Below are 139,882 nucleotides of genomic sequence, written 5' to 3'. Positions count from 1 at the left end.
TATATATATATATATATATATATATATATATATTGTCGCACAAGACCTCGAGCAGTATGGTTGTTTTTTTTAGTAATTTTAACGTTTCTGACATGTTGTTGCAATTGGTTTTGCTTGCAGACGATGTAAGGGTGATTTCATGCAATGTCGCTCTCATAGCCCATTATTTTTTATTGCATTCACTCGAATCTTTCATTGGATATCATTTCTTGATAATTTTGATGTTCTGAATTCAATGATGCAATCTGTTTCACGAACGAATGATATTAAGATGATTTCATGCATTGTTGTGTTCGTAGATCATTGTTTTCACTGCATTCCATCGAGTCAACCTTAGAACAGTTATCAAGGTTAACAATGATACTTATAACTCATTTATGTGTGTCAACCATTCTATGTACTTCTTAGGTTCATACGCTCTATCAAAGGAGAAATTATTGTGTAAAATCTGGACATAGAGCTATGTTCGGATTCCAATAAAATCCTTGTGTGGTGTGCTTACGAGGAAAGTTTGGGATATTTATTTGACTTGCTACTCAACCCGTTTGTCTTTTCGGATAGAATGGAGACGAACAGATACCCGCCCGCCCAAAATAAAGGTAAAAAGATGAAAATGGCAAAAAAAATTCACATTTCAAGCGCCTATACAATTTTTAATTTTCGGCATTTGCAGTCCTCCGAGGTTCCTGCATCATGCAAAAAATTCTTCTCAAAACTTTCAGCATTCTCTTATGCTCCAATGGAGGGAAAGGAGTCACCTGCAAAAAGAAGGTACATTCTTGCGTACAACAGATAAAATGTACTCTGTATTTTTTTGGTATTCACTGTGTATTTGATGAATAAACCATACAAAAATAAAAACATCCTGATAACGATAAAAGATTATATATTTTTCACCTTCTACGTTGTTGACCTCGATTTTGCCCAGAACCTCTGCATTCGAAACCCCGCGAGCGGTGCTCCTTCGGAGGCCCACATACGTATTTTCTGCGTATATTTTGCTTATTCTCTGTGTATATGTTGAAGACTCAAACCCTAACATTTTAAAATAAATACTATGGATCTTAAAATCATTAAAAAAATTCCAATAAAGAAAAAAAGATTAGTTATTTCTTGCCTTCTGATTAATTTGAGTGTAAATAATTCTTGATTTCTGCTTATATTATGCATATATTCTACGTACCGTATGCGTACTGTCTTATCTCATATAATATGCGTATAATATGCGTATAAATTACGTATATTATGCGTATCTTATGCGTATTTTATGCGTAATTTTTGCGTATCATCTATTTATTTAATTTAATATTTATTTTTTTAATTTACACAGATCTACGTTCGTCCTATCTCTTATTGTTGCTATGTTTCAACATTCAGAACAACATGTGATACTTTTTCCGAGATAATTCTTCATGAAGTTGAAGACAAATTGAAGAACCTAAATATCTACCAATTTCTTCAATTTCCTGGATTCGAGCAAAACGGCTCACTTATTTACCAGCTGATGACAATGTGGAATATACCAAAGCAAAGTTTATTATAGAGGGTCATGTTATGCCTTTCACAGCTAATTAAGTGGCCCTCTTTACTGATCTTCCAAACAGAGGTGAAGAGATTACCTGGCTTACCTTGCCTACTACAACCATCATCTCAAAGGATATAAAGTTGGAAATGTTAGAGTTGACTAGACATAACCCCCTAGAGACTATGTTCAAAACATTTATTATGTAGTTATGTTCAAATTAATTTTTCTAATAAAGCAACTTCAAAATTCCTAGGTTGCTACAAACAATCTCAAATAATATAGATTAGTTTTCATCAATTAATTGGGCATTATCGATTTGGAAATGCTTGATTGAAGAGTTTAATAATGTATCTACCAAGATTTCAAATAACAAGTCAGCTTGTTACGTCAATGATTTTGTGCCTCTGCTAATTGTGAGTGTTAAGATCATTTTAATTTAATATTTAATTTGACTAATTCATTTGCTAAAATTAACTTTGATCTTATGCAGGTTTGATTCATGGAGCACACTTCCATTCATCATCCTAAGTACCTTGATAAAAGGTACTGTTTCCTTCGATGGGCCAATGACATTACATATAATACAGAGAAGACTACTAAATTATTTATTAATTTAAAGAAAAAATATGTACGTATGCAGATTTATTTGTTAATTTCATTAAATACCTCTTAAAGATAGTTAGGAATAGGAATTTACTAACAAATTAATTTTTCACAGATTTTTTTTTAACCTCCAGGGAGTTACCCAGGAAGAAGCTAATCTTCTGGGCATCCAAAAATATCCATCAAGCCATCATTCTCACATTCAAACCCCCACTCGTTGAGTAGGGTTATGCTTAAATGGTTTAGCATTCCATAGAGTCATAGGGAGCATGAGGTCGGTTTCAAGTACTTCGACTCGTTTATAATAGATTGAGGAAACATCAAATTTTGAGTTTTAACAATTGAAAAAGATTCATTGTCCTATAAAGATGATTTTTCTTGGCTTGGCTCAATGCGCATTCTGTACGCAATACATACGCATCACGGACGCATGTCATACGCATTCCATATGCAACTCAGATGTCTTGGATTTTAGAAATAACTCGATATAGGAAGAAGAAAAAAAGTATTAATAATTTCCTTCATTATTAATCATTTAAATACATATTTTAGGATCATAATAATGATTATAAAATTTTTATTAAGTGAACATAGTATATGTCTAGAGCCTTATATGCTATGTAAGTTATAGTTCTAGAGAGTAGGACTATACTTAAAGGGTTTAGCATTCCATAGAGTCATAGGGAGCATGAGGTCAGTTTCAAGTACTTTGGCTCATTTACAATAGATTAAGGAAACATTAAATTTTGAGTTTTAACAATTGAAAAAGATTCCCTGTCCTCTAAAGATGATTTTTCTTGGCTTGGCTCAATGCGCATTTTGTACGCAATACATACGCATCACGGACGCATGTCATATGCATTCCATACGCAATCAGATGTCTTGGATTTTAGAAATAACTCTATATAGGAAGAAAAAAAAAGTATTAATAATTTTCTTCATTATTAATCATTTAAATACATATTTTAGGATCATAGCAATTATTATAAAATTTTTATTAAGTGAACATAATATGTGTCTAGAGCCTTATGCTATATAGGTTATAGTTCTAGAGAGTAGGACTATGTTTAAAAGGTTTAGCATTCCATAGAGTCATAGGGAGCATGAGGTTAGTTTCAAGTACTTCGGCTTGTCTATAATAGATAGAGAAAATATTAAATTTTGAGTTTTAGAAATTGAAAAAAGATTTCTTGTCCTCCAATGATGATTTTTCTTGGTTTGAGATAATGCGTATTCTATACGTAATATGTACGCATCCCGGACGCATGTTATACGCATTCCATACGCAACTCAAATGTCTTGATTTTTAGGATCATAGTAATGATTGTGAAATACTTCAAAAGAAATATCTCTAAAGTTAATTATACAAATTCATACGCATGGTGTACGACATGGTATGCATACAATACTCATATCCAAGTATCTAAATTAACTATCAGCTCAGAAATATTCTTATTACATTTAATTTTTTTATTTAATGATATCCATCATCATCTTCAGGTACCTAGCTGATGGCTTATTGGATGGTACACCTTTTATGTATTCCTTGGTGAAGCATTTGTGTATGCTTGTGAAATTACAATGCTTTACTCGCTTTACTGATGGCTGACTGGACGGTACCCTGTCTCTGAATTTCTTGGTGAAACTTTCAAAGCACTAACTGGGTATGCTTGTGAACTGCTTTACTGATGCCTGACTGGACGGTACACTAGATATGAATTCCTCGATGAAGCACTCGGGCATGCTTGTGGAATTACACAGCTTAGCTGATGGCTGACTGGAGTGTACAAAATTTATGAATTCCTCGCTTAAGCATTCGGGTATGCTTGTGAAACTACACTGCTTAGCTGTTGGCTGATTTGAGTGTACGCCATTTATGAATTCCTCGGTTAAGCATTCAGGTATGCTTATGAAATTACACTGATTTGAAGGAGTAGAATTTTTTGTTGTGTTTTTCTTCCTTGGTGGTTTCCCTGTTAAAAATTTTAATAACAATATGTCATAATAGGCACTAAATAAATTAGTTATGAAGTAAAATCATACTCTTTGGTATCTTTTCCCAATGGGTTTTTAGCCTAGCATTGGATATGCCTTTAGACCTATGCTTTAGAGGATCTTTCAATTTTGCACTGCCACCCTGTATAAACTTGTTGTTCTTTCTCTTCCTATAAACAATCAAATCAAGATTTTCAGACATATCCTTCATCGTAACCAACATGTATTGTTCAGCCTTCTCATTCAGCTGCGCTCATGTGCTCATTTCATATGCAAACTTACTGATATGATTTCTGAATATGAATCTTCTACTAGCTTCAGAATTATTCTGAGAAGATACTTTCAAATTTTGACCAGAATATATATCTTTTCGAGCTCGTGTTGACCATCGCAACAGTAGGTACTTCTCGGGAATTTTCCTAATAACCATCTGCCTCAAAACTATTATGTAGTGAGAACACAATAAATCCATAGTTTCAAACTTCCTACAGGAGCATTGAATGTTACTATTATGCGCATCAAAATCAACAACCCATGGTTTAGAATAATCATTTTTCTTTGTGCAATAGACAAAATTTTTTGAAGAATCACATGACACAAGCTCTACACTCATTATACCCACACCTTGTAAAAATTCTTGTTCAAAAAACGAATATAATTTATTTGAATAAAATTGAGCAGCTTGCTTTAATATTGAGCAGTTTTTTATTACAGGTTCTATTTCGAACTGGCTGCATCTATAATTCTTATCCTGTTCATTCCGGCGCCAATTCCTCATCATCTTCTCTAAACCCAGAAAACAATCATTTATAGAACTTGTGGGCTTAGAAAGGCCATGACATACATTATTAGTAGACTTGCTACGCTGTGTGGATAGAATGCCCATACTAAAACAATCATTATTGAAGGTTGTTGACCACTTATTCCTTATCCTATAAAGATCCTCCAACCAAATATGATCGTGTTATGCATAAATCATAAATGCACAACATTTCATATTCATCATATTCAATCTCCATTCATCATATATGTAGATATATATTTCTCATTTTTATATATAGTATAACCGTCACATGAGCCACCATCTAATTTAATAGCAATGAAGATACTCCTTTACAATTTCCATTTCATTTTTCTTTTCCATAATATTTTCTTTTTAACGTGCACAGGTACAGCATCACAAACTAGTACTATTAGGGGGCGAGCTCCATCTTTCAACATGCACATACAATCATTCTATATAAATCATATTATCTCATTTTTATAGCATATGAACTTTATATGATAATGTTATAAAATGTAATACATCACTTTATTGCATGATCAATCATTTGATAAGAGTAACATAATTATGAGATATTATGATTTTAGAAATGTCTAGGGGTTTAAGTGAGCCGAGCAGGCTCGAACTCGACTCAATAACGAGCTCGTGAGCCGAGCTTATCGAGCCGCGAGCTCGAGCTCGAGCTTAAACTCGAGCTCGTTTGCTAAACGAGCTCGATTGATTATTTGAATTATATATATATAAATGACCGAAGGCGGCAATTCAAAATGATGAAGGAATTCCAAAAAACTCAACCAGCAATTCGGTATTTCCTACCATAAAATAATATATAATGTTATTTTTATTTGAATCTAACTAATGAAAACTGCTGAGCTTGTTTTTACTTTTTTTGGGGAAAGGTAAAAAGCTACAGCTTGCTTTTACTTTTTTTTAAATCTCATTAATTATATAAGCTCTTCTCTTCTGCCAATATGACAAAAATATATTTTATTTTCAACGTCTTCTCGTATGGCAAGCTCGATGCGGATGACGCCTACGAGGACAACTCGCTTGAAGGCTACCCGGACAGCCGAGGCTCACGAGCCGGCTCGAACTTGATAAAAAAACAACTTAAAATAATATAAAAAAATACAATAAAACTTAAATGTGCTGTAATAAGAATCCACATGTTAATATTTAGAGCTTTTCACCTAGAGTTTCCTTTGTCACTCACACTCTATGAGAGGCTTTAGCGGAGAGAGATTTTTAGCAATCCAAACGATGCCACCAAGAAAGTTAGGACGCCGACGATCTTGATCCACGGGAAGATAGCCAGAGAAGGAAGCGCAGGTGGACGTCCGACGAGTTGCCACTGTCCAGATGGTCGTTGTTCGTCGATCGTCTCGATTAGATAAAATAGTATGCGGTCGACGTAGTCTTCTACGAAATCTTCAAACTCCCTGTCGAGATCGAAGAATGGCGACTGAAGGATATCAATTTGTCCTTGAGAATCGTAAGCGAATCCGTGGTCGACTTCAAGATCGACAATACATGAATATGAGAGACTTCTCTATTGGGATCCTTGGAGGAGCCAACGATTTGTGAAGGGAGAAGGGAGGGGAGGAGCTGGCAGTGGGAGATCTCGGGTAGAGAGGGAAAGGGAGGGGATAGCTAGGGTTTAGAGCTAGGGAGGTGGGGTGAAGAACTTTAGAAATGTTGAATTTTATTTCAGAATTTTCAAAGGAAGGAAAAGAGAATAATTTAAATTCCAAATTATCCCAAATTGGGCTATAGGGTCCGGCAACTTAGCAGGGAATTAAGGGGGCAGTTTAATTAGGATTAAGGATTAATTGGAGAGTGAAAAGCCAAAGGGAGGGGCCGGTTATATGAGGAGAGGAGGGAGTGTCTAGATTCAATGTATGTGAGCCCTTTAATTTAAATGATGATTGAAATCAAATCTTTGATTTAATTTCAGATTTTTAGATAATTATGGTCTTTCCTAAAATAGTTTTATCAATACGGAAAGTGCTTTAAATTCAAATATTAATTTGAATTCAAATAGGAAACTTTCCTAATTAATAATAGGTTATTTTACACTACAGGAAAACCCGTCATTACCGGAACACACAGAAATCTGATGGAAATATAAGTTTCCGGCGCACGTTTCGGCGGAAATTCCTACGCCGGTTTAGGTCGCGTCAATAAATTTTTTTCGACAAATCTATTGCGCCGGAAAAACTTTCCGACGCATTACCGGCGCAAAAAATTGGATTGGTGCCGACGACTCCCAACCGATAAATTCCGGCACCATATGCGCTGGTAAGTTTTCATCGTATCCTCCGCCGGTACAAGTTCGTCGTAGACAACCCACGGTTTTGTTTGCGGCGCAAAGTCTTCGCCGGAAATAAGCGGCGGACATAGCGCCGGAACGTGCGCCGGTAGTTTCCGACAAAATGAAGGCGTCGATACGCTCGATACAATTCATTGTATCGTCCTTTTTGGCGAAGTTCCGACGTAAAATCCGCCGGAAACCTGTAGCATTTCCAAAAAAAATTGCCTTCCCAGCCAACAATCAAATTTCCACACCTGCAAAACTATACAAATATCAATTACACAACATTTCAATAGTAACATTTCAACAGATCAACATTTTATAACAAATTCACAACAGTTTCACAACAGTTTATAACATTAAAAGAAACTGTTCAATAGTAACAATTAACAAAAAACATCACATTAAAAGAAACTGTTCAATAAATCAATTCGTTAAAATTACGCAATAAAGATCCTTCATCGCCATATTTCGATTCTTTTAAACCTCAAACGCTTACGCAATGAGAGCAGGAATGATGAGCGTGCACCTCGCTGATATTTAGAGGAGTCCGCCTCTAAAAAAAAATCGGCTATACAATGTTATCTATTCGGTTTCAAACCCCTTGCGTTCTTCTGTCATTTTCGAAACAAGAGGCGTTTCTTGTCGCCTTCTTTGAGCGACAATTTCTCTGCTTCGTTCTAGTTAGACTAGGCGTCAAAGCTTCCTTCCACCGAGAGTTGCTCTCACCTCTTGCTTGGAGTTCTCTTCTACGCGCAGTTGGGCTGGGAGTTCTCCTGGTGCGATTTGCTGATCTCTGAAGCTCTTCTTTCTTCGTGGTGAGTTTAGGTTTTATTGGCAGGTGAAATAGCTCGTACTCCTCTTATTGTGATTATTTTGATTTCACTTTCATATATTGTGTTTTTTTATGTTTTATATTAATTTACTTATTGTATAAAAAATTAATCATTTTATGTTACGCAAATTCGTGTTTGATTTTCGATTACGCCTTGGCCTCACGAGCGAAAAATGGCGTCAATATCCCGATTACGCAATTTTATAGTGATCATGTAGAGTATAATACTTTTGATCCTCATCATATATTATTTATCGACGCATGCAGTAATGCTAAATAGCCAACAAAATTCTATCAAAACTTTAAAATAATAATTAAAATTCATGCATAAATCATGTAGAACATTTAAGCATAAATTCTAGCTTTAAATTCCTTGCCACATTCTTCTTATTCTTAATGTGAAAATAAATCTACATTTATTAATAATATTAAATAATGAAAAAATTTATAAACTAATTTCGTATATAAATCTATATGAAATTATTGCAAAGTTTACATTTTTTTAGCTTCTTAAGTATAAATGCAGTTTTAATTTTATAAAAACATTTTATAGTTAGTAATACAACTTTTTAATTTATGCATAAATATTTATTAAAGCCTATTAAATATTCTAATTTAAATTAGTTGACCTTCTAGTACTTAAAAGGAATTATTTTATCTCTTGCATAATACTTATATTAAGCATAAAAATGATAATAACAAAATTTTAATTGGCAAATAATTATCATTTATAAATTTTTTTGTCACTCTCCTCAAGTTTCATAAACAAAAGAATATTTATAGAGTCATTTCATTATTAAAATATTTCCAAACTATTTTTTAATAAAGCTTATATATAAAAGAAAACTAGCATAATTTTTTATATATAAAGTAATGTGCTTGCTTTTCTCTTTTTTTTTTTTTTTATAAAGATGAAACAAAATTAATTATAAATTTAAGGTATTACAATCTTTCAATTTTATAAAATTTTAGTCCCAAGATTCACTCCAATAAAATGGATATTTTCTTATATGGCAAGGCACTCTGAATCTCATTTTATAATTCTCACTTTTTTCAATAATTTTTTGTGCTAGGAAGATGCTTATTATAGTAATTTTTTTATTAATTTATTTTCTCAAAAACAAAAAAAAATAGTCGCTGTGAAAGAGATGAGAGAGCGGGAGAGGCGCTGTGCTAGGGCTTTGCCCTAGCGCCGGTTGCGGTGTCTTCCCTTTCGTTCTCTCTTTTTAAATTTTCTGTTATGGCAGCGTGTGGTGCTTCCGACCCGGGGTTTCTGGACGGGGCGGCTAGGTCTCGTTCTTTTGTAGAAGCTTTAGCGGGATTGTCTCATGGTAAGTTTCCGGATCTTATTCGGTCTTCTTTCCATGGAGTTCCTGCTCTGTTGATGTCGGATGAGGAATTTTTCGCTCTTGCCGAACCTTTTAAGTTTTCACTGGTAGGTTTTTTTCCTAACCGGCGTCCGCCGCTTGCTTTGATTCGTAAGTTTTTTTTCAATCTGCGGTTAAATGGATCTTTTTCTGTGACTGTGTTGGATTCTTCGCATGTCCTTATTAAGCTGGTTAACGATCTTGATTATAGTCGAGTGTTCTTCCATCGATCTTATCTGGTCTTCAATTGCTTCATGAAGGTGACAAAATGGTCACCTTATGGTGACAATGGGGATGAATCTCCCATTGTCCCGATTTGGATTTCCTTCCCTAATTTGCATCCCCATTTCTTCTCTCCACGTATCTTGCATGCTTTGGGCCTTTTATTTGGTAACCCGTTGAAGGTAGACACTGCAACTGCGGTTGGATCCTGTCTGTCTGTTGCACGGGTGCTGGTGGAAATTGATATTACTACGAAATTTGCGGACAAAATTTGGTTAGGTCCAGAGAATTTTGGGTATTTCCAATCTGTTGCTATGGAACAATTTCCTAGCTTTTGTTCCAAGTGTAAACTTCTTGGGCACTCTGTTGGTGAATGTCGACCTTTGGATGAAGCAAAGCCTGCTGCCCCGTCTGTGCCTTTATGTGGTGAGGGTAATGTTAAGGATGTTGGGGCCTCTGCTCTTACTTCTCTGTGTCCTATTACTGATCCTTCTCCTTGTGTTTTATCGCCGGTGTGTCTGTCCTCTGTTTTACCTGCTCCTATTCAATCTTATGTTTCTCCTCTTGTGGTTGAAGTCTCTGAAGGGCCGCCAAAGCAAGTTTTAGGTGGTGTTGAGGTTAGTGACTATCAATTGGGGGGTTTGTCTGCCCTTCAGGAATTGGATGTGGTGGATGATCTCAGTGAGGGAGATAAATTTGAAAATAGTATGATTTTTCCACCGGAGGGGGTGGTTAGTACCGAGCCTAGCGTTCCCTTGTGCAATGACTGTAACACTGTTACAGAGATGGTTGTTGTTCCTTCGATCTGTTATGATTTGCTTGATGCTGCCGGTGTGGTTCAGCGGGATGTAGTATTGGGTGATGATGGTCCTGACATTTTGGTTACTTGGCCATTATCTGAGGGTGACGATCCCTTGTCTAAAAGTATTGCAGACCCTCTTTTTTCTGTGCCAATAACTATTGTCTCTAGGGAGCAATTGCAATATCACCTTTCTAGGGATAGTGTGGTGTTGCATGCTGAGCGGATACTTGACAACAACTCAGATGATGATGGAAGTTTATTTGGGGAAGGTCTGGATTCGCAGGAAAATTACGACTTGAATATCATTCAAATTGATGACGAAGGTTTTAGCAAAAAGAGTGGAAAACATAAAAAGAGGAATTCCATTAAGAAATGATTTTTTTATTGGTTTTGCTTTCGATTTGGCTTGGCTTGGCTTTTGGAGGACTATGATGAGGCCCCTCGGATGGCCTAGGCTTGGATGCAACCTTACTGACGACTGGACGGCCCAAGCCTGGCAACCAGGTGGCGGCCTGAGTCCGCTCTTGCTCCGTTATTCCCCTCTTTTTTCCCTGTTTGGGTTATTTCGTTTATGAGAGTGTTTTTTATTTGACAATGTATTTTATTTGTAACTTTTTTTGGGCTCTTTACTTTGTGCTTTTTTGGGCATATGCTGTAACCTTTTATTATGAATGATATTTCTGTTTTGTTAAAAAAAAAAATATTTTCTAAAAAATAAGACTTCATTTGGGTCAACTTTAGGAACAATTATTACGTCCTCCGACCGGATGCAGAGAAACATCCGGTCGCAGGCAAAATCCCGCTATACCGAGGTGTACCGAGTTTTTTTCGAAAAACTTGGTACACCTCGGTACAGCGGGATTTTGCTTGCGACCGAATGTTTCTTTAATTCGGTCGACCGGAGTCACCGGACCAAATAAAACTTCCAACTTTAGACCACTATTTTTTTCTTACTTTCAAGAGATTTTTGTACTCAAAAGTAATTTTACAAAGCAATAAAAGGACCGTCTCAAATGAAGCTTAATTTTACTGCCACCTTAACAAAAAGTTGTAGTTTTGGCGGTTGACCATGATGAGGTTTTGGTTGGGGGGGCTATGTTGTTTTGGTTGGATTGGCTTTGGCATTTTTGGACTATGATGAGGCTCCATTCTGTACAACCCCGGCTTGACCATGATTGCTGGCAACCTTGATGGTTCATTTATCATCAGGGGTCGTCATTGGCATGTGCGCTATTGCTGGTTCTTAGTTCTCCTATGGTCACTTTTTAATTTGCTGCCTCCAATTGATGATCTCTCCGTGGTAGCTGGGAGATTGCATTATTTGTCATTCTTGAGTTCTTTTGGCAATGTTCATTGTTTCTACGATATTTTGCAGCCTTTTGTTTTGTGGATTTTGTTAGATTTTTTTTTTATTGGTTGGCTGCCTACAAAGCATTGTATTATTAATTGATCTTCTCTTTGACCATGGTACTTTCCCTTTTATTGAATGGAGTAAAAAAGATTTTATCTCAAAAAAAAAAAAGTTGTAGCCGTCCCAAATAGACCCTTAGAAGCATGAGTGATTTTGGCTTCATTTATGACAACTTTTTTGCTACTTTTTACAGCAGCTTTCTACTAAAAAAATTAATTTTTGCACTAAAAATCTACTTTAATAAACAGTAAAAAAGCTGTCCAAAATAAAACCAAAATGTGAGGGTCCCAGAAGCATGTACCCTCATTGGCTCGCATTTGTCCTACCAAATTACCCTACACTCAACTTGCTTCTCAACCTCTCTTTATTTTATAACTTAGGAAAATTTTTTTTTTTACAATATTACAATGGAAGTGAAGTAGAATTTGAAGCGAGAAAGTTGCAAACATATAATGGCAACAATCTTATAGAGATTACTAAAGGCATTTTCAACTCACAAGTTATATTTTGCTGACATGAAACTAATGCAATCTAGAATATTGGTATTTAAGGTCAGGGGCGGACCTATGATGCCGTGGGAAAGTTATTACGTCCGGACAAAAAATCAGAAATACGGACAAATACCGAACGATACCGAGTGCTTGATACCGAGCACCCAAGTGACGTGGCGCTTTGTTATTGATATCTGGATGCGTTCGGTGTCCGAACATAATAATTACTCGATGCCATGAGGGGGCAATTGCACACCCTCAAATTTTTTTTTGAAAATTAAGGGTAGTTTAGATATTTTCTTCCCGGCTGCCCTATTTCGCCCAAAAAAAAAAAAAAAACAGAGCAACGTGAGCCGCAAGCCCCAAGTAGCGCAGTTATTCGACTTTTGGCGATCGTGGAGAAGAAGCCATAAACCTGACCGAATGAGGTAATCTCAAAATTATTTCATTATTTTGTTAAGTCTAAATGTCATTCATTCTTTTTTCCCCCGATATTTGTTCATAATAATCATTATTTTTATTAAATATATTTTGAGAACTTTAAATAATTAAATCCTATTACACAGATTTGCATGCAATTGCATTCAAAGTTCTATTGGGTTTCACTATTTGAGGGTTGCAATAACGATTTCCTTGCATTGAAAGTTCATGCTTATTTTGCTGTGTGGCTGTGTGCCGACTTGTAATCCACAAGGTATGTCCAGCATTATTTTTTTATGTTTTTTGGTTATGTGTATTGTTCTTTAATTATATTTTCAGCATTTATGTTATTATGTATCGCAACATAAAATATAGTTAAATCTTTTGCTTAACCTGCTTAATGTTTTTTGTATTTAAATTTCAGTAGATTAATTTAATTTTTATTATGCTTAGTTATTCACATATGGATTGATATTTGAAAAGGAATGAACGTGTTGAGGTCGACATTGATAATCTTCCTATTGACCCTGAGATTCGACCTTCTATATGGAGTTATGATGTGAATGATAGGGATAGAGTTCGGCGACCATATTTGGTGAAGGGACATTTACAGTCGAAAAATCATAACTCCCCTCAAACAACACTAGGAAACATAGCTCGAGGGTTTAATTCTAAATGGTTTGAAGAATGTCCAAGCTGGCTGGAGTATAATGTACTCAAAGATACTGCATTTTGTTTATACTGTTACATATTCAAACCTCGGGAGCAGACAAATATAAGTCAGGGTGGTGGTGATTGTTTTGTTGGTGAAAGATTTAAGAATTAGAAGATGAAAGAAAAGTTATTAGCTCATGTCGGGGAACATAATAGTGCTCACGACAAAGCAAGATAGAAAAACAAAGATTTAATACATCTTAAATTACAGAGTGTTCCTACTTTATGGCTCAGTAAAAATGATAAAAATAAAAAAGAATGTCGGATCATGTTGTATGTTGTCGTTTACTATGTTGGATTTCTTCTAAAGCAAGGTTTGTCATTTCATGATTATGATGAGTCATCTGATTCAAATAAACATGTTTCTTCAACAAATGTTGATGAAATGTAGAAGAAATGTGTGATGTATCTACGAAGGAGAAGTTGGCATTAGCAGTGAAATATGTTGATAGAAAAGGGCAAGTTATAGAAATATTTATTGGTATTAAACATGTTTCTTCAACAACTGTAGTAACACTTAAAGCTGCAGTAGAAGAAATGCTTCCAAAGCATTCATTGAGCTAACATAAGATACGTGGTCAAGGTTATGATGGAGCATCTAATATGCGTAAAAAATTTAATGGTTTAAAGGAACTCATTCTTAATGATAATCCTCAAGCTTTTTATATTCATTGTTTCGCCCTTCAACTGCAATTATGCTTAATAGCTGTTGTGAATAATCATTGATAATTGAAACATCTTTTTGAGTTTACTTCAAGAATTATAAATACTGTTGGAGCTTCTTATAAGAGATCATATACTATGAAAGCAATTCAGCATGAAAAATATTCTTTCACATCTCAAAGCTAGCAATCTAATAAGCGGTAGAGGTTTAAATCAAAAGACTAATTTACAAATATCCAGTGATATAAGATGGAGTTCATATTTTTATAATTTAATTAGCCTCATAAGAATGTATGCTTCAGTAATCGAGGTGCTTGAGATCATTAAAGAAGAATTGGTAAATGATCAATAATCAGTTGAAGCAGACACTTTGATTGATGTGATGGAGTCTTTTAATTTCATTTTCACAATGTATTTGATGATTGATATATTGGGGATTACGAATGAGTTATCGCAAATCGCTACAAAGAAAAGATCAGGACATTAAAAATGCAATGAAATTGGTGCAAATATCTAAACATCGGCAATAGGTACTAAGGGGGAGTGGATGGACTGTTCTACTAGATAAAGTTTCTCATTTTTGTAGTGTTTTTGAAGTTATTGTTCCAAAGATGAATAAAACATATAAAATTCATCGTCTAATAGTACAAAAAGGTGAAGAAATAATAGACATACATCATTATCGTGTTGAGTTATTCTTTATTGTAGTTGACATGCAATTTCAAGAGATAAATAATCATTTTTTTAATCTACCACTGAGTTGCTTCTTTGTGTGGCATGCCTAAACTCAATTGATACCTTCCAAGTTTATGATGAGAGGAAATTGATATGTTTAGTAGAGTTATATCCAAAAGATTTTTCTACATTTGATATTATGGCTCTTAAAAGTCAATTATCAACTTATATTATTTATATGCACATCAGTGCTGAGTTCTCCTCTCTAAATAATATTGTCGATCTTTCAAAACAAATTATTAAGCTTAAGAAAGATGATATGTGTCCGCTAGTTTAAAGACTCTTTATTTTAGCATTAAATTTATCAGTTGCTACTCCTATAGTGGAAATAGCATTTTCTGCAATGAGAATTGTCAATCATCGACTACGTCGTAGGATGGGTGATGATTGACTCAACAACTGTCTGGTGCCTTATATTAAAAATGATGTATTTAATTTGATTTCCAATGAAGTTATAATACAACATTATCAGAAAATGTAAAATAAATTATTATGCTTATAATAATTTTTAATTTATCAATCATAATGATTTTGCTTTGAATTATGTTCTTGTTTTATTTTTATAAATATTAATACATGCATATCCAAAATTTGCCCACCCTGAAATGAAAGGCTGGTTTCGCCCCTATTTAAGGTGATTGTGGGCTTCACAAAGATGCATTGCGACGATGATAACAAAAGCAAGTATCATATTAAGGCTTCATTTGAAAAAAATTATTGTTTTTTAAATAAGCTTTCTAATACAAAAATTTGTAATTTAAAAAATTTTCGTATCAGAAAGCTACTTTAGAAAATAGTAAGAAAGTTATCCCATAAAGCCCGAGTAATGGTTATATATCATACTCATGAATTCGTATAAGGTATATTAGTTATTTATGCACTTTTTTTGAAACATTTCATAGAGGGGCACTGCATTACCTTGAAAAAAGCAAAATAGTTCATTCTATATGGTCTAAACACATACACGCGCACACACAATCATATTATACAAATATGCTATGCAACTCTTTTTGATCTTCCGGTTTCTAATTTTGGCTATCAACTAAGAGAACTTGGGTTTGAATATTGCATATGTGGTGTGTATGAATTTGTCTTAATTGACATAAATGTCTTTAAAAATACAAATTTGTCCAATTCAAATTCTATGAAATATGGTTCATCTTATTCAATTCAAGCCTGTTCCATCCACGGTAGAATTTGTTTCAATCTTTTTAACAATCTTAAGATCTAAAATCTCAATTTATTCTAGAAAATACCAGGCTTGTCACCTTTCATTTTATTTATTATAGACTTTTTCCATTTCAAGTCTTCAATCCACCTTCTATTCAGACCATGTAATGGTTCAACTGTAAGAGAGAAAGACTAATGGGGTAAAATATTGAAAGAAAGAGGGAGAAATGACTTTCCATAATGGACGGAATGATAAAAAGAGATTTTCATTGTTGATATCTCCTCTAAAGGATTTGGCTAAAGCTAAAATTGAAAGTCTTAAGGGGCTTAAAGCTGATTATTTTAATAGCTTAACAGAGCAACAAGTTTGCCAACGAGAAAATTTGCTCTATTTTTTTGTAATTATTTCTTTTAAAAGTATTTAATAATCCAAAGAAGCCACTAACATTTTTTTTATTGAACACATGAAAAGCATCAATAGTTCTTTTTCCCCTTTGCTTCTCTCTCACGACTCATGGCTTTCATTTTCCCTTTCGCTCCTCTCTTGCCCCCAAACAAAGATTGTCTCTGGCAGATGTTTATATCTTCTAAGCTCTAAGGGTCATGTTATTTGCATTCTTCTCATAAATCTAGTAATGAGACGGCAAACAAAACTATTTTAACATATTCTACCCTTTCAAATAAGACAGTAAACAAAATTATTTTGATTTAGGTCCCGTTTGAATAAAATTTCTAGCTCCGCCAATGCCAAACAGACCCTTAATTTACGTTGGTGTTGTTTTACTAACTTTTTTTTTGGAAATTTGGGGCCTAAGCCCATATATTACTATAAGAAAACAAGATTACAGGTAAGAAAAAGATTACAAGTAAAACTCCATCATAAACAAGAACAAAAACTTATGAAGGACAAAATAGAAAAGAAACCCCAACTATACCACCCATCATTACAAAAAAATAGTATAAGAGCCAAAAAAGTGGCAGTAGGCACATAATGAGAACTTGAATCCATGATTCCTTGCCTCCTTGCAGCAGCTCCAGCAAGAATAGTAGAAGAAGAACAATAAGAACAACTCCAGCTCCAGAAATCCCCCAAGCCTGCATAGAGAAAAGCAAATCCAGCTCCCAAGCTAAAACCGACTGGACTCAAGAAATAGAGTAGAAATATTTTGCCGGATCCCTGGTTGCCCCAAGGCCGTCCAAGGGTCTAGCAAAAGGGAGCTTCATCATTGTCCAGCCACAGCACATCGTAGGGACAGAGGGACCCAATATATTCCAGCACAGAGATGTAATACCAGCAGCACCGTAGCAGCAACCAACAGAATTCCAAATCACAGATCCAGAAGACACAACTAATTAAAGCATTTCTAGAAATGGGTTATCCCCAAATCTCCTAGAATTCCTTTCCTTCCATATGAAATAAGTGGTGAAGCAAATCATAAGTTTGTAAAAATTTTGAACCGATGCCTTGCCTTTGTAAGTAGCATTAACCCAAGCAAAAAGTTGTAACAGAGATGGTCTAAAAAACAGGTCCACAGTAGCAGGAATAAGCTCATTTAACACAGAGAAAGAGTATGAGCATTCATAAAACAGATGAGAAACCGATTCTTCAAAAATATGGCATAGATTGCATTTACTAGGCACCATAATTTGCCTAACAAGAAGAGCATCCGCAGTTTTAAGTCCCCCAACAAGAGCCATTCACACATATACATTATGCTTTAGGCAATTTCTTTTGTGCCAAACAGCTTTGTGCCAATTGCAGTTTTGAAGATCATGGTAAAACTCCTCTATATAATCTTTAAATTTAGAGTTAGATTTATTCTTCCAAAGCAAACAGGGTTCCTCAACAAGAGTGACAGCCTGAAAAAGATTTTTGATTTGCACAGGCAAGAATTCAGGAAGAACACAATGATCTTCCCTAAAAAATGATCCTATAACACAATTAGGATAGTAGACAATATTTCCCAAAAATTCCTCAAGAGTGAGGTTGTAGCACCAGTGGTCCCAAAGAAGAGATATATGAGCTTTTTTTGTAATTCTGAAGCAAAAGCAAGATTTTGCAAGAAAAGCAGTATTACTAATAGATTTCCATAATTTTGTTGCAGTGTTGGAAGGCTTACGCCAGGGAGAGAAGTATCTACTAAGCAACCAGGCCGATAGAGAAGAAGTAGAGTTGTACATTCTAAAAATGATAGAGCAGTTAAAACCAAATTGTAAAGCATTGAAGGAAGGAACTCCCAGGCCCCCTTTGTTCTTAGGTCGGCAGATAACATCCCAAGCAACCATGTGCAGCTTTCTTTCCTGAGTAGACTCCCCAAAAAATAGGAAACGAGAGCTAGCTTTTTTCAGAAATTTAGAAATAGTTTTAGGCAAGATAGCACCTCGAATTCAATAGCCTATAGTATTCTGAATAGTGAATTTGAGATATTGAAGTCTCCCAGCGAAAGATAACAGATTGGCCTTCCAACCATTCATTTTTTTGTTGATACTGTCCACTAAAGAAATAAAGTCTTCAAACTTAAGCCTGTGGAAAGACAAAGGAATTCCAAGATAAGTGATCTTGGAAGTGATATTTTGTATTGACAAGATGCCAGAAATTTAGAAATAGTTTTACTAACTTTGGTTTGAAGGAATTGAGACTGAGAAAAGCAAACAAAAATTATTGTAGAAAGCACTGAATAGAAATTTGTTTTCAATTCTATGAGGAGAGAATTGATGAGCCATACGCGTCCACAATTAGTTGATCCGATCCAGTCTTCATCTGGTTCAGGTGGAGGATGAAGAAAGAAACCATTCTGCCATTATCGTAACTTTTCTTTTAAATTTTATTTCAACGCAGCGATGACTTGACACCTGTTTTTTTTTTTTTTTTTTTTTTTTTTTTTTTTTTGTGACGAGGACCCGTCCTATGTTACGCTAGGCATACACAAGTGCGCTTGGGGGTCCTTAAATACCGGCCGATCTATCGGTTCACCCACGCCACTTTATTCACAGCTGGCGTTTTGGGGCGCTCACTGAAGGGGAGACTGCGGCTCGAGGTAATCGAACTCGGGATGAGGGGTTCCCAACCGTGCACGCCCACCAATTCAAATTTCTAAACATCTTTGACACGTGTTGAATGACACATTTATTATAATGAAGTAACCTGCGACTTTATAAACATCTTATCAATCCAAATTTTTATTTGTTTTTTTTTTAATTTTAAAAAAATTAAACTAGAAAGTAGGGGTGTCAATTTCAGACCACGGGTCGAATCCGAATTTGACTCGGCACATTTCGTGTCAACCCGAACCCGACCCGTTTTTACAAATGTGTTGGTTTTCCAAACCCAAATCTGACCTGCTTCGAGTCCGGGTCAACCCGACCTGGGACGGACAAAAAATTGCTAGTTTTCTGGTCCAAAAATGGGTCAATCATCGCTTTTCGGGTCAAAAATTTGTGAAAACGGGTTGTCGAGAAAAAATGGGGTTTCGGGTATAAACGGTTCAATTTCGGGCCAACGGGGCAACCTGAACTAGACCTGATTTTTGAAACAGGTCGAATTGTTTAACCCAAACCCGACCTGTCCGACCCATTTCGGGTTCGTTTCAACCTCTGAAATTTTTTGGTCAGGTTTTGGCCGAGTTTTCGGATCGGGTCCAATATTGACACCCCTACTAGAAAGCAATTTTTTACATTAACTTTTAAAAAGTTACATTTTTTCACAATAAATTTACCATCAACTTTATAAAAAAACTACAGTCATTTCAAATAGATCCTAAGGCTTCATTTAGGACAACTTTTTTAGTGTTTTAAAAAAATTTATTCTAAAAATTTACTCTATGAAATAGTAAATTGTTCCCAAAAATGAATTATTTATTTGCATTCATATACTTTAACAATATTTGGTTTGTTTGAAGGAATTGAGGGTGGAGGAAAGCAAATAAAATTGTCAAAATCATAGAATAGAAACTATTTTTCTCTGGCTTATTTTGGTTGGGGAGAATTTTTGTATTTTTTTTAATAAGGCAAATAAGAAAGTGAGTTTTAATTATTTTATGCGGAGAGAATTAGTGAATGACAGAAGTCTGATATTGAATTGAACTAGTCCGCTGTTTGCTGTTCTGATCCATTCTTCACCTGATTCAGGCGGCCGATGCCATAGCTGCTAAGCGCTATGCCCATCAAAACTTGGAATTTGTTCAATTAAGGCTTCATTTGGTGCGGCTTTTTTATTGCTTCCTAAAATTTTTGTACTAAAATACTTTTTTAAGAAGCAGTAAGAAAGCCGTCCCAAACGAGGCCTAAGACTTCAATTACGATAATTTTTTTACTGATTTCTAAAGCAGCTTTTTAATATAAAAATATCAAATTAAAAAAACTTCTATATACTTGAATAAATAGTAAAAAAGCTATTCCAAACAATACTTAAATGTTTATTTACAAAGTCCTTGTGGATATCCAAATTGAATACTCTCTTTCAATCTGCTCAAATTCCTTTTATCCTATGTCAAGCTGAGTCAAGAATAATAAAAATTTGGCTCATTCCGATCTTAACTTGATCTGAACATGACCAATTCTTTGATTTAAGTTCTATTCGATTCAAAAATCAATCCATTTTCGATTCATTTTCAATCTTTCAGGACAAATTCTAAGATTTTGTTTAGGATGGCTTTCTTATTGCTTCCTAAAGTAGTTTTTAAGTATAAAAATTAAAATCACTTTAAGAAGTAGTAAGAAAGTCGTCTCAAACAAAACTAAGTCAAATATTATACTCACTGATGCATAATATATGAAATATTAGTGTGATATATATTTCGAGCTGATCTTCTAAAAGCTCGATAAGTTTCCAAACTCGATCCGAAATCAGCTCAAAGATTGATGAGTAAAAAATTGTTGAAATATTCAATATTTTCAGAAGTCTTGAATGCTATAACCTATGGCAAACAACAAATAAGGTTTACAGGCAAATAGGTCAACAAAATTCAAGCAAAAGAACAAAGAAAACAACCAAAATCTAATGGTCTCAGCTCCATATGTGGCAGTGTGATTTTAATTTAAAATAAAACAAATTCAAATATCTTTTTCAATATATTTTATAGCTATTTCTATAGCCCTTTTTCTCCATTTTGAATAAACCTTCCTCTCTTTGCTGTAAGCTCCACGTCATTGCTTAACTTTCCTCCCCATATCTTCCTCTCTCCTTCCTGTATAAAACCCAATCCAAGCTATCTCCATTTCCTCATCTTTTCTCTCCTCCTTTCATTTATTAAATCCTGATGGGCTGCTCCTTCTCAACGGTTCTCACCGCCGTCAATGACAAAAACTCGTTTTTTCCATCAAAGGCAATGGTCGTAGCAACTGACGGTTCTCTCCTTGAGTATACCAGTGGTATTCGCACCTCCGAGGTTATCACGGCGGTCGGAAAAACATACATGCTCTGCAACTCCGACAAGCTTTATTTTGACGCCTATCCGCCTGCGATGGCACCGGATGAGGAGCTAGTGTCGGGGCAAATATATTTTCTCCTTCCAGTGGCGGAGCTCAATCAACTCTTAAGCGCTGCTAATGTAGCAGCTCTAGCGATTCGGGCAAGCACGGCCATGAAGCAAGCAGCAAAGATGCAGGGGAGAAGGGGCATAAGGGTGTCGCCGGTGACAGAGATTTTGGATGTTGAGCTTGGTATTAGTGGTAGACGAAATTTTGAATTGAAATTGGCTGAGAAGACAATAGAGACGAAGAAGAAATATAAGAAAGTGGTGGGGGTTAGGTCCAAGAGATCGAAGGCGTTGAGTACAATTGAAGAAGTTGATGAGGATTGTGTATGCTGCTGATCTTTGACCTTTCCTTGCGAGTGTTGAGTTCGTAAATATTGTTATGCAGATAGGAGTTTGTATGTGATGTATATAAGATCAGTAGAATAGTGAAAATATTAGGATTTTGTTGATATTTAGGGTTTAGGGAAGAGATCGACCCTAAATATAACTTTTTTGTAAGGATAAAAAAACTTATACAGGCACTTGTAACTTCTGAAGCTAAAAAGAAATAAATGGAAAAAATTTTGAGGATTTGGATAATTTTGAACTTAGTCTCCTTCAAATTGCGGATGTTGGATTCTTTTAAAAATAGTGGCAAGCATAAAAAGCGCAGAGGTAAAAAGAAATGAGTCTAGACATCGGATTGGTGCAGCAGGCTCTTTCTCTTGGGCAGTTTGGGGGTGGTATTCTCTGTTCTGTCGGCTGTGATGACCTGATGGTAATTTTATTGATATTTTTTTAGAGGTTTTGTTCTGTGTCTCTATTATTTTGTTTATTTCCCTATTTTGGTGAGTTTTTATTCGGGTGGATGGTGTAAGCGTTTTTGTTGTGGTTTCATTTGTTACGATGGTATTGCGTTAGGTCAATGATGAAGTAGGTTTCCTGCATGTACCTCAGACAGCCATGGCTTGGTTCGCAATCTAGGTGGACTTTGGTTGATTTTGATTTTTGAGAATAGATTGCGCTAGTAAACTTTTGATGCTATCTTCTTTTCTTCCTTGGATAGCCCAAGCCTAGCAGCCAGGTAACGAGCTGCTTTTGGAGTTGTTGTGTTCTTTTTGTTTAGTTTGGTTGGCTCTGTCGTGTGTTGTATTTTCTCTGGCTGTAATCTTGCTCTATGTGGCCAACTTTTGACCTTGTGGTGTATTGTTACTCTTTTCTAATAGAATTTTCTTTTGGTTAAAAAAAATTACTGTTTTTTTTTTTAAATTAGCTTTCTAGTACATAAATTTTGAATTCAAGATATTTTTGTATTAAAAAGTTAATTTAAAAAGCTGTAAAAAAGCTACCTCAAATAATGCCTGAGTGATGGATATAAACCATACTCATGAATTCAATAGAAGATATATTAGTTATTTATGTACTTGTTTTTGAAGCATTTCATAAAGAGGGGTGCTGGATTAATTACCTTGAAAAATACAAAATAGTTCACTCTATATTGTCTAAACACATACACGTGCATGCACAATCATATTATACAAATTTGCTATGCAATTCTCTTTGGTCTGTTGGTTATAAACTTTGGCAATCAACTAAGAGATTTTGAATTTGAATATTCCATATGTGATGTGTATGAAATTGCTTTAATTAACCTAAATGTCCCAAAAAATATACAAATTTGCCCAATTCAAACTCTATGAAATATAGCTCATCTTATAACTGAACAATGCAATCTTTTTCTAAGGCTCATTATTTTTATACTAGAAAACTATTTTATATAATAATTTTCAACAAAGTTATTTTTATCATAATAATTTTGTAATAACTTTTATAAAAAAGTTATGACTACCCCAAACAGACTCTTAATTTACATTGGTATTGTTTTACTAACTTTGGTTTGAAGGAATTGAGAATGAGGAAAGCAAACAAAAATTGTAGAAAGCATTGATTAGAAATTAGTTTTCAATTCTATGAGGAGAGAATCCACAATTAGTTGATCTGATGCAGTCTTCATCTGGTTCAGGTCGACGAAGCCTTCGCAACTAAGCGAGATGCTTCGCTCAAAATTCTGAATTAGTTCAATTAAAAATATATTTACAAATTCGTTAAATTCCCAATTTCCTCCATAAATAGCTTTCATTAGTCATTACATATTTAATTGATAGATTAAAGACCTATCTGGAACGAATAAATAAATATGGGACAGATTCAATCTTCCTTACGAAGTGAATGCTAATAGCCTATCGCAGACAGCAAATAAGGTTTGCAGCGAAACAGCTCACCGAATTTAACGTAAAAAAGGTACAAAAAAAATCACTAAAGTATATGGAAGCTATCAAAGAAAGAAACAATTCTGCCATTATCGTAACTTTTCTTATATATATATATTTTTTTTTGGGAATATTTGGGACTTTCTTATAAATTTTATTTCAACGCAGCGATGACTTGACACCTGTTTTTTTTTCATTTTTTTTGGGTGATGAGGAACTATCCGCTGTCACGTCAGGCATAGACAAGTGCGCTTGGCGGTCCGTAAACCCCAGCCAATCTATCGGGCCACCCACACCACTGTATCCGCAGCCGGCGTTTTGGGGAGCTCACCAAAGGGGCGACTGCGGCTCGAGGTAATCGAACTCAGGATGAGGGGTTCCCAACCGAGCACGCCCACCAATTCAAATTTCTAAACATCTTTGACACGTGTTGAATGACACATTTATTAAACAATGAAGTAACCTGCCACTTTCTAAACATCTTATCAATCCAAATTTTTATTTGCCTCTTTTTTTTAATTTTTTTTTTAAAAAATATACTAGAAAGTATGGATGTCAATTTCGGACCGCGGGTCGAGTTCGGGTCGAATCCGAAACTAACCAGGCACATTACACGTCAACCCGAACCCGACCCGTTTTTGCAAATGAGTTGATTTTCCGAACCCAAACCTGACCTCCTTCGGGTCTCGACTCGGGACGGACAAAAAAATTGTTAGTTTTCGGGTCCAAAATGGGTCAATCATCGCTTTTCGGGTCAAAATGGGTTTTCGAGAAAAATTGGGTTTCGGGTAAAAACGGTTTAATTTCGGGCCAACGGGGCAACCCGAACTAGACCCGATTTTTGAAACAGGTCGAAATGTTGATTCCGAACCCGACCCGTCCGACCAGTTTCGGGTTCGTGTCAACCCAAACCCAAAATTTTTTGGTCGGGTTTTGGCCGTGTTTTCGTATCGGATCCAATATTGACACCCCTACTAGAAAGCAATTTTTACATTAACTTTTACTACATTTTTTCACCATAAATTTACCATCAACTTTATAAAAAAACTGCAGTTAGGACAACTTTTTAGTGTTTTAAAAAAATTTATTCTAAAAATTTACTTTATAAAATAGTAAATTGTTCCCAATAATGAATTCTTTCTTTGCATTCATATACTTTTGAGGGTGGAGGAAAGCAAATAAAATTGTCAAAATCAAAGAATAGAAACTATTTTTCTCTGGCTTATTTTGGTTGGGGAGAATTTTTTGTATTTTTTTTAATAAGGCAAATAAGAAAGTGAGTTTTAATTATTTTATGCGGAGAGAATTAGTGAATGACATAAGTCTGATTTTTTTTTTTTTTGGGGCATTTAAGTCATATATTAAGAAAAACTTACACACACAACGCATACACAAAGACTCAAACTCAAATTTCTTAGTTGAAAGCTAAGCTTTCAACCAAGAGGACAAGGTGAGCTGTGTATAAGTCTGATATTGAATTGAACTAGTCCGTTGTTTGCTGATTTGATCCATTCTTCACCTGATTCAGGCGGCCAATGCCACAACAGCTAAGCACTATGCCGATCAAAACTTGGAATTTGTGATTTAGTTTGGGGCAGTTTTTTTGCTGCCTCTTAAAATAGTTTTTTAGTATTAAAATTTTAATTTTTGAACTAGAAAGCCACTTTAAGAAGTAGTTAGAAAGCCGTCACAAACGAAACCTAAGACTTCAATTGCGACAGTCTTTTTACTGCAAAAATTTTATGTTAAAAAAACTTTTACTCCTAAAGCAGTTTTTTAATACAAAAATTTTTAAGTTAAAAAAACTTTTATATGCTTAAATAAGTAGTAAGAAAGTTACCATAAATAAAACTTTAATGTCTATTTACAAAGTCCTTGTGGATATCCAAATTGAATACTCTCTTTCATTCTGCTCAAATTCCTTTTATCCTATCTCAAGCTGTGTCAAGAATAATTAAAATTTGGCTCAATCCAATCTTAATTCATTCTTAACATGACTAATTCTTTGATCCGAGTTCTATTCGAGCCAAAAATCAATCCATTTTCAATTCATTTTCAATCTTTCAGGACAAATTCTAAGATTTTGTTTGGGATGACTTTCTTATTGCTTCTTAAAGTAGCTTCTAAATATAAAAATTAAAGTCACTTTAAGAAGCAGTAAAAAAGCCGTCTTAAACAAAACTAAGTCAAATATTATACTCACCGATGCATAATATATGAAATATCTGTGTAATATATATTTCGAGCTGATCTTCTAAAAGCTCGAAGTTCCGAAATCAGCTCAAAGATTGATGAGTCAAAAATTGTTGAAATATTCAATATTTTCAGAACTTGAATGTATGGCAAACAACAAATAAGTTTTTCAGGCAAATAGGTCCACAAAATTCAAGCTGAAAAGAACAAATAAAACAACCAAAATTTGATGTTCTCAGCTCCATCTGTGGCAGTGTGATTTCAAATTAAAATTAAAAAAAAAAATTCAAATATCTTTTTCAATATATTTTATAGCAATTTCTATAGCCCTTTTTCTCCATTTTGAATAATCCTTCCTCTCTTTGCTGTAAGCTCCACGTCATTACTTAACTTTCCTCCCCATATCTTCCTCTCTCCTTCCTGTATAAAACCCAATCCAAGCTATCTCCATTTCCTCATCTTTTCTCTCCTCCTTTCATTTATTAAATCCTGATGGGCTGCTCCTTCTCAACAGTTCTCACCGCCGTCAATGACAAAAACTCGTTTTTTCCATCGAAGGCAATGGTCGTAGCAACTGACGGTTCTCTCCTTGAGTATACCAGTGGTATTCGCACCTCCGAGGTTATCACGGCGGTCGGAAAAACCTACATGCTCTGCAACTCCGACAAGCTTTATTTTGACGCCTATCCGCCTGCGATGGCACCCGATGAGGAGCTAGTGTCGGGGCAAATATATTTTCTCCTTCCAGTGGCGGAGCTCAATCAACTCTTAAGCGCTGCTAATGTAGCAGCTCTAGCGATTCGGGCAAGCACGGCCATGAAGCAAGCAGCAAAGATGCAGGGGAGAAGGGGGATAAGGGTGTCGCCGGTGACGGAGATTTTGGATGTTGAGATTGGTACTAGCGGTGGAAATTTTGAACTGAAATTGGCTGAGAAGACAACAGAGACGAAGAAGAAATATAAGAGAGTGGTGGGGGTTAGGTCCAAGAGATCGAAGGTGTTGAGTACAATTGAAGAAGTTGATGAGGATTGTGCATGCTGCTGATCTTTGACCCTTCCTTGCGAGTGTACGTTGAGTTTGTAAATATTGTTATGCACATAGGAGTTTGTATTTAATGGTGTATATAAGATCAGTAGAATAGTGAAAATATTAGGATTTTGTTGATATTTAGGGTTTAGGGAAGCAACCCTAAATGTAACTTTTTTTGTAAGGATAAAAAAACTTATATATGCACTTGTAACTTCTGATGCTAAAAAGAAATGAATGAAAAAATTTTTGAGGATTGGGATAATTTTGATCTTTGTCTTCTTCAAATTGCTGGTTCTTGATTCTTTAAAAATAGTGGCAAGCATAAAAACTCAAAGCTAAAAAGAAATGATTCTAGACGTCGGATTGGAGCGGCGGGCTTTTTCTCTTGGGTAGTTTGGGAGTGGTGTTCTCTGTTCTGTCGGCTGTGCTGACTTGATGCTAATTTTATTGGTATTTTTTTGGAGGTTTTGTGATTTAACTATGTTGTTTTGTTTATTTCCCTGTTTTGGTGAATTTCTATTCGGGTGGATGGTGGAAGCTTTTTCGTTGTGGTTTCATTTGTCACGATGGTATTGTGCTTGGAAGATGATGAAGTAGGTTTCCTGCATGCAGCTTGGACGGTCATGACATGGTTCGCAACCTAGGTGGACTTTGGTGGATTTTGATTTTTGAGAATAGATTGCGCTTGTTAACTTTTGATGCTATCTTCTTTTCTTCCTTGGATGGCTCAAGCCTAGCAACCAGGTGACAGCTGCTTTTGGAGTTGTTGTCTTATTTTTGTTTAGTTTGGTTGGCTATGTCGTTTGTTGTATTTTCTCTGGTTGCAATTTTATTCTTTGTGGCAAGTTTTTAACTTTGTGGTGTATTGTTACTCTTTTCTAATGGATTTTTCTTTTAATTCAAAAAAATATAAAAGTAAAAAAACTTATATATGGAAGCAACTCTAGTCCTTGTTAATGTGGGAAACTAAGATTTCAGGAGCAATGATGCAAAATGTGTGGGGTTTCGGACATGTGAATAAAAAATAGAAAGTGGAATTATAGGCACAATTCATGCTCTTCAAGTTACTAATATTTCTAGTTTTCATTAATTTTATCCAAAAATTTTTGTGTATTCTTCTGTACTAAATTTAGAAACTAAAAAAACTATGTTAAGTTCATGTTGGTGGAATTATCTAGATGAAATAATTTAGATTCTTTAGATAATTGGCAATTATAAAAAAAAAATACAAATTGATGAGCAAAAAATAAGATTTTCATGCATTAAATACATGAATAAATAAATTTATAATTATAAAGATGCCACTCATCACGCAACTATTAAAACAAGCTTTCAAAGTACTTTCTCGACCTTACAGCAACAATTAAAACACCCACTATGTTCTTAGCAACGGTTTAAAAATTAATGCACATCTGTCGTCTTTGTTATTGCTGCAATCGGCTCCTGCAGTGCTCTTTAAACCGTTGTTTAACATCTACAAAGTTGGAGAATGACCTATAGCAGGAGTGTTACATCTAACAATATGGAAATGGGTCTATAGCATCGGTTTTAATCACTACAAGACTGCATTTTGGATCAATCGCAGCAGTTAAAACCGCGGCAATTATGTTAGATATTTTTAATAAAAATTGATTTTAAACATGCATATATTTAATTTATCATTAACAATTTGCAATCAGTTGCAAACTTCATTACAAAGTACAATCATACGAGAGATCCACAACAATAAAATATTTGTCATCACAATGAATCAGAATTGATACGACTAATTAGAAATGCATCATTTCTTATTTTGATTATGGCTTCCTTTGGGCCGGGATAGCTTGAGGCAATTACTTCTTTCTCACTTTAAAAAAAAAAAGTGTAGTAAAAAGCTACGGTAGAAATCAATAGAAAATGGTTTCATTTATTACATTAGTTAAACAACTAATCTTACATTTTTCAATCAGACGAGCTCTCTCCACCAACTCAGAGAAATAAAAAATATGAAATGACACCAGAGGTTGTCTCAGACTATCCCAAAGTCCTCTAAAAAATATGTAGCACTTCTCCACGGGAGTGCTAACCAACAGTGAAGCATATCTAGCCAACGAAAATGTAAATAACATTAGAGCATATTCAGCAGTTTATTTTATTAGAAAATATGTCTAAAAAATTATTTTGAATGAAATTTTCTTATCTTCTATTTGCGTAACGTTTATTGAAGTCTGTCATGAGTGAATTGGCTCAATCTAGCTCAAACTCGAACCTTGATTCCAAATTTATTTGAATCTTTTTCTCCCAATCTACTCTTTAATGGACAATCTCATTCTAATCTAGAAATTAGTTTTCAATTCTATGATGAGAGAATTTATGAGCCATACGCGTCCACAATTAGTTGATCCGATCCACCCATCGCGGGGTGGCCTGGTGGTGGAGAACTGGCTGGCCAAAGGCTAGGTACCAAGTTCGAATCCCCTCGGCGTTTCGTGAAAGCCTTAAGTGTTGGCCCGTATAAATTGGTGTGGGTTGCATGCTAGGTCGGCCGGGTTATCCCCTAACCGGGATGATCTGTTTTTCTAGTTGATCCGATCCAGTCTTCATCTGGTTCAGGTAGAGGATGCCTTCGCAACTAAGTCAGATAGTCCGATTAAAAAATATATTTAAAAACTTGCGAAATTCCCAATTTGCTCCATAAATGTCTTTCATTACATATTTAATTGACCGATTAAAATCTTTTTCTCAGACCTATCTGGAACGAAAAAATAAATAAATAAATAAATATGGGACAGATTCAATCTTCCTTACGGAGTGGATGCTAATAGCCTATCGCAGACAACAAATAAGGTTTGCCATTATCGTAATTTTTCTTATAAATTTTATTGCAACTCAGAGATAAGTTGACACCTGTCTACGAAGAACACCTGTAATACATATTAGTATAGAAATATATATTTTATATTTAATGGGCATTTATTTTGTTGAAAAGAAATGCATAATAAAATAAAATGTAGTATAAGAGTATAATAATGTATTTAAAATATTTAGAATCTTTTAGATGAGCATAAAATAAATATATCAAATTATTTTTTCACTTGGGTTGCATTAAAATAAAGGGAAATTTACATACATACCACTTTATAACATCTTATTTACATATTTAACACCTAAAACTTTAATATTACATGAATACTATCATATATTATTTTAATATCAAATATACCACTTACATTTCTTTTCTACCACTCATATATTTCATTTCTACCACTCATATTTGATATGAAAATGAACTATGGGTGGTATGTATGTAATATTAAAGTTTTAGGTGTTAAATATGTAAATAGCATAGTATTAAGTGGTATGTATGTAAATCTCCCTAATTAAAGCAAAAATTGGTAATGGCCAGTGGCGGGGGAAGGTAGCAAGAGCCGAGAGGTGACAATCAATCTTGGTTGGTAGCAACGGCTTCCGACGGCGAGCGGTTGGGGAGAAGGGCAGACAGACTGGCAGTTGTGGTGGATGGCAACGACAGAGGCGATGAATGTCATTGGTAGCAGCCGGTGGTGGCCGCATTAGTCAACAACAAGGGACTGACGATGGTAATAACGGGGGTGGCTGCTAGCGATAGTATTCAGTGGCCTTGCGATGAAGGTGGTGATTGGCGGCTGCTTGTGGCAGTAATAGTAGAAAATATATACTAGTAGAATTTTACTCTGAATTTCTTTTATACATCGGTTAAACATTAATATTTTTAAAATCCTTATAGTAAGAATACTTTATATATCCCATTTACTTCAATCCAAACAACTCTAGAATCAAAATTAAATTGGTTAACAGCAGCAGGGCACCCGACCATTAATGGCGTCAAACAGTTATTGCAGTGAATGGCGAGTTATAAAGACGATTAATAAATTGAACTTCTTTGCAGTTGGTTGATCCGATCCGATCAGGTCTTCACCTGGTTCAGGTGGAGGACGCCTTGGCTGCTAAGGGAGATGCTCCTGAAAACTTTGAATTAGTTTGGTTAAGAATATACATACAAAGTCGTTATGGATATATATCCAAATTGAAATTTTCATTTCTATCTTAAATGTCTTATGGCAAGAACTGTTCATGATGATAAGATCGGCTGAGTCACTCGATCCGATCTCGAGCCGAGTCAATAATTGTTAAAATTCGGCTCAATCCAATCTTATTTGATCTAAATTTGGCTAATTCTTTTATCCGAGTTATACAACAACAATAACATTATTAAGCATTTATCCCATCACATGAGGTCAGCTAAATGAGTCTATTAATGTCAGAGGCGGAAGCCCCATTAGGTCAGGAGGAAATTGTCCCCTCTAAAAAAAAATATTTAAAAAAAAACTTTATTATTGTTGCGTGTTAGAATATACGCGGCGGTAGAGTTTGTAAATTTGCGTCCTAGCATTGTACGAGTATTCAGCACACAAGCAGAAAAGAGAAGTGAACACCAAAGTTTTTACGTGGAAAACCCGAAAGAGGGAAAAAATCACGGGGCCTCGCCCAGTTGCAAATGAGAGTTACACGGGGTTTCACCCAGTTGCAAATGAGGGGCCTCGCCCATTTGCAGTTACAAATGAGAGTTCCGGCGTCTTCAGGCGGCGGGAAGAGCTCCGGCGGTGGTCGAGGAGGAGCTTCTTCCTTCTCCTCCTTCTCTTCTTCTTCTCTCTCTTCACTTCCCTACCCTTTGTGTAGAATGAGGGCTCTATTTATAGTTTTTCTGGAGTGGCATAGCTCGTAAATAGGTGTGAGATCATGGGCGAATAGGAAGTGGTTTGAATGGACGACCGATATTGAACACTTCGATTGTGCACCGTTCGTTGGACATTTGGAGGCTCTGTACAACTCGGTATTTGTATAGTTTTGGTCTTCACAGAGCGGTATTTCTCGTTTTTGCAAAGAAATACCGAGCAAATACCGAGCAATACCGAGAAAATCGCGAACATAGCATTCCCGGGTTCCGCTCCGGGTCAAGTCGTCGGGCCGCGCGGTAAAGAGTAAGAGCACGTGGCGACATGTTATTGGTGGCCGAACGTACCTCTACGTCAGGTCAGAGGACGTAATAATTGCGATGAAGGTGGTGATTGGCGGCTGCTTGTGGCAGTAATTGTAGAGAATATATACTAGTATAATTTTACTCTGAATTTCTTTTATACATCGGTTAAACATTAATATTTTTAAAACCCTTATATTAAGAATACTTTATATATCCCATTTACTTCAATCCAAACAACCCTAGAATCAAAATTAATTTGGTTAATAGCAGCAGAGCACCCAACCATTAATGGCGGCCAACAGTTATTGCAGTGAATGGCGGCCAGCGGTGGATGGCGGCGGTTGGCGGTAGATGGATATTTAATTTACATTGATCTTCTTTTACATTATGGAAACTAAATAATTCGTATAAAATTATGAAATTATTTGTATTTGTTCTCCCTCTCAAAATTTTCAAACGAACAGAGGTTTAGAATGGATTCTTAATTTGCATTGATCTTCTTTCACAAACTTTGGTTTGAAGGATTTGAGAGTGAGGAAAGCGAATAAAATTGTAAAAATCATTGACCAGAATCTTTGAATTTTTTTTTTTTATTAATCAGATAATAAAATGAGTTTTATTATTTTATGCAGAGTGAATTAGGGTTCATTTGAAACAGTTTTTTTTACTATTTTTTAAATCAATTTTTTTGTACAAAATTATTTTAGATACAAAAAAATTATTTTAGAAAATAATTAGAAAAATGTTCCAAACGAAATCTTAACGAGTTATAAAGACGATTAATAAATTGAACTTGTTTGCAGTTGGTTGATCCGATCCGACCGGTCTTCACCTGGTTCAGGTGGAGGACGCCTTGGCTGCTAAGCGAGATGCTCCTGAAAACTTTGAATTAGTTTGATTAAAAATATACATACAAAGTCGTTATGGATATATATCCAAATTGAAATTTTCATTTCTATCTTAAAAGGCTTATGTCAAGAACTGTTCATGCTCGATCCGATCTCGAGCCGAGTCAATAATAGTTAAAATTTGGCTCAATCCAATCTTATTTGATCTAAACTTGGCTAATTTTTTTTTTTTTTTAACAAAAACTTATATTATATTAATACCCAAAAGGATTACAAGAGCAAAGAAACAAAAGTACAAGAGCAGAAAGAGTAGATGCCAAGGAAAAATAAGAAATTACATGGGAAAACCACTCTCGGGGGCTCAGTATTCAGCCGAGACTACCAGCTTCCCAAAAAATCATGCTCAGACCATCCAATTTGGTGAAGAAGCAAACGAGAAGCAACCATCCCAACCGAGCAGAGGATCTCCACCAAAGGTTGCCAAGAAACATGCCAACATAAAGACACCATGAACTAGGCAGGAAGCAAAAACCCAACACCACCCACAGAAATTATCTTCCTCGTCTACCCCTTCCACGAGCCCTTCCACGAGAAGCACTAGAAACAACCTTAGTGTCCTGCAGCAATGCAAAAGAGTTCCCTGGATCCTCAACCCCATCAGACTCAAAGGAGGAAACATATTCAAAATCATCAGACGACTGAAGCCAATCAATATGCACACGCAGATCCAACCCAGAGTTGTCACCCACGTGATAAACCAAGTCTTGAGGGTCAATAACATTAACATGGCTAATACTTTTATCTGAGTTCTACAACATCAACAACAACATTATTAAGCATTTATCCCACCATCTGAGGTCAGCTAAATGAGTCTATTAATGTTAGGCGCGGAACCCCTTTAGGTCGGGGGGTAATTGCCCCCTCTAAAAAAAAAAATCTTTGTTATATTATTCTTTAGGTAATTTATCCCATCTCAATCTATTTTTAAATCTTTATTATAATGATTTTTAGGCAATTACAACACCACAATCATCATGAGGTTAATAATCTAATTGAAATGATATTTTAAACATTAAACCGTGCTCGCCTACCAACCAACCTAAGCCTCAGTTGATATGATAGTTGCTATTACTAGATATATTTGTAAATACAATTAGCAAATCATTAGACTAGAATACACAATATTTAATCTCATCAAATCAAATAATGAGCTACTAATAATATAAACTCAAATTTACCTACTTATTCATCCATTCTATATGAAGCTATTCCACATTTGGCTAACTTTTTTCCTCTCTTTTTCATTGGATATATTTACATACATTGGATTAAATCCAACCACCAAGCAAAGGATTCAACAAATCAAAAGAGTAAAAACAACCCATCAAACTTCCAAAAACAAAATAAAATTTCATCTGAGCTATACATCTTGTGCTTATTTACGTTCACAACATCATAACCTGAAACTCTGCAAAACTAATCACACCATCTTCATCAAGATCAAACCTTTTAATCATATTCTTGCAGTCCTCCACAGTCCTCTCCTCCCCGAGCCGTTGAAGCGCCCTCTTCAAGCTCCTCGCCGTGATAAACCCCTTTCCTTCCATCTCATACGCCACAAACGCTTCCCTCAAACTCCTCCCTTTCTCCTCCTCCTCCACTTCCACCAATTTCAAGAAATCCTCATACCCCAATTTTCCATCTCCGTCGGAATCGGACGATTCGACTAACTCAATCAGCTCGGCCTGTAACAGCTGCTCGTTAAAGGCGCTTCCCATGGAGCTGCAGAGCTCAAAAGCGGAAATCTTGCAGTCTCCGTCCTTGTCGAAGTAGCGAAAGACTTGCTGGAATTCGGCATGCGGAGGCGAGAAACAGGGTGGTTGGGGAAGGGGAGGAGGATTCTTGAGATTTTTCGGAGAGAGAGCGGCGCGGATTTTGGAGAGGAAGGAGGGGCCGCCGCAGCCAGATTTTGAAGGGAATTTTTTCATCGAAGTGGTAGATTTAATTGGCGGTTGAAGATAGAAGTGATTGTAGGAATTTGAGGGGAGATTTCTTCAGAGTCTATATAGATTTTGGAAGAGAGATAGCAACAGAGGAAGAGAGAGAGAAGGGATACTGCGAAATGGGAAGTGGAATTTTCAGTGGGAGGTTGGAAGAGAGAGAAGGGATACTGTGAAATGGGCAGTAAAATTTCCGGTGGGCGGCATAAAGTGGCGGCGGGGGGCTCAGTTTCAACGGCTAATAAAATGGGCGATGAAAACCGGGAAAAACAGAAGAAAGGAGTAACAGTTTTAGAAAATTTCTATTATTTATAAAGTTTTATTTATGTAAGAAATTATTTAATAAATTCATGTATTTACATTGCAGAATTTAATAAATAAATAAAATTTGGTTTAAGATTTTATTTTAAATTTTCATATTTGAAAGAGGATTTGGCAAAATAAATTAAACAATGAAAATTTGAAAATGTTAATTTTTAAAATAATTAAAATTGAGGAGAGAGAAAGGTCTTTGGATCATAAGTCAGTCATTCCTGTTATAGATTTTGTTCTATTCGTTGTAACTGACTATTCTCTTACTTTTGTTTTTAATTATTTTAATTTATACAAATTTTATCACTCCTAAATTTGTCAAAAATATATTATCTTCAAATTTCATAAGCTTTCACCATACAAAATTGGATATGTTATAGATTTGATCATTTTAAATGATTTGATATTATTTTATTGCATTTTAAATGAAGTGTTGAATGATATCAAATATATAATATGATAACTTCACATGACACCCTACTGATACATATGATTCACTAATCGGAGTCACAAAGAGCTGGAGATTGATTAGGAGTTATAAGAAGTCGGAGTGACTGATTCACGTAATTCAAAGGGTGTTATAAGGAGTCCTTTAATTATTAAGAGTTATAAGGGGTGGGAGCCATACGTGTAGGAGCAAGATACCTTTAAGATACACTCATTGAATATCTGAATACTGATACTTACACTATTACGAATATTGTATTGATATTATGACTGACACTAATAATGTTTAATATCATTAATATTATTTAATGTTATTTATCATGATACTAATATTATTATTGTATTAGTAATGTTGACTGTTAGTGATATTGTGGCTAATTATATAATGAATTGAGATGTGATGAACTATAGAAAGATAAATTTATATAAATAATTATTATGGATATTGATGGATATATTTTTTATGTGATTTATACCATATTGTTCTCTTTAATCTTTCATTGATTTCAATTGTAAGATTTTGGTTACTTAATGGGATATATTCTCATTATGTGGTTTTACATAGGAAAGGGTAAGGATCCTATGATATGAGGCTTTGGACAAGACAAAAATACAATCATATTTCTTTCCATTATTTATTGGTAAGCTTTACTTAAATGTTTAAAATGAAAGACAGATATAATTCCTCCAATATAAATCTAGAGTATGATAGCCTTTATGTCAATGGAAATAACATGCCTTGAAAGTGATAAGTTATGTGGCATAGGAAGGCTATGGAAATACCCAAAGTAGTCAAAATGGTCATTGTCTAGAGGTAGAAATAATATCACAAGGAATGGCACTACCTAAAGGAGATGGGTGAGTTGGCATAAGAAGGTTACGAAGATGACTAAGGTAAATTATGGTGGTCCTACTAGATGTAAAGATAGCACAACCTAAAGGTAACTTGCACGTTAACTCAATTAGGTATTGGGGGTGAGCAAAGGCAATCAAGGTGTTCCTTTTAGAGGTGAGTGTCATGACTTGAAGTTGGCATGTGAGGCGATGCAAGAAGGACATGAAGGTGATTGAGAGTAATAAGAATGGCCCTCATTTTAGAGGTGTAATTTAGCACAACTTAGGGAGGTAGAAGAGGCAACATAGGAAGGTTGTGAAGGTCATAAAAGGCATAGATGATTGAAGGTATTCACAAAAATGCTCGTTAAGGTGGAGATGGAACGACTTGAATATGAAAGGCGAGGGACTCTAAGAACATCATAAAGGTGATTCATAGTGAATAAGATGATCCTCTTCTTGATATGGAAATGAAATGATCTATGGCAAGTGAGGCATCACAAGAAGTGCATAAAGGTGACTAAGGGAAATCAAAATAGTCCCCTTTTTAAAGAAGATGGTGCAACCTAAAGAAGGCATATAAGGATAGTCGAGGAGGTGACTAAGGGTAGTCAAGATTCTCCTCTACATGTAGAGGAAGTTTGGATCCAATAATAAGAGCATTTGAATAAGAACTTCAACTTGTGGTCAATGTTCCAAACTTCTCCTATGGTGCAGGAGTTTAAGGATTTACTTCTCCTATGGTTCAGGAGTTCAAGGTTTTCTTTTATTTTTAAATTTTACAGAAGATCATTCTTGCCCTTATTCAAAATGCACCAAAATATATCCCTTTTCTATTAGCGATTAAAAATCTACATCACACCTCCTCACGATTGAAATGTAGTAATGCAAATTTTCCCTTAAGCTATCTAGATGAGCAACACACAAGATGGAGGAAGCCTAAATGGTTGGCAACAAGTGATAGCAATGGTTCAAAAATGATCTTCCTCAGTGAATCTTCAATCAACAAATAAAAAATGTCATGTTGATCTCTGCCCCTTAAATCCAAAGAAGGTTACGAGCTAAAATTTTGATTGTCAGATTAACATGAATATTCTAAGAATGTTCATGAATCAAAATTGGGGACATTAAAAAATCACAACAATATATCATTATTATTATCTCAAAATACTTATCTCCAAAGGAGCAATCACTCATGATGAATAGCTCATAAAACCAAGACCTGTAGTTCTATAAAGCTCACAAAAACTATGAAAAACTAAAATTTTATCAGATGTACTACACATATATGAACGATCTTCACTACGATCTAATTCGTATGAAAGCTCGTGATAGGAGTTTTCTAAGAGGACATTCCAACAAACTCGTGAAAACTAGCGATGAGCAACAATGCCAATCAAGCTATAACAACCCAATAATGTCCCATAACCTCTCTCTTAACAACATATAATGAGAAAGATGGAAGGATGCTATGTAAATTATCCCCCAAATAAAATAAAAATTGCAAAAGTGGCATATGCTTACATGGTTGTATTTTTGCCTAAATTATTGAATTTTGCACTTTTTTTATTTTACTATAATACTATAGAATTAAATGAATCAAGAAAGTTCATATAAATCTCTAACAACCATCCCTAGTTTTGCCAACTAAAAGCTAAAATTTTTTTCCTCAATAAACCAAAGACTTCAAGGCTAGGTTGAAATGGAACCGTGAAGACCATGAAAATATTCTAGAAATTCATTTGAAGAATAAAAAATAGTATTTTCAGCCCAAATTAGTCTTCTTTAGGAACAGAAGCTTCTTATTGCTTGCTAATACAAAAAATTCTCGTCCAAAAAAAAAAATATTAAAAAATTATTTTAAAAGCAGTAAAAAAATTGTTCCAAACAAAGTCTTAATTTTTTCAACAATTTTTTAATTTATTTTAGGATAAACGATATATCAATGATTTACAAATTACATCATCTAAAATTAAATTCAAAAAACAAAAATTTCCATGGGAACATACGAACACAAATATTTTTCATTATTTTCTTTGTGATGTGATAATCTTGTATGATGGTGGCCCACAACTTCATGCAACTAATAAGATCATCATAAAATTAAATAAAAACTTAATTTATGCAAAATTTAATTTCTTATATAGAAGATCATAAATAAAATTAAAAAATAATAAAATTAAAAAAAAAAAAAACTCAATAAGTACATTAGATCGAACTAAACTCATGAAGATGATTCTGTGCGGACACTGGACGGTCCGGAGACCAACCAGAACACGCAACATCACCTAGTACACAGTGTTACCGAGCACCAATACCGAGTAAAAAAATGACATGGCGCGTCTTGGTTGGTCTCCAGACGTTGTCCATTGTCCGCACAGAATAATTTCTCTAGCTCAAGAGTCATTTATTAAGTTGAGCCTGAGCCGGCTCAAAAGTCGGCTTGACTCACTTACACCCCTAGCTATGACAAATACCATCCTTATAATGCTTTGAAATATAAATGATTTATAAATTCCAGCTAAAGCGCAGACCTAAAAATGGATTACTGCAATCATAGACTCATAAGCAAATTCCTGATTAAACCTAATGAACTTAATTATTCACCAAATGAAGAATCTGTGCCATAAATGAAAAATCAAACAGCAAAACTAAAAAACAAAAACAAGTCATCTTACCTAAATCCTAGTTCCTAAACCAATTAAGAGAAAGCCATTCAGAAAGTACCTATACGTGCAGGTTCTTTGCTGCCATCCCAAAGCATCGCAGCTTCTCCATAACATTTCTAATCTGATCTGAGATATTGGCATAGAGCCATCTCTGAGCTCCGACACTAAGGCCATCTGGTGAGCTATTGGGCCACCCAAGAGACCCAGAGGAAGCTTCACAGGGCATGGTTTTGGCTTTCTGTCTCAAGCTTTGAATATCAAATTCTAAGGGCTCCCCAACGATAATTTTTATATTTCTGTTGATGAGAGGGAATAGAGGCCTTCTGTCGAACTTATATTTCTCAGGCATTACCTGATGATTCAACAAATGGTTAACAATTAGGAATTGTATAGCTAATGTGGTGGAACGACATAGTTTAATAGAAAGAGTTGCTACCTACTGCTAAATCTTGACTAAACAAAATATTTTCTTTTATTGAGGTGTAAGCATCTTCTTCCTACGGTAGTTGAAGATGAGTATTTCATGTGTTCTCTCTATTTTCTCTTTGATTTTCTGGCCAACAAAGATATGGCAGAAGCAATTTTTACATAATTGCTAGATTAGAATAAAAGAAGGTTTGGTTGTTTTAGATCTGCATGCAGTTTTATGCTATTAGTGGATATCGGTTGCCTAATTTAGGGAAATCTTTAAATATTAACAATATCATGTCATCTAGAATGATCAACAGAGATTAAAATCTTGCTTTGTATTATCATTTATTTCAATCATAAGATGACCTGACATAAATGAAAATATTATTTAAAAATGTCATCAAATCAAACAACTAGCATTTGTTAATCACAAAATATTGCATAGCTTATGTCAGGAAATCAAACCACCACTAAGGCCTCGTTTGTTTTGGTGTTTTTTTTTTCCTTTTCTGTTTAGAAAAGTAGATTTTTTTTTTTTTTTGACACTGTTTGGATGGGACGCTTCTATAGAAATGCTTTTTAGGGAAACTTCATTTTTCTACTATTTTGAGAAGCTTTTTGATATTTGCTTCTCCGTCAGAAAACTCCATTCACTTAACCATTGTTTTTAAAACTACCTTTTACTAAAGGAGAGAAAGAATCAAACGAAGCCTGAGGCTATTATGCAAACGACATTATTTTATGAAGAATATTGTTACAATAGCATTGAGCTAGACATTCCCAGACTTCAATTTCATGTCAAAGATATGTAATAAACATGCAAGTTTCTCTAACAATAAAGAACACAAAGAAACTAACCAAGGTTTACCACTTTTTGGTGTTAAGCTAACTATTGCGACCAGGGCAAGAGCAATAAAATGTAGAAGACAGTTATACAATTGTAGTATATAACCACAAGTTTGTCATCATTGTCAGTTATGACCTTACTCTCAATAAAATGACGAGGTATAATACTGAAAACTAAAAGAATTAGAAATAATTAGATGGAAGAAAATACCGAAGAAATAATTGCAATTTTTACATACCTTTTCAAAACCACAGTGGACGATTGGCAGAACTAATGGGGTTACAGGTGCCCGAGCAATCAAACTGGCAGTTCCCCATTTTAAACGTCTAATAGGTACACTCTCTTGACAAATTTTACCTTCTGGAAAGGTATGCAACTGTACCTTGAAAATAGATAATGGCTTTCAAAATTGAATGATCAAAATTTGCATCTATACTTTATAAAATGTGCTCTCAACCCAAGGCAAGAAAACGGGTTATGTGGCTTCGTTTGGGTCATTACTTTTTAAAATGGAATTTTAGTTAAAAAATTTTAATTTTTTACTAAAACTCCGTTTTAAGAAACAATAAAAAAGCCGTCTCAAACAAAGCCTTAAAACTTGAATTGAAAAGCAGCAGGTGATCGAAGGGCCTACCCAGCCTCCATTGGTTAAGACATCAAGAGCCTCATTCATATTTTCTTGATAGATTCCTCCTCCTCTTGTTATTGGTATGCATTTTCCTACATCAGAGGCATACTGAGAAAATGAAGTAACGATTGCAGCCAAATGTAACAATTGGCGTCTAAGTTTAGCAAAAGAAAATGCCAAATCCATGGTATGAGAAACCGACTATAACATCCACACCAGAAGATCATCAGGATTCCTTCCCTCGCAAAAAGTTAGTCAATCCATGGTAAGAGAAAAAAAAAAGTGAAGTTCGCAGTTTTAAAAATCAAGCAAATTATGATAAACGAAGGTGCTGCAAAGATATAATGTTTTTCCCATGTTCACAAGCTCTATCAGGAATAAACAAAAAATAAATTAAGAGTTCCTATACTTCAGCTTTCATGACTAAGCACAAGGATGGTGTAAAGAATCATAAAGATCAGTCATCCTATAGTAAAATAAGAGTAAAATTTGTAGTTCTATATATCAAGCAATTACGATTATTGAAAGAGGTGCAAACACACAAATTACCCTAAAGTTCCATCAGGCATGAACAAGAAAGCAATAAAGGGCTCTTAGATTTTAACAGCACTGCAGGAATAAGCATAAGGATAATGTAAATAATCATGTTCCATTTCATATTTGGTAAAATCTGCAATTCCTTCTTTACCGTTCAAACTATCTTGCGATATTCATTGGTGTTTGTTTTAAATTAGATCAATTTCCGATAAAAGGTTAAACCTAATTACTCATGGTTATCAAGCTTCAAGAGTCTCAAATAATAAATCATAAAGCAAATGAAGAGCTAAATGATTCATAAAAGCTTTTCTTAAAATGAAAAGACAACAAAAAATCTATATATGTAAGTGCAAATCATTTTTTCTTACTTAAGCTGATTTGAAGATAATGAAATAAGATAGTCTTCGTTTAACATAAAAAATCTTACTAGTTGATTGGTATTGTTGACCACACATACCTTCAGGACCAAGAATTATACAACAACAATAATATCAAGTCTTTATTCCACTATGTTGGGTTGGCTACATGATTTTTTTTTTCTCTAGTGTCCTAATAAGAGTCAAATTCTCATTTAAATCTTAAAAAAATCTTACTAGTTGATTGGTATTGTTGATTGCTCATACCATCAAAACCAAAACTATAATCATAAATATTATAAAATATATTCCTTCAAATTCTGCAAACACAATTGGTCATGTAGCAATCTGTCAGACCAGCTCTTGACGAGCCTACTGAACCGGTCCCACCTCAACCGAGGACCAATTCGAGTCAATTGTAGGCGGAATAGACCCGCCTGATGGGGGGGGGGGGGGGGGAAAGGGGGGGGGCGGCCCCCCCCCATTTTTGACAATGGTGAGGCCCAACCCTCTTAATTGGGGTGTTATGGCTTTAATTAAGAAGGATTTGGGAGGGAAAATTCAAATTCTAGGAGTTGTTTAGGGAATTGTTGTTTGTTTTTGCTTTAAGTAGTATTTTTTGTTCTAGGATTAGGATGATGATTTTTGCTGAATTTGGTGTTTTCTTCTGATTTTGCTTGGGCTCTAATCTTCGCCTGGAGATTGGGAGAGCAATATCTTCCTCTCCAATTGAAGATTCAACTGTATCTTTCTATTTTCTTTCATCTAAAAATTAAAAGTTTTCCTTCCGTTATTTCTCTATTTTTATCTCAAAAAGTGCTTGGAAGTGTGCGGGTTTTGCTTATTTCTGCAGCAAATTTTGTATTTTCTTTTATTTCCTATCAAATTGGTATCATAGCCGCTTTCCGAGGCTGTTTGGGGGCGGTTTTGGCGGTTTCCTACATAATTATTTCCTATACAAACCATTGGCAGGGCTGTTTTTTGGGAAGAAATACTGATTTTTGAGTCTTACAAAAACCCGTGTATCAATGGCGGCCAAGAAGGTGGATACGTTGGAGGAACACCTTGAGGAGGAGATGAAACACATTAAGGCAATGGTGACAGTGGAGGATAGAATTTCCACAATAGAAGAGCAATTATCTGACTTACGTGACATGGTGAAGAAGATGTTGGATCTCCACAACCAAACGGCAACATCAAAGGCGAGAGGGTCAAAAGGAAAAAATACTATTCTGAAATTCGTAGGGACAAAACTGAGGTTGAGATCGTAGAGGGAGAAGGAAGAAGATCCCATCTAGAGTCTTTCCAGAGGGAGGATAGATGAGGTAGGTATGGGTAGAGGCGTGGATATGTGGGAAAATATCAAAGGGGTGTTGATTGGGAAATAAGGGAGGGAGATCATGGCCGCCGAGGAGCTGAGTTTGAAGGAAGGATAGGGGAATTCGAAGAAGGATTTGGGTATGAACGTGCGAGGGAGAATCGGAACACTTGGGGAGGGCCACCCAATTGGGGAAGGGGAGATTATGAAGGAATCAGAGGAAATGTGGGGATCTGAAGGTTTGGAAATTGAAGATGCCGAAGGTTCAGAAACTGAAGATGCCAATTTTTGAAGCGAATGATGCACATTGGTGGATCTACATGGTAGAAAGGTATTTCATTGTAAACGGGTTGACGGAGGAGAAGAAATTGATGGCGGCCAGTCTATGCTTGGATGGAAAGGCATTGGTGTGGTACCAAAGGAGAGACATGAGGTGACCTATTCGGAGCTGGAGGGAGTTCGAGGATTGCTTACTAGAATGTTTCCGAACCAGTCGGGAGGGGACTTCTATGAGCAGTTCTTTGTCCTAACGTATGAGGGATCTGTAGCAGAGCACCGCGACATATTTGAGTACATAGCTAGCCGACTGGATCGACTTTCCGAGAAGATGTTAAAGGAGAATTTCATGAAGGGGCTCAAGCCCGAGATCCGAGCGGTTGTTAGAGTGATGAGCCCATGTAACATAGGAGAGGCCATGGAGCTGGCACAGTTGGTGGAGGACCAGAAGTATTTGGAGTGAGGAGCCAAGGGCAGCAGCTTATGAGGGTCGTACAGGATGACCACCATTTTCTTAGCTCCCAAGGGACCAGCACCAGGAAGCCTGCGTGAGACTATAGCTCGCAAGCTATAAGAAACTCACATGTTAAAGATTCCAAATATTCATCTCCAAAAATTATCCTTCTCAAGCAACCAAAACAGCCCCTTTTATAGGAGAAAAAGCACCTAACAGCCCACATAAATGTGCCCCCAAGCAACCAATAGGAGCCAACACAAAACTTAGGAAATAACATAGAGGAGGGAAACGGCCAGCACAGGGAACCAAAGTCCAGAAACAACCAAGTCAAGCAGATTTTCCAAAAGACTTAGATAAAACATAGAGGAAGGGAACGACAAGCAGCTGGGAATCAAAAAAACAGAGTTTCCAAGTAGTGGAAAAACCAAAATATGCATAGAAACTCAGGAATTCCAACCAGCCACCAAGCAATTCATATCAAGCATAGAACATCAAACAGCCAAGACATATAGAGAAATATTGGTCAAGCCCATCAAGGAAATAATAGCCCAAGATTAAATACCCATATAGCCAACAAGCAAGGGAAAAAAATTCTAGCTTTGCCAACATCAAAGAACCTCCAAGATTATGACACCACTTTGGAGCCATATGAGAGATTGAAGACCCAATTCCCATCATTTCACCTTGAGGACAAAGAGAGTCTTTGGGAGGGGGGCATTGTTAGACCGGCTCTTGAGGAGCCGGCTGAACCAGTCCTACCTAGACCGGTTCTGGTCTATTTCAGGTAGAACATACCAGCCTAATGCGGGGGGGGGGGGGGGGGGGGCCGCCCTCCTTACGTGGGGGGGGGGACCAGCCCTCTTAATTGGCGTGTTAAGAAGGATTTGGAAAGAAAAATTCAAATTCAATGGGTTGTTTAGGGAATTATTGTTTGTTTTTGTTTGAAGTAGTATTTTATGTTCTAGGGTTAGGATGATGATTTTGCTGAATTTGATGTTTTCTTCTGGGTTTACTTGGGCTCTAGCCTCCAGCTAGAGATTGAGAGAGCAAGATCTTCATCCTCAATTGAAGATCTAACTGTATCTTGCTATGTTCTTTCATCTACTATCAAATTAAAAGTTTTTCTTCTATTATTTCTCTGTTTTTATCTCAAAAACTGCTTGGAAGCATGCTGGTTTTGCTGATTTCTGCAGCAAAATTATGTATTTTCTTTATTTCCTATCACAATCATTAGCTACTCTAAAGTTCATATCTGAAAGAAATGTGATTCCTAAAAGAAAGAACTATACAGAATTTTTCTAAACTGAAATGTTGTCCCACCATTTATAAGAAACAAATGCATAAAATTGAGGTGCAATGCTTTCAGTAAGTTAATCATTCCATAAAGCCTACTCCAGTGAGGTAGCATTTCCAACTTTAAAATTCAAATACGTAAGAAATTGAAATAGGGCCCAAGCCTTTATGGCAGAGCTTCCAATTTTGTTTTATGAGTCCAACAAAGGAGTTCTCTCTTGAATTTGCTCAGAATATAATGAAGAATTGCATTTACTAATGTTAATTCTATGTAAACAATATAAATCTCATTAATATGGTAGAAAATTCACAGTAAAAATGCCAGACTTCTTCATGGAGACAAAACACATTGTACAGAACTCGCCACAAAGGGAATGCTTAAGAGAAAACAATCAAATCATAGTATTGGTACCATGTTTCCATATAATCATTTCTTCAAGAGAAACGATGAATCATTTAGATAGTAAATGAAAGAGAGTTAGTATTTTCTATAGCATGAATATAGAAATACAAGAAACTATCAATTGGTAGAGAATATGTCTTACCAAGTCGAAATAAGTAAGAATAAAATGCATTTTTGAAACATATATCCTCAGCTGCTAGCACCCACCTTGCTAACTTTGCATTCATTGTAGGAAAACCCTTGAATCCCCACATTAGTGGATCATCCAACCTGTTTTATTTAGCAAAGCTTAGTTTAAACCTTTCTAGTGTTTCCATTTAGAAATAATCTGAACAACAACATTGTAAAGATGAGGGATATCATATCGGACAAATTTGGGTTAAGAAATTTCAACGCAAACCTACTATGCATTGCACAAAATTATTCAAAATGCATATAGAATTTAACAGGTCACAAACTATTAATTTTAATAACTATTCATTGCCTTCAAAAAAAAATTAAAAATGCAATGAACATCAATTCATATAATAATTCAATAATCTTCTACTAGAAATAATGCTTAAAAATTTAGAATCTTGAAAACCACAAATAATGCTTAAAAATAAGGAATCTTGAAAACCACAAATCCAAAGAAATTGAGATTGTATCAAACTTGAAAAAAGTAATCATGCACTCAATCCAACAATAAGATTCTGAGAAAAAAAATATAGTTTAAAAAAAGTCACCAAAATCAAGCCTCTCGCTTGCATAAGATAACCTCCTAGGAAATCTTCAAATCTCAAGTGATCAAGGAGTTGACTACTAGAAGTAAAATAAATAGCACAAATAACTAGAGTTTTATTCAGCTTGATAATTTTATTATAAGTCGAAGACCACTATTTAAAATTACAATAACCATTTCATACATCCTACCCGTTAATTAAAATAACCCCAAAAAAGCCACATATCTCTATTACAATAAAACACAACAATCCTCATAAAAATGGATGATGCAGAAGACTAACATCAACAAAAGCTCAAAATTTAAATAGTAAGTCATATATAATAGATGGTGCAAGTCTTGCAAATATTGTTTAATACTAGTAGAGCCAAGCTACAAAAGATTAGTCGTGAATATCACATGCAAAGTCCAATTGCAAAGAGGACCCCAATATTATTCAAAATAAGTAAAAATTAAAAAAAAAACACATGTACAATAAAATAAGTAACATACTAAAAATAAAGAGAAGCCACCAAATAACTGTAAAAGAAGGTGATCCATAAAATGACAAAAAATTGGAACCAGTGAATAAATGTCGAAGGAAGGAATATCGTTCACATAAAGAATGAAGGTAATATGCGGCACTAATAGTTGAGCAACTCAAGTAATAGTACACTGAGCTTAATACAAACGAAGCGTATCCTAGGCAAGTTTCCCAACATTTGTGGGTCATAGAATATTGAGATTGAAAATGAAGTTGAGGATAATCCTTTGTTTCATTGCATAGTACAAGGCCTTACAGTTGAAGTAACTTATTACACATCCGCACTTGTTGTCAATAACAGGCTAACAGCCAATTATGCACAACATGTGATCTTTAGAAAAAAAAATAATTACAATAGTATTCTCGCTAAGGGTCTCCTATTGTTAAAATAAAAATCACCTTCGCAATAGCCATCATGGTCTTTAGTTATAAACCTTTATCTTGACCAAAGGGATAATCATCATCCCACCAATAATGAGTGAGATGTTCTAGAACTACCTACCTCATCTAGCATAGCATCCTAGGTGCGAAAGAAGATGAGGAGTTGCCATATGGTAGGACTTGAAAATCATTAGCAACAAACCTCATCAGCAACTGAATAAGAAAAGTTAAGGACAAGCACTACATACCCGATCGTGGGGAGAAAGAAAGGGGGATTGTGATACCTCGCAACCGGACATGCCACTCACACACCACTAAATGTTACCTAAGGCGTCCAAGTTAGCAAATCAACCAAAAACCTTGTTTGGTTTGACATTCGGGGCATAGTTTAAATGGGTCAATCAAAGCCTTCATTATCCTAAGATAAAAATTGATTATCAGAATATGATTTCACAAATCCTAAGACATGGTGGCATTCTATACACCAATTTAAGTGAAATGCATATAAATCATTTATTGTCCACATATGCTCATTTATTGTGACATGAAAATCCTTATAACAATCAAATTAATACGCCTTGTTGAGTGTTAGTAGAATACCTTAAGTGTCACCATAAGGTAATTTTATCACAAAATCAATTGGTACAATCATAATGGCAAATTTCTAAATTATTAAAATATATTTGGCCCTCTTATTTTCAGGAGTTGAAGACCTAAAATCTAAAAATTACAGCTTAAAAATTCCCAAGATATTTGACCACGTACTAAGACAGAGCATTTGTTCCCAAAACCCACCACTTGGTTTGTTCAAACTAAACCTTGATTATTAGCTTGAGCATCACAAGCTTCTATCATAAAAAGCTAACCGATGAGACAAGCTAAAGCCTCTTTTTACATGTTTTTCCTTTTTTCTTTTCTTTTTTTTTTTGTTGCTAATTGTGTGTTGGCTATGAATAAAGGCGTTTTAAATTGCATTACTCTCATTAAGAATGCCACTAGAATGCAGGGCGCAGCAAGCACCAAACCAAAAATTCATATTGAGATTATGCATTTCTACTCTATGCAAATCCCATGTATCTAACTGTCCAACAATCTGCAATAATAGATACAGCTGAATAAAAATTAGAAGTTAATTTTTATGTGCATCTAGTAGTAGGCAGATTAATAAGAAAACTATGAAGACCAGAAGCGAGATAAATTACCATTACCCAACCCTCAATAATAGGGCAAATTATTAGGTTGACTATGAAGATCAAAAGCGAGATAAATTAGCATTACCCAACCCTCAATAATAGGGCAAATTATTAGGTTCGGTCAACGGACAGAGAGAATCATCCGGATTTCTCTCTGTCTATAGTAAAAGCGCAGTTACTATAGCAGCTATGCTTAGACTGTGCTTTTGCTATAGACAAAGAGAAATCCGGATGATTCTCTCTGTCCGGTGTCCAAACCTAATAATTTATCCTAATAGGCACATCTAGATCACCCAAAGAAAACAGTAATAGTTGTGAGAAGTCATCGAAATCTTCTCTTGCGCAAGCAAATGGTTGAGCCAAGCAAAAACCTATTATCTTTAGTGATGTCTGCCCATGGGGTTCTGAGCTAGAGAAGTTCTAGACTGCATTACTTTCCCCGCATGGGGAATGCTGCTAGGAGGAAACAAGGTTAAACAGAGAGTATTATTGTTACATGCGCTTCTATCCAATGTGAATCCTTAAAATCCACCTAAGCTAGGATTTATTAGACACATATAAATAAAAATAAACAAAAAATTTTAAGTAAGCAATGATGACCATAAAGTGAGATAAATCAGCATTACCGAACCTAATGATTTCTAACAAAATTCCAATGAAACATTCCAGGTAATCCGAATAATTCTATCAGAACAAATTATACACCGATCACCAAGTAATCTGCAAACAGCTAATCAGTCCACATATCATTAAGTATCGACTCCACCATCCACTTGAAAATCTTCAAATCGTAACACAAGACAAATCCCATCAATAAACTTCAGCTCAAACAAAAATCTAAGAAGCGACCCTACATAACAGCAAATTCGAAGAATTAGCAGCCAAAACCTCATTAAATCTTTTTACATCAAGAAAAAATCTATCACATCCCTCAGCAAGCATATATATATCAGAGAAATATCTGCAAAAGGAGGCGAAGAACGGAAGAATAATCACCGACGTAGACATATGGTTGCTGACTGTGATTAGTGGTCGGCCGGGTGATCGGGAGTGGACAAGGTGATGAAGAGTTTCGGCGTTATAGACGTGGGTGGAATTAAGAAAGGAGGTGAACAGCTTGGCGAAGGCCCCTACGGCTGTGATGACCAGCGCGCGAGGGATGCCGCCCAGGTGATCTACCTTTCCCGCCCATCTCATCAACGAAGTCGCCGATTTGGTTCCGGCCGCCACCTCCGTCGGGATCGGTTTTTGGCGCATTGGCTTTGAATGGCCGCTGCGGAAAACGGGATGAGGAGCTGATCTCTCGGAGGCGCCGTCGCGGAACCCGAAAATTCCTTTTTTTTTTTTTTGGAATTTAAAATTCTATACTTAAATAATTTTCTCATTTTCATATGAGAAAAATTTCATCAAAATACCCTTAATAACGTCAAAGTATTATCAGTATTGCTGAAAGTAAATAGTAGAATTATTTACCCCTTTATCTAATATAATTTCTCCAAATATATAAAGATCAAATTATAAAAGGAGCACATTTTATAAAAAATATGCATAAGAAACAGGTCTAATAATTAATTCAAAAAAAGAGTAAATATGGAAGGAGCAAATATGATTTATAGTAATCAGAATATGAAAATCCGGTTTAAAATTGAAACTGAAATTTGTATAAAATTTGTAAATCTGGTTCCTATAGAAATCGGGTTTTCGTGTTTTGATTTCTATAGAAATCGGAATTGGTTTAACTCATTTCGAATTTTTTTATGCCCGTAATCAATTATTTAGCCAATTTTCTCAATCAACATCAATCACCAAAATTTTTGTGACCGTGATTTATCAACCAAGTCATCTATATATTTTGGTGAAATAAAAAATAAATAAAATCATATATATATATATATATATATATATATTACTAACAAATAAATAATAAATACTATTTCTGAAATTTATATAGTTAAATATTACATTATTAATATTAACATTTTCGTAATATAACATTATTTTTAAATAAAAAATATTATAACTTAAAACTTTAATGTTAAATTATTACATTATGTTAAAATTTATTAACTTGGAAAATTTTAATTTAATTAATATAACTTATATTAAATAAAAATAATAATCCCTAACTTAAAAAAAATAAAAAAAGTAACGATTTAGATTTTATGTAACTGAGGAAAAATCATACAAAATTTTCTTATAAACAAATTTTATACGTATAAATTAATTTTATTTAATTTGTATATAGACATTTCCACTTAAAAATGGCTCTTTGAATAAAATTATAAGCATTAATACTAAAACATATGTTAGAATTCTCATAATTACATAATAAATACTCAAATATAAACAATATTTTATCTCAAATAAAAAAAAACTTAAAAAGAATTTTTTAAATAAAAATATTTACATATCATTTAATTTTAAAAAAATTAGCTCCTATATTCTAATTAAATTTATGATTTGATTTCTCCAAAATGATTAGAATATATATTTAATTGATTTCTCACACCTCTTATTTAGGCCAAATTATATAAATGAGCACATTTTATAAGAAAATATGTATAAGAAGCCGGTTTAATAATTAATTTAAAAAATAGCATATATAAATATCACAGATGAAAGGGTTCTAACTAGAAAGTTAGAACTAAAACTGTAAAATGGGTGTGTAAATTTAAAATTGAATATGCTATGATGTCATTACAAAGATTGTTAGAAGAAAGGTTACAGTAAAATCAAGCAACAATCAAAGCATAGAGTGCTGATAATATTGTCAATCTATAGTCATTATTACAAAGAAGATAATGCACCCATTTTAGAGAGATAATAAAACAAACCAACAAATTAGAGTCTCAAATAAGAAACAAACCAGTAGCAGCATGTATACAACTCTTTTCATGTCTAAAGATGAGAAGGCAACTCATCAAACAACTTAAAAGATGTCAGGATTGAATCTTCCTGGGATTGAACAGCCCTGTTGAGCTTGCCTTAGATGCATTGCCAGTGCATAGTTGTTAACCTGCCAGACAATAAGATATGTTAAAATTAGGGGTGTCAATTTTTGACACGACTCGAAACCCAACCCAGATCCGACCCGGAAAAATCCGGGTTCAGTTCAACCCGGTTATAGCAAACAGGTTGAGTTCGGGTTGACCCGAAAAACCCAAAATCAACCCAAAGTTGACTTGGGTCCGGGTCCGTTAGCCCTAGCCTAGCTGGAAACGCGGGTCCAGACTCCCAACGGACCCATTGACCCAACTCCCCACGTGCCCACGACCCACCTCCCGACCTCCGCAGTTGGCAGTCCCCATACTCCCCACAGGCCAAGCGCCCACCTCTGCAGTTCGCCAGTCCCAACGCGCCTCAGCGCCTTCAAGTCCATGCAGACGCCCACACGACACGAGGTGATGAGGGCATGCCCCCTCAACCCTAGTCCTCATGCGCCCACTTCCGCAACCCAATTTCATGTCGGGTCGTGTCAAACCAGCAACCCGTAGGTCGGGTCTGGGTTGCATTTTCTAACCCGTGTGCAAAAACAATTCAGGTCGTGTCAAATAGCCTCGGGTCAGTTCCGAGTTTGACCCAAACCCAACCCGTTGACCCGAATTGATACCCCTAGTTAAAATTCTTGACGCATACAAAGTTATTTACATATTATTCAGGAAAAAATCACATACCTCCAGCTTACTTAGCTGCTCCCGGTACTGAGAAACAAGCTGCTTAAGTTGCTGTAGCTCCTGATTCTTCTCATCGTAGTCCTTCTGGCGCTCATGCTGGATGGTCACTGCAGTTTTCAAAATATGGTTTTCACGGAGAAGAGTTTCAACCTGCTCCTTCAGAATCATGCTTTCCTATCTCAAACCAAATGTTAATTTAGTTACAATATTAAAAAAAGAAATAGCAGAAAGGAGAAGGTTAGCTTTTAGCGAGTAATGTAAAGCACCTTGTTGAAGTTCTGAGCTGCTTCAACATTAACACGTGCAACAATAGATTTCTCCAGGAATTCTAGTGCTCTAGAGGCCCGAGTCCTGGCATCATCCATGTTAGATGCATTCATCATCTCTCTCACAAAAAGATCCACCCATTCTGATCCATTACTAGCAGATTCTTCACCAGAAGCTGAGTTATAATCAACAGTAGTTGAAAGAAAGAATCAGAACTCAGTTAGGAAAATTTTAGTCTGGCATAATGGTATGCTTCTTGATCCATATTAAGAAGCGGAAGGCACATTTCGTTCCAATCTCAATTGTTAATGTCTAAAACATGATGATGTTAGACCGGTCCACACGGGACCGGCCCAGGCAAATAGAGGCGGGGGTTCCGCCTCTCCCGCGGAGATCGAGCGGACCTCAAACCTCCATCGGGCTGAATTAGGAAGGATTTTTAGAAAATTTAGAAGGGAATTTGAATGTAGGAACTATTTAGAGATTTCCTTTTGATTTGTATGCATTAAATACTTTGTTTTCCTAGGATTAGGGCTTCTTGAATTTGGTTGATTTTGGGATCTCTTAGGTTTAGCTTTTAGGCTCTAGATTCGTCTAGAGATTGGGAGAGATCGAACCTCCTCTCGAATAGAGGATCACTTGTATCTTGTTGTTTTCTTCCTATCTATTTGATTCTTGCAATAAAATTACTGTTTTTCGGTTTTTCTTTTGGAGTTTGGAAGAGTTTCTCGCTGATTTTCTAAAACTGATGGGATTTACTTGAAATCTTCAAGTATTTCCTATCATCAGGATATTTAGTGTCCTCCATTAAGTATGGTAAAAATGTTCTAATTCATCAGGGAGATGGCACCATAACCTTTACAAAACAGCCTTTCCTATAAGTTTTAGTGAATAACGTGGTAAACATTCAAAAATTAGGAGAAATAATTTAATTAAAGGTACTTGGGAAGAACCGATAGCCTCCATGAAAACTAAAAATACAAAGATATATGTCCTGACAATAAGGTTTCAAGTTACTGCAGAGCACAGGTTGTCAGAAACTGCCAACAGTCAGTTTATAGACCTCATATATGCAGCCTAGCCAAGAACTCTACCTATTCTCGAAAGCAGGCAAAAATGGCCGGAAGATATTGACTGAAAAGAAAGATACTTCTGATCTTAGCTATATTTCCGCAGAGTCATATTGACTCAATGGCTGAATTATCTTAACTTGATCGACCAGAAATATAGACTCGCATCTTGCATACTATAAAGGAATCAGGAAATATTCTTTCTTAACCTGCTTGGATTATGAGGATTCTTAGTCAGTGAAAGGAATAGAATGTTGGGATAAGCCTAAACCAATGAAGATTGGTTCTAAGCTACTCAAAACGATTATGGATTGACTACTCCAACAGTTGAGCCCACACAAAAACAAAGCTAATGAAGGAAAAATGGCTGTTTTACTTCATGATGAATGGCGATAAAAGAATCAATGAGTTATCGAAGTTCATAACATCATTGTCAATACACCAGGAAGATTCTAAGAGTGATAGCAACTTGGGATTAACCTTCAATTTAGCAGTAGCTCGCATGCAATAGCCGACGTAGCTCATGAGATCTATAAAGATAGAATTACCTTGTTTCGGTGGTTCTAAGGTCAATACTTGGATTTTCAAGGCAGAGGACTTTGATTTTCACAATCCACAAAATTCTAGATTTCTGTACATTGCTGAACGTGATAAAACTTGCAAGAATAGATAAATCGAAGCCCATAATTTGTACGCTAGTGTTTCATATTCTTGGCAACATTCTCCTCCAAATAGTTCAATGATTTGCACAGCTCACCTTGGCCTGTTATTTGAGAGCTTAGTCTACCAACTAAGAGGTCTTGTGTTCGAGTCTTTGAGTATGCGATGTGTGGGTAAATTTGTCTTAATTGACCTAAATGTCCCCAAAAAAAATTCAAGCTAACCGATTCATCCAAATATGCAGACAACTTTTCATAGTCCTCCGACTCAACCATCAATTCATCAAAGCACATAGACTTTCCTGTCTGAAAATTGTCTCCATCAGAAAAATAACATATTCTCAAAAGGATTGTACATCAATTGCGATGGAAAACTTGTTCCTCAACTTAAATGCTCCAGTAAGTTTTACATGTTACTTGGCATTGATGACTAGAATTGTGATCCTAAAAGATAAATTGCTTCAAGAATTTGATGGATAACCAATTGTCCATTATGGTGAAATTTTGAAAATAATATTTTTGTGAATTACTATTGGCCTAAGATATAAAGTTGATTACGATTATGCTGGCCCGTTTGTAATTTGCTGAGAAATAAAAGTGGCAACAACTACAACAGCTGAATTGTTAGCTCCCTAACACATTTCAGAGCAACTACGAGAAGATATAATGATGGATTTCATTATAGATTTATCATCTTCCAAAAAGCATACCACTATCTTTGTAATTATTGACCATCCAAATATGCACATTTTAAACCGCTACCCTCCCACTATAGCATAGCCAGAGTCACTAAATTATTTGCTGAAATGGCGATTTGCATCCATGGTTTTCCTAATACCATTATTTCCATGGATCTTTCTGAAGGTATTTGTTTGCATCGAGAGATGACACACTTCATTATAGCATGACATACTATCCACAAACAGAGCAAAAAAATTGAAAGTTTTGTATCATTATTTTGAACAATAATTGTACACATATAGGTTGACCTGAATAAAGTTATGATAAACTAATTTGTGTGGTGTCGAATTATGTTATAATAAAAGTTTTCATATAAATATTCAAATGACTTCATATCAAGAATTATATAGTAGGTGACCACCATTCATTTCGGTTTATATTCAGGGAAGGAAAAACTATTGAAGCTTTAGAAGCCAACATGTGGGTTAGAAACCAGATACTGAAATTGCTTTATCAAAACCTCCAATAGGCCCAAATTAGAATGAAAACTATGGTTCATAGTCATCATTATTCAAACAAAAATCTTTATCCACTTCTGCTAACAATAAATTAGCAAAAATATATTGTATGGGCGCCATTTCGAAATATAGCGATCATTAGCCCAGTCACCTGCACGTGGGAGCTACTGCAAGGATGTCAAACTCATTCTATTTTTTAAATGTTAATTTTAAATCCATTTAAAGGTGATGCGTCAATTCTTTAAATTGATCTGCCTCCATTAAGCTACAATAATCAGCCATTACTCCTACCCAAACTAATTCTGGCATCACGTTGGTTGCCTCCTAAGGGAAGTAAATATCCCAAAGTATTGGTACAATGGACAAATTCATCAATTGAGGAAGCTACTTGAATAGACTTTACCTTGTTATGTCACATTCTTCCCTCAATATTGAGATAAAGGTTGTTTTCGAAGATGGAAAAAGAGTGAGAACCAATATTATTTAACCAAATATTTATGAGGGATTAGATAGATGATTAAGTCTGATAACATAAATGACACTCAGGCACAAGTTACATCAGAAGGAAGATAAAAAGTATGGCCACATCATTCCAAGAAGAGAACACAAGCACCGGGATGGTTTAAAAGAACTACCTTGAATTTAAAAGGACTACTTCCAAAAATAAATATTGATGACTATATATAGAAATTAGAATAATTGGATGTTAGTTTAAACAAATAGCATTATTGTTGAATCAATCAAAGCAAATAGCAAATATGTTAGTTGAATGTTAGTAGGAATATGTGGAAATAGTTAATTTTGTTTGGGCCAAAATGCCATAAATAGAGATATAAAAGGAGCATTGTAAAACCCATAAATACTTTAACATATGTAGAAATAAAGCATGATAATTTTACTCTCTTATTCTATCCTCTTCTTCACTCTTTCATGAATTAGTATCCACTCAAAAGTTACTATTTCTTAATTCATTTTTTGTGATTCAGATTTCAGACTTTCACAGATGAAATGTAACACTCTACCTCTTGATTGCGCATCCATGCCAACCAATTGGTATGTTAGTATTTTTCAAATTTAGGCAAATAGGGTAAAGTTGTATGTACCCTAGTTATTTTCATGTACATATGAATGTATTAGGCTGTCTTTATTATAGTTTGTGTAGTTCCCTAGATAATGAAGCAAAAGAAAATAAAGAATGTATGCAATGTATATTGAATTATTGATAAATGAAATATGCACAATAAACCATAAGATATACCTTCAGGTAAAAGGTTCCCATTTTCTTCGACTCCACCATTGGCTCTATTTGCAGATGATTCTAAGCAGAGATCATTTAGACTCATTATGGCAGAATCTAAATCATTACCAGAGGCTTCAAGGGCTCTTTCAAGATACTGACATGTTAATACACTAATAGTTAGGTAAAACTAGAACACCAAGTTCTAAATATCAAAATGTATGACTATTGCAAACCAACCTTCAATGATGTCTCCTGATATACATGAAACAACATTGAACTGAAATTTGAATCGAAAGCTTTGAATATTACTTATAAAATCTAATCAAAAGCATCTCACAAGTGTTTATGAAAAATTGGTCACTCAAAAAAGCTTAAATGAAGAGTAGCAGCACTATTCTCTAAACAGCTTTCAATTTAAATTTTGTGGGATATCTTCTAAATTTTAAAATTCACCACACCAAATGGTTTAATAAGAAAAGAATATCAGTTATATTTAATTTGTAATTGAATTTATCATGTTTAAATTGCAAAAGTAAAAACTATAGGCATGTATCCATTATTGAAAATAGGAAAATTATATTTCTTAATCAAAAGAGATTGCTTTATCACTCAATAAAAAAAGAATACACTAACACCAATAGGTTTTCAAAATCGCATCATTATAACATAACCATACGGATTTGAATTAGTCAAACGATAAAATTAATTTGCTTTGTTAAACAGAATAAAAAAATAATTTCAAAAAGCTCTCCTAAAGCCAGAGGTATCAAACAAGCATCACAATTTAAAATCATTTAGCAATGTGAAAAACAGTCTTAGCTTCTTATAAACAATTCTTTAGAACATACAATCCTCTTAAAATCCTACTCAATGCCCAGGAAAATTCCTGATATCATTCAAACTACTCTATTATATAACTCTTACCTATCTGTAGAACAAAGGTGAAGTGTAGCCAAGCGATTGTTGGTGGCGGAAAGGTAACATATTTCTCAATATTAATGGAATAAAATAAAAAGTTGCAGAGGTGACATTGTACTAATTAACACAAATACATACACTGAGCCGATAGCCCAGTAATCAAATATGTGACGGAAACCAGCCAAGCAAGCCTCAAAAAGCATAAACTTCAAAAACATTACTCGTTATTTTCCTAAGAAAATATAAAGAGCAATTAACTGAAGCAAGAAAACAGGATATAACCTATTAAACGACCAATTACTACCGACAATCACAAAGGAGGATATAAGAATTTAAATTGAAGAAACCAAAAGCCAAATAATCATCAGAAAATTTTAAGACAATGGTTTTCCTACAATCATATGTAAAAAATCCTAAAGATAGACACAAACAGATGGATAACTAAACCATCAATAAGAGCACATATCTAATACATATATTATTTCTTTCCGTGTAAGGGAAAAATTATTAAGTCTAAAGGAATTTAGAGTAAGGTCGGTGGGTAGCTATGTATGTTGGTGTTTATTGTAGGGTATATTATTCTGTAGTGAATATATACAAAAATTGATGTGCACAAAATCTTTGTAAATAGTAAAGGAGAAACAATTTCAAAAGAGACCAACAATAAAGATTGATTAACCTGCTGCTCCATATTAGGGAAGAGGTTCCTAAGATGATTGAGAAGTTGACTATTTCCTCCCGCCGATCCAGAAACGATCGGCGGGGTGACGAACTGGGAAGCGTTCCTGCTTGATGGCGGCGAGGCGGCGCCGGCGGCGCAGCGAATTTTCTTAGAAGGCGAAGGAGTGATGTATTGGAGTTCTTCGAAGATAGAATTGGATCTCTTTCTGCAAACTACGGCAGACATGATTCCAGCGTCGGCCTTTTCTCAGGCGGCGGTAAGTCGCGGTCCTTTAGACCGATCCCTCCAATCGCCGGCGCCTCCAAGCTATGCCTCACCTTGCATGTAGAGGCGGGCAACGTGCGGAAATCGATAGGGTGTTCCTTTTGATCGCCGAAAATGGGTGTTGGCGTCGACGGGAGGAGGAACGTAAAGGTCCCTTGCTTGGAAGATGCGCTTGTTATGCAGGTAGAGCTGTGCGATAAAAAAGCCGACAAGTTTTTAGGGTTTTTTTTTTTCTTCTTCTTCTTTGTGTTAGGAACGTAACCTTATCGATTCGAATAAAGTATTAGCTGATTTCGACGTAGTCCGCTCAGATCTGAGGTTTAAAAATAATTTCCAACGAAAAGAGCGACGGCACTTTCCTAAAACAAACGGTTTTATATTAGCCTTTTTTTGGTGGATCATTTTCATTAATTTTTTTATTTTTATTTTCAAAAAAGCTACTTATTTATAATATTTTTAAATATTTTTATTTTTTATTTTAAAAATAAATAAAATATTTATATTTATAGCAAGAATATTAATGCTAGTATTTGACTTGGATACTTTCATGATTAAATTCAGAGTCAACTAAATTCTATTTTCAACAAATTTATAATTGGCATACTCATCTATTATACTAATTTAACAAACCCAAGTTAGATCAATTCTAATTATATTAGAACTCAAATAATAATAAAATATCAATTAATTGAGGATTGTTCTAAACTATCTAAATGAGAGTTTATAATTTGACAAAATAAATTAAAAGGTCCAAAAAATATATAAATAGACACTAAGTCCACAGAGAAAGGGGATGTTGAGTGGAGAGAATATTGGAATTTAATAATCCTAAAACTATGTCTACTAATCAATGTTAATCATCATCACTGCTCACTTGTTGTTGACCAACAACAATTGCATCATAAGTACATCATAACTTGATTGTCATGATCACTTGTTCGCTATCACCCCACCATTGATGCTTGTCGGTTGTCACTCAATCGGTGTCATTAGGCCACCAACACCTAATCGCTTCATTTTGCCAGTCATTGTCTTACGACAATAGACGTTCCAACTACCATCACATGTTGTAAACTGATGATGATGACTATCATCAACAAGTTGCTTTTGATAGTCATCAATTCAAACTAATACACATCACTCCTCACTATTTCACTGGTAATTTTTACTACTCTCAAATGTGGCTAAGCCAACAATCTATACTTTGTAATTTCATCTTCATCGGTTAAGGAGAAGGCTACTTTTTGTAGTATTCACCCAACATAGTGGATTGTTTCAACCAAGAAGGTCTCCATGCTTTTCCTTTATAGGGTTTTTCATATAAAAACCTTAGCCCATTTGGGAGCTCATTTTATCTGTGTGAAACTTACTGCAAGGTTAAGATAGAATTTATACTCACAACTTTGGTTGTATGATGATTTGATACTCCTTAGAAAGAAAATATTTGAGTGAGTAAGGGGAATATTTACTGCCTATTTGGGATAGAATTTTACTGAGCATATGAAGTAGAATTACATATTGCCAATATAAGACATTCTCAAGCCTTTTTTTAGCAGGTAAAATCATGATGTACAAATAAGGAATTGGAAGATCTTGATTTTTCTTGTAACTTCAAAGAAAAATTTATTACTATTGGTGAATGAGGACTAGATCATGTATGAGAGTTATGCACCACTTATTTAGAAAAGTACTTTACTAGAGCCTATGGATAGAGAATTAATCAGGGCCTATATAAGATGGTGGAAATTCTCTCTTAAGACAAATAATTGGAGCTTAAGAACAGGGTAGGACTAAATTATCCCCCTCCCCTTATGAGGGGATATTTATAATTAAAGGGGGGAGGGGGGATTAGATGTGTTGTCCCAAGATCTAAAGTGGAAGAATTACATCATTTTTCTTTTAATTTGTTCATTTTTGTAGTCAATATTCATTTATAACCAGATCATTGACAACCATAGCTAACTAATTACATTTAAAGTTATATAAAAACAACAATAAACAATAAGAAACATAATTACATTATCATAGTCAATAATCACATATTAATTTAATGTTTAAAGTCCAAAAGCATATATATAATAGCCACCACTTGCTACAAAAAATACACATAAAACTAAAAAGAAACTAAAAGCATGAAGTAAAATTAAACTAGCAACAAACCATTATTACTATTTAGCCTTACTCTACATATTCCTTACATTTATCTGAAATTATATAAAACCATATAATGAGCATAAAAAACCCAACAAATATCCAAAACTTATCATTATATTCAATGCAAGAAAAAAGAATCAATATGTCTGTCACAATCAATGTTAATATCAATCAATAAGTTATCGGTGTGAACAATAAGCAATTTATAAAATTAATGTCAATTAACAATAAAACCAATATGCTCAATAATTATAAAAGAGGTTTATGACACCACAATACAAACTGGTAGAAGACAGAATCAATGTGTCTTGTTTGTATGTTATGTTATATTTTATGTATTAATATTAGTTCAATATTAGTTGTATCTATAAATCAGCTCAATACATTATCATGTAAATGCAATCAGAAATATAATTATTAAGAGAAAGATAGAACATCTAGCTTTAATGAGGTGTTTTCATCGTTCCACAATAATTGTCGATCAATTAGTCATTAGTCTTTAAATTTGTGACACCTCTAGATTTATTATCTTAGTTCAACCTATTCTAACCGATTTGAAAGAGGTAATTACTTGAATTTTTTCATTTTGAATCATTTTTGCCTGTGCTCATAGTATTTATATGCATGTGAGAGTTTGTATGTGTTATGGAGTGGATCTTAGGGTTTTGTTTGCAAGTTTGTGGAATCTTAAAATTTTCCCTGGGGCGCTACAGCGCTTGGGTCGGAAGCACCCTAGCGAAAGTGAGTTCTAGAAAATCTTTATTTAATTCGGTGATTTGGCGTGCGGCAGCGTTGTGGATTTTTTTAAGAGAACTATGGCAAACGCCGGAGTGTTACAACAAATTTGAGTAATTTAAATGTCCCAAAGCACTGTTCATTCGATTCATTTTCATTTGAGGCAACTGGCTTCAAGAGGGAAAGGGAGAGATCCTAGAAAGAGAAAGTCTAATTTAAGCTGCTTTGGTCATTTTCTGTTGCCAACCCAATTTTAAAAGTTATCTAGATCGAGGTAAGTCACACTAGGTCTATCTCAATTTTTAAAATTTATAAAATATTTTCTTAATTTTTATTACATTTATATTTTCATTGCCAAAACATGAGGATAACTTTGCACTAATTAAATTTTTATTGTATAACTTTATGTATATTGTAAAGATATAAGTTATAAACATTTAAAGATTTTTTGAGAAAATTTACATCGGGTACTTTTTGAAATGTGCTTCTATTTAATTTTCTAAAAAATAATTTAAAATACGAAAAAAAAATATGTAATATAATTCAAGTCTTAAAAAAGTGTTTTACACAATTCCTAGTGTTTTGATTATATTTTGAAACGATAAATTTTATATATGATAGTGTATTTTGTTGCCTACTATTGCATACTAGCATAAAAATTGTGAAATTTTATTCTTAGTTTAATTATGCTTTAATTTCTACATTGTAATAAATTATGTGAGTTTTGATGTTATATATATATATATATATATATAGGGAGATATAAGATGTCATAATCTTTTGAATTTTGTCATATACAGGGAATCTGTAACTCTCTAAAATTATGTTTGTTGGAGTTATAATGGGCTATAACATTAGGATTCTGTCTAAGAAAGGGAAAAACTATGTCTATTGGGAGTTAAAAAGAGCCAAAATCTTTAGATTCTATTTAATAAGGAAAAATGCTACCTTGTACTTTGAGATATGTGAAGTTTATATGAAACTCTTGTTTATTAAATTTGTCAGTATTATTATTTGAATTATGGGCAACTGAAATTATCATTCTACTCAGTATAATAATTTAATTTATTACATTTAAATATTATAGTTAATGATTTATAAAAGAAGTAATTGGAAATTTAGATCGGTTATAGTAGTCTATTGAGCTATGTTAGCTCATTATTGAACTTATATTTTTCTGGTTCTAATAAGGGAAATGACTAGATGAGTAATGATGTAAGAATCTAATCTGAGACTACAGAGGTATTTCTTTTTGTTGATTTTATTACATTCATAACTAGTTTTTATAGCTATGTCTATAGCTATGCATTGTAGTTGTATATATATTTTGGTGATAAATAGAAAGATGACCTTTATGGATGCATTTAATTTCAGTAAAGTGGATGTTGATGAAATGTTGAAAAAAGATTTAAAACTTATATCTTGGGGTATGTCTATCACAAGTCAATATAATAGGACATATTCAGTTTATGGGTCTTATCGAGTTGGGTTATGACGAGCCTTTTTGGTATTAAAGCATAATTTTGGAAAATGATCTTAAAACAGAGCTATATGAATTGATTTATAAGTCAAATGAGATAGTTTTGGGTTTATCTAGGTATTCACTCTTATTTCTTCATGTAAATATATATATCCAGTTAAGCATTTTATGTTAGTATATATATGCTATAACCAGATATGATAGATGAATAGAGTGCCAGTCATGTAGCTATTGTATATAGTACCACTCCTACAATCAATTTTGATATTATATGGGTATTCACTCTTATATTGATACTTCATAATTTGCTAGTTTGGTAACCCAATTGATGGGTGAGGCACAATACAGAATTCTTGTTGTTCGGTCTGATGAGATAAAGTGACATATGTAGATGTTTTTGAGGTTGAAGCCTATGAGATCCAAAGGTGCAGTGGAATCTATTATAGCAAAGGAATGACTGAGGAGGTTAGAGAAGACTTTTGACATTATGAAGTGTCCTTCTAAGAGGAAGCTACCATTGGCAATTTTCTGTTAGATGGTGAGGGAGAGCCTTGGTGGATGGGCCAATAGGAGGAGAAGTTTCAAGGGAGACTAAACTCTTTGATTAGTTTGGAGGAGTTTTTTGGTGTATTCCGGGCCTGATTTGCCCAAAAATTATGAAATAATTAGTGTAATTAAATCACTATAATATCTATGTTATGACAAAGACAATTTGTGATTTAGACTTATAATAATTCCTAAAAAAATTTATTTGATTTGGTCAAAATAAGAATAATGATAAGCTGTATAATCATGCAGAATGAGGTAGACTTTATCTCTTTAGCCATATATGCTCCGCACCTAGTTAACATTCCTTGAGAGAAGTGCTATAGATTTTTTAGAGGATTGTGAGATAGTATAAGGTAGCCATTGGTCCCAAACCATATTTTTTATTTCTTTAAGTTGGTAGAGAGAGCTTATTTGATTGAGAACGATCTGATAGCTACTTAGCAGCAATAGGCTGCTAGTATAAAAAGGTTTGGTGGCGACACTTCTAACAGTGAATTCTCTAAAAAGAAGAATTGGTTTGGACCTGAAGAGTATAGGAAAGACACATCATTTATCCATGGCAGTTTCTGACAGTGGCAACGTATTTTAGTTTTATTACTATGACACCCATATGTCGCAATTGTGGTAGATGAAATTTTGGTGGTTAATACAATATTTTAGGATAATGTTTTATGTGCAAGTAGTTTGGGCGACGCTGGATAATCTAGTATCCACAAGTAGGATATGACCAACATTTTGAGTTCCGATTTGAGAGTTCAATTAGGTCCATAGGGAGACTGAGGATAGTATCACCTCACACTTTTTCTAAGGGATCATATAGTAGAGGTAGTAGTACTGGTTTTGTAGTTGGATCAGTGGCTGGTAGATCATTTATAAATCAGAGCTAGCCTAATAGTTTTGTTGTGATAGTTCCAGTTTAAGCACATGTGTATATTATGACTTGATCATAGGCGGCTCGAGATACTCTACATGTTATGATAGGTACGACCTACTTTTTTTTATCAATCTTATCATACTTTGTTTGATTATGGAGTTATTTATTCATTTATTTCAAGTGCTATTTTTATTAACTATGCTTGCCTTCAGGTTTATCATAATTTTTCTTGTATGTTACTTTACCAACTAGAGATTGTATGATAGCCAAGGAGGTCTATTTTTTAACCCTAATATGTATGATAGAAAGTGAAGATCTAGTTTGATTTTACAACTTTTTTTTAAAAAAAAAATTATGTTATTTTGGGTTTGGACCAATTGTGCCAGTATGAAGCTCATATTAATTATTTAAAGAAACGGGTCACCTTATTTTTGGGCAGCGAGAGTTGCCTATTCCAGAGAGTTAGAGATATTTTGTCATGTCTAATCTCGGCTATTAATGTGGATAAACCATGGAAGAAGAATTATATGATATTTATGACATCAATATGGATATATTTTTTATATTCTAGTATATAGTAGAGAAAATGAGAATGATGATGCATTCAATAAGAATGAATTTTCAAATTGAAAAAAAAGCAAATAAATTTGAACCTCATGTTAGGGGTCATAACAGTGCACACAGTAATACACGGCGAAACTGTACATATTTAATGTAGCAAAGCCAACATATTAGTTTTGTATTTAAGAAGCAATCTAATTATGCTACAGTTGCACATTGTACTCGTCTGAATGCATATATCGATTATGTGTATTTTCTTTTAAGATAAAGACTAGCTTTCAGATGACATGATGAGTCTGACACATTTATAAATCAAGAAAAGTTTCTTCGATTGTTACAATTTCTGGCTAAACATAATAATGCGATAAAAAATGTGATGCTTAAAAATGCTTCAAAAAAATTTGAAATTAACAACAACAGATATTGAAAAGAATATCACAAGAGCTGCATCGATTGTCATCATACATTTCATAAGAGAGGAAATTGGAGATAGTTACCTCTATATTTTAGTTGATGAATTACGCGACATATCTTCTAAAGAGCAAATGGCTACTATGTTACAATTTGTCAACGAAAAAGGTTAGGTAGTTGAGCATTTTTTTTTTTGGAAATGTTCTTCTTCCATATATGTCGGCTAAATGTCTAAAAAGATTATTAAATAATTGCTTTCAACCTACAATAGGAATCATTTAATCATTCTCAATTATACATAATCATATCTTCTTCAATTATGAGGATCTATGAATTTTTGTATCTTCAGGACTCATTCAGCTAGGTTAGTCTTCATGAGTTTCTCTTTTTTAGGCATGTCATATTAAACATCATATTATCTCTTATAAATTTTTATGTATATGCTAAATGTTTATGTAAAATTAAGAGAACAAATACTCCATTACAACAAATTTTTTATAACAAAATAATTTTTTTACTTAACAATGGTCGATGAATTTTCACCATTTCACCTTCTCCAACTCCGCCTCCGCCTCCCTTTAATTATTACTTGCAAATATCAGATATAGAGTTACGTCCGAACTCTAATAAGAATATGTCGCGTGAACTAGTGTATTGCTATATATTGCTATATATTGGTATGTATTAGTCGTGTCTTGGTGTGTATTAGCTAGTACAAAGCTATGTATTGGTATATTTGGTGTGTATTAGTTTTGTACTAGCTAATACACACAAATACACAGCTAATACATACCAATACACAACAATAAATAGTAATATATTAGTCCACACATCATATTTTCGTTGGAGTCCGGACGTAGCTCTATGTCCAATATCCACACGTAATAATTTCTCCTTCAATGGGTATTGGGAACCTAGAAGCTATTTTAGTGATGATTTCATTGCCAAAGTCCCATTCAATTCTTTATGATGTAAATTTGGCCATTTCAAATACCATTTTCTGTCGTTACTTTTAATGTTGAATTAATTAACATACACATTGAATTGACTTGAAAATTTGAGAATTTTGAGAAATATTCATTTGTTCTTTTTTTTTTTATTACTGTTTAGTGAAAATTTCAATATATGAAAATATTTTTGAGTTTTATATAACAAATAATAATAACTTTTAGTTTTGAGATATATAAAAATATGAAAAAAAAAAACTTGGAAATGCTTAGAACTTCTCCAATAAGTCGCCTTCAGCCTAATGCTGTCCCTTGGAGCCGTCTATTTGGAAAATTATTGGGTTCGTACATCGGACACAGCTTACCGTTCAGAGACCAATCAAGTGCAGCCACGTATCCAGTACCAAGTAATACCGAGCTCGCAGTACCGAGCTCGGTATTGAACAATACCGAGCAGTACCGAGGAGGTGATGTGACGCATTTTCATTGGGCTCCGAGCGGCGTCCGGTGACCGAACCCAATAATTTCCTCTCTTTTAAGGGCTGTTTGGTATTGGATTTGTACAAGGATTTATGACAAATTTATAGTAAAAGCTGCCAAACATTTTTCGAGCGTGGCGGCACACATTAAATCCGAATCGTTATTAAATAATGGATTTATAGATTTATGGCCTAAATTTGAGATTTATTAAATTCTGTCATTTGACAAATTTACGGACTATGAGCTTTACGGATTTAGGGGAAGAAGCCCGTGAAAGGGGAGAAATATCATTACCGTCGCCGTGAACTCCTATCGCGACCTCTAATCCGACAAGAACAACGTCTTTAAAGGAGGTGGAGAAGCTTGTATACTTGTAGAAATTAATTTCATGCTAAACAAAACAACAATGAAAAAATGCATAAGAGGGAAATCAAACCCTAGACATGCAATGACAAAATGACTCATTCGAAGTTGAAGCTGTACCTCACACTAGAAGCAATGAAGAAATATGAAGAGGAAAGCTTACCTGCTTATAAGATTAGTTCTTAATTTTTTAATTAGACAATAATTTAATTAGTTTAATTAATATGATTAAAGATAGAAATAGTTAATTATATAATTAGCAATATAAATATTAATTAAATATTTAAATAGTAATTGAATAGTTAAATGATTAATTAATTAGATAACTATAAGCATTATTCCAATAATATCAATAATATTAATATATATGTCAATGTCATCGGTGCTATTAATATACACATGCATCAATGCATGATTTAGTAAGGTAGGACATTTAGCTTTAACATGGTGTTTCTAACATCATTTACACCAACTGCTTCCCAGCTGGTCATCAGTCATATCAATTATCACTTATTCAATTATTTAATTATCATATTAAATTAATCATTTATCATTACAAGTGGCTTTATTTAATAAATGTAATGTAAAGTAAATGTAATGCATTTCAAATACTTTGAGCCTGTTTGGTTATCTGCAAAATAAATGCAGGAAAATTATTTCCCTTGTTTGGTTATGTAAATCCAGAGTAAAATAAAAGCCTTTTTTTAATAATTTATTTTGACATTAAAACTAGTGTATTTATAATAATTAATATTATTTGATATTATAAAATAAAAATAATGTATTCATTTATTGCACAATCTTATCATAATTTTTTTTTATTATAAGATATAAAAAATAGACGAAAATATACTTGTTATAGAGAGCAATTTTAATTTTATATTTTTAAAAATATTATTTTTTTGCAAGTAATTTTTTTATAAAAAAAAAATTGCTGAAAATTAAATTTTCAAACATATTTAAATTCCACGATTTCGACCATATGAGCCTAACTTCAAAAGAAATTGCAGCACTGGAAAAACAAAATCAGTATGAACAGTCACACATGATCATACAAATATGCAGAAGTTTCATAACTATGAGAATGAACGTGAAATCTCAAGTGTGCAAAAATAAAGTTTCATTACTATGAGAACTTGAAACCACACTAACATCTGATGTGTCCTATATATATATAACATATCATTTATAAAGACTTGCAAAATAATATGTTTTTGCTTCATAAGGAGAATGACTAATGCTAATGCTAAGCACCACAACAGCTAACACCCCCAAGACTGGCAGAATCAAATTAGTGTTGGCTAAAACAGAAGGTTGGACTTCAGACAGGAAATTAATAACTCCAGCATCATCTTTTTGGTTCTTCATTTGAGAAGCAACTATAAGTTCAGTGGATGAGTCAACGTGGTCTTTATTTATGAGGTGAATATTCTCCTATCTCAACCCCATCAGAACTTGTTCTTCAAGCTTCTGTGCAACCACAAACTGCATAAGGTAATCATCTCCATGAACTTCGTTAGATATGGCGATATCAATCTTCTTAGGTTTCATCATAAAGGAACTGGGGTTATAATAAATTTCACACTGATTTCTTTCATTAATGTAGCGAAGTAATAATTTTTTTTCGTTTAGCAATCAATATATCACATGATTTTCATTCATAAAATGTAAACAACATTAACGAAAATTTAAAATTACAATATATATATATATATATAACAATACCAAATTTTCTTAGTTATAATTAAGACAAACTAAAACGAAACATTTTTTACTTATGACAACTTAATTGATATGTCAATCTTCAAAAACTTAAATCATTTTCCCAATTCTTTACGCATCCAACGAGCCTTCGAATCTGTAGGTTTTGAAAGGAAAGATGGTATCAGTGTTGGATTTTTTGATAAATTATCATATAACGTATCAACTTCTTCTTCTGAGAAGCCAGGAATATTTGTTAACTCAAACAGCAGTTCAGTATACATTTCTCGAATTTGCTTTGGAGAAGTTATTGAGCTCTTGATAGCGTTAGCAACTTCATTCACACTATCAACCATCAAAGAAATACACTCAAGGATATTTTGATCAATAGCAGATGTCTTAGACTTCTTTTTTACGCCGCCTCCTATACCAAATGAATTTAGCGGTTTCTTTGTTGTTCCAGTAGAATTTTTTATAACTTGCATATCAGACCACTTAGTAAGAATTGATCCATCTGCACCAACATCCATAAATGGTGAGGGTTCATCATTGCTTGAATGTATTTGTTGAGTTACAAGTGGAGTTTCATAAAGTTCAGCAACATCTTCGAATGGCTCAACCATCTTTGTAACTAGAAAATTCAACTTCAAGAAAAAAAAGATCCATGAGCAATAAATTCATGAAAGAGGATTGTGTGCTAGAGTAAATAAAAAGAATTTAAACATACATCTAAAACAGTAAAATATATGGCAAGTTAATGCCAACTGCAACTACAACCAATCTAAAACAAATATTCTTGCCTTTATGAGCTTGACTCAGAACTATCGAGAAAAAAAGGCTCCCTCACGTTTCCTTCTATCAATCAAGAAATGATTTCAATAGTGAAAAGCACTGACTGGCTAAACCACAAATTTCAGGAAAAAAAAATGGTTAACATGAACTGCTACAGGTAAAACCTCTCCGCTTCATCACGAAGGAGACGGTGGATAGCTGCCGGAACCGGTCCACTCCGGCGGAGCCGGCGACGTAAACCATTCCCCATTGTCCGATGCTGCCCCGCCGCTGAATAAAACGGAGGAAAATAACTCACTGACGAAGAATCTCCCATCACCGCCTGAGAACCCAACGATTCTGCAGTCGCAACTGAAGAACTTGAACTCATAAATTGTTCTAACAACACATTTGGAGGACAAAGTATAGAGAGTGAAACAGTTTTAAGTGACTCATATCACGGATCGGTAAAGGAAAACTTCATCATCTTCCCGCAAATACACAAGAACGAATCCAGGAAAAATTTCTAAAGCGTATCAGTAGGCCTCGCATCTCTAAATCCTTTGGATTACGAATCCAGGAAAAATTCTATAGATGAAGTTTAATAAGATAACTCAAAACTGCTTCAATTCAGCAAATCATTCAAGCGGATAGAGGACCAATTAGGTAAATATAAGCTTCAATCCCCTTGAGTTGAAATGAATGAAAATACCTGGTGCAGAGGAGGGCGGACAGGTCACAAAGGAAGCAAGAGGAGTCCGGTTCCGGTGTGCGGACGGCGAAGGGATGAACAGGTCTCCTGGCTGCGGCAAATGGATGCGGCGAAACAAGGGTTCTCCTCCTGCAGCGAATCAGAGCTTCTGTTCGGAGTAGAGAGCCAGAGAGAGAATGGGAAGAATGGAGAAGAAGAGAGAACTTATAAGTTCTGCTTCCGAGAAATGATCGGGCAAGGCTGATTTGTCGCGGGAGAATTTCTAACCCGCTCAATTTGAGCGGTTTTGGAAGCCGAACGATCGGGGTCCCGTAATACACCCCTAATTCTTTGAACGAATTCCTTATGTTCCGCTGTAAATAAACCAAACACCCTAATTTAAGAAATGCACTTATTTAGATTATTTTACCCCCTAATTCTGGGTACCAAAGCCCCTAAATTAAATCTTTTTCAAACAGCGTGGGAAAGCGGGCTTGCTGGCGAGCCAAGAGAGAGAAGAGAGACGCAGGAACAGGAATGCATTCCTTCAGCTTCCGCACGAATGTAATCGTAACGATCGCACTTACGATTCTAGCGGTCATCTGCGCTCTGCAACAACTTGAATGTTCCCTCCCCCACTGCCGATCTCAAGGTATTCACCTTCCTTAACCTCGCTTTTTTCCATGGCATCACGAAAACCCTAACTCTATTTGTCAAGAAGAGTGTAATGGTTTAGACTTCGTTTCCTTACAAAGAACAGATGGAAGAACCAATGCACTTGACTTAATTTTATATTCTGTTTCAAATGTGGTTTTTATGATTTAATAGTAAAATTGGTACTATTATTTAAGCATTGTGTTAGCAACTTTGTTCAAAAATATGATTTTAGGGTTTTATTGATTGAGCTTGACATATATTGATCTCATCATGCTTTATTTTTATGCAGGTCTTGAATATTAACTGGTTCCAAAAGCAACCTAATGGGAACAAAGAAGTAAAATTTTTTCTCTTCATAACGTCCATTTTTTTTTAGCTCGCTGCATCTTGGATGTTACAGAATTTGCGGCATACATTGATCCGTTGTCCTTATGTTTGGATCAGCCAAGACTCAGAGCTTTTGAAATAATAACGATTTCTTTGCAAATAAGTATGCAATTTATTAAATGAAAGGATAAATGAACAAGTTAAAGTGCAATGTGGTTCTTGATAAACGTTTCTACTGATTTGTGGTTGTTTAGTTATACGCATTCATAAAAATATTTTTCTTATTACGTGGAGATTGTTGCTTTTATCATTATCCTGATTATTAACAATTGCTTTTGCAAAATTTCAATTTCATGAACTGCTTTTAATAATATTGATCTTTTTCATTCTTAGGTCAGCTTAAATTTGAACATATCAGCTGGTCTGCAATCTATGTTCACCTGGAACACAAAACAGGTTCCACAAATTTGTACATGTTCATTCATTTTTTTTTCAACCTACTTTTCTTTGCACTTCATCTTAAGGTTGCGATTTTAACTGTGATGCTACTTTAGCAGGTTTCATTGTATTGATTTCTAATGACTTGGAGTTGCAGGGTAGTTTTTGCTGAAATAATAAATTACATAATGATGTCATTTCCCTAAGAAGTCTGTTGATGCTGCTAAAGTAAAATATTCAACACTCACTTCAGAATTTAGAGAGCACCATTTAATATATTCTAGCTATCCGTTATGTTTCTGCTTTTGCAAGCCTTAATCAGAATACTTACAGCAGAGGGTGTTCTAAAATTTCATACCTTATAAATGGCTTTTGATTGTGATGTTTCTAACGTGAAATTTCATTGGAAGTTGAATGAGTGGGCTTATATGGCTTTTATTACTACAATTTTGTTTCTATTTGAGACATATAGTGTAAATGCTAAGAAAAAAGAAAGAAGCTTTGTTATAAAATTTGGTTTATTTGTAAATGCTCAGAAAATTGAGAAAAATATAAATGGGCATGTAGGGAGTCTAAGAGAATAATTTGTGATGCAAAGAATATTTTTTTCAATAAAGATTATGAGAATACGATTGACTTTAGTGACCTTAGCACCATAAATAAAAATTGAGATTTTTATTTTTATAGTCGTATAAGTAAAACTAAAGTTGGAGAGTTATTAAAGAAAATGAAGTGTGGAAAAACATAGGAACCTTATGATATCCCAGTAGAGGTATGAAAATGCTTAGGACGTCAAGGGATTTCTTGGCATACTAAACTTTTTAATATTATTTTGAAGCAAAAAAAATGCTATATGAGTGAAGAAGCAATGCGTCAGTTCCTAATTTTAAGAATAAAGGCGATGCTACAATGTGATACTAATGTTTCTCAAAATCAATTTGGATTCATACTGGGCAGGTCTATTATGGAAGCTATACATTTGTTGAGAGATTTGATTGAGAAGTATAGAGAGAGAAAGGAGGATCTACATACGATATTTATTGATTTAGAGAAAACACACGATGAAGTTTCAAGAAAAGTGCTCTTGAGAGTTCTAGAAAAAAAGGAGTTAATTATGCTTATATTCAAGTCATTAATGATATGTATACATCAGCTGTTACTTATGTTTAAACACAACGTGGTTTGATCAACTATTTTCCTGATTCAGTTGGATTACATCAAGGTTCATCTTTAAGCCCATGTCTTTTTGCTTTAGTCATGGATATTCTTATTAGAAATTTGCAAGAGGATGTGCTATGGTGTATGCTTTTTACTGATGGAAAGACTAGAGAGAGAGTTAAAGGAAATATTTAATTATGGCCATCAACTTTAGATCTAATGGTTTTTATTTGAATAGATCTAAAATTGAATACATGGAGTGTAATTTTAATAGTGATAGATCTAATGAGTGATCAAGTTATTAAAAAGAGTTTACGTTTAAGATATATCGGGTATATTGTTCAAAGCGATTGTGAAATAGATGGAGATATTATTAGTAGATTTCAAGTTGGATGGTTAAGTGGAGGAATATATCGAGCCTCTTTTGTGATATAAAAGTACCCCAAAAATTCTATAAGATGGTGGTGAGACCTGCAATGATTTATGGCGTAGAATGTTGGCTTAAAAGAGAAGCAAAAAAAATTAAGTTAAGTGTTGCATAGATGAGGATGCTCAGGTTGATGAGTGATTTTACACACAGAGACAAAATGTAAAACGAGTATATACATTAAAAAGTTCAAGTAGCTCCAATGGCATATACGATTAGAGAGAGTTGCCTTAGTTAGTTTGGTCACATAAAACGTTGGCCTTTTGATGACTCGGTTAGGAGAGTAGATATATTAGATCTGACCTATGTTAAGAAAGGTAGAGGTATACCTAAAAATACTTGGTAAGAAAGTATTAGAAATGAGTTTTTTTATTAAATTTAAATAATGATTTGACTCTATATAGGACATAATAGAGAAAAATGATTCATGTAGTTGACTCCACACAGTGGAATAAAGACTTGATGTTGCTGTTGTGGTGAACGACTCGGAGGTGTAGATTTTAATTTGCTATTTTGATTAAGTATTCATTAGGCATTAATTGTACTTTCTAATCACCAATTGTCACCCAACAACCACCGTAATTGATTAAGGTTGCCAACCTCCAACTAGCTCCACCAACCAACTCTTTTAAGTTGATGTTTAGTGGGCATATGTCTTATTTTTTTGAGTTGAGTTAGAAATTCCTGTTCTTTGAGTGAACAACTCATCTATGTAAATGGCAAGTGAGTCCCCTTTGTGTGCCTGCTATCTTGAATCTTGATGTATGTGTTTGTGAGTCCCCATAGTTTTTGATGAAATCCCTCATACCATATCTTCAATTATACTTTTTTTTGTGCTGCATGAAATTGGTATTAGAGTGGTTTTGAGATTTCTTGATCCGACTCTTTTCATCAGCATTGAACTTTGGTGGGGAGGTGTTTCCCCATTTATTAAACTTGAGGTATTGTTTCTTTAAGGGATTGTTTGGTTGAAATATAAAGTGGTGTAAAGTATTTAAAATGCAGAGCTTTTGAAAATATTGGTATTTGGTTGGATGGAAAATGAATGCAAAGTAAAGTAAATGCAGTGTAAGTCATTTTAATTCATTTTTGAAGTCAAACCAAACTAGCATAGTTTTGAGCGAGAACTGTTTACACCACAAGTAAGCTTGCTTGACCGTAGACCACACCTCCGCTACCCATTATCGGCCTCCGCCGGCCACCACCACTGCTACTCACCGCTGCCAGCCGCCTCTAGCCACCACCACCACAGGCCGCCACCATTTTTGGACTTTACACTACATTCATTAGTTCTAATCAAACAAAAAAATATTCACTTGTATTTACTTTACATTCATCCAAATAACTTCAAAGTACTTCTTTTATACTTTATTCTTCTTACCCAATATTCTTTTTTTAGCCAACCAAACAACCCTTTAGTGGATAATGATGAATTATCCATTAGCTGCTAATTTTACTTCTCAACCACTATGACTCACCAACTACCCTCCTCTAATCACCTAATTTAATTGGTCAAGGAATTCACATTTGAGGCTGTGAAACGCTTAGATTTGGCGGGTCATTTTTACGAACCCGAACTGGTTCAAGTTCGGGTCAACCCGACACGACCTAGAATGCAATAAAAGAGCTTCAAGTTTTTTTTTTTTTTTTTGCATCTTGATGGCAGATTTGCATAACAAAACACTTCTATATATTCTTAACCAATAATTGGCAAGTGGTAAAAAATTAAATACAAGCTCAAAATTTTTTTTTTTTACATAATGCATAACACAATACATTACAAATACTAAATTACATAACATAAATTACAACTTACAAACTCTATAATTTAAAATTACAAGCTCAAATTACAAGTTAGAAGCCCAAATTCAGAATCTTCACTCTTCAAGTTGAATTCACTGCAAAAGTCAAAATGTCTTACAAGCTTAAAAAATCTTAACCATGCATAATTCTTAATTTTGATTCATGAGACAGTGCAATTAAAAAGCTTCAATAAATAGCTCAGGTAAACCCTCAAACTCATTCAACAATTAGACTATTATCATCCAAGGCGGTATTCAACAATTTGCACTTTGCATTTAGCTTAATAGAGTTATAGAGTATTTGCTCTTCATCAAAGCCATTTGGTTGCAATAGTCTATTAGATATACCCCCAACCGCTCTCACTTTCAATTTAGAGGGTTTCTCATCATAGCTTAAGCTTTATTAACAGTCCATCGACCACAGGCCACTGCCCACAGCCCACAGCCCATAGAGACAAGCCAACTAGCCAACATGATAACAATAATATCATTACAGTTACAGCAGGTCAGCACTCAGCAGCCATCACATTCACATAGTTCGGGAAAGCAATAACAGACTAACAAAGTTCAAGAAAATGAAAAACCTCAAAGAGTCAAAGGCGCTAACAACAAGAAACAACAACAAAAATACCATAACAAAAATCATCCAAGCATAAGTGCAAACAACATAAGCCACAAGAAAATAACATAAAGTCATAAACAGTGGGAGGTGCAACAAGCAACAGATATTCAAATTATAGTTCGCTTAATTGTCTTTACGAACTCCCCTGTAATAACAGAATTATCTCCAGCTTCTCCCTGAACTTGCTCAACTGTTAAATTTAGAATATCCTCCGTCATAGCTTCAAGTTCAGGCTCATGTAACACTGTAACAAATATAAATATAAACATTGATTAAATACTTTTATGGTAGAATATATTAATTTAAGTAAGGGTTGAATGATATTGCACCCTGATCGCCATACAACCAATCTTTTGTACAAATCAAAGCCTCAACAATGTCATGTTTTAGTACACTTCGATATTGATCTAGAATTCTACCACTATTGCTGAAGACACTTTCGGATGCCACTGTTGTTATGGGATGGTGTTTGAATCCTCCATCTAATGAACCAATTAAACCACATTATGCAGGGCAAAAATAATGTATTACAAGTACAACCGTTACAGTAGCAATAACAACTATTTCATGTTCAACAATCACCATTTATCCCCAATCCCCAGTTCCCACTGGCTACCACAGACATACAACAACAAAAACAACAATAACAACATGCTGCATGTATTAAAATTATAGCTGTTACAAGCTTACAACAGCCAAAAGAAAAAACCCTAACTAAAATTTTTTCCATGTACAACAAATTTGTAAAGCCCTCAAATTTGTATAACTCTTTAATAACCTAATTGTCAAATGTAAATTGAGAAACCATAAAATATACAAAGCCTGAAATTTAAACAAAAAAAAAAAAGAAAAAAATTTGATGCCCTAACTGGCATAGATGCATAGCAAAGTTCCAAAGCCCTCAAATCTCAAAGCAAAAAGCCTAAAACTGAAAAGCCGAAAGTTCCGAACCCTTAAGATAGAGGATTCGATGAGAAATCTCAAAACAACAAAATCGAAAGTGTGAATAACCCTAACTTTAAATGTCAAAACTCAGAATAATATAAATGATAATACTGTAGAGCCGCAGAGGGACAGAGTGTGCACACAACAAACCACATGTTTAAGATAGAGGAAGAGGATCGAATGAGTAGAACTGAAGGAGAGGAAGGCAGCACAACAGCCAGCAAGGCCGAACCCAGAGAGACCAAAACGAGAGTCACGAGACTGCAAAAAATCCAAATGAAATTAATAATGAATTAAGACTACCGCTATACATCTAAATGCCAAATGGCTAAACCGCGGCGCTAAACCTAAAATACGCGAAGTTGCGAACTGCTTGCCACATCGGGTCAATTTCGAGTCTAAAACGGGTTTTCGGGTTGACCCGAACCAGACCCGAAAATTGAAACGGGTCAAAATTCCCGAACCAAACCCAACCTGTTTTGGGTTTGGGTTGACCCTAACTCGAAATTTTCAGGTCGAGTTAGAGTCGGGTTTTCCGGTCGTGTCAAATATTGACACCCTTAATTCTAGAACTAGAATTATCCAGTTTTGAGCTTGAATCTTGAATTGTGTTATTGGTTAGAAAATATTGGAAATGACACTTCCCTATTAGATTTAAATAAGAATTTGACTCTTAACATGACACAATGGAGAAAAAAGATTCATGTAGCCGATCACATGTAGTGGGATAAAAGCTTGATGTTGTTGTTATTGTTGGAGCTTGAATTGGGCGGCTAGGAAGAAACCACCCAATTTAAATTCCTAAAAAAGTAGACTTTATTCTGCAATGACTGCAAAAAATGTTTGGATTACAATGAGGAACTTCAGAATCTCGCTGTTTTTCTCTAATTAGATCAAAGTATGAAAAAAATGTATGCTGACAAATTCTACGGTTATATGTTGCTGTTTGGAATGCACATTTATATGAACCTTTTCCTTTCTAATTTTATGATGCACAAAATGATAAAGGAATGCAGTGATAACCCGATGTGGATCTTCTGTGAAGTGCATTCAAATAATAGGTACTCTATATTGAGACTTTTACACTTCAATTGGGAGTTAAGAAAAGAAAAGAAATAATTTGAGTAAAAGAAAAGAAAAGTAGGAATTAGACTCTTTCTGTTTCATTGAGAGTTTTAAGAGGAAGTAAATTTTTTTATTCATTGGGAGTTGAAGAAAAAAAAAAGGAAAATAAATATTTGACATTGAAACCCCTTTTATCATTAGAAAGAAATGGAGAATAAGTAGTAAGCCCACCCCAAGATGAGTGCTCTCCTATTTCGACTTCCCTAGAGCCTCTGGTAGCATAGCCGAGACAAAAAACGGGTTCTTTGCCCCTGCGGGGATGGAGCGACAGAAGTATTGAGAATCCAAGATAAGGTCACAACGAGACGAGTCTTTTATCATTACGATAGGTGTCAGGGAAGAAAATGGATTTATGGATGGAATCAAATATGCAGTATTTATAAAAAAAAGTTTTCGGTTATTGGGGAACAATCAATAGACTTCTAATGTCAAACCAATATCCGAACGAAATGGATTTGAACTCTTCTTTATTTGGTGTAAATGTGATGGGGACATCAGAGCATGAGTCATATATCATAAGCGTGGCCGTCGATCTACGACCACGATCGCGTCGATATAATTTTGAGTTATTTGATGTATTTGTCTTATATTATGTTATTTGTTTTTTTTAATTTATTTATGTTTTAATTATTTTCATGTGTTACCCCTTACTTAAGGGAGGTCGTATGCAAGCCCTAAGGGCATTGTCGTATTTCTTATTTATAGTCCTTTTTGTACGAGGCTATTTATAGCCCTCAGGTTGCTCTTCAAAAGTTAATGAATGATTATTATGAAAACTTCTTGCACTTGTGTGTTTTGAGCGTTTGTGAGTTCTTGGAGAGAGCTTTGGAAAAATTCCTATGAGAGGGAAAATTGGATCACCCACCAACCTTGGAGACGGCCGGGTTCGTGGTTCTACCTTCTCTACCCCTCTTTCCTCCCTCAATTAGCCGCCGGCCTAGAGCTCCTCCCCATTGGCTTAAGTCTCCGGCCACCATATAACTCCCCCGCTCCATTGGTTAGAACTAACCCCCCTTCCACCTTCACCCGACCCCTTCTCCCCTCACCCCACTCACGGCTCACCCACCTAGCCGCCGGCCTCAACTTCCTTCCCCTCCCTCCAAAATTCAAATCTTTGTTTGAATACTTTCCATAAATAAATGCTCTTGATTTAGGAAGATCCAATTTCCAAAATTCAAACAATTTGAATTTGAAATTTTCTTTCCTTATTTAAGGGAACTTATTTTAGGAAAGCTTCTAAATATAAACCCATTTGAATTTCAAATTCATGAGGAATTAATTGAAACCTTTCCTAATTTTGGATAATTCCTAAACCAAAATTAGGGAACTTTCAATCCCTCCCTTTTATTCCCTCCTAGACCTTTAATGCGGCCGCCCCCCTTAGGATTTGGTTTTGGAATCCTTTCTTAAAATCCAATTCTCCTCTTTAGAATATTTCCAAATTCCCACCCCCCCCACACTTGCTCGAAATTTCCAACCCTCCTCCTGCTTGATTTCTTTCCCTAAGTAAACTTCTCTTTGTGGTAAGAAATAAAGCTCCTTCCCTTCTCAATCCCGCCGCCCCTCCTTCCCCTTTCTCTTCCTCAATTAATTTCAATCACAAGATATTGATGGAGGATTTGTTTCCAAGTTATTTTCCCTCCACCTACTCATTCAAAATATGAAGTCAAAACTCTTACACCTTGTTCTTCTCCTCTTGGCCAACCACCACTCTCTTGCCTTCTCCTACTCCAATTATTGAGGGAAACTTCTTTTTCTCAAAGGATTCTTCAAGGCAAGCACCGGGTCACTACATTCAACACTTCAATGCTTGGAAGAGATTTCTTCCATTCCAGTTGAACCTTCAAGAGGAGCTATGACGAACTTCGTCAACTCCTCGCCTACTTGTTTCCGGGTTTGATAAGGGTGAACTTCTTCCCCTTTTTATTTACTTTTCTAATCCCCCTAATCCTGTAGGTGATGGAGATTCACAAGGAGCCGAGCTTCACCTTCTCCTAAGCTCAGTAAACGTAGGATTTTGTTTCGTTGTTGCCAAACCTTAGTAAACTTAGGATTTAGTGCTCTTTATTTGCTCCTAATCTTATTGTTAGATTAGGAATTTTTGTTGAAGGCTATTCTATTTGCATGACTTGATTTTCTATGTTGATTTGATAATCCAAGTGCTTAGTGTGCAACTTAGCCTAAACGGAAGTGACCGCTCTTATGTTTTATTTGTTCGTTTAATTTGCTAATAGTTCTAATCTTAATTTCTCAAGAAATCGTGCAAATTCTTTTACATTCATTTTAAGCAGTTAGTCTTACATTAAAAGGACAAGGAAGACTTCAGTCAGTCCCATACCTCTGAACATAGGCAGATGAGTTCATGAAAAATATGTTGGTTTTAAATTCACATAAATTATAAACAATTAATGAAGTTTCAATGAGAGATCGCCCTCATTAGTTTCATTCTTAAGAAACAACTATATCCAAGTTGATAACGTTTTCATGTTGATTTTAGTGGTCCTGCAACTAGGCAACTAGCTCTAATAATGCCAGTTACAAACAAAAGAAAACTCTGATCAACTAATTTTCATTTAAATATTGAAGAATTGCAGTGAACACTTTTTTCAAATGAAAAACATGCTGTATGACAACCATGTAATCATTTTGATGCAACATGTAAGATTAGTAAATGATCAAGAATTACATAAAAATTATTGAAGACAATTAAAAGATTGAAATTCTATTTTGAGAAATTATTAGATGAGTGTTTTAAGGAATAAATTATCATGAGCATAGTGAACAAATAAAGAGGTATATTAAAGATTGTAAAAAACATTAAATGGAGTTGGCTTTGAAAAAGGTGCATAAATGTAGCTTCAAGACCATATGGGTAATAATCGGCTGGTCTAGTTCAATCGAATGGGGCCCCCCTAACTCAAGCAGACGATAGAGCGGGCGAGCAAGTGGACGAGCGCGGGTTACCGCAGGTGAGCATCAAACTGCTTGAGTGAGCGAATCAATGTGATCCTAAGAGAAAATAGGTGACTGATCATGAAGGATAACTCCATTCGCTCCATCCATTTAAGCCAAACAAGAGAAAATATAGAAGTTTCGAGGATATTGTTGACCGAGAGGAAGAAGGAGAAGGTTTGTTCATAAAAAAATTTCATTTATGTGCAAATTATTTTGTGATTTTAACCTAAGAAGAGATCAATGTTTGTGAGAAATCTGAGAAGAAATTACACAAAACTATTGTATTTCAATATAGAAGCAAAAACAATAAGAAAGATACAATGTTCTTCGATTTAGAGGAAGAACAACTCTCCAACAATCTCCGGCAACGCCAAGAGCCCAAACAAGAAACTCTAGAACTCCAAGAGAATTCAAATTCCAGATAATCCCCCCTTCACACCCAAAACCCCTAATTAACCATAAAGGAGTTTTACAAAATGTCTAAACAGCCCCTCGCATTCAAAATTTCCCTCCCAAAAATCTTCCCTGGCCCCCGTCGGCTTTGCTTCGCCCGCTCGGTTCCGCCTCCCGCTCGCGGTTCCATCGCGAGTAAACATGGACCGGTCCAGGTTGGACCGGTCCAGCCGGCCCCTCCTGGGCCGACGTAACAGAGAGTTCTTGGGTTTCCATTTCTGATGACTGGGAAATAGTAAATCATTTTAATTTATTTTTTCCTATTCAAATTTCTATATCATATAAATGTATAATTTATAGTTGGCTGAAATAATAGCATATGATCGTTTAATAGGAAGAAATTGAGTTGGTTGAAGATTCGGTGAGGAAGAAGAAAAATTAAGGTAAAAGATGCAAGTTATATATAATTGAAATTTTCAATCAATTTCAGGAAATTCTATTTGCACTGTGATTAGAAATATAGTTTATTAAATTAGATGAATTTGACATTTATTATTGCTTTGATGATATTTATAAATATATGAGTTCACCCTCTTGTGGTATTTGCTAAGACCGCAATGTACCCATGCACCTTAAATATAAAAAGAAAAGGAAATAAAAATGGTTGGTACAAAATTTTGACGCAATGTATCCGTACACCTTAAATGGAAAAAGAGAAAAAAATAAATGAAATAGAAAAAAGAAATAAAGTTAAAGGAAAGGACTATAATTAGAATTTTTTTTTATAAAACAGAACTTTTAATTAAAAAACAAAGGAGGTTACAAGAGGCTGAAATCATAGAAAAAAAACAATAAAAGAAAATACATTGAATCAGCAAAAATAGGCTCAGTAATTAGAATCTATATTTATATTAAATGTTTATGTATATATTGAATGAAAAGTTCGGCAAAGGAGCATTACTGCTTTTATGCATGTTTAACTACTATATGATAAGCTGCAATTTTTTACTGAGTTTATTATGCAAACTCAAAATATTAAATTTAAATATCAGATAAATCTCCTGTGAATTAAATGACTGACAGAGAAGAACTCGTCTGCAGAAGAAGATGATCAAATGACAATAAGTAAATTGATTTATTATATGTTCAAGTTAGAAAAAGATATTTTAGTGACTCTTCAATTTATGTTGGATGTTAGTCTGTTAAGTGTTTTATATTATTAAAAAAACTAGTTGTTCCCATCTCATTAATTCAAGTTTTCGGATGGTGTCGTGATAATATGTGATATCTATTGAGAACTAAAAAACCTATATGTGATATTGCATTTGTTTGGGTCATAAATCTTGTAAATGAAAACTTGAAGACTAAGACACTAAATGACTGAAGAAGAATAATTCTGGTGTTAAGATTTGAATAACAATAATGATATTTAATATTATTTTAGTTATAAAGGAATCATTTTCTTAATTTTTTATGATGATGATAATAATAATAATAATAACTAATTTGTGTATTGACTTTTCGTTTCTTCAAATATTTCGATTACATGTCATAGTCTCGCATGCAGATACATTCTTTAAATAGCAACTCTCTTAACAATTCGGCCAAACCGCATGTCTAATGGAGCTGTTGGGCCAAACTATGGATTTAAGGACATTTTTTCATGTCCTTACTAACAAGAGAATTTTTCTCACGCAATGACCCAAGCTAATAGCTATCTAGGTGTCCCTTTTAGGCAATTTTAAAGTTCTGAACTTGTTGGCACCGTTCGTTTTACAAATAGTTGATGATTGGTTGAGGCATGTTTCACTAAATTTGCACGACTTCGCGTCTGTAATCCATAGTTTTTATTGTGTTTGATCGAATCAATTGCCAGCCCTCTCTTGGTAATTACAACGATCTAGATGCATTTGGGTGGTCCATTTTAAGAAACCAGTGAGATTTAAATAATTTCAATGCAAGTGAGGCTTTAAGAGATAGTTCTATGCAACGCTGCATCCTTCGTCGATCGTTTTCATCACATTCGATTGATTTGGGTTTTGGAATAGATGTAGAGGCCAACAAAGAGAAGGTGCTAGAACGAATAATAAGAACTAGCCAAAAAACCATGTAAGAATTAGCGAGTAAGCATAAATTGAAGAACCAAAAAGAAGCTACTAGCTCAAGTGAAAGAGAATTATGATCCAATGAGCAATGACTCAATGACTGACAAATAATAAGAAAAAGAAAATGATTATGCCTAGTTATTATGGTAGGTGTTGAACCAAACTATAAAATCTAAATCGTGATTTCACTCTGAGCAAGAGCCGAGCACATAGCGCTATGATGGGACATGGAGAAGCGGTGCAACATGCACGCTTTGCTAAGAGCTTGTGCTTCACAAACAAGCAATGCACAAAGCTAGCCCATCGCTTCTCTGTAGCCCACGAGCTGTGAAGCGTGCTTTTGACAATATTGATTTTTAATATAGATTTTGCTATCACTTGCATGGCTTCTTTCTAGCAATCTTGAAATTTGAATCCGTTGGCTTAAATGGCTATCCTTCCTTGGACTGAATTTGATTGGAAACTTAATTGATAAACTTCTTAAAAAACTTAAAAATGTATTGGAATTTTCTTGGGCATCTAAATCAACCTGAAATATTTCTGAATATTCATAAAATTACGGAAGCTGGGATCCTCTTGTATTAAGAAAAAATGATATGATAGTTCCAATGAACTTTAAAATTGATTAAATTTTTAATTCAAATTGAAATCAGAAAAATTCAAATGTTTTAGCTTTTTTGTAGTACTTAGATTTTTTTTAATTGTTTATTTTTTTCCTGAAATTATTATTATTTTTTAAATTTTCCTTCCTTTTTTTGGAGTTTTTGCAGCTATATTGGAGGTAAAAAGACTGATAGTCATGCTATAATGTTTAAATTATCTGAAGTTGTAAAAATAGCTATTGCATGAAAGATAGATTGAAACTTTAAAGATGCGAAATTTCACCAGCTAAATTGAGTTTGTGAAGGAGAAGGTTGCGGGGAAGTTTTTGGGAGTTTGTCTGGAGGGCATATGGAGTACAGAGCAAATAGATTCAGTGGAAGAGGTGAAGGTGATGCCATGATCTCTTGAAGCTTTAAAAGAAAACACACCTTATTTTTTCGCGGAGAACTCTTTGGATTCAGGGTCTCCATCTCTTATACTAATTGATAATGATAAGGGCAGCAGAAGTGAAGCGTACTTTATATATACTTTGATTTTTGATAAGATAAGAATATAATCTTAGCAATAAAGAGAAGAGGATTGAGGATATCAAAAGAATGAATGTCTCAAAGAAAAGTATGTAGTATGTAGAAAGCATGAAAAGTTTTGTGATTAGGAGAATGGAACATGCCATTTCACCACCGTACATCCACTGGAGTAATACTGCGACAACATGCAATTTCTTAATTCCTTAATCAACCATCTTCAATTACAACCTAATGCCTACTCTTTATGATAATAACCATAACTTATACAGTTTAACTCTAATGACAAGGAAAACCTTCAAACATGTATACTGTAACAAAAAAAAAAATCTTACTGTAACAAATGGCCATTATACCTTTAACAAATAACAAAATGACAAATAAGTACAATGGCTTTGACATGACACTATAATATTGACTGGATGGACACATATAAACACTCGTGCTGACAACTGAAATTAGATGTCTTGCACTACATTACAAATAAACTGATTGTACTTTTGGGCAAAAGAAACAAACGGAAGAGATTTATCATCTTGTTTCAGTCCAATCTTTTCTAAATACTTCATGCAAAGAAAATGATGTGAAACCAACATGCGTAGGAGCTCATTAAGACAATTAAGAAGGATTAAACAATTTAATATCACTTGAAAGCTTATTATCGAGACAAGATAATTCAATAAAGATTCTTGGTTTTCAACTCGCTTAGGCGAAGGAGTACATGTAAATTAATTAATCCTCGGAGATAAATAAAAATAGTAGCAAAGCTAAGAGCTATTAAACAACAATCCAAAATTTAATAATGAGAAATTTCACCTTGGGGATTATTCACTCGACTACACTAGGCTTGGCGAGAGAAGATTTTGCAACTAGAATTGAGATCACCACTAGGAAGAAGATGCCGGAAGTCTTTGTCCACGGGAAAGTAGTCGGAGTAGGTGGGGTTGGCGGATGTCCGGTGATGATCCAACGACTTGGTCGAAGATGGATCTCATGATCCGCCATTCAACATTGAAGTGGAGAGGGGAGGCGTCGTCTTCTCCTTTCCTTGGTTTCTCTATTCAAAGGACGAGAGAGAGGTGGTCGGCGGGATTTTCAAGGAGTGGGAGAAGTTTCGGCCAAGTGGGAGAGAGGGGCGGGTGGGGAAAAATTAGAAGAGCTAGGTTAGATGAGGTGGCAAGTGATTTACAAAAATCTGGAATTAATTCTCAGATTTTAGTATGATGGAGGGAATAATTTGAAAATGAGATTTCAAATTCCAAAAGTAATTAAGGGGGATTTAATGGGTAATCAAGAGGGGCCCATATAGGTGGCCGGCGGCTTAATGAGGGAGAGAGAGGGGGTTTCTAAAGTTAAAACTGAAATTGAATTTCAGTTTTAAGAGAATTGGGAGGGAAATTTTGAAATCCAATTGAATTCCAAAACGGTCATGGCATTAAAGCCACCATTAATGGGAATTTCTCCATGGGTGGCCGGCGGCTTGCATAGGGGAAGGGGAGAGGAATTAGTGGAGAGCTAGGTTTCCAATTGGAGGTGATGATGTGGCGATGACATAAAGATTTCAATTTAATTTAAATTGAAATTAAATTTGTCATGAAAAACTTTCCAAATTTGGAATTCCAAATTAGGAAAGATTTTGAAACTTAAAATTCAAATTTCAAATTTGGGTATGACGGAAACAAAAGACTAAAATGCCCCTTGGGCTACAATAGAGACCAAATACCCATAAGGGTAAAAATGGAAAAACTAAAATAAAATAAATTACTACATAACATGACAAAATAAATAAAACTCCTGATCGTGGCCGTCGATCTCCGGTGTCTCCGATGTCACACATGTCGAAATTGCTGACGATGTCCTCATCAGGAAATGATTTTTACTAAATGCTTATAATAAGTTCAATATATTGCATTATATATAGTAGAGTATAATGTATTTACTTAGGATCTGTTTGTGACGATTCACTGTTTCTTTGCTTTATAAAAAGCTGTTAAATGATCGTTTGGGGCATTGCGGTGAAATCATGTTAGGAAAATTTCCGCGGCTCATAACTGCTTCCCGCGATCTTTCACTACCTCTTGCGTCAGCTGCTTTCCTCGGTTTCGAAGGGCAAAAATGACGTAAATGCCCCATTCGTGTGAGAGTGCTCGATCATTTCCGATCTCCCTCGTCGTCAGTGATGTCATATTGCGACCATTAGCAATAGCTGTAGCACCGGTGGTGGTGGCCGATGATAGTGCAATCCTTGGTGTCAGCCTTGCTATCTATGCAACGACATCCTGGGTCAAGTATCTTGCATCTTCCTCCTCCCTGGACCGAATTCACTTTGCACCCTCACCTTGGATCTCCGATCTCCGGGCACCTCTTGCCTCATATGACGGAGAATGCGAGGGCGAGGGCGAGGGCGAGCTGGTCGTTGTTCGTGACTAGGTTCATCTAAAGCTTACCGCTGATTCTAACTGGGTGAACTTGAAAAACCAAAGCATACTTATTTCTCAGGGATCTGGGGAATGGGTTGCTATTGTGCAGTAGACTCAAATGGTACTCTTTGATTCTGGACTATTGGTTAACCTGAAGAATGATAAGTTAGAAAGTATATAAGACTTAAAGAATAGCTGGGGAATTTTCGGTTGATGAAGTTCCTTAAGGCTAGGGCCTGGAAGGGTACATGTTAGTGAAAGACTGGAGAACTTGGACAGTGCAAATTGTTGTTTATTGGCATTCCGATACTACTTTGATATTTAAAAGCAATAAAATATTTTCTAAAGTTGATAAATTTTAATTTATAATGGTTAGCTTTTTATCATAGAAATTTTAAAAAAAAATTGGCATTTAATCAATTTCCTTTCATCTCAATATATATAAGAGTATAAACGTAATTTGTTCTCGTAAAGCTGCATAAAAGCAGCTCGATAGTTAGACTTACCTAACAAAATATACTGTTTTCTGTACAGCAATTTCAGAACTTAGTTTTCTATACAACAACCTCACAATCTGTTTTACCGACAGCTACAGCTGTTCCAAACGAACCCTTAATGTTTATAATAAGTTTAGTATATTGCATAGTGTATTGTAGATTAAAATGCATTTTAAAACTGCTGTAATTTGTAGCCATGATAGTATGATTCAAATCGTTGTTTCTTTAAAACTGATTGATGCTGGTCAGAGGATTTGTTCTTTATAAACCGGAAAAGGATTTGTGATTCTGCTGCAATAGCCAAGACGAGGGTCTAGATTTCAGGCCATTGTTGATGCAAGCAGCAGCAAAAACAACAACAACATCAAGCCTTTATCCCATTACATGAGGTCGGCTACCTGAATTCTTTTTCTCCATTGTCGCTGTATGCAAGACAACAAGTTTGGTTATCAATTAGCTAGCCTCATTTACTTTAAGCATGAAGAAATATGTATATAGAATGATAATATACGTGTATTTAAAGTTTCAAATGAAGGTTCTGGTGACACGTCACTTCATTAAGAGACTCACTATGTAGACGTTGAAATTCAAACTTTTGTTGCAATTTTTCTTGATTAAAATTCGTGTGCTAAAGCAAGCCATAATGTTCTGATTTGGTCATTTTTGACCAATGACCAAAATCGTTTATTATAAAACCTCTAGATTGTTATGCTAATCATGATCTGCACTGTCAGTTCAAGTTGGATCTATCAAATCGGATTGCTTTTACTGTCAATACTTTATCATTGTATCTTACTATGCAGGTTTTTGTCTTTGTGGCTGCTGAATATGATACCCCTCAAAATGCACTGAATCAGGCAAGCTGAATGATTTCTTATGCATTAGAAATAAAAATTGTCCTGAGGAAGTTTGATGGTTAATATTTTAATAAATGTTTTTTTGTATTAGATTGATTTTGTGGTCTTTACATGAGATTTGTTTCCAGTTTTATTAGATGTAAGAGCACCTAGTGGACTAAAATATGAATCCATAAATGTCTCTTCCATCATGTCATAGTTCCAGTGATTTTGTTATTGTGATCAACCTAGTATAAAATGCCATCTTGGTGTCACATCTCTCAAGTACCAGAGCTGATTCTCTATGTGGTCTTCTTAAGGCCAAGTGATGTTGGTCATGTTAAAGTCTAGGGTTTACTAATGGAAATTAGGATGAGGTGTACAAAGAAATACACAAACGAACACAATTAATATATTACCAACTTTTGATTTTAGTGAGTGTTAGTCACCTTTGATGCAAAATCAACTGACATTTATTTCCTTCCATACAAATAATTTAGCTGTCGCCAAAGTTTAAAGTTTCACTAGAAAAACTTAGCAAATATTAAATTCAGCAATGATCAAGATTCACATCACAAAAGGTAATCTAACATGTATCAAACATGACAAAACTTCAATCATACACTTACCAATCGCGAGGATAAGTTAATAGAAAGAATAATGATAGAAATCACCAAATTGAAGATTCAGATCTCACATTGCTACAAGGAAACTTATCTCCTCGTAGTCATTAAGATTTGTGAAATGTTCAAAGAATCTTCATGTAACTTTACACATACAAGGATTGGTAGGAAAATTAATATTCTATGATTCTTAGATGCCTCAATAATTCTATTTACTATAGCTCGGAAAGGACCTAAAATAAATAAGTCCTCATAATCCTATAATATCTCATGAAATACTACAAGTTTTAATTAAATGTGTTTGGATTCTATTAAAAACAATGAGTTCTCAAAAATTAAAATTCACATTCCACCTAATTTCTAAGCTAGTGTTACTCAAAGGAAAAAAGAACTTTTGCCTGTTAGTTACAAAAGGTAAGACACGTGTAAGCCAAGCTTACCAAATCTAAGAAAATTGCAGATGAACGTTCACCGTCTATAAGCTACAGGCCAGGGAATCAGAAGTTAAAGATTGCTTATAAAATGAAACTTACATGTGCTAAATACTGTGAAAAAAGAACTTTTATTTGGTCCGGTGCAAGGACCTAGAGGAAGGTTCGGTTTTACCTAAAAAAGTGCAAATACCGAGTTTTTTGAAAAAATACCGAGTTTTTCAAAAAACTCGGTATTTGCACTTTTTGACCTATTTTTGCCTAAAACCGAACCTTCCTCTACATCCAGTGAAAGGACCTATGTGATAATAGGAGGGGCATTAAGTGTGGGCTCCGAAAATTTGAGCCCCGGCCTCCCTGTTGCTTTTCAGGGGAGTTTTAACGGAATTAAGTTCCGAGGTAAATTTTGTAGATAAGACATTACCCAGAGATTTCACCCTCATTTTGTGAGGACTTTATAATATGAGTTTTGATTTCATATAGGCGCAACCCCCTATAGTTAATTACCCCTCTTGGTAACGAGAGAGAACTTTCGATTAAGGTTGGTCGTCGATCAAATATGTAGAGGTACGTGTTATCTGGCATATATTAGCAGCATTGGTTTTTGTATTTGAAAAGTTTGATATTTAAAATTTGAAACTTCTCCATCTTGCACTTAAAATGGATGGTGGGGCAATGTGATGAGCCCGATCAAGATCCCATGGTTCCGTCATCCTAGGCCATCATGGTCCCTGGTCTACTTAGTCAGAGGAGGTAGTCGACCCAACATGATAGAAGATCCTTGTCGGTAGCCATGAGTTGCTTCATCCTTGGGTACCTCGTAGACCTGGGGGGAATATCTGTCTAAAGGGATAAATTTGAACCCACCTTAGCTAACAAAGAGCTTTGTGCCCTATCGATTATACCCTATTGATTCATATCTAAAAGATTTGATGTCATTGGGGAGCATACAGGCTCTGGCCATGACCGTAATTTAGCGGTGCCATTTGGTGGAAAATAACATGGTTTAGAGGGACCCAGTCATAAATGTTTACATGCGTTGCCATTTGGCAGCAAAATCGCCGGTTAGAGGACATGTGCCGCGTCCTTACTGGTAGGAGATTATTTGAGAATGAATCCTAGTGATGCGCAGGAGGTGGAGGTAGCGGAAGAAGAGGTAGCGTCTGTGCGATGACATATGTGCGGAGAGAAAGGGGAGAAGAGGGTTTTGGCTTATGATGCACATGAGGTGTAGGTGGCGGGCTTCGATCATGGTTTCTCAGGCTGCAACGTAGTCAGGTGAGGGGGTAATATTGCGTAGGTTAGGCTATTGGGAGCATGAGGGAGATATGGAGAGAGTGGGACAAAGAGAGATTAAGAGAGAAAGCATGTTAGAGAGTAAGTGATGGGAAGAGTATGGGGTGTCAATATTTGACACGACCCGAAAACTCGACATGAACCCGACCCGAAAAATTCGGGTTAGCATCAACTTGGACCCGAAACGGGTCGAATTCAGGTTCAACAAATTAACCTGTTTCAAAAATTGGGTCAGGTTCGGGTTGACCCAAAAACCCGAAATTGACCTGAAAACCCGTTTTGACCCGGAAACTCGAGATTGACTCATTTTTACCCAAAAATTGGAGAATGACCTATTTTTTGACTCGAAAACTAGCAATTTTTTATCAGCCCTGCCCTGGGTCATTCGGGTCGTGTCGGGTTCGGGTCCGAAAAACTGATCCGTTTTCAAAAATGAGTTTGATTCGGATTGACCCGAATAGTGTCGGGTCAGTTCCAAGTTCGACCCGAACTTGACCCATGATCCAAAATTGACACCCCTAGGGAAGAGAGGAGGGTTCTTGCTCTTTAAACAAGATGGGGTAGTGGACTTGAGAGAGGAGAGGGGGTGATGTGGGATTTTCTTAACTTTAGTTTTATTTTTAATATATATTTTTTAAAAATGATAATAATAATAATAATAATATTATGATGATTACAAATTTTATATATATATATATATACACACACTAAAACAAAAGGAGATTAATTAAGGATTTATCTGCAACCAAAGGCACCACCGTTACCCAAATTCAAATCCACAGAACCATCCAAATTCTCCGTGCAAGCCAATATCCGGTGAGCGACAAGCCCACAGGATCAACAGAAAAGCAAGATTTTTCCCACAGGAATAACTTCATCAACATTACCACATTCAAGCATTTACACCTTAAGTCAATTCACATATACTACATACGAAAGTAAAGTGAATGCATTACATGAGATAATTTCCACAGGGCGTTCGCAACAGAATGAAAAACCGAAACAGTATCCGAACTACAGTTACCAGAAATATGCCCCAATTTTTACACACATAGTTAGTTCTTACTTGCTTATCAAAAAATAGGAAAATCATCAAAACCACCTCTGGCCATCACCTAATAAATCAGATCCTAGCCAACATTGTTTAGGATAATTTTTTGTAATATCGATTTCGTACTAACGAACCGCGGCAATCGAGTGACGAGAGCCAACCGACGTAGCTTCTCGATTTTCAAGTTACCAAGAATAATTTCCCGCCCAGTCCAAAAAGAATCCTCGGAGCAAAAAATGCCATCGGAGGAATGAGAAAGAATCCTAATCCGGTATTATCGGCACTCAACACGATATCCAAAGTCGGCCTCCCTTTCGTAATTTCATATAACAATTGAAAAAACCAATAAAGAACGATGACAAAAAATTCTGCAGTAGTCCAAGATCATTTTCCAATTTAATCAAAAATGGGTTAGAATCCAGTACAGTAACCTGAACATCTCATTCAAACTTTAGGTTTAAAAAAAATAAATCTTAAGCATCAAGAGGAGGACGTTTACCCGAAAGAAAAACCAACTAAAGAAAAACCTAAATGGTTCCGCTAAAGCCCTAATTCATCATCAGAAACGCACAAAGCAGGCAAGCCACTGGAAAGTCAGACCGTTTCAAATTCAAGAAAGAGAGTAGAAACCAGCAAGACTTGGAGAAAGGACTAGAATGAGAATACCCCACCAAAAAACCAGGGTCTCTCAATAAGACGGAGGCATTACACAGCACGAAAAAAAAGACGAAAAACCTGAAAGCTAACCACCTAAAGAGACAGAGAGACAAAGTAGGGAAAACTTTCCTGAGCAAACCGACAGAAAATGCCCGCGCCGGCGGGGAAAAGCCACCCGCCCCACCAAAGAAAACCCTAGGGTTTTCTCAGAGAGCGAATATTACGACGAGAACTTCTTTGAATCAAGATAACAAATATACGCAAACAATCAAAAAAGAAACATTCATGCAATAATTTATAGAAACTATTATATACATTCTCAAAATAACTTTTATTTTACTTATATAAATAATATAAAGTTAATGATTTAGAATTTGAGTGTTATCAAAATAACATAAAAATTTAGATGTGTGGTCTCCGAAAATTTGAGCCCGCCATTGCTTTCGGGGGATTTTAACGATTAAGTCTGGGGTAAATTTGGAAAACAGATTGGGCTTATAGATAAGATACTAACTGGAGATTTCTCCCCTCATTTTGTGAAGGACTTTATGATCTGAGTTATGATTTTATATAGGCCCAAGCCTATAGTTAATTCCTCCTCCTAGTAATGAGAGAGAACTTTCGATTAAGGCTAGTCGTCAATCAGATACGTAGAAAATACATGTTATCTGAAATATAGTAGCAGCATAGGTTCAGGGTTTGAAGGTTAATATTTAAATTGAAATTTCTACTCTTGCACTTAAAGCGGATGATGAGGGAATGGATGACGAATCCGATCAAGATCCCATGGTTCCGTCGTCCCTTAAATTTATTTCAAGATGTTAAATATATAATTATATTATCATTTTGTGATATGTATGTATGCAAATCCCACTATTTTATAACATCAAATTTCCAACACTTAAAAAAAAATTCTCTCGCTTAAATTTATTTCAAGGCGTAATATATATAATATTATTTTGAATTAAATTCTTTAAAATTTAAAACAATTTTGTTTTATTATAAAATATTTATTTATTATTAAGATATTTTTTTATTATAAAATAATAAATTTATGATTTTATTTTTATTCTTTTGAGTCAATTTAAAATAAAAATTTACACATATTCAATACGTCACTTCAAATCCAAAAACTTTCTATTGGTAACCAATTAAAACTTCGATCAATTGATTAAATAAAGGGTGCATTAGGACGTTTTACTTTTTTTTTTTTTGGATTTAAAGTAAACTTAGAGACCAAAATACATACGAAAGATTTGAATTTAAATTCTCTTAATTAATTATTTATAGTAGGAAATAATTAATTATCTATTTAATTGGTTGAATAAAATAAAAATTAATATAAATAAGTAATTAACTATTAAAAAACTAAGTCAACTAAGGCTTCGTTTGGGACGGCTTTCTTCCTGCTTCTTAACACAGCTTTCAATTATAAAAATTAAAACTTTTGTACTAAAAAGTTACTTTAAGAAGCAGTAAGAAAACTTTCACAAATGAAATCTAAATTAGCATACAAAATTGTATCCATGGCCTCTAATTTTTTTTAATTAATGGTAATTGCATAATTGAAAGCTTGAATTATAAACTCAATGAAGATGAAATATAGGTTGGACAATATCCAATCAAAATTTCTTTTAAATATTCCATACATATTTGAATTTAAGGGTGTAAATGAGTTTAGTCGAGCTCGAGTTGCCTCTGGCTTGAGTTCGAGCTTGATTAATCAATCCAGTTCGAGCTCTAGCAAGAGCTTTATTCTATGAGTTCGAGCCGGCTCACAAGTCGGCTTGCTTATTATAAAAGAGAGAAAATAATTATGATTTAAGCAATTAATATGATAAAACAGTAAAATGAATGAGAAATTTAAGAAAAATATTAAAGAATTACTTAATATATTTTCTACAATTTTGTATTTGAAAACCTAAATTCTAATATATTTTATATTAATTTTTTTTTAAACGAGCCGGTTCACAAGCTTACAAGTAGAGTCGGGATTATTTCAAGCTTGGCTCATTAGCTAATCATTCTTAACTCACGAGCTATTTATCGAGCCGAGCTCGAGCCGGCTTGACTCACTTACACCCGTACTTGAACCGATTTAAATGCAAAGGTCCTTTCTCCCCATCCCTTACGATGCCAATTCCAAGATTTTGCTTGGTCTAACCCAAATCTTTCATCTCGAAGTCGAGCTTGATTATTTTTTTTAGTGAACCCTTTATTTTGAGATCTCTACCTTATTATAACTAGCATTAAGCATATCATTAACCTAAAGAAGCCTATAAACGATATTAGTCATTTTAAAAAGTTTATTTGATTAATATAAAAAACGACTTAAATCTCTATATGATTCAAACTAAGATTTAGGTTACGTTTGGGACGGCTTTCTTACTGCTTCTTAAAACAGCTTTTAGTATAAAAATTTTATTTTTTGTACTAGAAAGTAGCTTTATGAAGCAGGAAAAAAGCCGTCCCAAACGAAGCCTTAGGCTTCATTTGGGATGGCTTTTTTTACCGCTTCTTAAAGCAATTTTTCTTGTATTAAAAAGCTACTTTAAGAAGCAGTAAAAAAGTTGTCTCAAATCAAGCCTTAGTTTGGGATAACTTTCTTACTACTTTTTAAAACAACTTTTTATTAAAAAAATTATTAGAACTAGAAAATTTTATACTAAAAAATAATCTTAAAAAACGGTGAAAAAGATATCCTAAATGAAGCCTAAATCATATTAACATTCATATAAAATAAATACCCTAAATCCATTATCCAATCATTGCTATCCAAATCAGTAGTAATTGTTAAAGCCTCATATTACTCAAATTTACTAGACACTAATAAAGTTTACCCAAATTCATTCCTTATTCTTTTTTCTTTCTTCTCATGTTCAAGCTAATTTTTTCTTACATGTCCTTTATTATGATGGAAAAAATATTTAAATTTTATCTAAGAAATGGATTTATACTTGAAAGTCAATTTTTTGCCTTTCTTCTTTGGACTATTTGTAACATTCAGACTTGGAGCTGCTAGTTCTTTGTCAATTCTTGTTTCTTTTTTTCTTTTCTTTTTCATCTAAATAACTTATAAATTTCTCTACCTTTCCAAAGCTTTAACTCAGGCTTCGTATGCGAAAGCTTTGTTATTATTTTTAAAGTAAATTTTTAGTATAAAAATTTTTTATCTCAATAAAATATTATACTAAAAAGTTGATTTAGAAAGCAGGAAAAAAACTGTCCCAAACAAAACCTCAGTTTTATTTCGGAAGAATGGCTTCCATGCAGTTTCTCCAAATTGAGAAATCACTCAAGCTATAAAATCTCTCAATCTTAACCATAGAAACACTTATTCTAAGAAAATACAAGATCTTTTCCAATGAGAAGATGAGGCCTCCTATGAAAAAGATAAACAAGCTAATTGATTAATTCTCTATACATGATCAGATTTGATCTGCAGATTCCAATAAAACTTAATTCATCAAATAATATTTTCCTAGCAGAAAATAATAATTGACATTGCTCAATCTGAATTTATTTGTGAATGATATCTGACCCTACTAGCACGTCAATTTGGCGAGCGAAAACATGTGAATAAGAACAAAGAGTGCAAAGAGAGTAGAGAGGGAATAGTAGGACTGTAGGGAACTAGAGATTTCAAACTAGTAGAATATTTACTATTAGAGAGGAATCTAGGGTCTAAGATTTAAGTTCAAAGTTTAAATGTTTAAGATCTGAGTCCTTCAATTGTTCTTCATCACCCACTATTTATCTAGGGGCCATAGAAAGGCTATATAGAGTAAAATAAATTAGAAATACAAGTTACACATAATACTCATATAACAATATAAGTTAAATTAATATGTGTTGCCTCCTAATAAGTTGGAGGAGGTCCAGGAGGATGAAGTCAATGAGCAAGTTCTTTGGTGGCGAATTAGGCTACAGGGAGTAGGCTCTGGGTGAGTTTATGAGCGAGTGAGCTCTGGTGCGTGATCGGGCATGATTGATGACTTATGCAGAAGATCTTAAACAATCTTAAGGGATAAAATGAGTGAAGTGTTGTGGAGATGAAAAGGTTTTAGGCCGGATGATTGTAGTCGAACAATGCGTCTTCTAACTAGGTGTTTTATGTAGCTAAGTTGGGAGAGTTTGGATGTTCTAGAAGAGAGCCAGTGAGAGAGGTAGCAGTGAGTGGTGCTTGGTTTGATAAGAGATCCTCTATTCACCCCTATAGGGAGAGTTGACCCCGTTGATCCCTTCGAGCAAATCCCTCTATAGGTCTCAGACGAATTCCTCAAAGAGTTCTTCTGGAGGGCAGGTATCCTCGTCAAGACCTCATAGCTACCTGTGAAGCACTTATGAAGGCATTCATAAGAACCTTATTCACAGCAAGCTTTGTAACCCATAACTAGCAAATATCAACATGAAAATCTAAAGTTTTTTACTGGGCATGGAATGTACTTATCCATTGATATATCTTTCAAGCCGCTGGCCAAATAAAATTTGAGAAGCGAGGGGCTTCCAGGTTTGGTGCTGCTCATCGTGTAGATGATGTTCTTATTGTTATCCGTGAGAAAGTTTAGGGGAGAGGGATTTGTAGTATTTGGGGAGATTATTGGGTTCGGACGTCAGACACAGGTTACCGCTCGGTACTTCATAGTACCGTATTACTCGGTACTGTGAAGTACGGAGTTCGGTACTCCACAGTACCGAACAGTACTGAGCTCGATACTGAACAATACAGTGGAGTACCGAGCTCATACAGAGCTCAGTACTGAGTAGAGGGTGATTTTTATTGAGCTTCGAACGTCGTCCGGTGTCCAAACCCAATAATTTCCCGTAGTATTTGTCATTTTCCTTCGAAAATGCATTTGAATGTCGTTGGTGTTTGTAGTACATTTAATTAGAGGGGCAACCCATGCAGCTGAAGCAAGGGTGAATTTATAAAGAGTATATTTTGAAATTATTTTTTAGTTTCAATAGAATGTGAAAAATAATTTTTCAAATTCAATAGAATCTGCACATCCTATTAAATGTTGAAAACTGTTTTTCGCATCCTTTGATCGAATTTTTAGTTAATTTTCTTGACTTTACCGTATAAGTTGTTATTACATACATTAAATAAAAATCTTATGTTATTAAGTCTATTAAACTAACTTATATTATATATTTATGTATTTAAAACTAAATTTTTTAATTATATATTTATGTATTCAAAACACTCTCAACATGTCATTGATCTTCTCCTTATTTATTAGTCATGCCACTACCAAAAAATTATAAATAGATCCCTCAGTATTCATTAAAGGGGTAACAAAAAAGGAAGAGAATGAAGAAATGAAATGAAGAGAAATCAGAGTTCTCTTGTCACAAGACTCCTCAGCAACCGGCCGTCACCGGACTTTGGTCTGACCACCGATTATTGTCGGTCTTCAGGCCGACCACCAACCGGCGCAGAATTTACGCACGACCAATGGCCTTCGCTGGACATCCTTTAGATCCCTGTTCGTAACTAAATTTCAATCCGACGATTGACTATTGTAATATGATCGTCTTTGAGTTTAAAGATAAATCAATCATTTGTAATGTATTCAAACACTAGTATATTCATTTCAATTGGGCGTAGCCACGTGATTTTTTCCTTCAAAGGATATTGTGATTTAGAGAATCTAACTCAAATTCTGCAACTATTTCAACCATTTTAAATAATTTTTCATATTCAAATCGCACTAAATTGGCTCGACTAGCACAAACTTCATTTGCAACCTTGATCTCACCAAAATTCATGCGGAGTATTTTAATTACATTTTAAAGGTTATATTTAGTCGGAATGACTGTAGTCGGCAGGAGACTGGGTTCAAAAAGATCGTAGTAGTAGAGCGGTACTCTCGTAGAACTCTGGGCATCAAGCGTGGCCCAGCAGAAATCCAGGCCTTAGGCGGTGGTACAATAGAAGTTCGGGCTTAAGGTGGTGGTCAGACAAAAGTCTGGGCCTCAAGTGGTGATCCAGCAGAGGTATGTGCCTCAGGTGATGGTCCGGCAAAAGTCCGGGCATCAAGTGGTGGTCCAGCAGAACTCATGGCCACAGGTGGTGGTCCAACGAAACTCAGGGCCTTAGGTGGTTGTCTGGCGAAGCTCTGGGCCTTAGGTGGTGGTCCAATGGAACTCGGGGCCTCAGGTGGTGGTCTGGCGGAACTCTGGCGGTGGTCGAGGAGGCAAGGAGGCAAATGCGATCTTTGATCTCTCTCCTTTCTCCTTAGGCATAGGGTCTCTTTTCATGAGGAGAGAGGGCTCAATTTATAGATTTCTTGGAGTGGCATGGCCTGTAAATAGGTGGAAGATCAAGGGTAAGTTGGGAGTGGTTTGGATGGACTACCAATGTTGAATCCCTTGTTAGTGAACCATTTGATGGGCATTTGAATGTCTTAGTGATATTGGAATTCAGTGATCTTGGGCTTGTTGGATTTGTCTCATCGAGCCGCTCAATTTGATTATAAGCACATCAAGTTTGAAAACCGTTTGGTAATCCAAATTGTGGTTTAAACTCTCCAAAAGCACTTCAGACCCTTGGTTTGGACCCATTTGGGCTCGGATTGGGTTGAATTTGGTGTCCTTGGGTTTGTGTATTCAACAAGCTCTTTTTTATATTATCTCTCAAAAATGGTTCTTTCATTTAATTAAATTAAGTAATTAACAATGTGCACTTTTTTATAAATTTGAATAACATACCGTTAGGTAATAGCTTTGACATCAAAAACAATTTCGTGAGCTGAAGCGTAGGAAAGGAAAACTAGAGAAGATATATATGAGGTGGCAATGATACTCTATTGATTTCATTAATTTGTACAGTGAAAATTACTGTGCTCTATATAATAGAATATATGAGCTACTGTGTAACAGATGGAGCGGATAGATGACAAATTTTTTTTTAATATTTTGTTTTTAATTAATTTATTTATTATTATTATTTTAATAAAAATCCACAAAGAGACCTACTCGTTGATTTAAAAAAGGGATTACAAGCCCTTAAAAAACTTTCAGCTCTAAAAATACAATCTTTGAAATAATACATACGAACCGGCGGTTCTGTCTATTATAATGAAAAGCAAAGAAAATAAAACAGAAAAATCAGTCAAACATAATGAAAAAAACGACTAAAAAAAATGCAGCAAGCAAAACCTTAGTCCTAGTCCGAAAGCCAAACAAACAACAGCCACCAAACCTGCAAAAAAGCCTCCAACGACAACATGCAAAAGGAAAAAAAGACAAACAATCCAAGAACAGGCAAACCCACAGCCCACCAGCCATCATCAGAAACAACCCAATTTATTTATTTTTTTATGAAATAGCTAGTTTGAAATTAAGGGTGAATGTCGTAACACCCAATAGCATCATTAAGGGTGATTCTTATAAATGCATTGGGCATATTAAAGATGAATGACGTAACCAGTCTTTTGCCTCGCCGAATGTTTCAACTTTTACTTATACTCCTAACTTTGAGGGGAATGTTGCTGGGAAGGCATCTATTTTGTTAGAAACAGATGTCCTTGTTGGGAATGTGATTGTTGATGTTGTTAATCAGGACATTCCTTATGGCATACTCCCTCTTTTAATGATGTTATTGGGTGTAATGATGATGTTATTAATTCTGGGGTCGCGAATGTGGTTGAGGTCGATGTTCCGGTTATTGTAGATTCTGGTGGCCCATCTATTGATGATGTTGATTCCTCTGTGCTTAATGTCGAGGGCATGAGATCATGCCTGTTTTGACTGAGGATCAATGTGATGTTGGTTTTCTAAGTGCTGGTGATCTTGTTTCTTCTATTATGGATACTCAAGTAGCTTCGAGTACGAATTTGCTTGAATCTATTAATATGGGGGATTGTATTGTTGCCTTGGCACCAGTTGAGGTGGGGGATGTTGTTGTGATAGCTCTTCCCTATCATGAACATACTGTTGTGGGGACTAGAGGTTGCGAACTTTCTGCTTCTCATTTAATCGAGTCTCTGGTTGAGATGCCTTTAGGAGTTATGTCTCCTAATATGTTGAATGCTCAATTTGTTTCTAATTTAGGGGTCACTTGTCTTGCGTTCGGTTGGCTTGAAGGGACACCTTCATCGCCTGGCGATGAGGGTGATGGTTTTGGGGGTGAGCGGGAGGAATCATTCCAGGATTTGTTTGGCTTGAATATGAGCAAGGTTGTTGAGAAAGCCATCACACGTGTTAGTAAACATTCTAGGAGAAAGCCTAGAAAGTATGATCTGTGAGTTTCTCTTTGTTTGTTGGAGCTGTGGTCTGATTTTTTTTTTTCTTTGGGCTTATTGGGCTTTGATGGTGTTATCTTCGGTTGTGTTGTTCTCCTTTTTTTTTTCAATCTTTTGCTATTGCTCCTTGTGTCAGGCTGATGGATTTGTTGTTGGTGATGATGTCATAGATGAATTTTTTTGCTATCATTTTTTATCGTTATTCTTTGCTTTTTTATTGTTCTTTTATTAGGTAAGATCAATTGCTCTTAGATTTTGTTTCAAATGTTGTATTTTTAGTGAGCTTTTGTTCTTTTAAGGACTTGTAACCTCCTTTCTTTTATATAAACGCATAGACCTCCGTGTGGATTTTATCAAATAAAAAAAAAACTAATTTGAAATTAGGGTTATAAAAATGATCAGATCCGTCAACCTGATTTGTAGTTGACCCAAAAAAAATGAGTTCGGATTGACTAGTTTAATAAATGAGTTGGGTTCAAATTGACCAACAAACTCTTTTTTTGATCCGATTTTTTTTTTTTTACGTATAAATTTTTTATTATTTTGATCAAATATGTAAAATTTTATAGTTAATAAGTTTAAAAAAAAAATGAGTTAACGTTTCGGTTCATTTGGACTACTAACAGCTCAAATTCTGACCGGCTGTATTTGAATGGGTTTTAATTTTAAGCTGGATCTGAATCTGACCCATCTACCTGATACACTATTTAAAATGAACTTTGAAGATGACGATGGCCCATAGGCATGCATGGAAGAGTGCAGCAGCTTTTGTCTCCAGAATATGAATAGTGCTATTAATTGTTACAAACATAAATTTTTGCAAATTACGTCATTTTAAAAAAATTGCAATTATGTATTGTTTGCTTGTTAAATTTAGTTTTAATGATTGTTTTCTTATGAGATTGAAATTAAGAAAAATTAATTATCTTTGACGAGACTTTTAAAAAGTTTAAAGCATCCTTCTTATCTAAACTCCAAATGAAGCACAAAAAATCATTAAGCCCAAGAATACAATAGGGCCCAACAATCGAATAGATGGAATTTTGATTTGATTTTCAAATAATATAATTTGGATATTTGTGATTAAATTTATTAAATAAAGACAATGATATTTTGAGTCTTCATAGAAAATCAAGGCACCATTGTATAAAACTAAAAAGAGGGATTTACATATATATCATTTTATATCATATTATTTACATATCTAATATCTGTAATTTTAATATTTTATGTATCGCATAACATTCATAGACAATTTTAATATCAAATATGATACTCTCATATTTCATTTTTATCGCTCATACATTCATATAAACTTTAATATTTCATTCCTTGGTAGATATGAAATATTAAAGTTTTAAATATTAGATATATAAATAGCAGGATATAAAGTGATATGTATGTAAATACCCCCAACTAAAAAATAAAAACCAACATAATTAAATCCTAATAGAAAAATGTGAATATCACAATTTTTGGAAGGTACTAACATTATGTAGGCAAAGAAGCAGGGGAGGAACTGTGTAGTGATGAATTGCGCACAATTATGTTATTTCTTCTTTTTTATGTGAAAATTTTTATTATATTTGACTGATTTATGAATTTATAAAGCTCATAATTATGTTAATTTCTCACTATATAAAATATAATAATATAGTTTTGTAAGCTTTATCATTCATAAAATAACATTTTCATGTCAAGGGATTCTGTAGAGTGTCACAGGAAAGTCCCAAACTTCACTAAGGTTTCGTTTAGGACGGTTTTCTTACTGCTTCTTAAAATACTTTTTTAATATAAAAATTAAAATTTTGTACTAAATTTTTTTTTTAAGAAACATTAAGAAAGTTGTCCCAAACAAAGCCTAAGATTGACAAGCCTCTGATCGGAAAACTCTCATTTCCATTGCAGCATTTAATATTAGAAATTCACGTGTCAGCATTTAATTGGTGTGAAGATGCAAATCTACGTTTGGATTCCACGCGTAATAATTTCTCCATTATGAGAGAGATAACTTATTGGACCTATTATTTGCTAGCTAGCTATCTTTTTTAGATCATTAAATCCTTAAATATTTGCATAGCAAAAACAAATTGAAAGGCAAACATGAAACATGCCTCATGAACTGAATTCCTTTCAACTTCCCACTACTTGTTGAAGCATAAATCCCATAGTATCACCAAGGTGGTGAATGTGTTAACTCAATAGCATGCTTTGATTGCCACTCCTCATAAGAATTTGGCCCAATCGAGTCAAGTTTGTTTAGTTTTTATTGGGCTCATGCTCGAGCTCATTTGGAAAACTAGAGGTTGATAAAATTGTTGAGCTCGATTTTTTAGTTTAAAATTTTAGTTTTGTTATTTAGAATTTTTATTTTTAATATATATTTAATTTAAAAAGTTATAATATATTATATGATACTACTTTAAATTATTTTTTTAAATATATTTTAAATTAATCGAGCAGCTCAGTGAACTTATGAGCATAGCCGGGCTAACTTGAGCTTGTGGTTGCTTAATATATGAGTTCTAGCATAAGCTGGGGCTCAAACTCGAAGCTCAATAAGCTCGACTCATGAGCTTGTTAATGAATCGAGCTCGAGCCAGATCGAACTCGATTGGTTGGAGGTCCATCAATTAAGCTCAAAGAAAAGATAAATAACTCCCTTTCGTGGTCCTCTCAATCCATCTGTCAAGCCACATGCACATTGAAAACAAAATTTCCTTTATTTTTTGTATTTTTTCCAGCCAAATATTAGTATGAGTATTAACTTTTAATTTTGTTAAACTTATTTTAATATATAAAAAGAAAATAACGTTAATTGTAAAACTTAATAAATCTTATTAAAACGCTAATTAAATAAAATATCAATATTTTCTTCTTATAAATATTTTATTTATATGCAAATAATCAAATAAGCCCTTGCATGTAAAAGTTTCATTAAAAAATTAACCTTATCAGTTGAGCTTTTTTCTATATATTACAGGTCTAAGAGGAGGAGGTTGGGAGCATTCAACCTTTGGAAAGGACAACCAAAATAAACAACTAAGGCATTTAATCTGGGACAGCTGTGCCCACCAAGTTTTGTTGGATGCCCTAAAAAGTAAAAACTCTTCATAATTTACATAATGTGAACAAATTTAATTAGGCATGCAACAAAATTGAATAAATTTGAAAATTACATTGGAATTTGTAAAAAAAGTTCAATTTTTTTTTTTTAAGTTTATAAAGATTGAATTTTAATTAACAAATAAAGTAAAATATTAGAAAAGTGCAATATTTTATATGAAGCAAGTAGTTGATCAATATTAGGTTGCACTTTCCTGGAGAGTATAACTTATTTATGGAGATGAACAGGGGTGTAAACGAGTCGAGTCAAGTTTAGGCCTTATCGAGCTCAGCTCGTTAGTCGGAAAGTGAGCTCGAACTTTAGCCCGAGCTCGAGCTTGTCCCATTGTAAACGAGCTCGAACTGGCTAGCGAACTCACTAGCCAAGCTGGCTCAAACTCGAACTCAAGCTCGTTTAGTAAACTAGCTCGAGCTAGACTCGTGAGCTTGATAAGGTCGACATGCGAGCTCATAAATGAGTTGAGTTCTAACTGGCTCGGCTTACTAACACCCCTAGAGATGAATGATTACATGATAGACTGTAAGACATATGTGACTACGAAGATGATTGAAGTGACACTTCAAGTCAATTCCCAAGTGGCAAGTTAGTTCAATTAATATTTTGAATATAGATCTTAAATTTTAAATATTATACATACCTAAACAACATTAATGAAGAAGGAAGCATCGTTGAGCAATTAATCAGTAAAGAAGCTGTGAGTTTCCTATGATGTTGACAATAAGGAGGAAATACAATAATGCACTATTTCTAAGACTTCTTTGTCGCTTACCATAAGTTGCATTTCTTCTATCTTTAGTCGACAATCATAATAAAATTTCCAACAAACCATCTCGTTATCTTTGCCCCTCTTAGCGGTCTATTTTCTCTATTTTAGTGATTGTCGTTTTTTTATAGGGAATCCAAAAAGAATCGGAATGAAAAAAAATTAAGTAGCAACTCCACTATAAAATTAATGAGAGATTATTATGTGTGGACACCAGATGGAGAGAACTGTCCGATTTTTCTCTCTGTCTATAGTAAAAGCACGGTTGCTGTAGCAGCTGCGCTTTGACTGCACTTTTGCTGTAACTGTAGACAGATAGAAAATCAGACGGACCTATCCATCCGGTATTCACACACAATAAAAAGTTCAAAGTTATCCAAATCATCACCACACACGATTCCAAATATATCACATAAACAATGCAATATCACATAATTTCAAAATGTAAATGTTGATTCTTAAACATAAAAGTTTAACCATTTAGCAGTGGAAGTATATTATTAAATCTCACAAATAAAATAAGTATAACATTTCTCTCTTACTCTCATGTCTATAACTCTCACTCTTCTTTTGCTATCTCTTCATCAGTGGTCATTCAAATCCCGAGTCATTATGACTACCTATTTTCTCACAATCTCTTTGATAATTTCCTACATAATTAGGATAGAAGGTATGAGAGGATTGGACATCATAAACTTTGCTCTAGGAACCTAACCCATAAATTTTTCCCTTTTTATTTTCTCTTACTGTTAAAGTTCATATTTCAAAGATTATTTTATAGTGTAAAGATCAATCCCTTGTAGATTTACATAGGCATCAATCTACTTACTAGAGAACTAAAGGACACTGAGGTAATTTTAAAGGAAGTTGAGATTGATATGGTGAAGAATCCCTTATTACATCCAATAAAGACTATTCAAATCATTATTTGAACTATGTATGAATCTTATTCAAATAAGAGCATATGATTTGAATAGTGTACGAAAAATATCCATGTATGGATCAAATTTTTTTCTTAGATGATCTCAACATTGATTGAAGCTTTTTAGAATAGATTTGAATCAATTTTGGTTGCAAGGGACTTAAAAAAGTAGTTCGTAATTAAGGCTTCGTTTGAGTCCGCTTTTTCACTGCTTCTTAAACCAGCTTTTTAGTACAAAAATTAAACTTGTGCACTAAAAAACTATTTTAAGAAGCAATGAGAAAGCAGTCCCAAACGAAGCCTAAAAGTTCAGGTATTTTTTGTCTTGGGAGAACTTCAGGCATATTTTCTTAAAAAAAACAAACAATGATCATATTTCTCTAATTTCAAACATATTAGGGCCATATTTCCCTATGTTATAGCTGTGTAATTAATTTCAAATTTTTCCAAAGTATTTGATTTAAAAGCTCTAAATAAAATCTTAGATAATCTTTGAAAACAAAGTGCTTAATTAATTTAAATTTAGCTCAATCAAGACCATTTGCAACTAAAGGGTTTTTTTCGTTATGTTTCAATCCGTGGCTAGGGTTTTTCGTCTTCCTATTCCTCTTCGCTCCGTGGCCACCCCATGGGTAATATTTTCCTAATTTCTCTTACGCTCCTTTCATTTTCTCTGCCTCGTTCATTATCTTGGTGGTTATGGCTGTTAATCGTCTCTTGGACCCCAAATTTTTTGATATGGTAAGGCCAATATGCGCTCTTTCCAGGAGGCTATGGCTGGGTCTTCTTCCCCGCCAGATTTCTCTGATCTCAAAATCACCTCTTGCAATGACCTTCCTTCTCTTTGGATTTCTGACACTAAGATGTTGGCCATGGCTGCCCCTTATGAATTTACGTTGGTTGGGCAGTTTATTGGTCGGCGTCCGTCAATGGAATCAATTCTAATTTTTTTTCCAGCTTAAGTTAAATGGTGAATTTTCTGTTACTATGCTTAACTCTAAGAACATTTTGATAAACATTTTGAACGACCTAGACTACTATAGGGTGTTTTCTCATCGTTCTTATTTCGTGAATAATTGATATATTAAGCTATTTAAGTGGTCTCCTTATTTTGACATTACTGTTGAGTTCCCTATTATTCATATATGGGTATCATTCCCTTATTTGGGTCTGCATCTTTTCTCCCCTCATGTGTTTCATGGTCTTGGCTCTCCGTTTGGTCGTCCATTGCATATTGATAATGCCACTTCTTCTGGGTCTAGGCATTCGGTCGCCCGCATTCTTGTTGAGTTGGACATTACTAAGCAGTTTTCAGATCAATTGTGGCTTGGATCTGAGAAGTTTGGCTGTCCAACAAGTGGAGATGGAAGAGTTTCCGTTTTATTGTTCTCATTGCAAATCATTGGGTCATTCTAATGCTGGTTGTTTTATTCTTCATCCTCATTTAGCTGTTAAGTCTGCTCCTCCTGTGGTCTCTGTTGATGTTCTTACGGGGCAGCCTTTAACTGGTTATGCGAGTAATTTTCTTGTTCCAGAGGTTAATTTACAAGCGAATGTTCCTTCGGTTAGTGAGGCTTCTTTGCCTGATGGGCTTATTGGCCCTTCTCCTGATCCTGAGGTTGTGAATGGTTCTTCGACTTGTGAGGCATTTTTGCCTGCTGGACCTGTTGCCCTATCACATGTTGTTAATGTTGCTATGAATGTGCACAATTTGAGGGAGGAGAATATTATTGCCTGTGAGGTGGTGGGTGTTGTTTCTCCTACTTTTATGTCTCCTAAGGCGGATACTGATGTTGTTGGGATTGAACTTGTTGTCCTGGCATGCCATTTGTGTGCTAGTGACGTTGGTGGTGGGCTTTACGCTAAAGTTCCTTTATCCTGTGTGGGTACTGTGTCTGCCCCGTGTAGTTTGGCTGAGGTTGCTAATCCTGGTGTGGCGGTTGAGCATTCTGGTTCCTCGGTGCCGACTGTTGAAGGCTTTCCTTCATCCTCTGTTTCTTCCCCTTTGCAGCCTATTGTTCTAGTTCCTGGCCCTTTGTTGAGGTTCCTGTTAATTTTATTTCACCTGATGCTATGTTTTCTCATGTGGGGGTCAATACGGGGGAGAATGTGAGATTGCAAATTGATTGACTTCAATGTTCGTCTGATTCCTCTTCGGAGGCAAGTGGGGATGATGAACCTGGGGAGGAATTTGTTTTGCAGCTTGACCGTCATGTAGTGTCGGTCTCCTCTCGTGGGAGGGGTAGACGTGGTAGGAGATAATTTTGGATTTGTTGTGCAGATTTTGGTTGGCTTTGGCTCTTCTCTATGTTGGTTGGTTTCTTAATGGTAGTGGTCTTTGGCTATGGGCTGTTTTGGTTGGAAGACACTTTGATCTATTTTTTCTTTTGGTGGTTGATGTTTTGCTGGAGCTTCGTTTAAATTTTAAGGTTGTGATTTTTAGTTTGTGGGCAATGATGTGGCTTGGGCTCACTTCTCTTAAGTCATGGCTTGTGGCAACCTTTGGTGGTGCGTTTCTTGCTCATTTCGGTCGGTTCCTTGGTGCGGTTCTGCTCTCACTCCAAACTGGATGGCCTAAAGCCTAGCTTCGGAGTATTTGGAAGCCTCTGTCAAACCCTGAGTCTGATGGATTGTTACCCCATTTTGAATCCCTGTAGTTTTTTTCGTCCTGTTTTTAAGCGTGTTGTAATTCTTATTTATTTGAAATAAAATGTGGTTTAAAAAAAAGTGCTTAATTGATTTCAGAACATGTTGCAGACATTTTAGTTTTTATATTATAACCATTTTGAATACATCAAAAGGATTTTGGGAAACAAAGCAGCTATTAGAAATGTGCAAACGTTAGTTCAAATAAATTGGAAATGTTTTGGAAGAAGAAAATGCCGTTGGAAGTATCATTAGAACAAAAAAGTCTGCACAGCACTAAAGCTTAAGGAAACGAATTAAGGAATTTGTATTCTATTTATATCTTAATATAGACTTATCATAAATTAACAAAATAATTTATGTTTTTTATTCAAATAATAAACGAATTAAGGAATTTGTATTCTACCACCGCACGCTCGCTTGCAACCGCACCTGTGCTCCCTCGCCCTTGCCCGTTCTCGAATCACGTGGGCCCGCAATTGCGCAGTCCCGCATGCAGCCCCTTCTCAACGCTCACGTGTTGCGCTCTTGCATCCGCGGGTTAGCGGGTTAAATCTGGCCAACTCGGCGGGTCATGTTCGGGTCTAACTTTAGGACCCGTTTATCAAATCGGGTCTAACTTTAGGACCCATACACCACCTGAATATTCATTTTGACGACCCTAAAAGAGAGTACCCTCAATAAATTCTCGACTCAATCAAGTAGTAATCCTCCTTACTCAACATGACAAAAGAAAGCAAAGATCAAAGTTGTCCCTAAGCTTGATGGGTCCATATTTCGCTTTCTAGTGGCCAGTTGTCATTTCTTTTAATAGAGAGCCATCTCGAAAGTGTCCAAATTCCAATTATGTATCTACTGAGGACCCTAAGCCCAACAGCCAAATTGTGAGAAATTGCCGACACTTCTCTTCATTAGCCTGTCAATGTATTATTGTACGTTAAGTTAATAATGCCTTATTCCTTAAAAATATAAATAAATAAGTTTTAGTTTTAAATTTTTATAGCTCATGTGGATGCATTAATTACTTGAGTAAAATGAATAGGTAAATGAATAATATTTTGTTAAAATCTATTTTTCTTAAGGGAAATATTACTTTTATTTATGTGATAAATGATGTTATTTATACATCGCTAAATAATATATTTTGCAACTTTTTTTTAATTTTATATATGCACTTTGGCTTTATTTGGAACAATTTTTTTGGTGATTTTGTGGTCAGAAGAATTGTTAGTAAAAAATAATGTAATTTCAAACTTTTGTCTTAAAAAAATGGTTTTAAGAAAAATATGTTTAAAATTGTGACAGAGAAATGAGCTTTTAAAGCAAAAAAGCCGTCCCAAACGAAGCCTAAGAGTAAAAATAAAAAAAAAAATTAAGTTATACCAAGCAAAACATTCATTTTCTCATATATTACATTCTCTTATTCATTTTATTTGTCAAATAAAAATATTACTCTATGTTATTTATGAAAAATTAACCTTAATCAAATATATTAACAGTTGGGTTTACTTACGATTAAAATTTTGAGTTTAACGTGATAATTTTTAGAAATTTGAATTAATATTCGGCTTGAATTGATGCAAACTCTGACATTTTTTTTGGACATTTAGATCAATTAAGACAAACACATATACACATCACACGCACAAGACTCAACTCCAAGAGCTCTTCGTTGATAGCTAAAACTCTTAACCAACAGGTCAGGATGAGCTGCGTAAGGCAAGCTCCCGAATTCTTGCAACAATCTTGCATTGCAAAATGTGACTATAAATAGGGGTGTCAATTTCGGGTCACGGGTCGGGTTCGGGTCGAACCCGGAGCTGACCCGGGTTCAAACGGGTTTCAAACGGGTTGAATTCATGAACCCGAACCCGACCCGATTTTCAAAAGGGTCGGGTTCGGGTCGGATTTTCGTGTCGTGTCAAATATTGACACCCCTAACTATAAATACTTTGAATAATTGATTTTGGTTACTAGATTTCTTCCTTCTTCTGGATGTATATTTGATGTTTGGCTTAGGTTATTTAATGTTGATGTTGATATTTGAACATTACTATTGGCTATGTATTTAATGGTTTCTCCACTGGAACCTACTTCATTATGATCCTTTTGTCACTTTCTTAATTGGAAAATTTGAAAGAATCCAATCTTATTTCAGCTGTGAACTTGTCATTAGATTTGCCTAGACAATTATGAGATGCTCTTCCACTATTTGGTTATATATTACTATTTCTTGTGCTAATCTATTTCTATAATTATTTTTTTTTAGATGCTATTAGGGGGTTGATTATTCCTTTATTTTTTATACATATTTATGATTTTTTAGCTTTTCCTTTAACCATAGTTTGATGGGCTTAATAATAGAGTTATGAGCTAATGTTTAGGTTTATTCCTTTTAGGCAACATCTTTTATTTACATTTTTATGTCTTCTTTTCCATAGTTATATGTTGCAATTTTCTTTTTATGTAAATTTTATTTCGCAATATAATTTATTTGAAGTTTAGTATCAATGTAAATTTTTAAAGTGGCATGGCCTTCAATTCTCTCTAAAAAACAACTATAATAAACTAGCGGTATAATGCCCTTTTTTTTAGATATTGAGCAAATTAATGCTGAATCTAGTTCTAAAAGACAAAATATGAGGCGTGACGAAGAGATCGGTAAAATGTATTTGGTATTAAAAAAAACTTTCATGTATAAGTAATATAATAGAATACATTAGATTAAACAACGGTTAAAAAAAGTAAAGATTTTTTCTAATCACCATGAATCAAAATGATAGTAGATCGATAATGTGGGAACAATAATACAAGAAAGAGTAATGAAACTGAAAGTAGTAACAACTAAAATAAAACTACTTAACCATCAATAAAAAGTACAAATGACCTACTAAAAAATGTGAAATATCAAATATATCCTATTGTTGGTAACTCTACTCCTTTGGTTGTGGTCCACCAAATATTTAAACTATACCTACTATAAGAAAAGTTAACAACGAGAAAGTTTAAGATTCAAGCCCAGCAAGTAAGTTCTATCTATTAAATCATAAATGAAAAGAGGTTGGGGCATATAAAAGTAACAACATAAAATGATAAGAGTTAATGCATAGCAATCTTCGTATCAATGTAAAAAGAGTTCAACATATCATAGTTCCTACGACAAGTTCTAACATGATAATATTGCATATGCATATGTCAAACTATCACTAATACGTTGTATGGGTTAGTATATTCACAGCGGTAGTGTCACAACCCAATCCGTTATGCCCCAATGCTATATAGGTCATACCATGTTAGGGCAAGACTGACCAAAAGATTTGGTTGAAGATGCACTGAAACAAAACTTTCAAAGTATAGATTATACATGCCACTACTAAATACAATAAAAAATGGAAGACTATATCTGAAAATGATTTTTTCTATATATCATTCAAAATACATACAATATGATATATCTACAATAGCACTTGGCAATATATAACATAACCAAATAAATGTCAAGCCTGCAAAAATAAAACTAATCAAGCCAAAAGGCATACCTACAACACATAATGGAGCATGTTATCCAAATTACTCAGCTCACTCCTTATCATTCCCCTAGCATGAAAATAGAATAAAAAATAGGAGTAAGCTAACACAACTCAGTAGGCTATTGTAGCTAAAAATAATAATAATTAAAATCAAAATAACTGAGAATATTGTGTTGTAAAAATAAACTAAAGTAATATATGAAAAGTTGGAATTGAAGCATATACTAAAATTGAACCCATTTAAGCAAATGCTAAAACTAATGAGTTATGAGTAAATATTTCATAATGATTATAAAAAATGACTTTCAAGCCCAAATTTTTATATATTTTCGTTACCAGAATTTCACCTCGGTAACCCACTGGCTCGGATATAACAGAATCTCACCTCGGTTGCACATTGGCTCCGGCATAATAGAATCTCATCTCAGTCGCCATTGGTGCCAGCATAACAAAATCCCACCTTGGTTACCCACTAGCACTGAAAAAACATAATCTTACCTTAGTCGCTCACTGGCATCAACATAATATAATCCAATCTTGGTCGTCCCCTGACATTGACATAACATTATATCACCTCACATCACATTACATTTCTTTCATCATTATACATATATTTTTTATGCATATTATTAACGCATAATTTAACTCAATTCAGAAATTTTTAAAATACCTTAACGATGGGTAACAAGAGAAATTTCATAATTTAGAAATATAACTAATTTATGAGAGATTGTGTAAAATATTATTTTGAAGCTTTAATTAAAGAAAGTAGTATTTTTAGATGTCAAAGTAAATTTCTAAATAGAAAAAAAAAATTTATTATTTTACTTGGCAAAAAATTTAAAAAAAAAATACTCAAAATGTTTATAATCTCAATCTCTATAATATATAAAAAGTTATATAATTAAAGTTTTACCAAAATAAAATTATTCTCATTTTTCGGTAATGAAGATATAAATTTGATCGAAAAAAAATCTAAAATATTCAAATTGAAAACTAAAATAGAAAAAATGCAACATATTTTGAGACGAACAAAATTTTCAATTGGGCCGAAGGACAAAAACGGCTTTACACTCTCCAAATCCTAACTTTTCCTCTCTCTCTCTTTTTCTTCTCTTTTTTTGTCTTCAATGTTCCACGTAAAGGGAAATGAAAATCGAAATACAAGTTTATAATGATTAAAGATATTTATAATATAATAATAAAATGATATAAAAGTAACTATGCCATTTAATTCATTTTAAGTAAATATCTTCGAATGTGGGGATTAAAAAATATATATTTAAAAATATTCAAAAATTAATAAAACTTGTCTAGAATGTTTGTGTGAAATCAATTTGCAAAACATATCATACCTAACAGTCCCAAAACTTCAATATGTTGCAAAGTAAAATGTGGAGGTTATAACCGTTGGGAAAGTAAAAAATTGTGCTGCGATAGCCTAATTTTTTTGTAGTGGTACCAACATATACTTATTTTTTAAGGATTGTAATAATGCCAAAAAATTATGAAAAAATTAAAAAAATTAAAACACAATAATATATATGTTATGACAAAGATAATTTATAATTTAAACTTATAATAACTCATGAATAATTTTTTAACTATTATAGGTCCATTTATATCTTTTAAAACTTTTGATTTATAATGATTCACCCACCTTAAAAAAGATGTCATCCTCGACATTCTCAGACCAAAATAAATCAGAGTAAATCTGAATAAAGTTGTCTCATCTAAGATTCATTCTCCCAAGTAGCATCTCTGGCGATTCTATGATTCCACCATAACTTGCCCATAATAATATGTTTACTTCTCAATTTCTTGACATAGTACCCCAGCATCATATCTGGCTCTTCGCTATAGTATATGTTTGGTTGAATTTCAACATCATCAATAGATAATATCTTTTCAAAATTAGATACTCACTTCCTCAAAGAAGATACATGAAATATATTGTGTATATCTGATATATAATCAAGCAATAATAATGTGTAAGCAGAACCATCAATTATCTCAATAATTTCAAAAGGTCCAATATACCATGAACTCAACTTATCAATGCTTCTAAATATATTGACAACTTTCATATGGCTGATATTGACATAAATAAAATCGCCAATCTAAAACTCAAACAATCTTTACTTTTGATCATAATACTTCTTATGTCTATCCGGTGAAATTTTCAATCTTTCTTTGTTTAGATGAATCTTTTTATTATAGTATCATCTACAAAAGATGATCCTATCACTTATATGTCACCCATCTTTATAAAAGATAAAGGGGTTCTGCACTTCTTATCGTGCAGTACTTCGTAAGGATCCATACTTATGCTGGATCCTCCCAACTCCCGCCAAAGTCCAAAACAAAGAGTCTCAAAAGATCCTCCAATACCTAAATAGTCCTTTCGGGCTATCCATCTATCTACCGATGAATACCATACTGAAGTGTAGTTTAGTAACTAGTCCCCGCTAAATACATCTCCATAATTTGGAGGTAAACCAAGTATCACAATCATATACAATAACCTTCAGCACAATGCAATATGAAAATATCTCTAACATATATCTATACTAACCTATCAACCAAATCAGCCTGTTAGATCAAAATGAAATGTGTCAACTTCGTTAAGTGATCAACAATAATCCAAATGGCATCATACCCCTGTCTTGATCTGAAAAAACCCATAGAAAAGTCCATTATCACCTCCCCTCATTTTTTCTTAGGGATAGATAACGATTGCAAAAGACCGTCTAGTCGTTGATGCCCTATCTGTAATATCAAAAATCTGCTCCAGGATCGTCCAGGAGTGCGAGCGGGGTCCGTCCCGGATCGGGTCGGGTCGTGACACTATCTTCAATAACTAACATGCCTCACTTTTTGAAATAAATTTTGTGGCGTCCTTCTTCAATCCAGGCCACCAGAATATATCATTTAAATCTTTGTACATTTTGCTTCTTCGTGGATGAATAATATAGCCCGAATAATGTGCCACCATGTAGGATCTCATATCTTAGTCCACTAATAGAAGGAACAAATATATCATTATAGAAAATAACTCCATAATCAGATAGTAAAAGTTCATATCTCTTACCAACCTTAATCTAATCACTCAACTTTAGATACTATGTATTAGACTTATGAGCTTCTAAATTATTTCCTATATAGTAGGCTAAATAATCATATGAGCTTACAAACTCAGATTTGTATTAACATATGCTACCTCTATCTCCAGCTTCTCCAAATCTCGAATAAAAAATTCTATAGAAGTAAGAACCAAAAGAAAAAGTACCTGATAACTTCCTACTAAATGCATCCATCACAAAATTTACCTTGCTAGGTTGATATTGGATAGATAGATCATAATTCTTGATCAGCTCTAACCACATTCTGTCTCAAATTCAAATCATTTTGAGTAAAAATATATTTCAAACCCTTATGATTAATAAAGATCTTGTGTTTTATTCTACATAAATAATGCCTCTAAATTTTCAAAGCAAATACAACAACCGTTAATTCCAAATCATGTGTCAAATATTTTCTCACATGTGATTTCTACTATCGAGATGCAAAAGTAATAACTATATTGTGTTGCATTAGTATGAATCCCCATCCTTTAAATGAAGCATCATTAAAAATATGTAGCCCATTCATACCTGAAATAATGGTCAGAATTAGAGCAGAATTTAAATAATCCTTTAGCATATAAAAACTACCTCACACTCTGGAGTCTAGATAAAAGATATTGACTTCTGAGTTAGTCTCATTAATGACAAAAGAATCCAAGAAAATCCATTAATAAACTTTTGATAATAACCAACCAATCCTAAGAAACTACGAATCTCAGAAGCTATCATCAGTCTCGGCTAATCGAAAGCAGCCTGACCCTTTTGGGGATCTACTGCAATACATATAATGCTCATTACATGCCCTAGAGAGAAAATGCTAGTCAACCAAAACTCACACTTGGAGAACTTAATATATAACTCTTGCTGCCTCAAAATCTCTAGAGCAGACCTCAAATGTATTGCATGCTCCTTCTCAGATCTATAATAATGCTTTGAGTTTTGAGGGAAAATATAACTAATCCTATAAGCACATGAAGATAAAACCTCAAAGATGATTTGTTTTTCTTGGAATATGTGATTGTGCAATATGATTGGCCAATGTGTAAGTTTTTACATTTGATATTTATTTATGTTTTTATTTTTGTTTAGATACTATCAAAATGTTCGGTGTTCATTTATTTTGTATGCATATTTATGATTTTTTTTATTTTATGAAATATTCATGAAAGTTTGAGCTCATTTATATTAATATCTCTTGGGCTTTATAATTTTTTTAAGTATTTATTTATATATGATATAAATTTCTGTTATTTAAATTTTATATCTGAATATAATGTATTTTAATTTTATTATGAATGAAAATTTTGAAAAGAGATATTTCTTTTGGACATCAATTGTCTTAATAGAAAAAAAACTACATTGGTACATTGCTTTTTTTCTCCTTTGCTGAGAAGCTATGAAGTGTTAATGGCAAACTGAAAATTACGTGCAGAAAAATAGAATGTATTATGCACTAACGCGCTCTCAATATTACAGCTGTTAAAAAGGAGCAGTCCGTTTTTCTTTCTATCTCCAAAAGCAGCAAAGACCACCGCTTCTGTCTCCGTCCCTCTCGCCTTCTACCGAGAGAAACTTTTCCCCCATTCCATTTGATCCGTAACCCTTGCATCTCACCAGATTCTCTCTCTCTCTCTTCTCTTCTCCCCTTCGACATTCCCCTTCCGAAGGACCAAACGAACTCCTCAGTAAAATTTTCTGAGCCAGTGTAACGCGTATTGAAAGGGAGTGTGAGGAACAGAGGAAGAAGAGGCAAATGAGGAAGGACTGCGGCGGCGGAGCCGCCATGACGGCGTCCACCTCACCGCTTTCCTTCCCCTGCGTTGATGCCAAGCCCTTCGTCGCCACCCTCGTCGCCTTATCGCTCGTCATGGCCATTTGGCAGCTCCAACCCTACGAATACCTCCTTTCTTCCTCTTCCTGTACTCTGCCCCCAAAATTCCCTTCCTCCTCTTCCCCTTACCTCAAGCAAAAAATCGCATCTTTCTCTGCTTCAATATCCTCGACTCCCCAAACCAACTCCTCCTCCTCCTCCTCTTCCCCTTCTCTTAAGCAAAAAATGGAATCTTTTTCTTCTACCAACACCTCAATCCCGCGCGTCAGCCCTCGCTCCAGCCTTAACACCGACCCCAATCTGCGCACCTTCCGTTCCTACGGCAGCGCAGCTTCCCTCTTCGTCTTGATGGGTGCTTACCGCGGCGGCCCCACCACTTTCGCCATTGTCGGCCTCGCCTCCAAACCCACCCATGTCTTCGGTAAGCCTTGGTTCAAATGCGAGTGGGTTCCCAACTCCAGCTCCTCATCCGCCATCCGAACCAAAGCCTACAAGATCCTCCCAGACTGGGGCTACGGCCGCGTCTACACCGTTGTCGTCGTCAACTGCACTTTCTCTATCGTCCCCAACGCCGACAACGCCGGCGGAAAACTCTTTGTTAACGCCTACTATTCTCCCTCTCCCCGCCGATACGAGAAATTCCTTGCACTCGAAGAATCGCCCGGCTCCTACAACAAATCCCTTTTCAATCCTCCCTACAAGTACGACTATCTCTACTGCGGCTCATCTCTGTATGGAGACTTAAGCTCGAGCAGGATTCGGGAATGGTTAGCTTACCACGCGCACTTCTTCGGTCCAAAATCGCATTTTGTTTTCCATGACGCCGGCGGAGTGAGCCCGGCGGTTAGGGCGGTGCTTGACCCGTGGGTGAAGCTTGGGAGGGCGACGGTGCAGGATATTAGAGCACAGGCTGAGTATGATGGGTATTATTATAATCAGTTCTTGGTTGTGAATGATTGTCTTCATAGGTATCGGCATGCGGCGAATTGGACTTTTTACTTTGATGTGGATGAGTATATTTATTTGCCGGATGGGAGGACACTGGAGAAAGTGCTTGGTGATCTTTCAAAATATACGCAGTTTACCATAGAGCAGAATCCTATGTCGAGTGCTCTCTGTGTGAAGGATCCCAATGAGGATTATTCCAGGTGAGATGAGATCTTATTTTCCTTCATTTGGTTGCTCTATTTTTTTTTTTTTATTAGTTTGACTTGGTTTGATTTAAAAACTTATGGGCTGATTTGGCTACTTGAAATAAAAAATATGTTTCAGAAAATGATGAATTTGTTTTAACTCAAAATATTACATCAAATAGAACTTTTGAAGGAGTTTTGAGAAGATTTGTGCAGTTTTAAATCATTATTTCTGTGTAAGTACATCCAAAAAAATGATAGATTTAAGAAATTTCTTCTTTTTAAAAGATTTTTCTAACTTCAAGCAACCAAATGAGGCCTAAAAAGATTTGTGAATTTGGCTTTTGGGTTGACATCGTGGCTTTGGGGGCACTTGAGATCTGTAAAAGTTGGCTGTTTTGATTTCCCAGGTTCTTAGCAATTGAGATGCAGTGTTTGGATCTTAGAAGCTTCAGTATTTTTTTTGAAGAGTTTAGTTGGTTATTATGCATATATCGCTCAAGCAGACATTGGTAGTTTCACCAGTGTATCATTTGAATCATATGTGATTCTGGTGAATTCTAACTTTTTTGTTGAATCTGTGCTCACTGATTTGCTTTAGACATGGATGTTCTTACTAGACTGTTTGAAGAGGATGCACCCTGTGCATGTTTTTTGCTGCTGTTTTTCTTCTTGTTGATAAAACTAGAGAGGGAGTTGAAGGTAAACTTGAATTATGGATGTCAACCTTAGAGTCTAAAGGTTTTCGCTTGAGTAGATCTAAAATTGAATATATCGGGTGTAATTTTAGTGGTAATAGACCTAGTGAGGGGATTGTGACTTTTGGCGATCAAGTCATTAATAAGAGTACACATTTTAGATATCTTGGATCTATTCTTCATGGTGATGGTGAAATAGATGGGGATATTATCAGTTGAATTCAAGTTGGATGGTTGAAGTGGAGGAATGCATCGGGCCAGTTGTGTGAAAGAAAAACACCCCTCAAACTTAAGGGAAAATTCTATATGATGGTGGTGAAATTTGCAATGCTTTATGGCACCGTATGTTGTCCATTAAAAGAGAAGAATAAAATTAAGTTAGGTGTTGCATAGATGAGGATGCCCAGGTGGATGAGTGGCTTTACCCATAGAGATAGGATATAAAATGAGCATATACATGAAAAGGTTGGAGTAGTGCCAGTGGAAGATAAGATTAGAGAAAGTCGCCTAAGATGGTTTGGCTACATAAAATGGCGGCCTTTTGATGACCTGGCTAGGAAAGTAGACATTAGATTTGATTTATGTTAAGAAAGGTAGAGGTAGATCTAAAAAAATTTGGTTGGAAAATATTAGAAATGATATTTCTTTATTAGATTTAAACTAGAATTTGACTTTTAAAAGAGAAGCATAAAATTATGTTAAGTGTTGCAGAGATGAGGATGCTCCAATGGATGAGTGGCTTCACTCTTACAGACAAAATGCAAAACGAGATTATACATGATAATGTTGGAGTAGCTTATCATATACAGACAAAATCACTTTAGATGGTTTGGGCTCAGAAAACTTCGGCGTTTTGATGACCCGGTTAGTAGAGCAGATGTATTAGATTTGGCCTATGTTAAGAAAGTTAGAAGTAAGCCTAGAAAGACTTGGTTAGAAAATATTATAAATGACGTTTTTTATTAGATTTAAATGAGAATTTGACTTTTAATAGAACACAATGGAGAAAAAAAATTCATGTAGCCGACCTCAATAGTTGGATAAAGGCTTGATGTTGTTGTTATTGTGGTCACTGATTTGTTATAGACCACCCAGAATTTTGTATTAGAGATGCGGAAAAAAGGTTATCTTTGTTGCACTTTTTCTTTATTAACATCTTTTCATTGTTTCCTTGGTGACTTTTCTGCTTAAGCATATTGTAATGTTTACCACTTTACCATTGCAGCTAAGTTAAGAGTTACTGAAATGTTTAGCATTTCCTCTGAATCCTTCTGCTATTCTCAGGGAATGGGGATTTGAGAAGCTGGTATTCAGGAATTCGATCACGGGAGTGAGGAGAGATCGAAAATATGCGATCCAAGCGAAAAATGCATTTGCAACTGGAGTTCACATGTCAGAGAATGTCATTGGACCAACTACACACAAAACCGAATCCATAATTCGATACTATCACTATCATAACTCCATCAATGTCTTAGGGGAGCCATGTCGAGAATTCGTGCAAATGCCGGTCAAAGGCAATGTGACATGGTATGAGAAGATCCCATATGCTTATGATGACAACATGAAACGCTTGGCTGACAAGATCAAGAGATTTGAAGAGCTAACAATCGGTCATCTTCGTTCAAATGATACTCACACTGCTAAAACAACCTGAATTTAAAGCTTTCAACATTCTTTTGTTGTTGTTCTCATGGAAAAACTGGAAAATTTTCAATCTTCTTTACAGATTCAAGAATGAGGCTGTTAAACAAGAAGAATTAAAAGCCTGGGAAGCCCTGGTGACTATTGTTGTAGAGGTAAAGCTCTGGCCATCTTCTTTGATCTTGTTGTACATGATCTTCTTCAGCATATTTGTTCTTTTGAGAGTCTATGCTCCTCTTGTTCTTTACCTTCTTTGTTATATTAAGTTATACTGTTCTTTTTGATTAATCAAATTAGATCTTCTTTTGTATTGATGAAGATTATCTTTTGACCCTTTGGACTCTGATGAGTAAATAAGGTCCTTTTCTGTGATAAAATACAAAAGAATGGTTGCTAACAAATTTTCATTATTATTATATTTTTCCTTTAGGCTTCCTTTCCTAGCCTTTGCCTTAGTTGTCCCTGTGTGCTTTGTGGGTGCAATAATTATGACTGGCGTGGTGGTAGGTCCTTCATTGGGAGATGCCCTTGTCTACTTTCTTTTAGATGCTTGTGGCTTTAACTTTTTATTGGTAGATGGAGGACTATTTTGTATCAATATATAAAAATTTATTATATTTGTACCCTGTGTATAGCTCTGTCATTAAGATTTTGTTTGGGACGTCTTTCTTACTTCTTTTTAAAGTAATTTTTTATTATACAAATTAAAATTGTTATACTAAAAAGCATCTGGATGAAGCGGTAAGAAAGCTGTCCCAAACGAAACCTAAAAGACCTAAGGGGAGGTCAATGAGGGCAGCCTACCCTTTTATTAGACCTGTTACTGATCTGAACTTGATCAATTTGACTTTGTCTTAAGAATGGCTCAAACTCATTCAATCTAATATCAAGCGAAGCCGAGTATCGCTATAAAGATGGCTCGACCTGATCTCAATTCGAGCCAAAAATTGATGTGACCTCGATTAATCTTCGACATCTTAAAACAAATTTGTGCTCAAATGTGCTCAAATGTTGATACATTTCTATTTTATCTTGATCCAGCTTGATCCGAGTCAATTTGTGCTCAATTTAAGTTTGACTCAAAGTCTGACTTGACTTGTTATTCAGCTGGTTGACTTTCATTGAGCCAAAACTTTATTTGAATTTTCAACAATCTTTGCTCTTTTGGCAGAACTTAAAAGCTATGCTCTTTATATCTGTATGTTGGATTGTATGGCTCTGACCTCAACTGAGCAGGAAGCTGATTGCGTTTTTATGTTTTCAATGCAAGTGAGGGCTACATATCCCTCTCCTGCTAACATGTACTTGATGAATAATTGCAATTTGCATAGATGAAACTGCCTCTATGATGGTGAAATTATTAGGTGCGGACACCGAATGCCGTTCATAGCTCAATGAAAATATGCCATGTCAATCTCTATTCGGTACCGCAACTCGGTATTGGATGATGTGGCTGCACCTGATTTGCCTATGAACGATAAGCTATGTCCGGTGTCCGCACAGAATAATCTCTCCTACCTTGTGAGGATTAATTATTCTGAGCGAACGCCCGACGACGTCCATTGACCAACAGAATCCGTCATGTCATTTTTTTCTTTCGGTACCGCGGATCGGTACTGCTCAATACCGTTGCTCGGTACAGTTGACGTGATACATTCTGATTGGTCTCCTGGTAGCGTTCTATGTCCGGCCTCCGCACATAATAATTTCTCCCTTGTGGGGCTTGTCTATGGTCCTTTGCTTTGAATTTCTTTTGAAGGTATTAGCTTAGAATAAACTAATTAGCAAATAGAACCTCAGAGGATCCTTCCCCCTCAAGCCATGAGCTGTGCTTGGGCTGAAATTGTTGACCTCTTTGGTCTCTTTTCCGTTAGTTTCTCCTGTTTTTCTTCCTATTTAGTCAATTTCAGCAGCTCCTCATGCTCTTCTATTATTTTCGCTGTGTTGGGATTTGCTTTGGATTCTTTGTAGTTTACACAACGCATTGCCACCTGTGAGGGAAGTGTGTCAGGTAAGCATCGTACCCACATGCAATTTGCATGACCACAGGAAATTGTATTGTCCCTTTCTTCCACGCTGCTGTTTCCAGCCAGGAGATATTATTATCTCTCTCTCTGAATCATTAAACCACTGGAAAATTATGTGGCTATCAAAGCGTTTGCATGGGCATAGTTTTCCATTTTAAATGTACTCACCGACGACAAATTTATTAGAAGATAACGAGCTGATAAGTCTTGAATTATCAGATTAAACAAAAATAATAATAAATCATTAGTGTTGGATTATAGAGTTGGATAGGAATCAAGTTCGAGTTCGAATTCAATGAAGTTAAATGGCTTTGTTGAAATTTAACGGTTATTACTTTTTTATGGGAAAATTGAGGGCAGTGCTCAAATTTCATTAAAGAAAAAATAGTTTTATATGTGTAGGAAAAAAAAAAGCAGAGAAAATACAAAATTGTGGCAAAGAGCTAGAGGAAGTAGCTAGAGGGAGACCATCAAGCAGATGCAAAAAATACATATGTCAAAAAGAGAATATGCCAAAAAATCAAGCTAATCAGATAAAGCTCTTAGAAAAAAAGGCTAAGAAGAAAAATTAAAGCAGCCATGAACAACCCCAACATAAATTGAGGGGAACATAAACAAAGCATGCTCAGCTTAGTAAGATATACATCCTCAGAAGTCGAAAATCCTCCGGTTGCTAGAGATGCCATCAAATAAGAATTTGTTGCAAGAATCGCTATTCAGAGAGACAGCATGCAACCCGAACATCATCGCCCCCAATCCAAAAGAAGCACCCAGCAAAACACTGGCAAAAAGCAGATATACATGGCCAACATAACCACGTCCAGAAATAGCAAAAACCACACCGAGAGAAACTACATTAAGAGCTTTGAATTCCTCCCCATTCTTCCATCTAAGTAACTTAATTGCCACAACATTTTTAATCAATAATTGAATGGTCGAATAGCTTTTAAAATAATTGGTGAATTTCCTATCATTCCTCTCCTTCCAGGTATAGTAAATAGTGGCCCATAGAACCATCAAGTAAAATGCCAATCTGCCAGTTCCTGAACTGCTCCAACCTTGAGCTTGTCTCAATAGAAAGATGTTGAGAGAAGGTATTAGATTAGTAATGGTACTAAAAGTGTAATCACACTCAAAGAATAGGTGTTATACACTTTCAAGACTTGAGTGACATAAAACACAACTAGGTTCCACGACAATGTTTCTTTTAAGTAATTCATCTGCAGTTTTCAACCCTCCATCAAAACAAAGCCATGCATAAGAAGAGAATCTTAATGTATAATGTTTATGCCATACAAAACTACACAAAGAGACATCTCTATCATATTTATAAAAATCTTGAATAAATTTCCCAAACCTTGGCTTACCCTCAGATCCCCAAAATAAACGGTTGCAGTTACCATCACGGATAATAGGATAGAGGCAATAAGATTTTGAATTTTAGAAGGGCAAGTATCCAGTCTACAGAGTCAAAGAGCATATCCAGAAGAGCATATCCAGAGGAGCATTTTCCGGAAAGAGCCTAGTTAATGCATGGTGATGATGGAGCTCTTATATACACAAACCAGTGCACCAGTGATCCCACTATAAAATAATGAGGGAATTATTAGTAACTTTGAAAATCAAATTAGGCTTAGCTCGAAAGGCAGAGATGCATATGCTTTTCCACATAGCCGAGGAGAGCGTGGGAAAAATTTTCCAGGGAGAACAATAATTAGAGAAAAATAAACTCGAAATATGGGATGCCCAATTGTAGATTCTAATAATTAGAAAGCAGTCAAAAGTATATCGAATAGCTTGAAAAGAAGGTAGACCCAAACCTCCCTTATTCTTTGGTTTACACATGTTAGCCCAGGATACTAGATGAAGCATTCTAGCCTTGATATCGCCAAAGAAAAGGAACTTAGCTGAGAGTTTAGCAATGTGTTTACAACAGGTTTTAGGTATAATAGCCCCACGAATCCAGTATGCAATAATATTCCGAATGGTGAAGCAGAGAAACTGAAGTCTGCCTGCAAAAGAGAGAGACTTTACTTTCCACCCGGAAAGCATGTTAGAAATATTATCAAGAAGGGTGGAGGATTGAGAGATGGGGGTTCTTTTGATAGATATTGGGATGCCCAAGTAAATGAAGCTCGTGTAGCAGTTATGTATTTGGAGGGAATCATAAATATCTTTAAGATAGGGGGTATTGGCTTACATAATAATGAAACTTTTTTCAGAATTAACTTTGAGGCCAGAGGAGCTAGCAAAGGTATGAAGAATATCATTCAACACTTGGCAATTAGCCACGGAAGTTTTCCCAAATACTAGCACATCATCAGCATAAAGAAGGTGCGAAATTTGAAGACCATTAATTTGCATTGGTTGAAAAGAACTTCCCTCCTCCATATTATCAAATAAACATGATAAAGCATCCATGGAAAAGCAAAGCAAATAAGAACTGAGGGGACACTTCTGTTGTAGTCTAATAGAGGAAGGGATAAAGCCCTCCAGGCCACCATCCATGCAAATAGAGAAATGCAGATTAGAAGTACTAGCCTTCACCTAATTAATGAATAGGGGGGATGCCCTTTTGAGCCATTCTTTGCAATAAAAATTCTATAGAGAGAGAATCAAAAGCCTTCTTGATATCCAACTTGGCACACATGTAAGAGCCTTTAGTGCACTTTTTAAAGATACCCGGTAATTCAGAGGCCAAAATAACATTATCCGTAGAAATACGATTACTAATGAAGCCAGCTTGAGCCTGATTAATAGTAAGAGGTATGATGCACTTGAGCCTAGAGGCAAGAATTTTGGATATTATCTTATACAGGGTATTGTAGAGAGAAATTGGCCTGAAGTTTGAAATAGAGTTAACATGAGAGCTCTTAGAAATCTGAAAAATTGTTGTAGCTTTTATACCTTTAGGCATGTACTCTTTATCGAAGAAGGACATAACTACTTTACAAAGAGGAGGGCCAAGAATCTGCCAACCCGACTTAAAAAAATAAAAATTAAAGCCATAAAGATTGGGAGATGAAGAAGAATCCCTAGAGAAGACAACAACTTTAATTTCAGCTTGGGTGATAGGATCGGTGAGGATGTATTGCATTGAGTGAGGAATAATGGTACCAACAGGGAAAAAAGAAATGTCAGGAATTGAAAGGTTAGGTGGATTAAAAAGGTTTTGAAAATGGGAAATAACCCCACCCTTAACATTATCAATGTTATCAGTATTGTCACTCATAGCAGAGTAAAGAGCAGAGATATTAAAGTTCTTCCCCATCCAAATTTTTTAGTAGAGAAATTTAAGGTCATCTTCCCCATCTTTTAGCCATTTGGCTTTGTCCCTCTGAGTGACCCAGGAAGCCCAAGGGGTAGTTAAATCAACAATCTCCCCATTGGTGGCTTTCAACACAAAATTAAGGGGGAGGTTGGAAGGGTTCAAATCCAATAATGCAAGAAGGGACCTTTGATTTTTCCTAAAGCTTATTGAGAGACAGCTGAATAACACTAACAGAGGCCCAATCTTTAGTTTTGATAGAAGCTTTGAGCTTTTTAAGTTTATTAGAAAAATCCATCAAAGGGTTCCCCACGGAAGGTTCCAAGAAGATATTTAACAGTGTGGCCCAGAAATCATCCTTAATAGTCCAGAAATTCTTAAATTAAAAATGATTAGTCTTATAATGAGAGCCTCCATCTTTGATAACTATTGGGCAATGGTCTAAGCACAAGGGTTTATCCACCAAGTAATGAGAAAGAGGGAAATTGGCAATCCATGCCTCATTAACTAAGACCCTATCCATCTTGATGTGTATGGAATTCTTGGTTTGTTGGTTAAACCAAGAATAAAAAAGACCAGTAGAAGATAGGTAAATGAGGTGGTTATAAAAAATGAAAGTATTAAACTCTCCCAAACGGATAAAATGGAAAGGGGAGCTGCCAACTTTCTCATTCTAATATTTGCAATAATTAAAGTCCCCCCATAATAATCCACGACAAATCATAACTAGGAGCATTTGAACAAATCTATTGCCAAAGAGTGGATCTTTCCTCTGCGGAATTGGAGTCATAGATAGCACTGAGAAAAAAGGTCATAGACTAACCATAGTTAATGAAGCCACATATCATTTGAAAAGAGAAGAAAGTGGAAGAGAAATTAATATTATCTCCATCCCATTTAATCCAAATTCTACTAGAGGTAGATTTATCAAAATTGTTATAGCTAATTTCAGAGTCAAACAGCGAATGTGAGGCAATAAACCAGGGATTAGCTATTGAATTCAGATGGATTATATTCTCAAGAATGCAAACCAAGTCTAGTTTGTGAGTTTTGATTAAGTGCTTGCAAGCAAGATGATCATTCTAACTTAGCTAGTTCATTTAATGAGTGTTTAACGCTAATCCTTTGCCTAATAAAGTATGATTTGCTTCTAAAAATCAAGCTAAATCAATGGTTCTACTTGGATGTTGAAGGAATGGAGGAATCATTTTGGTCTTTCCATTATTTTCATGACTAGTTTTCTTCTGTGCTTGAGGTTCACTTTGAAGAAAAAATATTGAAGAAAGAATAATGCTTCGTTAGGGATGGTTTTTTTACTGCTTCTTAAAATTGTTTTGTAGTTTGTACTAAAAAATTGCTTTAAAAAATAGTAAGAATGATGTCCCAAATGAAACATAAAGCTTCGACTTCATTTGGGACAACTTTCTTATTGCTTCTTAAAGCAGCTTTCTAGTATAAAACTTTTATTTATTGTACTAGAAACGTGCTTTAAGAAATAGTGAGAAAATTGTCCCAAACAAAACCTAAATTTCATATTCTCTTCTATCACTCTAATTGCATATTAAAATGAATTTTGTAGTAAAAGAATTGAATAATTGATTGTCAAATCTGCAAGTAATTGACAAAGTAGTTCATGGGGCTACTTATTTAGTGGTATCTAATATATGAGATCATTTGCTATAAAATCTCTTTAAAGACTTTATATCGTCAATTTATCATCAAGTACTTAATTAATTAAAAAATTGCATGATATCTAATTAATGTTAGGATGTGCTTAATAGCCTTTGAATTTACGTCAAGATTAGTGCATCCTTTGTAGATTAGTGCTATTTATGATATCTAAGGAATACACTAATATCGACATAAATTTAAAGCCTATTGAATTTAGTTTGACATCAATAGTGTCAACATATTGAACTATATAGAAATCCTATCAATAATAGAGAATTAAAACATAAAATTTGTAAGTAAATAATAATAAGGTTTTTTATGAGGATATTAAGATTTTTTTTTCTTTTTAGAGATTATGAGCAGACAGCATTGCTTTTCTTTTACTTATTTATAGATCTCGAGTACCTTTAAAGGTTATATGAATCTTTATGCTTTCAGCTTTCTGCACACATAAAAAGAAGAAAAGAAGAAGAGGTAGTCTTTTCAATGATGAAGAGGTGCGGTTCTGTTAAAAAAAAAAGGTTGTTCTGCTTCCTCATCACTCCTCCGTGGTGATTGGAATTTCTGTCAATGCTCTTTTACATAAAAATTTTTTGTAAAAGAATATCCCGGCTATCACCTCCGAAATGGTATTTGGCAGCGTGACTAATCATCGACTGATCTAAAAAAGTCACTCACTCCAGAAATCTCCTGACCCTCACTTGATTGGGCCCCACTTAAGGGCAAATTATTACGTGTGGCGTCCGGATTCGTCTGGAGGCGAATCTGGACGCGCTACGTCACCCGACCCCGGTGCATTTTTCCGGGTGACTGGCATGTCCGGTTTCTCCTCCTGACAGTCCAAACACCACACATAATAATCTGCCCCACTTAAGATACACTACCACTCGATGAAAATTAAGCACGAGTTAGGAGGTTCTCAACCGTACTTGCTCACAAACCAAACTAAGCAACAGTGAATTTTTACATAATTCATAATGGTTTTGTTCATAAAGAAGCTTTAAGCTTCTAATACTTTTTGAAGCTTATGCTTGTAAGACCCATCTTTTTAAGCATGTATCTAATAAACAAAAAAATAAGCCAATTATATACATAATTTATGAAAACTGATTATTTATAACACTAAAATCTTCTCACATCAATTTTTTTTCCTTATTCAAGGGGCTTACATTTGTTCATAAATTTTTACATAATTCATAATGGTTTTGTTCATAATTTTTTTAATACAATAACATCAAGACTTCATCCCACTAAGTATGGGTGTGCTGCTTTCATGAAAATGGTCTAAGAGCATTTTCATGAAAATGGCCCAAGCAGAGATATTTTTCAAATAAAGTGTCAAGTTTATTATTATTTCTAGCTATCTCATAATAATTATACTTCTCCTCCTCAATATTTCGTAACTCTCATTGGTCTGTTAGTTGGGAGCTTTAACTATCAAATAAAAAGCTTTGGGTTCAAAGTTTTGCATATGTGATGTGTGTGTGAATTTTACTTAATTAGCCTAAATGTTAAAATTAAAAAAAACAAATATATTGAAATGTCTGTTCTACGGAAGGTCTATTTGTGGACTGGAGGTGAAGTCCATGGGCTACTATGCAAAGTGGGCCTTTTACATAGGAAAAGGCCTTAGGACTTTTGGGCTCTACAGGTCAGATCTTCAGGCATTGGTGTTTTTTTTTTTTTTTGGAATTACTCTTGATACAGTCAGCTGGAAGAAAAAAAAATGTTAAATGTGAAGATATTTTTCAAAATAAAAAATATTTGACGTAAATTACAAGTCATTTTAATTTTATCCTAGAAAATGTATAATGAATGAATGTCTTTCTATTTATTTTCCTTTTTAAACTCAAGGCATCTTTGTGTAATTTTTCTCTTATTATTAGTTGTATTCAAATTTATTTGCATCGACGCTAGTACTATAGGATTTTTTTTTTTTTGTGACGAGGAAACACTATCCTTACTTCCTTAGGCCAGTGAAAACCATGGCCGACCTAGCATGCAGCCCACATCAATTTACACGGACCAACACTTAAAACTTTCACTGCTTGTTAAGGGATTCGAACCATGGACCTGGGTTTTGCCCAACTGGCTCTTCACCACCCGGACAAGCAGTGGTGGGTCTATAGGAAAAGATGAGACAGAGAAACTAAAATAAGTTGTTGTACAATTTCACTAAGGTTTCATTTGAGAAGGCTTTTTTATTGCTTCTTAAAGCATATTCTTAATAAAACAATTTAGGTTTTGTTTGGGACGGTTTTCTTACTGCTTAAAGTAGCTTTTTACTACGAAAGTTAAAGCTGCTTTAAGAAACAATAAGAAAGTCGTCCCAAGCGAAGACTCAATTTTTAAACTAAAAAGTTGTTTTAAGAAACAGTAAGAAAGCTATTCCAAACGAATGCTAGATGATTAAAAAATACAAGATACTCGTCAAGTGATTCGATGCGCCAAATTTACCCTATGTCCTTTTATTTATAAGCTGGATATAGATGTAATGCTATATGAAAAGTTATATGTAAGTTTTTAAAGTAAAACTACATAACATGACATAATAATAAGCGATTGCTATTAAATGATCTTAACTACCCTATAACTATTTGCGCATGCATGTTAATCTCTATGGAACATATTCATGAGAAGTTTTTACTGAATTCACTAACTTTTGTTAACTTCTGGTGAGTACAGTTGAGTCATTGGAGTGATGCTTGAAACCTTTTAACATTAAGCTTTGAATGGATATTTATCCTCAACTCTTTATTATAATAGATGTTAGGGGTGTCAAGATTTGACCCAACCTAAAAATTATGGGTTCAGATCAACCCATTTGGAAAATAGGTCTTGATATACCATCCAAAAATTATCTTGATCGGGCACGACTCTCGAGGCAAAATCAAGATGGAAACATCCGAAATTAAAATTGGGACAATCCAAACCCCGATTTCAGCAAATTTATAGTCGAACTGAACGACTTGGAAATACGAACCCAACGACACCAAATTTGACTCAATCCAAGCCCAAATGAGTCCAAATCATGGACCCAAAGCAGTGTTGGAAGGTTCGAATCACAATTTGGATTAAGAAACGATTTTCAAATGTGACATGCTTATAGTCAAATCGAGCGGCTCGACGAGACAAATACAACGAGCCCAATATCATGGAATTCCGGCATCATTAAGACCTTCAAATGTCTGATGAACGGTCCACAATCAATGGATTCAACATCGGTAGTCCATCCAAACCACTCCCCATTTACCTGTGATCCTCCTACTATTTACGGGTCATGCTTCTCTATGAAATCTATAAATAGACCCCTCCTCCCTCTTGAAAGGGGACTCCAAGCAAGAGAGAGATCAGAGATCACTCTTGCCTTCTCGCTCCTCCTTGACCACTGCCCGAACTTCTGTCGGACCCCCACCTGAGGCCCGGACTTCTGCCAGATCACCACCTGAGGCTCGAACTTCTGCCAGACCACCACCTGACTCCCAAAGTTCTGTCGGACCACCAACTAAAGCCTAGAGTTCTATCAGACCATTACTTGACGCCCTGAGTTCTGTCGAACGACCACCTGACGCTCGGAGTTCTGCCGGACCACCATATGAGGCCCGGACATCTATTGGACCATCACCTGAGGATCAGAATTCTATCGGGCCACCACCTGATGTATATAGTTTTATTAGAGTACCGCCCTATTACTACGGTCTTTCTGACCCCATTTTCCTACCGACTACTGTCGTTTTGACCTCCCTCGCCAGGCAACGATCTTTCTGACCCCTGTTTCCTACCGACTACGATGCTTCTGACCTCCATCGCCTACTACGGTCTTTCAGACCTCTATCCAATCGACTATGGTATTGCCGACAAAACAAACATGTCTATATTGATTATTATAACTCCCACCATGTAATGAGCTCTATATGATGTACATTTGTGACATCAAGCCAAGGCCTTCCACCCAATGAAGGGTCTCATTTGTAATCGATTGCAAATACTATTTGATTCATTCAAACTGGGCCAGGCCCCATGTTTTTTCCCACTTTTTCAAGGGTTTTCACGTAAAAACTTTGGTGTCTCTCAAGAACGTTACGCTATCTCTTTCTTCTTTTTGGGTGTTGGATCTTAGTACAACGCTAAGAAATTAAACTATATATTTCTCTATCGGTGCAAATATTCCAAGACGCAACAGGTCTATTTTGGGTTATAAATTATGATAGAATTGAAAATTCAGGTATGGTTCGGGTCAACCCGAAATCAACACACTGGCTTGGGTCATCTTTCCCACACACCCCTAACGCCCGCACCTCATGCTTGCAGCCTCATGCTCACCCCCATGCCCATGCTCACGCCAACACCTGCGTTAGCGCTAACACCATCACCGGCACGGTCTTACTCTCGCTTGTGCTCGCACCCAAGCTTACGTTGGTCGCACTTGAACTCGCCCGCACGCACTCCCCCCACTCGAGAGCCTCTTCCCCTTACTAACTCTCCCTCACATGCTCACCCCCTGCCATCGTGGCCCCTATGCTCACCTGCTCACGCCTAGTGATCTCACGATTATCGGGTTGGGTCAAGTCAACCCGAGTTAGACTAGGGTCGAATTCGAATCCATATATCTAACATGTTTGTAATTCTGGTAGGGTTTGGATCAGCTAAATTATACTTGGGTCAATTTCGGATTCGACCCAAACCCATTCTGAATCCACTTTGACACCCCTAACAGATGTAGGCCACATGACTAAACCATTATAGATCTTATATTTATCTTACTTGGGGATTGTCTTGTTCTTACCTCTTCTTGTGATATCGTAATCCCAATTCGCTCCCAATGTATCTTTCTAATTTCTCCTTTTTGAGCATAATTTTCTCTCAACAAATAGGTTTCAAGATTTTATCATTCATTTGATAAATTGAAATGAAAATGGGAATTCAAATGCAAATGATAAAGAAATTGAAATGAAATTAGTTTCCCCATTTGTTTGATTGAAATATTGAATTTGATGGGGAAAAAATAATTTTTTTTCCTTTAGTTTATGTGAAATTCAAGCTATGCCAAATTTGAGAAGAGAATGCATAACTCACCATAATAATCACTTTATTTTTTCTTTTAGTTTGACAGAAAATTGGTAGAAAAATGCATTGTTCATATTTTTCAAATAAATCTAATTTCTATGAATTATATTGAAACTAAACAATTAATATAAAATTATAAATAAATTGGATTCAAAAAGAAAAAAAAAATCATTTTTTTTTTTTTTATCTTTGTTTTCAAGGAATTGAAAGTGAAGGAAGCAATTGAAAATGGTAAAAAGCATTGAAAGTGTTTTTTATTTGACAAATAAGAAATTGTGTTTTTATTTTATATTTTTATGAGAAGATGACAAATGAGTCATAAGAGCGATTGATTATAAATGTTCTTTGACAACTAAGAAGTTATAGTTATGTTTTTTTATGTGTTAAATTTTAGAATAGTTCGCCGATTATTCGTCTATAGTTTTTTTAGTCCAAGAGTATAACATTAAATTTTAAACTTTGTTTGGGTCAACTTTCTTACTGTTTCTTAAAGCAATTTTTTAGCACAAAAAATGTTAGAGTATTAGGCTTCGTTTGCGACGGATTTCTTATTGCTTCTTAAAGCTGCTTTTTAATTAAAAATTAAAAAATTTGTACTAGAAAGCAGCTTTAAGCAGCATTAAAAAGCCATTCTAAACGAAGTCTTAGCCTATGGTTTATATAAAATTGATTCAAAAAATCCCTTTTAGATTAAGGTTTAGTTGGGGACGGCTTTTTTACTGCTTCATAAAGCAACTTTCTAGTACAAAAATTTTAATTTTTTGTACAAGAAAGGTACTTTAAGAAGCAGTAAGAAAGTCGTCCAAAATGAAACGTAAATTAAGATCAATTTTGTGAAATGAATGGGCTAAATTGAGATCAATTTTATATCACAATTACAATATGAATGACTATTTTTATCAATTTTGTATAGTTGATGAACTAAATTATGACAATGGGATACGTTGGGACTAAATTGGTCATGCACAAATAGTCTTAAAACTATTTTAGAATTTTTTTTTATGGTTTTTTAAATTAGAAGAGGACAAATGACTCATAACAAATTTTGTATTTGCTTGATTATTACATTTGTAATTGAGCAAATCAAAATCTTTTTCTTAGACCAATACTGAGTAAAAAAGAATAATATGGGCATATTCAATCTTCCTTAAGAAGTGAATTAAGGTTTGCAGCCAAAGACGACAGTGAAATTTTATATATAAAAGACAGGGAAAAGAACAAAAAAATAATGCCCTTTGGTCCACACGGCTTTGCCTGATAATGAATTAGAAAACAATATCACAATAATGAGAAGAAAAATATGTGGAAACAATCAAAGAAGAAAGGAACTTTTATTTTATCCAGTGAACGTACGCTCCTCTGCGTTCGGTTTGGACAAAAAAAGCGCTTGTACTGAGTACCGAGTACCGAGTTGTACCGAGTTTTTTGAAAAAACTCGGTACAGACGCTTTTTTGCCTAAAACCGAACGTAGAGGAGCGTACGTTCACTGGATGTAATAAAAGTTCCAAAGAAAGAACCATTCATGCAATAATTTATAGGACTATTTATATACATCTCAATAACTTTTATTTACTTATATATATTAAAATATATTCATATGAAAATATATACTTTATTTTGTAAAAGTTAATGATTTAGAGATTTGAATGTTATCTAAATAAATATAAAAATTTAGGTGTTTGATATATAGTTATATTATCATTTTGTGATATTTATGTATGCAAATCCCTCTATTTTATTGTGGAAGAACACAAATAAAAATAGAAACACTAATTTTCTTCTTTAATGAGAGAAGATTTGCATAATCACACACACCATACATTAAAACATTTTCGGGCTTTAATATAGCTCATCATTCCTAGAGTCGCATCCTTTCAAAATAAGATTACAACCACACAAAATTAAAAAAAAAAAGTTAATAAAACTGAAATGTTAAATTTCTCTTGATAGTTATCCACATATATATCATTAACTTTCTCTTGTTAGTTATCCACATATCCATCATTAACTTCCACTTGATAAGTAACCACATATCAAATTAGCTACCCATATTATTTGAATTATTTGAGTGAGTTTATTAACAAACTTCTCAATTAAACTCAAAGTCCCTTCCATCTTTCGTGCCGATTGTTATTTTGCATTTTTCATTTTTTGAATAATATTTTGGGTAACGGCTTTGTAAAGATGTCTGCTAGTTGATCATGACTCGCAACCTGACTCATTCTTAGCTTCCTTCCTTTACGTGTTCTCGGATGAAGTGAAACTTGACATCGATATGTTTGCTTCTTTTATGATGTACCAGATTCTTTGCTAACTCGATTGCAAATTTGTTATCGATACGAATCTCAGTATCCTCTTATTGTTAGAGATTCAGTTCGTTAAGCAGATTCCTTAGCCAAACTGCATGACACACACACAACGATGCTGCATGTATTATGCTTCACATGTTGAAAGTGGTACGATAGGTTGTTACTTTGATAGCCATAAAAATGCCGTTTCACCCAAAAAAAATGCATACCCCGATGCACTCTTTCGATCATCTATGTCTCCGCACCAATCACAGTCTAAGTAAGCCATCAATCTATAGTTCTCTGCCTTCGAATAAAATAATCTGAGTGATTATGTTCCTCGGATATTTCGCAGAATTCTCTTTAGCGCCTTCCAATGTGTGTAGATCTGCTCTTCCATAAACTGACTTACAATGTTGTAGGATATGTCTGGCCTTGTGCATGTGAGATAACGTAGACTTCCCACCAAACTTCGATATTTTGTTGCATCGACTCGATCTCCATCATCAAATCTTGAGAGTTTGACATCTATTTCCATCGGTGTTGTTACTAAATTACTATTTTTCATCTTGTTCTTCTATAGGATGACTTTTGAGTATGATTATTGACATTCTTGTGACACAAAAATTTCCAACTTTCCTTGTCTAACTTCTAGACCAAGAAAATACTTCATCAAGCCCAAATTTGTCATCTCGAATTCTAGTTCCATCTCACCTATAAAATTTTTAATCATCTTACAATTATTCCCCATGAAAATAAGATCATCAACATAAAGAGCGACAAACTATAAGTTATCTCCTTTCTTCTTCACATACAGTGCATGCTCACATGGGCATTGAATGATCCCATTCTTTTTTCGATCAATTTTATATCACAATTACAATATGAACGACTATTTTTTATCAATTTTGTATAGTTGACAAACTAAAGTTTCATTTGGGACAGCTTTATTCGTTATTCTAAAAAACTATTTTAAGAAGCAATAAAAAGCCGTCTCAAACGAAGCCTAAATTAAGACAATGTGATATGCTGGGACTAAATTGATCATGCACGAATAGTCTGAAGACAATTTTCAAAATTTTATGGATTTTGAAATCAGGAGAGGACAAATGACTAATAAATTTTTTTGTTTTTGTTTGGTTATTACATTTGTAATTGAGCAAATCAATTCTTTTTCTTAGACCAATACTGAGCGAAAAGAAAAAATGGACATATTCAATTCCTCAAGAAGTGATTACTAATAGCTTAATAACGCCAACAACAAATAAGGTTTGCGACCAAAGAAGACAGTGAAAGTTTATATATAAAGGACAGGAAAAAGAACAAAAAATAATGGCCTCAGGTCCACACGGCTTAGCCTAATTTTAAATTAGAAAACAACATCACAATAATCAGATAACAATTTTTTTTTTTTAACTTAAAGACTTTTTTATATTAAAAAACCAAAGAGATTACATAATACAACAGCGATAAAGCGACCAAAAAGTGAATACGACAAGCTAAAAATGGGCTCAGTAAACAGTCCAAGCATCAAACGTCCAAGCCGCCCCGCACGGACCATCCAGAAATAATCGGTTGCCACCAGCTAAACGACCGGGACGCGAGCCCCGACCACATCATTGCCCTCAGCCAGTCGTAGCATCCAAACGAACAATAAAGCCAAGCCTTCCTCAATAAAATCAACAATACGAACATCCAAAAAACAGTGCAAATCATCGTTTACGACGACCACGCCCCCAAAACTTCCCCCGAGTTGCATTGGAAGAACGAACAAGGGAAAAATCATTATCCGACTCAGAAAATTCAGAATAAACTTCCTCCTCCGACGAATCATTCAACCAACTGTTCTGATCCCTAATATCTTTACCCGAATACTTCCCCACCAAATCAGCCAATACATGAGTATCAACCGCTTTTACAGGAATCTCAACTACACTGTTACCTTCCTCAACAATCAACGACGGGCACAAAACTTCCAACCCACTCGGTTCCACACCAGCAAGCATGTCTTCCCCAGCACCACCTTCCTCGATCTCTGTCACCTTAACAGCCCCAATAGAATTCAAATCATGAGAAGGTAAACTATCAGAAATATCAACATTCATATTATCCTTATTAACTTCCGTCACCACAGCAATTGCCGAAGAAACCACTCCCTGCCTAACACCCCCATCCAACACGGGAACGAAAGGATTAGTATGGAAGTATTCTTATTCTTTATGGGAAAACTATGTCAACATTATTGATATTTAGCTAAATGAAATGCTTTGCTCCATTCCATTCTCTAAAAGGAGGAAAAATAAGATTGGATGTTTTCAAATATACAAAGGGAGATTATCATAGAATGGGACAATTCAAGATTATCATGTCCACTTCAAAATTATGCTTGGGAAACAGGTTAAGATTTCAAAGACGATTGTATGGCAATAATTTATTAAGCCTTATAATTTTTGTTCTTTTTTAATGGAAATAAAGTATGAGATTGCAATTAATTGTTAGGCATAATTATTGTGCTAAACTATGCTTTTTTAATTAGCTTGTGGAGTGGAATAGTGCTTTACAGAAAAGATTTCCTCCTTTATTTTCTTTAAAATTTTGTTGGATAGGATATTCATGCCTTGTAGTTTCTCTCCTTTTTAATTCAATTTTAGCTTCGGCTTATTTTCAAAAAAAAAAAAAGATTTGGTAACGAAAATTCTAGTTCGTCAAAATGTTGGCATTTTTTACTCATTATAATCCTATTTGTAAAGTCTCTGAATATATCTCGACCTTTTATTCTATATTGAGACCATCAGGACTCCATCCAGACTTCAATGCGTATTGATTTCTGGATAGTGAGTAATCACAATTATATATATCATCTAGAGCTCTTAATAAAATTCCAATCTACATTTTAATTAATCCTTTCTTATTCTCAACGTCCAATTCAAAACAACCTTTTTTCCAAAAATCATTTTCAATTAACCTCAACTCCATACATCATTTTTCCAAACCTTCAATCAATATTTCAATTCAATTCAATCAAGCTTCAGGCATCTTCATAAAAAATCATCCCAAATTTTTATTTTAATTGAGTTATGGGATAATATCAAAACATTAACTCAACCAAATGCGCGCGCCAAAAACAAGATTTTTCAAATCCAGAATTTCAAACCAAAATATTAAAGTTAATAATTGGGCTCTTATTCCTTACTAACCCAATATTCTGGATTGATTATACTTCAATACTTTGAAACCTCATGTCCAAATTTACACCTTATGATTCATGATCCATTATCAATATTATAAATTATTTAGGTTATGGTCCCATTGGGACAAACACCTCCAAAATATGAGTCACAAATAGGACATTTTCTAACCAAAAAAACTTTAATTTAAATACCCATAAGGCTATAAAAACCTTCACATTATATTTAGACCCTATGCCATTTTAGACCTTTCCCACATTATTTGATTTTATTTGACCTTGGAACCTATCCCCTCCAAAACCCCTTGATCATAGTCCATTTAGTTAATTATATTGTGCATCTAAACCCCAAAAGTTAGATTTTTTTGGAAAATTTAGTTTTCCCCACAATTTGCAAGAGGAGTTTTCCAAATTATCAAAAATATTACCCCTTTAAGTGGAAAAATTGTTTCCAAACTTCAACATTGGCACAATCAAATCATAATCTCTGAAACCTTTTATAATGCATCCTTAGATGCCATTATACAGTGCATTCAAATTAGAATTCCAAGCCCTTGGTCATGCAATGCAGTTGACCAAATTTTAACTCTTGTTGACCAAATTTCCCTAAGGGTCTAATATGAATCATTTCAACTCAAATTTTTTGACACAATACCTATCATGCATGAGACCTACCTCCATTGGTCCTTTCTAATTAATAACTTGGTTAACCATGTCAATCATGTGTTGACTAGATCAAAAACCATAAATTTCTCATCCACTTCCATTCCAAACTATCAAAATCCCAACTCTAGATTCAATCAAAACCTCTTGATCACTTCACCTATATGGTTTGGGCTAGAATTGTGTCTACTTTACCTAGTCAATAGTTGACTGGTTAATTGGTTGCCTTTTTAAGTTAGTCAAAAAAATTGGTCCATATACGCATTGATTTCCAACTTCCCTCTTAATCCAAAATTCAACCTTTATCAACTTTCATCGAAACCCTTCTAATCTCACTCCAAATTAATTGAGTTGAATTACACCCATGGCATATCATCAGTCTAACTTATTAACTTAGTTGGACTTGGTCAACAAACATTTTTTAGCTTAAATCAAATCATACATATACACTGTATTCATATGCTCAAAACAAATCTATATCCATTGCATTCATAACCCATTTAACTTCATCCAATCAATTTGGTCTAATATTTTTTAAACAGTAATCTAAATCAAATAGTTTACTGGTACGACTAGACCACAGTCTTATTAAAGCCAATGTCATTCAAGGGGTCCAGTTTCACCACATTACATATCAAATTCATTCAGAAACTTCTTAAATATCTACCTTAAATCACATCAAACATCTTCAAATCACTTTAAATTTAATAATCGCCATTTGAATTTCACGAATAATTAAAACTACCTAGCCAAATTCTTCTTTACCTAATTACTAAATTAGGGACTATTCCAAGTTATCATTATATTCTAACACACACACTTCAGATGGTTTTGCTCTATTGTTAATCCTTCAAACTATAGAACTTTAGTGCTAGACTAATAATTTTTCTTTTCTCATTATTATGTATTTGATGTGTTCTATGAGTTACTGCAACTGTTGCTTATTTGATTGATGCAATGCTTTAACTGATTGTGCTAATTTTATTATGCCATATAAAAATTTAATTTGTGGGCATTATATTAACCCTAAGTTAAGAACGATCTGATGCTCACAAGTTTTATATAAGTATCCATGCTCAAATTGTAGGGCTAAATCAAAAAGGGGGGCAAAATATTAAAGTTTAAATAAATAAAATTTTTTAAAAGGTGCTTAAAATTTTACTAAACCCCCTTTAAATTAAAAAGAGCATTGGCCAAAATGGTGATTTTATTCAAAGTTGTTCATAATATATAATATGTTTGGGAAATTGTTAATGATTTTAAATTACAGATTGACTAGAGATAATATGCATACTTATTTGAATTATAGCCTTTTAAATTATATATATAAAGTAATTTAATATAATGGAGTGTAAAAGTTATCTTTGAGATGGGATATTAAACCTCCTACTTGAAATCCAGAGAGAGGAATATCCCTAGGGGAAAGTCCCTTCATTGGAGATTCAAGCTAGGATAATTTAAAATTAAGGATAGAAGTAAACACCCCTTCGCGTAGGAGATACTTAAACTTAATCATTATAATTGAAGAAATATAAAATTTCATTATACTGACATTCCAAAAAAATTATATATAAAAATTTAATTTTATTAAAATATAATTAAATTATTTTCTTAACCTAATAAACATACTTATTATAAATAACGTACTTAATAATTTATGAACCTTAATGATATATATCTAACCTTATAATTACCTGAATTAAATCAATTATCCACACACACAAGAAATTAAGGTAATTTCGTATAAAAAAAAAAAAAAAAAAAAAAATAAATATAAAATAAAAAAAAAAAAAAAAAAAAAAAAAAAAAAAAAAAAAAAAAAAAAAAAAAAAAAAAAAAAAAAAAAAATATCAATAACATTATATGAAAAATAAAAAATATACTTAATTATTATTTATATATAAAATTAGTTTCAAATATTATTCTATACTAACGTAATTAAATGGATTCACGTCCTAGCGACCCCAATTGCGATAGAGAGAGAAACAGAGAGCGAGGGCTGCGAGCAATC

At 34.6% G+C, this 139,882-nt stretch overlaps 7 protein-coding genes across 14 annotated transcripts; 3 read left to right on the top strand and 4 right to left on the bottom strand.

The window, feature by feature from the left end:
- Positions 1-21,306: 21,306 nt before the first annotated feature.
- Positions 21,307-21,861, top strand: LOC110115895. Its single transcript, XM_020849306.1, has one exon. The coding sequence runs from the start codon at positions 21,307-21,309 to the stop codon at positions 21,859-21,861; it is 555 nt and encodes a 184-aa protein (XP_020704965.1).
- Positions 21,862-34,230: 12,369 nt separating this feature from the next.
- LOC110115915 (putative calcium-binding protein CML19) lies at positions 34,231-35,213 on the bottom strand. Its single transcript, XM_020849325.2, has one exon. The coding sequence runs from the start codon at positions 34,829-34,831 to the stop codon at positions 34,289-34,291; it is 543 nt and encodes a 180-aa protein (XP_020704984.2). The 5' UTR covers positions 34,832-35,213; the 3' UTR covers positions 34,231-34,288.
- A 3,721-nt stretch (positions 35,214-38,934) lies between these two features.
- Positions 38,935-49,792, bottom strand: LOC110115956 (N-acylphosphatidylethanolamine synthase). 2 transcript variants are annotated; one of them, XM_020849376.2, is made up of 5 exons: positions 49,450-49,792; positions 45,774-45,901; positions 40,998-41,083; positions 40,602-40,745; positions 38,935-39,457 (listed from the first exon to the last, which is right to left on the bottom strand). In XM_020849376.2, exons 1-5 carry the CDS (start codon positions 49,704-49,706, stop codon positions 39,164-39,166), a joined length of 909 nt encoding a protein of 302 aa, XP_020705035.1. In that variant the 5' UTR covers positions 49,707-49,792; the 3' UTR covers positions 38,935-39,163. The 2 variants fall into 2 exon arrangements, with proteins under 2 accessions (XP_020705035.1, XP_020705044.1); XM_020849385.2 differs by having other exon boundaries at positions 38,996-39,457; positions 40,602-40,739.
- A 1,327-nt stretch (positions 49,793-51,119) lies between these two features.
- Positions 51,120-58,715, bottom strand: LOC110115969. Its single transcript, XM_020849397.2, has 5 exons — positions 58,156-58,715; positions 56,577-56,712; positions 52,390-52,565; positions 52,124-52,297; positions 51,120-51,465 (listed from the first exon to the last, which is right to left on the bottom strand). The coding sequence occupies exons 1-5, from the start codon at positions 58,381-58,383 to the stop codon at positions 51,379-51,381; spliced, it is 801 nt and encodes a 266-aa protein (XP_020705056.1). The 5' UTR covers positions 58,384-58,715; the 3' UTR covers positions 51,120-51,378.
- A 9,990-nt stretch (positions 58,716-68,705) lies between these two features.
- Positions 68,706-71,060, bottom strand: LOC110115977. Of its 3 annotated transcripts, none has more exons than XM_028697125.1 (2): positions 70,727-70,994; positions 68,706-69,321 (listed from the first exon to the last, which is right to left on the bottom strand). In XM_028697125.1, exons 1-2 carry the CDS (start codon positions 70,739-70,741, stop codon positions 68,794-68,796), a joined length of 543 nt encoding a protein of 180 aa, XP_028552958.1. In that variant the 5' UTR covers positions 70,742-70,994; the 3' UTR covers positions 68,706-68,793. The 3 variants fall into 3 exon arrangements, 2 of the variants coding, with proteins under 2 accessions (XP_028552958.1, XP_020705063.1); XM_020849404.2 differs by lacking the exon at positions 70,727-70,994 and adding an exon at positions 70,161-70,207; XR_003701572.1 differs by lacking the exon at positions 68,706-69,321 and adding an exon at positions 70,372-70,513 and having other exon boundaries at positions 70,727-71,060.
- On the top strand, positions 70,376-88,000 carry LOC110115905 (signal peptidase complex subunit 3B-like). 5 transcript variants are annotated; one of them, XR_003701576.1, is made up of 4 exons: positions 70,376-70,515; positions 70,619-70,791; positions 71,517-71,579; positions 87,941-88,000. XR_003701576.1 is itself a non-coding variant. In XM_028697126.1 (3 exons), exons 1-3 carry the CDS (start codon positions 70,677-70,679, stop codon positions 87,452-87,454), a joined length of 246 nt encoding a protein of 81 aa, XP_028552959.1. In that variant the 5' UTR covers positions 70,509-70,676; the 3' UTR covers positions 87,455-87,929. The 5 variants fall into 5 exon arrangements, 1 of the variants encoding a protein (XP_028552959.1); XR_003701574.1 differs by adding an exon at positions 87,387-87,526 and having other exon boundaries at positions 70,509-70,791; XR_003701573.1 differs by having other exon boundaries at positions 70,509-70,791.
- A 27,900-nt stretch (positions 88,001-115,900) lies between these two features.
- Positions 115,901-120,076, top strand: LOC110115948 (galactan beta-1,4-galactosyltransferase GALS1-like). Its single transcript, XM_020849369.2, has 2 exons — positions 115,901-117,372; positions 119,340-120,076. Exons 1-2 carry the CDS (start codon positions 116,147-116,149, stop codon positions 119,710-119,712), a joined length of 1,599 nt encoding a protein of 532 aa, XP_020705028.1. The 5' UTR covers positions 115,901-116,146; the 3' UTR covers positions 119,713-120,076.
- Positions 120,077-139,882: the final 19,806 nt, after the last annotated feature.

This window comes from Dendrobium catenatum, unplaced genomic scaffold (assembly GCF_001605985.2).
Source record: "Dendrobium catenatum unplaced genomic scaffold, ASM160598v2 fragScaff_scaffold_879, whole genome shotgun sequence".
Taxonomy (NCBI): domain Eukaryota; kingdom Viridiplantae; phylum Streptophyta; class Magnoliopsida; order Asparagales; family Orchidaceae; genus Dendrobium; species Dendrobium catenatum.
This window is presented reverse-complemented; position numbering and strand designations above follow the sequence as displayed.

Excerpts from the sequence above, each read along its gene's own strand:
- LOC110115948 (XM_020849369.2), top strand. The coding sequence starts at position 116,147 with ATGAGGAAGGACTGCGGCGGCGGAGCCGCCATGACGGCGTCCACCTCA. Across the intron at positions 117,373-119,339 it reads CCCAATGAGGATTATTCCAG|GGAATGGGGATTTGAGAAGC; the intron begins GTGAGATGAGAT and ends TGCTATTCTCAG.
- LOC110115895 (XM_020849306.1), top strand. The coding sequence starts at position 21,307 with ATGGGCTGCTCCTTCTCAACGGTTCTCACCGCCGTCAATGACAAAAAC.
- LOC110115905 (XM_028697126.1), top strand. The coding sequence starts at position 70,677 with ATGCATTCCTTCAGCTTCCGCACGAATGTAATCGTAACGATCGCACTT. Across the intron at positions 70,792-71,516 it reads CCCCCACTGCCGATCTCAAG|GTCAGCTTAAATTTGAACAT; the intron begins GTATTCACCTTC and ends TTTCATTCTTAG. Across the intron at positions 71,580-87,386 it reads TCACCTGGAACACAAAACAG|AGGATTTGTTCTTTATAAAC; the intron begins GTTCCACAAATT and ends GATGCTGGTCAG.
- LOC110115969 (XM_020849397.2), bottom strand. The coding sequence starts at position 58,383 with ATGTCTGCCGTAGTTTGCAGAAAGAGATCCAATTCTATCTTCGAAGAA. Across the intron at positions 56,713-58,155 it reads TCCCTAATATGGAGCAGCAG|TATCTTGAAAGAGCCCTTGA; the intron begins GTTAATCAATCT and ends TTAACATGTCAG. Across the intron at positions 52,298-52,389 it reads CAGCTCAGAACTTCAACAAG|GAAAGCATGATTCTGAAGGA; the intron begins GTGCTTTACATT and ends GGTTTGAGATAG.
- LOC110115956 (XM_020849376.2), bottom strand. The coding sequence starts at position 49,706 with ATGCGCCAAAAACCGATCCCGACGGAGGTGGCGGCCGGAACCAAATCG. Across the intron at positions 45,902-49,449 it reads GTCAGCAACCATATGTCTAC|GTTGGATGATCCACTAATGT; the intron begins GTCGGTGATTAT and ends TAAATAAAACAG. Across the intron at positions 39,458-40,601 it reads TCCACTGTGGTTTTGAAAAG|GTAATGCCTGAGAAATATAA; the intron begins GTATGTAAAAAT and ends TTGAATCATCAG.
- LOC110115915 (XM_020849325.2), bottom strand. The coding sequence starts at position 34,831 with ATGAAAAAATTCCCTTCAAAATCTGGCTGCGGCGGCCCCTCCTTCCTC.